We start from the raw sequence: 144,179 nt of genomic DNA, 5'->3' as shown, positions 1-144,179 counted from the left end.
AAACCAAAAGGCTGTGGAATTAATAAAAAATTATATTTGTTCTAACTTTGTTTTTTTAAATATATAATTTATGTAATTAAATAGTGCTGTTTTTGTGGCAACTTATACACATTTTGCTGTATTTTCACAAATGCAAGTAATAATAAATTTCTATTCATCTGAATATAATTAATGACCCAGCCTCGCCAGCCGTCTGCAGTAAGGAATTTCACAGATTCACTACCCTCAGAAGAAATTCTTCCTCATCTGTTTTAAATGTGAGACCCCTTACTGAGATCAAGGCCTCTGCTCCTAGCCGCTCTCACAAGGGGAAACAATCTTTCTGCATCTTCCCTGTCAAGTCCCTGAAGAATCTTGTTATGCTTCAATAAAGTTGCCTTGATTCTTCTATAGGGAGAAAGTGAGGTCTGCAGATGCTGGAGATCAGAGATGGAAATGTGTTGCTGGAAAAGCGCAGCAGGTCAGGCAGCATCTAGGGAACAGGAGAATCGACGTTTCGGGCATTAGTCCTGAAGAAGGGCTAATGCCCGAAACGTAGATTCTCCTGTTCCCTAGATGCTGCCTGACCTGCTGCGCTTTTCCAGCAACACATTTCCATCTCTTGATTCTTCTATATTCCAACAAGTGCAGGCCCAATCTATTCAATCAATCTTCATAAGACAGTCCCTCCATATTTGGTATTAGTTCAGAGAAGGTTCACTTGGGTAGCTGCGATGCCAGTATATCTTGCCTTATAAGGGACCCAAAATGGTTCACAGTATTCCAGCTTTGGTCTGACTAGTGCCTGTATAGTTTTAGTAAAATCTATGTTTATATTCCATTTCCTTTGAAATAAAAGCAACATTCCATTTGCCTTTCCTATTACCCACTGAACTTGTATACTAGCTTTTTGACACTGCAACACAATGATTCTCAAATCCTTCTGTTCCATAGCTTTCTGCAGTCTTTCTCCAGTTAAATAAAACAGAGCTCCTCTATTCTTCCTGCCATAATGCAAACCTCACATTTCCCCACATACACTCCATCTATCAAATCTTTTTTTGCCCACTTAACCTGTCTACGTCCTGCCACAGACTGTTGGTATCATACTCACTCACTACATGCCTTCCCACCTATTTTTGCATCATCTGCAAATTTTCTCCCTCAACAGGACCTACAAGTTCACAGTGTGAGGGGAGAAATACCAGAGACTGTCAGTTTCACCTCTGAGATCAAGGTTTACATCCCTGGATCATTCCAAGAAGGAGTAGGTCACCTTACATTCCCTCACCATTATATGGGTGGTGACAGAGTCCCTGTGGGCAACAAAAATGATTCATGACTCTCTACCCAGTAAGAAGCCAGACAAATAGACAGGTGGTGTTGCCAGGGAAGTGGGAATCCCAACAGAGTGGAGAGCTGTCAATTGAATGAACATGGCTCTGTGGCCCCACATATGTTAATGGGAAAACCATCAGATCCACAAAGCTTTTTTTTTCAGTTACATATAATAATCATGTTAATTATTTCATAGTGGTAATGAGCAACACACTGGCAGAAACCATAATGCCCTCATCTTGAGACAGTCCATCATTCCCAATGTCTTTAATCACCATGAGGAGCCAAGAAGGGGCTATATTTACATGTGCTGTATGGCTGATGATTTCTTTTACTGTCTGACCAGGTGAGAACAGCAGGCCTAGACTGAGTGTTATGGTCCTACCAGGAACATCAAGGAGGACACCATTGTCATTCTCAAGCAATGCCTCAGCTGACTGTGCTTGCTGGAGGGGTTCCCCAAGTTCATATTGGTCTGCTGTGTTTCTGATAATCTGCCATATGGAGGCTACCTCAGTAAGGGAGGAAGAGGTGGAGGAGCTTGAAGCAGTATAGCCAAGTGGGACTCCTCCTCTGTGGTCAGTCTGTCCATGAATACCTATTGTAGCTCCAGTTCATGATCTCTTCACCATTCCTCGTCTTCTCATCTATTCACAGTGGCCTGACAGAGCATTCTCTTGGTCAAATCTTTAAATGTAAACCATGAACAAAACGTTTTCCAAAAGAACTTTATGCAACAACATATTTAATTCTATGTAGAAGAATTAACCATTTACACTTACACAATCCCTTATACCTGTCTTGTGAATTGCTGTGTCCATTCAGGTGCTTCCATGTACCAAAGGCTGCAGCAGTAGTGGTGAAAGGTCTGCTGGCTCACTCTAAAGAGACTGAAGGTGACCTTGCAGAATGACCTCAACCTGCTCTGGATCTTGAGAGTTGGGCTTCAGACTGCACCATCTTAGGACAAGCAGCAGCAGCAGTCTGGGGTGACTGTCTGACAGGAAACAAGAAAAACACTGCATGGACACAGAGTGATACTGGTGGAACACAGATGCTGTCACCATGAGAGAGGACAGCAGATTTGTGATTCACATTGTCCCACTGCTCAAACAGAAAAAGATCATGTATTTATATAGCACCTTTCAAAATTTCAGAATGTCCCAAAGTATTTTACAACTCATTAAATAATTTGAAACAACCTGTAAGAAATATGGCAGTCAATTTTCATACAATGAATCCTCACCAATACCTATGTGATAGTGAGTAAATAACCTATTATGTGCTGTTGGGGTTACAGACATTGACCAGGTCTCGAGAATATTCTGCACCTCTTCAAAATAGTGCCATGTGATTTTATTTTTATATAATCGCATTTAAAACCAACCAAATGGAGGACCACATACAGAATGACATCATTATGTTAGAATGCAATGTTCAGGGGTTCAGGGTTCGGTGCGGGTTGGGAAATTGTACAAATATTATTGTTCTGCAGTCAGTGCCAGGGCAGGGCAAGTATGAAATCCTTGACAGCTGGAGTACAGTTTTATCACATCACCTCGGAAGGTGATGGCATAGTGATAAAGTCGCTGGACTCATACTCCAGAATCCGAGGTAGATGTTTTGGGGACAGAGGTATGAATCCCACCTTGGCAGTTGGTGAAATTGGAATTCAATAAAAAAGCTAGCCTAATGGTGATCATGAAACCACAGTTGATTGTTGTAAAAGAAAAACTCTTCTGATTCATTCATGCCTTTGAGGGAAGGAGATCTGGCATGCATATGACTGAAAACCCTTAACTGTCCTCTAGGCAATTAAGGATGGGGAATAAATGCTGACTGATGAGTAACACCCATATCCTGTAAATGAACAATTAAAAAAAAACTTCTGCACAAATGCAGGGGCATTCTGGCAACTGTAAAATAATGTATGTACTTTTCTTTTTTTATTCCTGTTTTTGTATCTAAGATTTGTGCCTAGGTACTTTTTACTTAAGATTGCACCTAAAAAGGGGACATTGTCAGACTTTTCACTATACTCCTGTACTTGAGTACACATGACAATAAAGGAAATTCTAATACTCGAATTTGAAACTCTGTGAAAATGGTTCCATGCATTGGGAACATACTCTATTTATGCATTCACACATGATGGTCTCAGGTTAACACTAATATCAAACTCATAAAATCCTGAAGTACCATACTTGAGTGTCACTCTGGGACTTGAACTCTTAATCTTCTAACATCACATGTGTACTACAATTGAGCTATAGCTGAGACTTGCACATTATTTTACACATTATTTCATGCTACTATAGTAGAGAGGGTGGTGTTGCCTTTGAATAGAGCGGTCAGATTTTCAAAGTCAAAACCATGGGAAATTGATGATTGATGCATTGATGGCAGGAGTCTGGGAGAGGGGCCACTGGAGGTCATGTGATGATATCCCCTGGAACAAGTCCAGCCAGAGTTGGTAACCCTATTCCAGAGTTCATTTAAAAACACCTCATCAGTAGTGGAGCCATTGGCACCAAATAAATAGTGTTAACTCTCTTGATTGATTTATTATTGTGAGATGCACCGAGATACAGTGAAAAGAGTTGTTTTGCCTGCTACATAGGCAGATGGTACAATATAAAGTACATTAGGTTAGCAGAACAGAGTGCATAAGGTGCAGAGAGAGATTAACATTGAGACGTCTGTTCAAAAGTCTGATAACAGCAGGGATGAAGCTGTTCTTGAATCTGTTAATACATGTATTCAAACTTTTATATCTTCTGCCCAATGGAAGAGAGTATAACCAGGGTGGGAGGGGTCTTTGATTGTTGGTTGCTTTTCTGATGCAGTGGCAAGTGTAGATAGAGTCAATGGATGGAAGGCTGGTTTGCATGATGAACTGGGCTGCGCTCATGACTCTCTGTAGTTTCTTGCAGTCTTGAATAGATCAAGGGGACTTTTGGGAAAAGAGAGACATGTTCACTGCAGGTAATGAAATGTTTTGAAATGGGTTTTTATAGGAAGAAGGATAAAATTTCTCACAGATTTTCTGCACGTCAGGCCCAGTTTATAGTTCACAAAAAGAGAGATGAAAACAGAGCTATTTGAAATATTTTTAGCTGATTGTCAGGATTTTAATGAAAATCCAAGAATGGCTTGGCAACATCATCTGTCACCCTACCTATGAACATTGGATTAACAAATAAGGTGAGCTGTTCTTACCCTTTTTGCACAGTTTATGTTATGACTAAGAATTGCAATGATTTGTTGACACAGCAGCTCACAATTTTGGGGAATGATATAGTTCTTTTTAAGAAGTCTAAGAACATATTTGATTTAGGAATAGTGAAGATTGGTGTCTTGGGCTAGGAATGCAGTCAATTACTTCTATTTACTGCAAAACCTCTCTTGAAGGAAGGGAACAGTTAAATGTACTCCCAAATACTACCACAATTAGACTGGATGTTCCTAATCATGTGTGTTTTATTTACAGGGCGACATATTAAAGTTGAATAAAACTTAATTAATTCTTACTTTCTTACTCAATAATTTAAGAAGTATTCTGTAATTCATTCGAAAGATTAAGTGAGCGTTGATGGGAAGGAAGTATTTTGCTTTGGGTGTAAGTACATATGTGGTCTTTGTGTTCGTGAAACATCAATCCAGTCTTAGGCAAAAGGTAGGCAGCAGAGACACATTAATCATCTGTAGTCACTTTCCTCTCCCCCACTCTGCTTAGATTAGATTACAGTGTGGAAACAGGCCCTTTGGCCCATCAAGTCCACACCGGCCCTCCGAAGAGCAACCCACCCAGTCCCTTGAACTGAGAGAATACGCTTCACCATGGTGCTTACAATTGACCCCTTTCTATTTCTCTCCTCCACTGATGACTTGCAGGCAGTGGAATGTCCCAATGGTGCCATCTACCCTACTTGCCAATTTCCTGGCAGCTGTGCAAAATCCTGGTGCTGTGTTGACCTATGCTTCTCTTTAGAGCAATTTCAACTGGATAGCAACAAGGAGATGAAGCCTTATTTGATATCGTTTACTCCAGTCCAGTGCCCAATAACAGCTGCAGCACTCTGCACTAAGAACGTGTTCTCTTTCTAAAAAACAACTAAGTTTCACAATGGCTAAGCTGACTGTCATAGTGCAGTGGAAAAGGCTTAGTTTGCTCTCTCATTATGAGGGACTACCTGGGACCCAAGTGTTGCATTGGGAAGGCAAAAGTCTGTGAGGTGAATTCCATGTATTAAAATCTGATGATCAGAAATAGAAATGGTTCTCCACCCTTATGAGCCACTTAACTCAATTTTAATCGCTGCTGAACAAAATGTATCCTTAAATTATTCCCTAAGGCTCCACATCACTATCTCATGTCAGATACCGGGCACTTTGAAGTTTAGTTTTTTAATCGTTGCATCTCTTGTTTGCACGCAGTTTCTTAATATTTTCGTTGGCGAATTCTCCTATTTGATTTTGGCTCCACGAATCTGGTGGAAGTTCCCAGAACCTAATTAGACAAAGCAGAAGGGGATGTTGGATCAGGTGATTGGGAATTTCTTTTAACTGCAGCGGGAAATTCCCAAGTCAGCAAACAGCCCTATAAAACGAGAGGACGAAGCACACTGCACTGCTGAGAGTTTTTTCGTGGTTAGTAGTGATAAACGGTGCACATCAGAGGCTTGAACTGAGAGAATGCTCTTCACCATGGCTGCTCGAACCTCACATCTGTATTTTGTACTGACTCTCAAATTCCTGCTCACAACGGGTAAGTTCTGGATTCGATTTCCCGATGTTTACTGCACGTTATTATGTTTTTAACAAGTCATTATTGTTAGCTCATTAGTAAAACAAAACATCTGTTTTGGCTTCCGTCTGCTTATGCGCAAAATTCATCTGTGAACTTCAAAAAGTGTACGGTTCAAATCTGTAAACGTTAAATGGTTGAAAACTTTAGATACATTTTGTAATTTTTGAAAGATTTGCATTTGCAAACTTCTCTAACGTTCGTTAAATTGTGAACTTTTAACTGGAACGTGTAAACTTCTGACAAAGTTGGAAGTTTTTGTTACAGGTGTACTTAAGTTTATAAACTATTTATTTTAAACTATTATAAACTAAATATGTATACCTTTCAAAATAAACGTTTGATAAATCTGGAAGGCTGTTTACATAAAGTTGAAAGACTACTTAAAAGTTTGTAATTTTTAAAAATTTTGTTAAACTTTTAAAAAGTAAATATGTATTTTTAATTTTTTTATATATAAAGAAGTTCCTAAATTCTTTGCCTCTCTTCAGTGTGTAGCTTCCAAATACAGCTGCAGCCGGAGTCCTTGCCATGGATCAGGGTAGGCCAGGAGCTGGTACTGAGGTGTGAAAGCAAGGAGTGTCCCTCACCCAGCTTCAGTTGGAGAACAGGAATCGACAAACCTCTCGGGGGTAAGGTGAACAGCCAAGGCTCGGTGTCTACCCTCACCTTCTCCCCGGTGACCCGTCAGAACGAGAACACGTTCATCTGCGTCGCAACCTGCGGCGATCAGAAGAAACAGAAGTTCCGGGAGGTGAACGTTTATTGTGAGTGTTTACCTTTGTCTTTTGCTTGTCTTGGCTTGGCTGTCGCTGATATTTGCTTAAAACACTTAAGCTTTCCCTAGTTTCAAAGCTCACGTGGTGCACTGGCAGTGCACCAGGAGGGTCTGGTTCCAAGTTTTACCTGCTCCAGAAATGTTTAATAACATCTCAGAACAGAATGATTGAAAGGAAAGCAGCTGTGCTCTGGGTGATTTTTTTACTTAAAAGTACGAATTTAAATTGTCTGCAGTTTCAGAATTGTTTTCTGGGTGTGTTGGTGACTGACAGACTGGGCTTTTGTAAGATTTGGGAGATATGGGTGGCCTGTCATCAGGGATGCTGGCAGACTGTGGGTTCTTTTAACTGAGAGTGACCTCAAACTTCTCCTTGTAACTGCAGCTTTCCCAGATGCACTGATCCTGGAGACGGTCGGGACATTGGAAGTGGGCAAGAAGAGCACTGTGACCTGCACCGTGCCTGATGTTTATCCACCAGGCAGAGTGGAGGTCAAGTTGCTGAAAGGAAAAACAGTCCTGGCTGAAAAGCAGCATTTTGAGGGAGATAGGATTACCCTCAGTAATGAACTGATCCCTACTCTGGATGATTCAGGTCAGGAGATCACCTGCCAGGCTCAGTTCTACATACAGAAGATCTCAAAATCTTTGGAGGGCAAGTTAACACTACAGGTCCTGTGTAAGTACCCAGACAGATAATTCACCATCACATTCAATAATGTGCCGATGGGTAACACATTGCTTCAAATAGGTTCAACCTGCTCTTACTGCATGAACTGAAATCTCTCTCTCCCCTCCACAGATGCTCCGAGGATGACAGAAATTTCTGTAACGCCATCTGCCACAGTGAGAGGGGGTCAGGATCTCCAGCTGACCTGTACTGCTCAGAGTAAGCCCACTGCCAGCTTTGTGTGGAGCAAACTGTCAGCCCAGGGCTGGTCACTCATTGCCCAGAATAAATCCACTCTGCAGCTGCCCAAAGCCCAGCTTACAGACTCCGGAATCTATCGCTGTGAAGCTAACAACAGGCTAGGGCAGGAGGCCAAACAAGTGCAGATTCACGTTCTCAGTAAGTGCAGCTTATTTCTCTTTGCAGTGCTCTGCACACCAATTCACTGATGTTGGCTACGTGCACTCTCTTGCTATTCACTAACTTCACTTGGCGTCTCTCTACACAGCTGCCCCCAGAGATATTCACCTCACGATCAGTCCCTCCGTTGTGAAGGAAGGACAGCGTGTCACTATTACTTGCACCAGCCACTCGAACCCCTCTGCTCAGATTGTACTGAGCAAGAAGACAGAAAGTGGACAGAGAAAGCTGCATGCAAAGAATGGAACATTTATAATTGATGCAGCTCAATCTAGCGATGAAGGGCAGTATGAATGTGAGGCCAGGAATGATCTGGGAATACTGATCCAGAACACAGAGCTCATCGTTCAAGGTTTGTCAAGAAATTGGTGAACATGTTACAAAATATCTGACTTTTTGGAAAGTTAACGATTTTCTCACAAATTTTATTAATGAGAATATAACATTATTCTTTACTCCACAGTTCTGACTGTTTGGGTTCATCCTTCCAATTTGGTCAATGAGGGTGAGAATGTCACCATTGGCTGCACTGTTCACAGCAATTTCTCTGCAAATTTCACCTGGAAAAAAATGGAGAACAACAGTGAAACCATTTTGCTTTCCACGAACAACTCCTTTTCCATCCTTCAAATAACTCAAAGTGATGCTGGACACTATATGGTTGAAGTAATCAATGAATTGGGGAATCAAACAGGAATTGTGAACATACATGTTAATGGCAAGTAAAACATATTTTCAATATATAATTGTGGGAGTGTGGTGTCTGGGTCTGCTGTATTACTGAAATATGTTTCTAAATATAGTCTCATATCTCTCCACAGAAACAAAGCTAAGTGCTCCCATTGATGAGAAACCAAGGGGAATTCTAGAAACGGCATATGTAGGCGCTTCACTTGGTTCTGCAGGATTATTACTTAGTATGACATATTATATCTATCGCAGAAGTAACTGCAAGGGATCGTACAAGATGGCAACACAGCAGGTCTAGTGAAGAAATAAAGGACTGGGTGAATTAATATTCCTATTGCACTGACTATTAAATCTTCTGGCTCTGCTGTGAGAAGCAGGTTGGTGGGCCGGAAGATGAATTTTTAATTATCCAGGAACTTGAACTAAGTGATTAGATTACTTACGGTGTGGAAACAGGCCCTTCGGCCCAACAAGTCCACACCGACCCACCGCAGTGCAACCCACCGATACATTTACAGGCAATTTAGCATTGCCAATTCACCTGACCTGCACATCTTTGGACCGTGGGAGGAAACCAGAGCACACCCACACAGACACAGTCAGTTGCCTGAGGCAGGAATTGAACCCAGGACTCTACCGCTGTGAGGCAGCAATGCTAACCACTGTGCCACCGGGCCATAATTACTTTTGTTCACTTCAAAAAGCTTTAACAGATAATTCAAATAATACAACTTCAGAACACAAAGTTAATTTTATCAGTTGCTAATCTTCATGTGACACTTGCAGAAATGTGAAAATAATTCATTTCCAAGATGATAAGATTTAATGACACTTTGGGTGATATGAAGTATAGATGGTCCCTGTCATATGAATGCAATTCAATCACATTACCAACAGCTGGCATCCAGAGAATGAAAGGCAAAGATGACTTGAACTTAAGACACTTTATTGTAAATATTTTTCAGATTTCTTTACCTAAGTAGTTGTGATATTTATTAATTGTAGTGTATATTATGTTGATCGTAAAGCTGTACAAACAATTCACTCTAAAATAGTCACTGGCAATAACAAATGACTGTGGTAACTACCTATAGACAGCAGATACACATTCAGACTCCTAACACTTGATAATCAAGTAGATATGGTTGCTGAATGCTGTTAGATTCAGTGTTCATTCCACTATCACAGTAGGCCTGGTACGTACAGGTGACAGTAATCCCCAGTTTATACTAAAATAACTGCAATAATAATTCAGGCAGCTACAGACTAATGCTGTAGACAAACTCTATTGAGAGGTTGGATTACTGCAGCACAACCTACCAACATACTGAGGGCCAATTCTACAAACAGATTCAGATGTACAGATCCAGGTCACTATCCGCTATGGCTGAATCCAGGCACCGACTGCTGTGTTGAGCTTGGGTAATATGCTGGTTTGTGACACTGTGTTGGGGTGGAATCAAACTCTAAAGCTGGGACTAGAAAGCATGACTTGTAGATGTCAAAATAAATTAAACTCAGTTTATCCTGCAGTCTGCTTTGGTTAATTCAAAGCTTTCTTTGAATTATCCAGGAACTTGAACTACTCAACTTAATAAAAACAGGAAGTACTTTCGTTCACTTCAAAGAACTTTAACAGGTAATTCAATAATACAACTTCAGAAAACAAAGTTAATTCATCACAGTTGCTAGCCTTCATATGACTCTTGCAGAAATGTGAACATAATTGGTTTGTAAAATGCTGGATAAGATTTTAGTGACACTTTGGGTGATATAAAAGTTTTTGTTGCATCTACTTCTGCACATCTGTGAAAGAATCACCAAATTGTCTTATTGTTTTATTGCTTCCAAAGATGATTCAATATCTAGAACTACCTAGTGTACAGCAATTTATACTGGTTGACAATTTGTGTTTTTAATAAAATGAAGTATTTTAAAAAAGAATTTTTTTTGCTGGTGATGTTTAGTGTGAATGCTGCTCATCTGGGAGTCAAATGTAAGCTCAACAATGTTACTTTTCTAATACTGAAGGAGCACGAGAAGAAATTGCTGCTGGAAAAAGGCATATTTGGGAGAATCTGCAATCCTTGCACTAATGGAAAAAAACACAAAAAGTAATTAGGGACTAAAAGGAAATAACTTAGAAGTGAGAAGGAGAGTCATAAAGGCGCACAGCAACAGAGAGAAAAGCACAAGGGATAAAGGAAGAATAACAGGGAGAAATACTTTTACTGACCTTCGGCAAAAGCATGATCTACTTTTGAAAGAATTAAATAAGTGACAAAAGCTTATGGAATATTAGAATTTACAGACAAATGAGATATGTATTACTTTGAACTCATTGCTCTCAGAAAGCAATTCGGTAGAGAAGGAGCAGCACAGATGCACTAACATGCTGCCTCTGAAAGGAAGCAGGAATTGAAAGAATTATAAGAATTCAACAGAAGGCACTTGAAATCATGAACAGTGAGACACAGTATACAGAAACTGGTAGTTTCCTGTGATTAAAGAATTTGGAAAAGGAACAAGTAAATTCCAGATTGTATGTCAGATTTAGGACAAAAAGTGTTGTTAAAACATTTAAACCGCGCTGTTGGAATCAGTGATTAAAGCAGAATTCACAGCAATAATTAAAATTGGGTTAGGCAGTTGGATAAAGAGAAAGGAAATAAATAGGTATGAAAACATAGCAAAAATTATTATTCATGAGGGAAGTAACTACCAATATAAAATGATTAGGATAAAATGGTCTGTGCTTTTGGTTCAGAGTAACCCTTTGCATTTGGAAATGGTTGGCTTGTTATATTGTACTCCTGGAACTACATTAATTTAGTCACAGGCAAGTCTATCATTTCAGCAATGAATGTGATTAGAGTGCCAGTCACAGTCACAGAGATGTACGGCATGAAAACAGACCCTTCAGTACAAACCGTCCATGCCGACCAGATATCCCAACCCAATCTAGTTCCACCTGCCAGCACCTGACCCATATCCCTCCAAACCCTTCCTATTCATAGACCCATCCAAATGCCTTTTAAATGTTGCAATTGTACCAACCTCCACCACTTCTTCTTGCAGCTCATTCCAAATACGTACCACCCTCTGTGTGAAAAAGTTGCCCCATAGGTCCTTAATGTGTGTGTGGAACAGACTCCAACTTTTAACAGCATCAAGCAAAACAAAAGGTTTTCCATATCTTGTCCAGCATTATTTTCTGACTAGAATGTCTTTCACTTGTATTGCATTCTAACATGCAAATAAGGCCAATGTTTCAGTTTCTGGTGCATAATGTGGGTCTAAAGGGGGTTACCACTTTAATCTCTGAAGAAGGGGAATTTTCTTACATCATGTTTCCGTTCATTACAATCAAGGAGGGGAAATATTTAACTGAAATTAAACTGGGGAATCACAAAGACCTGTCAGTCTTAAGGAAGCAAAAGCAAAAGCAAAAGCAGAACCAACAGTTGCTAGAAATGCATAGCAGATCAGTTAGTATTTATAAAAAAGACAACACAGCAATTTGAGAGTGAAACCTTCTGTAGAGGTTTGCAGAATCGATTTAATTATTAAGATACAAAGCCAGAAAGTTAAACGTGATGTGTCAGTATAAGGAGTAAGGCAGACACCAGGTACTAAAAGTCCTTGTTGGCTCCTTAGAACATACAGGCCTCACAGGCACAGACAGTGCCCACCTGTTAAAAAAAGAACATTTTACCTATAACACAATGAGTCACTTTCACAAAAAGTGCTGAAGTAGGAGACAGTCACAGAAAAATAAGGTGGCAAGTATCTACTCACACAAAGAGGAACAGTTTACGATAAAAATAAATACCTGAAGTGTTCCTAGGGAAAACTAGTTATTGGTAGCCTTTTGTCAAGAGAAAAACTAAGACAATGGGCAACTCACTAATTTCAAATTTGATATAGGGCAAGCGTCACTTAGTGAATCGTGCTTGAAAATATACCATCTGCAGTTGCAGTTACTGTACATCATCTCGGAGGTTTCCATTAAAACTATGTGACAAACAACTCTCCTACGTAAGTAGCTTTTGAATGTAGAAACCCTATACATAATTCACAGTCAAGATTTCTCATTCTGGAGTATGAATTTGTTTTGCCCTTAATCTTCTTTAAACAGAAAAACAAATTAAACCAGTAAAAGGCATCAAAGAACTTGTCCAAGAGAAATCAAAAATGGAACAATAGCCCAAAGAAACAGGTGATCATGGAACAATTGATCCAAGGACAAATGGTAGAAGACTTCATTGTGACACCCTCGAATCATGGCAGAACCCAAAAGAGTTCAGAATCCATTCAAATTAACTATGTTAGCATTGGAAATTTGTTCCATTCTGTCAGCAAGATGGAAATCTGCTACTGTACTGATTTGACAGAAATTCTTTCCACTCCTGTCAACACTGAAAATAGTTCAGACAGCAAGGATCAGCAATATTTGTGAGCACGCATTAACAAGCACATAGCCAAGAAACATTACAGCCCACTTGAGTCCCTTGATGCATCTGAACTGAAGCAACTCAGAGTGCAGGGCAACTTAGGAACAAATAGTTATGACAGATTTCAGTCTCATGTTAGATGGGAAGAAAAATTCAGAAAATGCAATTTTTTTATCTTCCCTGGAAGATAAGTACCAGTAACAGAGATCATATCAAGCAAAAACAAACTTCTTAAATAGCATCACTGAGGAAGTGAACTTAGTGTTTTGACTGAGGCCAAATGAAAGTATCCAAGCTAATCAACAAGTTAAAGAGTCAACATGCCAACACAAATGTTTCAGCAGATTGGGGATAAAAAAAAACTGCTGTCACACCTTGAAGATATGGTGAATACAAGCCCATGGAAGCTGCCACTCAGAGAGGATGACCAAGGCCAGAGATCCAGGCTAGGGGCAAAGATTCATAAAAGTCTACAGCACTCTAGGGTCAGTTAACTTAGTTGGCCAGAGAGCTGGCTTATGATGCAGAGTGATACCAATTGCATGGGTTAAATTCCAACTCTGGCTGAGGTTATCTGAGATTGAAAGACTCTCCTTCTCAACCTCTCCCCTCACCTGAGGTCTGGTGATCCTCAGGTTGAACAACTACCATTTGTCCCTCTAAATGAGAGAATAGTGCATGGTGACTGTGCCTCAAGCACAGGAAAAAAAGGTGCTTTGGCCCATTGGGTCTGTGCTGGTAATGAAAAAATTATTTCTGCAAAAAAAAATTGCCTATTTCAACAGAATACCTTTCCTTCATAAAGATAATGCATGAGATTAAAGGTATGTCAGACGTCAGAATGAAATAATTGCTTGTTTCAGCAAGAATTACTAACCACACATACATTCCCACACACCCTCTCACTATGTCTCTCTCTCTCTCACACACAGAGGCTCTCTAACACAGTCACACATGTACATTTTCATGCATGTACACACACAGACAGGCTCTCTCACATACCCACATGCTCCCACACTCTCAGTTACTCACACACACATACTGCATACAATTCTGGCTGCCTTATTATACTGGAAAGGGTGCTACCGAGACAGGAAGGTTTGAGTTATAAGGAGAGCTAGATAGGCTGCAACTTCATTTCCTGGAGCACTGGAGACTGAGGTTTGACCTAATAGACGTGTATAAAATCACAAAATGTGTGGATAAGGTGAATGCCCAAGGTCTTTTCCCCAGGGTAGGGGAGTCCAAAGCTGGAGGGTATAGGTTTAATGTGAGAAGGGAAAGATTTAAAAGGAACCTGAAGGGGTAACTTTTTCACAGAGGTTGATGCGGGTATGGAATGAACTGCCAGAGGAAGTAGTAGAGGTGAGAACAATTACAACATTTGAAAGATATTTGAACTGGTACGTGGATAGGAAAGGTTTAGAGGAATATGGCCCAAGCACAGGAAAATGGGACTAGTTCAGTTTAGGAAATCTTGTCAGCATGGGTGAGTTGAGCAGAAGGGTCTGTTTCCATGCTATATGACATTGTGACTCTATATAAATACTATGGTTACAATGGCAGGTCACAGACTAGGAAACCTGAAGTGACTTACTTCCTTCCTGACCGCCCAAACCCTGTCCACTATCTGCAAGGACATGTTTGTGTGATAGAATACTCTCTACTTGCCTGGATGTGCACAACTCCAACAACAATCCTGAAGCTCAATACCATCCAGGATAAAGCAGCCCACTTGATTGGCACTAGATCCACCTTACAACATTGATTTCTCTCACCACCACACTCAATAGCAGAAGTGTGTACTGTACACAAGATGCACCACAGGAGTTCACCAGGGCTCCTTATTCAGTGCCTTTCAAGCCAATACATTTGCATAAGTTGTAATACCCTTTGATCTTTTACTATAAATTCCGAGTCCGATGTACTCTTTCACTAGCTGCTTTAGGATGATGTAGGGGCTCCGAAAGCTTGTGGCTTCAAATAAATCTTTTGGACTATAACCCGCTGTCGTGTGATTTTTGACTTTTTCTAAATCCATTACTACCATCTAGAAGGACAGCATCAGCAGATACATGGGAATGTCACAACTTGCAAGTTGTCTTTCAAGCCATTCAACATCCGGTAAGAGGCCATAAGTTTTTGTTTTTTGGGACTACAAACTAAAATGGAAAATGAATTGCTACATAACTGAAATACTAGAGTCTTGCAACTTGTAATAATCAAGTACTGTGCAGTTTTTAGCTGTACAAAAGAATGTTGCTTTTTGAAGCACTGAGACTGAGTGGGAAACACCTGTCTCTTCCCTCCTACCTCCCAACCCCGTCTCCATGGGGCAGGGACAGAAAAACCAAAAAAGCTTAGAAAGAATTCTTGTAAGAGAAAACCTGGATCCACTGGATCAACAAAGTGAAAACTGATCATTGCTTTGCAGGCAACAGCATGTAATCAGCGCTAAAAAAAAACAAAAGGAACCATGTAAGGCAATTTGATCCACCCTTGAAATCTGCATCTTTGAGTTTTGGAATTTTGCTTTCATTTTCTATATTCTTTCTCAGCAATAATATACATCAAACTTTGTGTCTTATGTATATTTGGGGTTTCTAAAGGGGTAGAGATCAAGTCATTTGGTGGTAGATGAGAAATTTTTTCTCTGTATTTTTTAAAATTTAAGTGTGTTACAACAAAGAGAGTTGTTTTCTGTTAATGACAAAACCTAGTTGAACTACTTTTCTCCACAATAGCAGTCAGGCAATAGCAATCTTGGTGGTCTAACTGGGAGTTTATACATTTTTGGGACAGCTTGTGGAGCAGTAGCCTTCCAAAGCCATCAACATCCTGGTAAATCTCTTCAGAAACCTCTCTAGCTTAATAATTATTGGCACACTCTTCCGAACTAAGTCGTAACAATTCAGCCTTGGAGTAATATTGCCATTCCTTCAGTGTCACTAGGTCAGTATCCAGGAACTCCCTCCTGAACAGCATTATAGCTGCAGCTTCACCAAATTGACCACATCAGTTCTAGAAAGCAGCTCATCACCACTTTCTCAAAACATTGACTGATGGACAATAATGCTGACTCAGCCAATGATGTCCATATCCCATGAAAGAAAAAAAAGTATTCAATCCAGAGATCAACCAATCTTTCAAGTCCAAAGAGAATGAATTATTTGAGAACAGTGAAATGTCCAGTTCATCTGAATTCAGATTTGGGGTTCATGAGATGGTGGCAAACATAATTTTATACATAAATATATGATATTAATTATGGAAAAATACTGAGGACACCATTTTATATCATCTAAGTGAATAAAAGGATTAATACTGAGAGCTTTAAGCACCATCAATTCTGACATAATATGGACTTGATGGGGGAACAACTTAGAACCCGGAAGGATCAAGCATCCAGTTCCTCCTCGTTGTCTTTACAACAATGTTGCTAATATACAATAAATTACATCTTGCTCGAGATAAGAACTGCTTCTCACTGGACCAGCAAATTGATTACTTGTAGCAAATCAGATCATGAGAGTCCTACACTAATAGAGAGTGGTGATAATAAACCTGCTCCACGTGAATAATTCAACACACGAGATGGTGGTCAGTGGTGAGAATTACTTAAACAATACTCCACATTGAGAAATTACAACATTTTATAAAACTTCTAGCATCCATGTATTTGCAGCACAATCAATAATGCCTCAAGATTTACTGAGTCAAAAACTTTGGTCACGTCAATGAATGCAATGAACAGTTCCGACTGTTAGAGTCTGTCATACAGCATCGAAACAGAGCCTTCGGACCAACCAGTGCATACTGAACATAATTCCAACCTAAACCAGTTGTATTTGCCTAATCCTGGCACAAATTCATGTACTTATCCAAGTGTCTGTTAAATGTTGTATGTGTGACTGCAACCACCACTGCCTCAGGAAGTTCATTCCACACATGAACCACCCTCTGTGTAAAAAAAAATTACCCCTCATGTCTAAAATTTCTCTTCTCTCAGTTTAAAAATATGCCCCCAGTCTTTAAATTCCATCTTCCTATGGAAAAGACACCTATCATTAGCCCTATCTATATCCCTCATAATTTTATAAGCCTCTACATGGTCACCTCTCAATGTTTTACACTCCAGTGGAAAAAGTCTCAGCCTATCCAGCTTTTCTTTATAATTCAAACCTTTCAAACCTGTCTACATCCTGGTAAACCTCTTCAGAACCCTTCGAGGAGAAAGTGAGGTCTGCAGATGCTGGAGATCAAAGTTGAAACTTTATTGCTGGAACAGCACAGCAGGTCAGGCAGCATCCAGGGAACAGGAGATTCGACATTTCGGGCACAGGCCCTCCTGAAGAAGGGCCTGTGCCCGAAACGTCGAATCTCCTGTTCCCTGGATGCTGCCTGACCTGCTGTGCTGTTCCAGCAATAAAGTTTCAACTCTTCAGAACCCTCTCTAGCTTAACGATATAACAGGGCAACCAGTACTGGCCTCACCTATACAACCTTAACATGACTTCCCAACTCCTATGATCAAAGGAGTGAGCAATGAAGACTGAGGCAAAGTAATTCTTCACTATATCTGCCCATTCCCATAGTCATGGACAATATCTCCACTTTCAGTCTTTAATAGGCCAGTGTGGCTCCTGGCCAGCCATTTTCCCTTAACCAAACTAAGATTTCTTATTGATTTTGTGTAAACTTAAGAGTCAAACTTGATTGATGATGCCACCTTTCCAGCAAACTATCTAGACTGTGGTTATTTAATTTATCGTTCAAACACACATTCTAAAAGATCATCCCGGAAGTGCCTTAATAGGGAGATTCCGCCATTCCCCCTCACAATTGATGTTGGTTTAAATAGAGCAAGACAGCTGCAGCTGAAAAATTAAGTTGAAAAAAACATCTATTTTAGTATCCATTGAATAGTGCAGTATTAGAGTAGGGATACTAAGATCCATTCTTCTAAGTAATTGGTAAATATAACCGGGATGGAACCATTCGCCGCCGCCGAGGACGTACAGATACCTTATAATAATTTTCAAAGCTCTGTGAGAGTTTTATTTACATCAAGCACTGTGAAGGTTAGTAGGAGCTGAATATCCTCCAATGAGCACTGCAGTCGGTTTGATGCCAAGATAAGTTTAGTTAAATCTGTCTGATCCCACCATTGTCTCCTTTACTGCAAGTGACCAATCAGGTGGGATTCCTCCAGGAGGTCCTCATTTATCTTCTATACGTTCTGGGGCAACTCAGTCAACTCTTGTTCTTGGCATTTTTATTGGACTTGCCTGGCAATAAAGAACATGATACAGGATCCTCTGGATGGTATAAAGCCCCATTCTATGTTCTCATCCACAAAAAGCAGGCAATCAGGAGAATGTATGTAAGAATTTCCCCTGCTACAGACAGGGAACAACCCTGTTGACTTTGACAGCATAATCTTACTTCTTTCTTGCAGATAGTTATAATTACCATATTCTGAATTTAAGGCATTGTTCTTTTTTTTCTCAAATCCATAGGATTAATATGTTGGAGTCCTAATGAGAACAAAAGTCACCTTACCTTAATGATTTCACTTGGAATGTTATCAGGGCTCCAGGCTTTCCAGTGGTTTACCAATGACTCTAGCACAGGGTCCTGAGAGATAACCTGGATAGCATCAGCTGCCAATGTGGATTCATGGTTAAGTTCCTGTTGAAAGTGTTCTTTCCAGCATTTATTGATGGCATTATCATTCTTAAGAAAACCATCATCCTGTGAATAAAGGGGATTTTGTCCATCTACATTTGGTCTACAGATGGCCCAGGTGCCTCAAAAAAAAACTTTGAATATCAGATGATAAACATATTTTTAGATTTCTTGGGCTTTCTTTACACCACATCTTTAATTTTCTGGACTAATATTTGGTCATCATCCATGAGTTGATAAAATGCCGTCTTCTTGGCTTGCAGCTTTGGGTTACTCTGCCATGCAATAGAAGTTATTCATTTTTGTTTTGAGAGCTCATATAATTGAGGATCATTTTTGTCAAAGCAGTCCAGACAATGCTCAACCCCATGTTCTGGACATAAGAGTTTAGTCGTTTATTTGATCCAATTGTTCTCATATTTAGTTGGATGTGGAAAGTTTCTTTTCAGAGTGGTTGTGTGCAACACTAAGTTCTTAGTTCCTTGAAAACAATTTTCAGGATCATGGTCATCTATTTACCATTACAGTATATTATTTTGTAAACGTATGTCCTTAATTTGTCTTCTTATTGATAACGTAGAAGCAAACCTTTTAACAAGTTATGAAAATATTCTTATGATGTCTTGACATCGGAATGTCTATATTAAAATGTATGTCGTGCAGTAAGATTTCATTCAGATTGAATAGCAATATATCTCATTTTGTGGACACTGAAGAACACATGAGTCTTCACCAAGGAGTTATGGTGAAGTGAATACATACTGTATTTATCATGTGTTATTTGACTAATATTCCTTGCAAGATTTATTGGTTTACTGGTCCTTATCTTCTTGTATAGTACAATGGGACAGAACTTGGGAGGGAATTTAGGACCTGAGCTGAGGGGTTACGTAATGGGCAAAACAAGTTCATCCTTTTTGATTAATTATTATCTTCTCTCCTCATTTTCGTAATTAGTCATTCCTTTCTTCTTCCACAAGTGTTTCCACTCAAGCCAATTACATTATTCACAAATACTTTCAAAACACACTATACTCAATTATAAAATGTTTCCTTTTTAATTGCTATATCAAATATGAAAGCTTTGAAACCCGTTAAAAGACAATTGTTTAAAAATGAAAGCACTGTGGTTGAACTGAGCATATTCTGCCTGCTCGTAGGTTTTTTTTGTGAATGTTTGTGGTCATCTGTATAAGATCATCCAAAGCATAACAGCAAGAGACTTTTTGTCTGACTCAAGTTCCTGAAAACTTTCCCTATTCAACAAAAACAGAAACGAGACATTCTTTCAAAACAAGTGTGGTCTAGGAATCAGTGACAGGCAGGCTTGTCGCTAACTGCATCCAAAACAAACATCCTTGAATCCTTGCTGCATTACCAAAGCATAGAGACGTTGTGCTGAAAGGTGGCGGCTGTGGGGACAGTTCCATCTTGCATTAGCTTTTTAAGGTTTACTTAAAAGGTTAACTTTTTAAAGGTTACTTTTGTTCATGTAGTCAACATAACAAGTCTAAAAACTTACATACTTGACCCAAATTTAAATCAATTAAAATATTACACTCATTTGACAAAAAAATGCAAAGTTTGAGGGAGGACCCAATCTAGTTTGAACAAACACTGTGGCTCTGAGAAAAACTGCATAGTCTGATATTCAGTAAATTCAATGTTTCTCTGTGGCATTTTAACACAGACCCACATGTGATTTCAGGTTTGGCACTGAATGAATGGCAACAGACAGAATATAGGCCCACATGACTTAAACTCAACTTTAGATTTTAAGGGGAAAATTTAAAGATGACCTTTGTAGAACTGAGTAGTTCGGTACAAGCCAGTAATATTACAAAAGCCTCAGGAGACATACTTACTTAATGGCAACTTGCTTGATTTACTGGTATGATCAGTAGGGAGACTAAGAGGTTGCTCACCGTAATGTCGAGTTTCCTGCTCCTCGGATGCTGCCTGACCAACTGTGCTTTTCCAGCACCACCCTAATCTAGACTCTGGTTTCCAGCATCTGCAGTCCTTGTTTTTACCCACTCACACAGTCCACTGTGCTCAACACATGTTTAGATTAGATTAAATTCCCTACAGTGTGGAAACAGGCCCTTCGGCCCAAACCAGTCCACACCGACCCATTGCCCTCTGACTAATGCACCTAACACTATGGGCAATTTAACATGGCCAATTCACCTGACCTGCACATCTTTGGACTATGGGAGGAAACCGGAGCACCCAGAGGAAACCCACACAGACACGAGGAGAAAGTGCAAACTCCACACAGTCATCTGAGGCTGGAATCGAACCTGGGACCTTGGTGCTGTGAGGCAGCAGTGCTAACCACTGTGCCATCGTGCTGCCCCCATTATTTCTAGTCAAGTCTACTGCATCACATTGCTCTTCAGACACTCACCTCACAAGTCATGCATATTTTTCTTTTGATGTATAGTGGTGCACTTGCTTGCATTCCTATTATCAATTAGTATTATCAGTCATCCTGAGAGTTAGGTATTTTCCAATTCCTCATTATATAGTCGATACTGTGTCCTGAAACTTAAGGATGTTCAGGCATCTTTCCGGTGTCAGATGGAAATAGTGGAATAAACAATTTTGAAACAAATAAATAAAAGGAGACAATAGCTTGATAATAAAAATGGCTTGAGATAAGGAAAAATGAAAGGATACTGACACAGGGAAAAACACAGGGAAAAACCCAGGGAAAGCATGGTGTGTACTTTGGGAATTGACCAGTATATTACAATGGTCCTGAACCAGTAACACTGGTCGCTGGACAAGTAATACTGTGTTGGAGCCAGCAACACTGGTCAAGGTTCAACCCCAGAGCATCAATGTGGACTCCACCAGTTTCCTCATTTCCCCTTCCCCCACCTTACCTCAGTTCCAACCTTTCAGCTCAGCACTGTCCTCATGACCTGTCCTACCTGCCAATCTCCCTTCCCACCTATGACCCCCATCCCCACCTTCATTCACCGATTGTACTCTTTGCTACCTTCTCCCCAGCCCCTTCGCCCCCACTCCCCCAACCACCTCCCCCCCACCACCATCCCCCACCCCATTTAACTCTCCACCCTGGAGGCTCTCTGCCTCTATTCCTGATGAAGGGCTTTTGTCCGAAATGTCAATTTTCCTGCTCCTCGGATGCTGCCTGACCTGCTGTGCTTTTCCAGCCCCACTCTGATCTAAACTCTGGTTTCCAGCATCTGCAGTCCTCACTTTTGCCTACGCTGGTCAAGGTGCCTATCATGATAGAGTGTGCTGGAAATGTGCAATATGACACCAGTCTACATTCACCAAGTGTTACTATCATTGGTGCTAAAATGGGTGCTGACCAAATAGATTCCCCATGGTTTCCCTGGGTCAAATTAACTCAATATAAAAGTCTGTGTCGATGGAAATTTGTGTGCTGAGTGTCAATGGTAATATCTATTGCTGCACTCCATTAAGAATTCTAAACATATTATACTAAGAAGTACACAGACAATATATTTTAAAAATTCACAGTGGCACAGTGGTTAGCACTGCTGCCTCAGAGACCCGGGTTCAATTCCTGCCTCAGGTGACTGACTGTGTGGAGTTTGCACATTTTCCCTGTGTCTGCGTGGGTTTCCTCCGGGTGCTCCAGTTTCCTCCCACAGTCCAAAAATGTGCAGGTCAGCTGAATTGGCCATGCTAAATTGCCTGTAGTGTTAGGTGAAGGGGTAAATGTCGGGGAATGGGTCTGGGTGGGTTGCACTTCGGCGGGTCGGTGTGGACTTGTTGGGCCAAAGAGCCTGTTTCCACACTGTAAGTAATCTAATCTATGTTCTACTGACTTCCAAATAAACACAGCTTTGCTTCTTAGAATGTGCTCAACTCCATTATCCAAAATATAACCATAGACTGGATTTGTTCCTTGTGGATCCATTGTCAGTTGTCCCCTTGTAGTGAGGTGGCAGCTAAAGTAGACACAAATGGGGAGAAATGTGAGAGAAATAAATAGTGACTATGAACACAACAAAGTCAATTGTGGGATACTAAGAGCTGAAACATTGGGAAACATGTTGTAAAAAACTATCAAATCCGCATAAATGAATGCACAATTAAAACGCAGAACTGTTTGAAATAGAGTTTACCTTTAAGAGCACTCAGCTTAAACAGGAAAATGTGCAGGTTTGGTTTAAGGGCAACTACAGAGTCAGAAAGTTATAGAGATGTGTAATGCAGAAACAGACTCTTAGGTCCAACTCGTCCATGTGCATCAAATTTCTTACATTAATCTAGTCCCATTTGCCAATATTTGGCCCATATCTCTCTAAACCCTTCCTATCATATCCCCATCAAGATGCCTTTTCAATGTTGTAATTGTACGAGCTTCCACAACCTCCTTTAGCAGTCATTCCATACACACACCACCCTCTGCATGAAAACGTTGTCCCTTAGATATCTTTTAAATCTTTCCTCTCTCACCTTAAATCTATGTCCTGTAGTTTTGGACTCCCCTACTATGGGGAAAAGACCTTGATTCACCCTATCCATGCCCTTCACAATTTTATAAATCTCTATAAAGGTCACCCTGCAGTCTCCGATTCTTCAGGGAAAATAGTCCAGCCTATTCAGCCTCTCTATAGCTCAAACCCTCCAACCCTGGTAACATTCTTGTAAATCTTCTCTGATCCCTTTCAAGTTTTATAACATCTTTCCTATAGCAGGGAGACCAGAATTGAATGCAGTATTCCAAAAGTGACTTAACCAACATGCTATACAGCCACAACATGACACCCCAACTCCTATACTTAAAGCACTGATGAGTAAAGGCAAACATACCAAATGCCTTCTTCACTACCCTGTCTACCTGCGACTCCACTTTCAAGGAAGTATGAACCTGCACTCCAAGGTCTCTTTGTTCAGCAACTCTCCTCAAGACCTTACCATTAAGATATCTAAGTACTGCCCTGATTTGCCTTTCCAAAATGCAGCATTTATTTAAACTTCATCTGTCACTCCCTGGGCCATTCCTCCATCTGAGCTAGGTCCCACTGTACTCTGAAGTAATCTTCACTAACCACTACACCACCAATTTTGGTGACATCTGCAAACTTACTAACCTTACCTCCTACATTCACATTCAAATCATTTATATAAATGACAAAAATCAGCAGACCCAGCATTGATTCTTGCGGCACACTGCTGGTTAGAAGACTCCAGTCCGAAAGGCAATCCTCCAACATCACGATCCTGTCTCCTACCTTCAAGCCAATTTTGTATCCAAATTACTAGTTTTCCTTGCATTCCATGTGATCTAACTAGTCTACCATACAGAACCTTGTCAAATGCCTTACTGAAGACCATATAGACAATGTCCACTGCTCTGTCATCATCATCTTCTTCATCACTTCTTCAAAAAACTCAACCAAGTTAGTGAGACAATTTCCCACGCATAAAGCCATGTTGACTACCCTTAATCATTCTGTCCCTTTCCAAGTACATGTAAATCCTGACCTCAGAATCCCTTCTAACAACTTACCCACCACTGACATCAGGATCACTGGTGTGTAGCTCCCTGGCTTTTCCTTACCACCTCTCTTAAATAACATCAGCCAACCTCCAGGTTTTGGCACCTCACCCGTGGCTATTGATGATACAAACATCTAGCAAGATAGTTTTTGGTATAGTTCTGTATGTTTCTTTGTGAGTCCAGTCATCCGGAGGTCCTATCTTAAAATCTACCGAATTTGTGTTCAAAATCAACTATGGCAGCTTGAGAATTTAAATTTAGTCCAAAACAAAAGAACTTGTAATAGAGAGCTGGCACCAGTAAACAGTGTCAGATTTTTGTAAAAACCTAATTGCTTCAATGATTTCATTTAGAGCAGAAAGCATGTTGCTGTTATTCAGTCTAGCACATATATGCCCAAAGCAACTGACTCTTAAATTTCCCACGATCTGGCCACACAAGCCACTCAGTATATTAAACGATTACAGGAATAGAAATAAAACCAGATAGATGATTCATTTGAAACCTCAGCATAGAATTAGAACATGCTGACAGTCCAGATAACCCAGTTGTTCCTGGAAAGGTTCCCTTACTATCACCAGCTCAATGATGCTCAGATTGGACTCATCAAGAACCATTTGGTTTATTAAAACTTTGGTCTAAATATGAACAGGTGAAGCTTGACTAACTTTGACATTAAGACAGCATTCAACCAAGTTAAATACAAAAATAAAACTCGTAAAACAGTGAAAACTATTAGAGCAATCCCTTCACAAAGAAAAATAGTTGAGATTGTTGAAGGCTAATTACCTTCATTATGGAGTTGAACTCCTGGGTGAACCTCCTCAACTGCTAGGGGTTGGATAAAATGCCTACTACACACGCCAACTTTAAGATAGTTCCCACTGGGGATCAAAATTATACGAATTCTCATAATAGACTCATCATACCTTCTCCCATGACTATGGGATTATAGAAGGTGGACAGCAGTTATGACCCCAAAATACTTCAGTTACTTCAGAGATGATACTTCAGTTATTGGTGATCCTCTCAGCTCACACTGTTAAAGTTACACAAGGGGTATCCCATAAAGACCATGTCTGCAACCTTGCAGTGTTAAAATAAAACTAGGAACAGGCAATATCATCATTGCTTTAGATGCACAGATGGCACCTGAAATGTTTACACTTGTGACATTATCCTTCAAAACAGAGAACTAAATAATTTTTTTTTGAAAACACTGTGTTTACTCAGTTAATAACTCTTACACAGAGGTGAAAGTGAGGACCAGAACCACTCTAATCTTAACTTTTACACAGAACCTACCTTGCTGCTTGGCATTGTTTAGGTCAAACCATGGTACAAGAATTTCTGGTTTTATTTCTACATCATTGTTGAAAATGGTTGGTAATCTGCAAAATGAGTCATTTCTTGGAAATGACTATCTTTCGATTTCTTTTGGAAAGGTCTTCTTCAGTCATACTGTTGCCTGTTTGGAGTAGGTGCATATTCTGCCTCTACCACAAACGATGACTGACCCCCACACAGCAACAGTCAAGGTCTTGAGTTTGGTTTGAAGTTGAGGGCATTTTCTGTTTGGGGCTCAGTGATCTCCATTTGAGAAATCTCTCTCCACCCACCTTCCCCTCCTCCGCCTGCATCTCCACCATTTCCTATCCCTACCCCATTGTTCCCCCCTCCCTTCTCTTCTTCTCTGCCCCCTTCCCTGCAATGAACCTACTTGGCTTCTCTCTCTGTGGTGGTTGTAAAACTCAAGTCAGCAAGGTAGCAATTCTGTCTTCAAGTAGATGATAGACATTTAGCTGCAATCACATGACTTCTTGACCTTTAAAAAAGTTCAGATCTACAGTAAAACTAAAATCCACTGTTCCTTCATCTTAGAACTCAAATTCTCAAAAAATTGACAGTTTAATGCAGTGAAATGTGAAGTTATTCACTTTGGTCACAAGAATAGAAAAGCAGGGCATTTCCTTGACTGTCCAGAGCTATTACTCCCTTCATAAGTTCTAAGAGAACATGCTTCACAACAACAGTTCTAATATCCATTTCCTCTCCAAACAAGCCCTCTCTGAGCATTTCTTGGGTATTCCTACAACTGCAATTTTGCAGTGCTTAGTTTGAATATATCCAGTCTTCAATTGAAGCATTTAATTTTCTTTATATCGCTTTAGGTATAAGCCTTTCTCCTTTATTGTATGGCATTTTTCTGATTGTTCCCAAAAATTTATACCTTGTCCATCCCCAGATTTTCCATTCCTCTAAATTTTTTTGATTCCCTTATGACCCTTTCCCCACATGTCACTGTCTATGTGAGATATCATTGAGATCTGCCAAACTGCCACTTCACTTGAAGCTCTAGGTAAGCCTTAAGAGGTACCAGAAGACTATTTCGAAATTCTTCTGTAACTGTAATTGCCCTTGTGTTCTCAAAATTTTGTCTAACTTGAGTGATCAAAACCACTGATCCCAAAACATTTCTTTCTCTCTGGCAAATTCCATAAAAGTTGGATTGGATATATTTCTTGAGGTGCCAAAATTCAATTGATAAGCTTCAGGAAGCTCCTTACCCTTTTAACAGCTTCACAGTCCACAGCCTATTTTTCTAACAGACTAGTGGACATATTCATATAGCTGAACCTCTCATGACACTATGACGTGAATGTCCAAGCATCTATTCAACTTTAACTTCACAGCTATCTTTTAAACTTAAGTGAAATATCTTTTGATCGCACCTTGTGTTAATCTAGGCACTAAACACACATTTGTTTCTTTCTTTTCTCTAGTCATGTTTTCCGAGTCCTTTCTATCTTGAAGTTCAAATGCCAATACCTAATCTTCTTTTTCTCTTTCTCCTTTCTTTCCATTTCTCTTGGTTTATATTTCACTCTTTTAAATTTCTTTTTCTTCCAATTCAAGATTCTTTTCAGTTCCAACTGAATCTTATCTAAATCTAACAATGGTATCTCAATTTCAGGGTTCCCTCCTTTTAACTCTCAATGATGAACAATCACTTTATGTATATCATCTTTACAAGATCCTGCTTTTAGGGTCATAGAGATGAACAGCATTGAAACAGACCCTTTGGTACAACTCGTCTATGGCGACCAGATATCTTACATTAATCTAGTCCGAGTAGACAGCATTTGGTCCAAATACCTCTCAACTCTTCTTATTCATATACCCATCCAGATGCCATTTCAATGCTATAATTGTACCAAACTCCTCCACTTCCTCTGGCAGCTCATTTCATACACAGACCACTCTCTGGATGAAAACGTTGCCCCTTAGGTCTCTTTAAAGTCTTTCCCATCTCACCTTAAACCTATACTCTCTAGTTTTGGACTCCCCTGTTCGGGGAAAAGACCTTGATTATTCACCCTGTCCATGCCCTTCAAGATTTTACAGACTTCTATAAGGTCACTCAGTAGCATCTGACACTCCAGAGAAAATAGCCCCAATTTATTCTGCCTGTCCCTATAGCTCAAACCCTTCAACCCTGGCAACACTCAAATTCTTTATGAACCCTTTCAAGTCTCACAACACCTTTCGTATAGCAGTCAGACAAGAATTGAACGCAGTATTCCAAAAGTGACCTAAACAATATCCTGTACAGCCGTGGCATGACTTCCCAATTCCTACATCACAAAGTGTGGTGCAGGAAAAGCACAGCAGGTCAGGCAGCATCCAAGGAGCAGGAGAGTCAATGTTTTGGGCATAAGCCTTTCATCAGGAATGTGAGGGGAGGGTTGAGAGATAAGTAGGAGGGGGTTGTGAGGTTGAGGAGTAGGTAGCTTGGAAGATAGATGCAGGTGGGGGAAGTAATGGGGATAGATCAAAGCAGAGGTTGGAGTGGATAGGTGAGAAGGAAGCTGGACAGGTGGGACAGTTCAAGAGGGCAGTGCCGAGTTGGAGGGTTGTATCTGGAATGAGGTGCGGGGATGGGAGATGAGGATACTGATGCCATGTGGTTGGACGGTCCCAAGGCGGAAGATGGGGTCATTCTTCCTCCAGGTGTCAGGTGACTAGGATTTGGCAATGGAGGAGGCCCAGGACTTGCATGTTCTTGGCAGAGTGGTAAGGGGAGTTGAAGTGGTTGGCCACAGGATTGTGGGGTTGTTTGGTACGTGTGCCCCAGAGATGTTCTCTGATACTTTCTGCAAGTTGGCAGCCTGTCTCCCCAGTGTAGAGGGGACAACATCAAGAGCAATGGACACAGTAGATGAGGTGTTTGGCTGTGCAGGAAAATCTCTGCTGGATGTGGGAGGATCCTTTGGGGCCTTGGATGGAGGTGAGTGGGGAGGTGTGGGTGCAGGTTTTATACCTCTTGCAGTGGCAAGGAAAGGTGCTAGGAGTGGAGGGTGAGTTGGTTGAGATGTGGACCTAATGAGGGCATCGCGGAGGGAATAGTCTCTGTGGAATGCTGAGGTGGGGAGGGAAATATATCTCTGGTGGTGGGGTCTGACTGGAGGTGGCAGAAATTGCAGAGGATGACGCATTGTATCTGGAGATTGGTGAGGTGGAAGGTAAGAACCTGAGGGTTCTATCCTTGTTGCAGTTGAAGGGATGGGGTTCAAGGGTGGAGGTGCAGGAAGTGGAAGAGATGCGCCGAAGGACATTGTTGACCACATGGGAAGGGAATTTGGGTCCTTGAAGTAGGAGGCCATCTGGGATGTTCTGGAATGTTCTGGAATTGAATTGCTCTTCCTGGGAGCAGATACAGTGGAGGCAAAGGAATTGGAAGCAAGGGATAGCATTTTTACAGGAGTGGGGTGGGAGGAGGTGTAGTCCATGTAGCTGTAGGAGTTGATGGGTTTGAAGTAGATGTGCGTATTGAGTCAGTTGCTGGAAACAGTGACAGAGAGTTCCACAAAGAGGAGGGAGGTGTTTGAGATGGTCCAGATGAACTTGAGGTCAGGATGGAAGGTGTTCGTGAAGTTGATAAACTGTTCATTCTCCTTGTGGGAGCACGAGGTGGTGCCAATACAGTCATCAATGTAACGGAAAAAAAAGTGGGAATGATGCCAGTGTAACTACGGAAGATGGACTGCTCCACGTATCTGAAGAGGCAGGCATAGCTGCCCATGGCTACCCCTTTGGTCTGAAGGAAGTGGGAGGATTCAAAGTAGAAATTGTTGAGGATGTAAGAACCAGTTCAGCCGATTGAATGAGTATGTCAGTGAAAGGATACTGGTTGGCTCGATGGGAGAGGAAAAAACCGGAGGCTTGGAGGCCTTCGCCATGGCAGATGGACGTGTACAGGGACTGGATGTCCACGGTAAAGCTGAGGCATTGGGTGTCAGGGAAACGAAAGTCCTGGAGGTGGTGGATGGTGTGGGTGGTGTCTGGAATGTATGTTGGGAGTTTCTGGACAAAGGGGGACAGGACATTGCCAAGGTAGGAGGAGATAAGTTGAGGGGGGTGGAGCAGGCAGAGACGATGGGTCAACTAGGGCAGTCAGGTTTGTGAATTTTGGGTAAGAGATAGAACCGGGAGGTGCAGGGTTCAGGATGATGGGGTTAGAAGCTGTGGATGGGAGGTATCCTGAAGTGATGAGTTGTGGATGGTCTGGGAGGTGATGGTTTGCTGATGAGAGGTGAGGTCATGGTTAAGAGGGCAGTAGGAGATGATGTCTGTGAGTTGGCACGGGCTTCAGCAGTGTACAGGTCGGTGCAACAAACTACCATTGTGTACCCTGCACCACCCCCAGCCCCATCTGCTGGTTTGATGGGGAGTTTGGGGTTAGAGTGGAAGAAGTGGAAGGCAGCGCATTGCGAGGATAAGAGTTTGGAGTGGGTGAGAGGAGTGGACAGGTTGAGGCGGTCAATCTCTCGGTGGCAGTTGGAGATGAAGAGATCAAGGGTGGGTGACAGAGCAACATGGAGTTCCAAGTGGATGGGGTATGTTAGAGGCGAGAGAACAGGCCCTCTGAGGTTGGATGGGAGCCAGGGAGCCATGAATGAAAAAGCAACCACAGAGTTGGAGGCGGTGGAAGAAAAATTCGATGTCACATCATTTGGGGAATTCCTTGACCTGGGAGCGTAGTGGGATGAAGGTGAGCCCTTTACTGAGGACAGACCATTCATCTTCAGAGGGGCAGGTCTCGGAGGGGATGGTAAAAACTCAGCAGGGCTGGGAACTAGGACCTGGTGTACAGGTTGGAGTTAGAAGTAGGGATGGAGACTGTCTCTGGAGTGGTTATGGTCATGGTATCATGGGTGACATCACCAAAGGAAGTGAAACACACCGCAGTAATCAGGAGGGCGAAAGCGGTGCATTAAGTGGCATCTGTGGTGGCGGAAGTGGCGTTCCATTTGATGTTCACGATGTCTTCAGCAGCAGTGTTCCAGTGAGTGATGTCGGTGGGGGCAGAAATGGCTAAGGCGACAGCAACCATAGGGATGGAAGTGACGTGACGGGTAACCTTCATGGTGGTTTCAGCAGCAGTGATCCTCGTGGCGATTGCAGAAGCTGTATATTCAGCAGTGGCCGCAGTTTTGAGGCAGTGTTAGTGGAAATGACGCCATCATTTGGCACGATAGTTGTGGCTATAGGGGCAGTGTGGCTAATGGCATCTGAGCGGTTCTGGAGGTCTGGAGAAGCTTCTGGAATGATCGAGGAATGCCGGGTTTGGAGGTAAGTACATGAGAGTTTGCTGCACTTATATTCCTTGATGTTCGATAAGCTGGAAAATAAGTGTTTGTTGAGTGTGTGCATCCTTCTCAGGATGAACAACAACAGGGATCCTTTGCAGGTCTGGGAGAGCGTGGCCCTGAGCTGGGGCAGGGCTGACTGCAGGGAGAGCAGGTGGCAGCACATGGCTATGAGCATGGAGCAGAGGATCCAAATGGAGAACCATTTCTGGGTGCTTTGGATTTGCTGTAGGTAGAGGTTGTCTTGGTCAGGTCGAAATTGTAATGGTCTGAATGTAGTCTGGAGGCCATGTGGGATAAGTTGGTTGCGTGTGCAATTCCTATACTCACTGCACTGACCAATAAAGGCAAGCATACCAAACACTTTCTTCACTATCCTGTCTACCTGTGACTCCACTTTCAAGCAACTATGAACCTGCACTCCAAGGTTTCTTTGTTCAGCAACACTCCCCAGGACCTTCCCAATAAGTGTATAAGCGTTGCCCTTGATTTGCCCTATCAAAATGCAGCACTTCACATTTATCTAAATTAAACTCCATCTGCCATTCCTCAGCCCATTGACCAATCTGATCAAGATCCCATTATACTCTGAAGTAACTTTCTTCGCAGTCCACTACACCACCAATTTTGGTGTCATCTGCAAACTTACTAACCATACCTCCTATGTTCACATTCACATCATTGATATAAATGAAAGAAAGCAGTGAATCTAGCAGCGATCCTTGAAACACACCACTGGTCACAGGCCTCCAGTCTAAAAAGCAACCCTTCACTACCAACCTTTCTCTCCTACCTTTAATCAAATGTTCTGTTCAAATGTCAAGTTCTTCCTGTAATCCATGCGATCTAACCTTGTTAACCAGTCTACCATGCAGAACCTTGTTGAATGCCTTCTTAAGGTCCATATAGACAACGTCCACTACTCTGCCTTCATCAATCTGCATCCATGCTGGCCTGGCTAGTGATGCCCTCATCCATAAATGAATTTCTTAAAACTATAATGAGCTAAAACAGCATAGACTTGTGCTAGGTATGATTCCAACTGACGGACAGTTTTCCCTGATTCCTATTAATTTTAATTTAGCCAGAGCTACTCTACTTCACACTTGGTCAAATACTCCTTTGATTTCAAGGGTAGTCACTCTAGCTGTCCTCCCATCCTTCACTCTAAGGTCATTGCTGTCATCTACCCTAGCTGACAGCAACTAAACAACACTGTGGATACAAAAATGTAAACCACTGCTGATGTGTGGTTCATTTAGTCATTAAGGACCAACGAACATGATTTTACCAGATCCACCTATTTACAGTGATCAGTTGACTCAAAATTTATTTTGTAAAATAACAAGATTGCAACAGGTGCTCTCCTTACATTGCAACTGACTACAAGCACTTGGTTAACTACAAACTATTCCGAGATAATGAGAGCACATATTTAAATGCAAGTTATTTCATTGTTAGGGACCGAATTCCATTCTTATACCTATTTCCAATAAAAATGTAAATCAATGGTTCTTTTTGTAATTAAAATGTGGGATAGATCATGAGGAACTATGCTTAGTCTTTTGTCCCAGCCATGAACCTTCACCTTTCCTAGTTCTACTCTCTTTCCTCCCCCACAATCTGAGCTACCTTATTTTCTAAGACCCACCTCCTGCTCCCTGGACTGTATTATCATCAGACTGCTGACTACTGAACTTCCCTTCATGACTTGTGTTAGATGAAATGTTACTAGTTCTTTCATTTCAGAGCTTTTCCTCCTACAAATCTGCTGTTATTGCCTGCTCATCAAAAATGTCGCTCTTAACTCCCGGGAAAACTCAGCAGATCCAGCAGAGAAAGCAGGGCCATCTACCCCACCCACTCCGCCTCCGCCCCCCCCCCCCAGGGTGGGGGAGGAAGGGGCTGGTGGTGGAGTGGGGGGAAAGTGAGGCAGAGATTGGTGGGGGGGGGGGGGGGGAGAGAAGAAAGGGCTGGTGTTGGGGGGAGGTTAGGGTGGAAAAAGGAGGGGGCAAATATTAAAAAGAACTCGAATTAAAAAAAGAAACAGAATTCTACACCAGCCAAAATGACTCTTCAATCAGATTCATCACTTGTTCATTGCAAGACAGTAGCTTGGCGTGCAGACAGTAGCAAATATTGGCTTCAGACCTTTCACACTCCCACAAGGGCCTGGGTATTCCTACATACACAGTTAGTTTCAGTTCACGTAGAGGTCACTCTTCACTCCACCCAGCTTGGAAATTTTATACATTTCTGAGCATTTAATTCAAGCAAAGAACTATTCCAGGAAGTAAAACTATTCTCTTAAATGCAGCATCAAGATAAATTAGCTCCTGTTACCAGGAAATTTAGGTGCAACGATTTAACTTGTAAATCCACACACACATACGCTGGGACTAGAATGAGACAGAGGATTTTAATTAACTTGATAAATCATTCAAGTTTCATTTTTCATTTTTTCCTATTCAGGAAAGTAGTCAAGTTAAAGGAAAGTCAGTTAAACTACACGAACATGCTTAAATGCTGATGCAGCAGTTTCTTTGAAAATGCAATATGGCTCTACCAGCATTAACCTTGACATCTTATTTGGAAACAGAATGTCAGGGTGATCTCTTAACACACCATGCAAGACAAAGCAATGGCATTTAGTCAAGAATGGGAATAGGAATGTTGTGAATGTACAGGACATGGGTTTGGCCACTTTTGGAGTAATGCATGCCATTCTGGTCTCCCTCCAAGGATGCTGTGCAACTTGAAAGGGTTCAGAAAAGTTTCAAAACAATGTTGCTAAGATTGGAGGGTTTGAGCTTTTGGGAGAGGCTGAATCGACTGGGGCTATTTTCCCTGGAGTGGAGGCTGAGGGGTGACTTTATAGAGATTGATAAAATCATGAGGGTTGTGGATAGGGTAAATAGGCAAGGTCTTTTCCCTGGGGTGGGGGAGTGCAGAACTAGAGGGCATAGGTTTAGGATGAGAGTGGAAAGATATACAAGGGAACTAAGGGGCAACATTTTCATGCAGAGAGTGATGCATGTATGGAATGAGCTGCCGGAGGAAGTGGTGGAGGCTGGTACGACTACGTCATCATTTAAAAAGGCATATAGATGGATTTATGAATAGGAAGGCTTTAGAGGGATTTGGGCCAAATGCTGACAAATGGGACTAGATTTATATAGGACCTGGTTGGCATGGACGAGATAGGACGGCACGTAGGTAGCTGGGGAGTGGTAAGGCCAGGGGTAACAGATGCCTTGCTACATCTGAAATGTGTTGAAAACAAAATTATTTGTCTAAAACAGACCTTTCAGAATTTGAGTAATATAATATCTATTTGATTTACAACATATAAATATCTGATGAATTCTCGTTAACACTGACTCATTAAATGATTGTAAAATAATCTATCACAACAACACTTGTATCTGTTAATTGATCAGGCTAATGTAAAGTTTCAAAGCAATATGAAGAATAGCACGGTGTTGTTGTCAGAGATTTAAATGATAACTTCTCATGACTTAACTACTAAACATTTTCTTGATGTGTGCACTGGTATATTGGAATTAAGGCAAATGATTGTGTTGACCGAATTGCAGTTTTTTTTGATAACAGTTACAACCTCTGCTTTAATTTGTGTTGATGTATATTTGGGAACATTTTACTGTTTGGATTGATATACAATCTGTACAATCTCCGTATGAAGCAGCACCTCATCATTCTCTGAAAGTCATCAACCCAGTAGAGACCTTGAATATATCAGAAAACGTTCCTGCTCAAAACAACCAAATTACCCATCAACATGCAGCTTTCTAAATGTAGTAATAAATAATGTTGAAGGCATTAACAGTACACCTGTTACAACCCTGTCTCAGGGCATCTAGAGATGAATTGACAGCCCAAGATGGCATATTGTACAACTTCCTTAGGAACTGAGAGAAGCGCTACTGAGAATAACCTTTCTAACTATTATGAAATAAAACTCTATCATCTCTAAGCTTACACAGTATCTTAGCATCCACCAGACTCTGGTAATGAATTCCACAGATACATGCCCCTCAGAGAATTAATTCCTCCTCTTCTTTTGATTAAATCTGCTATCCCTTATCCTAAAACTATGACTTCTCATTCTAGATTGCCTCACAAGGAAACATCCTTTCTACATCTACTTTGTCAATCACCTTTGCATCTCATTTAGCTCAACTATATCTCCTCTCATTCCTCTAAACTCCAGAAAATATCGGTCTAAACTGCTCATGTTTTCTTCATAATTCCCTCATCGCTAGAGTCAATCTAGTGAACCTTTTAAGTAATATTTCAGCTATGGTCTCGCTAATGCCTTGTACAGTTGCAGCTATACTTCCCTACTTTTATACTCTATTCCTCCATCAATAAATGTCAAAATTCCATATTTCTAATCATTTCTCTACACAGGGCCATTCTAAACAGTAAAAATAGTGAAAGCTCACAAAGGTTTCACCAGCATTGTGTTTGTTGATAGAGCTTTGATGGCCATGCTATGTGCTCGCATGCTACAATGCCTCCTGGCTGCAAATGCCCCAACGCCCACATTATTGCATACAAGTACTTCACTTGCTACCTTCTGACCATGCATGCCATTGGTCCACTGGTGATTTATTGTCAAAAGCATGCCTGTTATACCCAGTTGAAATCCAGATAGAAGTGGCAGCTTGGCACTGAAAACTGAGCTGCACACATTAATCTTTTAGTGGGTTGCAACAGGCTTCTTGTGGCGTAGTGGTAGTAATCCTACTTTTGGGCCAGAGGCCTGGAGCCAAATTCTCAATGTGTAATAACATCTCTGAACAGATCGATCAGAATATAAATACCTTTAGTCTTTTCCAAAGCCAAGGAAGCTACAACCTGAAGAACTGATTCAATTTGAAAAGGTGATTACATGCTTACATGATAATGGTTCAAAAACAATTATTCTGGTAATTATGTCAAGTAATTAACATTGATATAAGTAAGAAAACTGAAGGCAATATGTAAAAGAATAGGAAAAAATTGTGAGGAAAGGTAGTAACAGCAAAGAATAAACAGCATATCTTTCACTATATGACTCCCCTTGTTCTTCCTGCACTGACCTTAAGTGGAACCTCAGTTGCTTCCAGCCATCAAATCAGCAAACTAGATTAGACATGACAAAATGCAGAACAAAGAAAGCTACAATGAGTTTCAGTATTTTGGTTACTAGTGACTCCACAAAATTCAGGAAGGAAATGGACCCTGAGAAAAGGAGGAAGGAGCAGACGATGCAGTAATTATGCAAACCTGTTGTGAAATTATTAAAAATGACAAATTATCATATGCTTTCCACTGACAAAAATAGCGCTCAAAAATTCCCAAAGAAATCAAATTTGAGGAAGAGTAAAGAGAAGCCTTTAAACTGCACGTGTGGAAAAGGTTCCAATACACTTCTTGCTTACATCAAGTATCAATTAGCAAATGGAACACAAGATCACTGAAAGAGGGGTCACAGTGCAGGACACCATTCAGCCCATTAAGTATGAACCAAAAGTCTTTCAGTAAGTCCTATTGCTCACTCTTTCCTTGCATCACTGCACAATTTTCTTAAACCTTCAAGGTGCTTATTCAGTTCCATATGAAAGCCCCAATTGCATCTGCTTGCAACATCCTCTTCGGAAATGTATGCCAGATCCTAAACAGTCACTGAGCAAGAATGTTCTCTTGTGTCACCTTTGGAGCATTTGCCAATCATCTTACATATCTGTCCTTTGGTTCTCAACCCCTCCAAAGAAGCTACTTCTTTCTATTCCATCTCCTTTATCAAGCCATCTCAAAATTCTAAGGAAAGCAACACAATTTTACTAACCCATCCTCATAACCACGTCCCTCATCCTGAAGCTATTCTCAAACTTTTCATGCACCTTCACTTAGGGAGTGTTGCTGAACAAAGAGACCTTGGAGTGCAAGGTCATAGCTCCTTGAAAGTGGAATCGCAGGTAAACAGAATAATGAAGGCGGCGTTTGGTATGCTTTCCTTTATTGGTCAGAGTATTGAATACAGGAGTTGGGAGGTCATGTTGTGGCTGTACAGGACATTGGTTAGGCCACTGTTGGAATACTGCATACAATTCTGATCTCTTTCCTATCAGAAAGATGTTGTGAAACTTGAAAGGTTTCAGAAAAGATAGACAAGGATGTTGCCAGGGTTGGAGGATTTGAGCTATATGGAGAGGCTGAATAGGCTAGGGCTGTTTTCCTTGGAGTGTTGGAGGCTGAGGGGTGACCTTATAGAGGTTTATAAAATCATGAGGGGCATGGATAGGATAAATATACAAAGTTTTTTCTCTGGGGTGGGGGGGGCGGTCCAGAACTAGAGGGGATAGGGTTAGGGTCAGAGGGGAAAGATATAAAAGAAACCTGAGGGGCAACTTTTTCACTCAGACTGGTACATATATGGAATGAGCTGCCAGAGGAAGTGGTGGAGGCTGGTACAATTGCAACATTTTAAAGGCATCTGGATGGGTACATGAATCAGAAGGGTTTGGAGGGATATGGGCTGGGTGCTGGCAAGTGGGACTAGATTGGGTTGGGATATCTGGTCAGCATGGACAGGTTGGACCGAAGGGTCTGTTTCCATGCGGTAAATCTCTATGACTATGTCCTTCCTGAGTGCACTCAAGTGGGTCTGTGTAAGGAACATGTAGTCAGAGGAATAAGAACTCTTGTTTGCAGCCATGAATGACTGTTTTAAACATTGAGCATCCTGTCATGGTAAATAACTTGGAGCATGAGAAAATTTTCATGCTCCATGTAGGAATAAGTAACATAAATTGAATGAGGCATGACCTTTGACTGAGTGAGACAGAAGAGCTGGGGTTAATAGGTGGACCTTGAAGGTCAGAAACTCTGAATTGAGATATGCACGAATTAATGTAAGTTAACAATGTTCAATGAGTTGAATGCATGCCCCAAAGATCAGTATTGGAGATAAGGACTTTGATTCATGGTCTACTGGGACGATTACTGGTGATAGACAGGTCTTTTCTATTAGGATGAGCTCCATTTACAGTATGTCAGGACTAGTCTCCCAACAAGTTGTACATCTAAGGCATTAGTTGGGCTTTAAACTAAAGCATTGAAGGATGGTGGGAGGAGGGAGGGGTAGTGGGCTTTAAATGGAGGAAAGATTTATTAATTAAAAACAAATATCAAGTTCTGTGTGGTGATTTGGTAAAAGCTATTAGTGTGCGACAGGAAGGGACAAATCTTGAATGGTACTATTAAAATAGTAGCTTTAAAGAGTTGATACCATCTTGTTTTCCACTCTGTTCTATAGCACCTCCATCTTGTTTTCCAAGGCTTGTTTTCCACTGTTCTATAGCACCTCCAACCTGGCATCTAGAAAAATATGAACATCCTCTCAAGCCTACTAGAAGCAAGAGTCCTTAAGTCTGTTCCATCATTGAATATGACCATGGTTGATCATTAACCTCAACTCCATATTTCGGCTTGATCCATATATCTTCAATTTCAAAAATCTATTATTCTCAGCTTTGAATATACTCATTAAGCAATCAGTCTTCTGGGGAGAGAATTCCATAGATACATAACCATCTGAATAAAAAAGTTTCCCTTCATCTTGGATCTAAATGACCACACTCTAATTTTAATATCATGTCTTCTGATTCTCAACCTCTAAGTAAGTTTCTCAGTGTCAACTCTGCAAAACATACTCAGAATCTAGTGTTTCAACTAAATAATCTCTCCAGCTAAATGAGACAGTCCAAGCCCATGTTACTCAATGATATCTTATAAGACAGCCCTCTAATCTGAGGGATCAATCTAAAATATCTTTCCTGCACTTCATGTAAGGTAATTATGTTCTTTCTTAAGTATCAAGACCAACATTGCACAGTATTCTAGGTGGGGTCTAATTAATTCCTGGCATTATTACACCAATAATTCCTTACTTGTATACTCAAACTTCCTTGCAATAAAGGCTAAAACATCCTTTGCTTCCTAATACCTTTCTGTACCTAGAATCATCTTCTTTGGTAAAGACAAATGCAAAGTGCTCATTTACATCTGCAGCCCTCTCATATAATCAACTATTTCAGAGTTGAGAGCTGAATATAGCTGAATATATACACAATTCAAATATGAAAGCATATCAAGATTCTGTATGTGATTTATGGAAAGAGCAAGTCTGATGGGACAAATTACTTGACTTTGGTCCTCACTAAGTTCCTTGCAAATTACAACCTTCAGAAAAACCACAGCTATTTTTGATTGGTAGTCATATTTTATGACTCATGTAATTTAATCCAAACAAAGCACAAATTTATAAGAAATTGAAACTAGTGCTAAATCAACATTAATTTCAATTACTGATTTTACCCCTACATATTGCCTTAAATTTTACTTCCCAGATTTATTAGATTAGATTACTTACAGTGTGGAAACAGGCCCTTCGGCCCAACAAGTCCACACCGCCCCGCCAAAGCGCAACCCACCCATACCCCTACATTTACCCCTTACCTAACACTACGGGCAATTTAGCATGGCCAATTCACCTGACCTGCACATCTTTGGACTGTGGGAGGAAACCGGAGCACCCGGAGGAAACCCACGCAGACACGGGGAGAACGTGCAAACTCCAGTCAGTCGCCTGAGGCGGGAATTGAACCCGGGTCTCTGGCGCTGCGAGGCAGCAGTGCTAACCACTGTGTCACCGTGCCGCCCACATGTTGACTTATTTCTTGTTCAAAAGCTTTTATGAAGTCAGCTCCAAACACTTTGTCAAGAATTTCCACATTAAAAAAAATGCAAAAATTATTCCCCTAAATTTACCCCCTGCAGTTACTAACTCACAAATTGAGTGCTAATAAAAATAGCATAAAACTCCACCAGAAATATCCACAATTTTCAAAGGGATGAAAAGGCTGGATCCGTAAATATTTTTCATGTTAAATTTAATCAACTACGAACCTTAAAAAAGGCACACAATTTGATTATATAATTCATGATTCCACACAGCCAACTTGACGAATCTCCAGAAGTTTATACTAAGATCCCAACAGATTATATCAAATCATTTTGAGTCTAGAAATAATGAGTACATAGTCTGTTCGAAGTTTGCATAACCCAGTGTCTCATTCTGCTCTCTACCAATTCAATCACATACAGAAACTGATAAAGTCACTTGAGGTTACTTGAGAACTGATAAAGTTACTCACCCTCCCCAATCTACTTCTTCCACCATCCTGTAGATCATCAGCTTATCTATCATAGATGTCAGTTTGAATTTGGGTCTGAACAGCTCATATGACACAAAGCATTTGATTAACAATCATCTAGGATATTTTCCACTGTAAGTTTTTTCACAGGTTGTTTTGCTTCAAGTTTTACTTTGCAATTTATTCCAAACCTCATGTGAATTAATCACAAATCACCAAAATAAACAAGCCAAAATTAAACAATTGTGCAGTATCTGGGCCACAATTTCATACCTGTTACTTACTTAACAGCCTTTGCCTAATCTCTATCTTCTGGTATGATCCTTCTTGACAAATGCAAGCAACAATTCAAAGCAAGAAGAATTTGCCCTAGCCAGCTGCATTCCCCCCCCACCCCATGTCTAATCCTCTTTTCTTTACTGAAGATGTGTCCATCATTGGTGAATCGATTAAAACTAGGATGCTCAAAGAGATCAGAATTAAAGGAAGATAGATATTTTAGCAGGATTGCAGATTACTGAGGTAGAAAGGAAAGACCATAAGGGATTTGGAAACAAGGAAGTGAATTTTAAATTCAATATGGTGTTGGATCAGGGACCAGTGAATGTGTGGATAATGGGTAAAAGGCACTTGGTACAAGTGGAGACACACAATGCAGAGTGTTGGATGATCTCAGGTCTACAGGGTAGGGCAGTGGAATATGTTAAAAAGCCAGGAGGGCATTTGAATAATCATTACTAAAAATAATGAAACATGAATGGCAGTTTCATTAGCAGACCAGGTGAGACAGGGCTATATTAGAGGTGGAAATGGGCAGTCTTAGTGAGGCTTGATTGGGAAGCCTGAGGCTTGTCTCAGATTCAAACGTGACACAATGCAAACAAGCTGGCCTAATCTCAGACAGTAGTTATGGAGAAAAATATTGGTCGCTGGGAACAAGTTTGAAGCAGGAACTAAAAACAATGGCTTCAGCCTTGCCAATGCTTGGAGGGAATTCCTGGTCGGCCAGTGTAAGATACCAGATAAGGGATTTGACAAATTAGCAACAGTGAAGACGGAATTCAGTGCTCTTTAATCATGAGGAAATAAAAGCAACACATCAATTTGAAGTCTTCATGCTATGATGTCAGAGAGACCTCTTGTGGCCAGTGCTTTAATACAGACATTGCACAAGTCTGGTATCAAAATAACAATAATTCTAATTTATTATGCACAGAACTCCCCTCTTTTCTGACCACTGTCCCTATTGCATACTTACTGAAAATAGTTCCACCACAACTCCTACTTGCAGTCAGGAATAGATGAAAATGGTTAGGAACATTAAGTTTATGACAAGAAGAATATTCAACAATTTTTCAATTTTTTTCCATTGTAATATCCAGATAACCAAGACTGAACTCATGATTTAACTTGACTTGATAGTAATGTTGTCCAAACTGCTATCAATAATTGCCTCAATATTCAAAACCAAATTAGATATGGGGTTGCCTCTTGCCCTGCCATCCACAGCAGTTGGGAATGCATTCCAACCAATACTAGCTGCCCCATAGCTATTTAATGTTTTATGATGCACTAACTAGCTAAGGGTGAGATTTCCATCTCCATCCTGGGAGGAAGCTCCAGTCCAGCCAGCCAGTGGTTGGTATCTTTGCAGCAGCACCAGGTTGAAAATGATGGCCACTGCTGGGACTACACTCAGTATCCCAGAGAAAGGAATTAACTGCAATAAGCCTGGACTTATCTTTGTTCTATGAGCAGGGTCTGGCTGCCAGAAATAATGGGAAAGGGAGAATGAATAGAAATTAATTTCAAACACAAATAACTTTTCTTCTTCTCCCAAGGTATAGAATGGACATATAGACAGAGAAGATTGTGTTTGTAGAGTTTGAGATATTTATTCACTAAAGGTATACACATCATAGCATCCTGAGACTGGACATGTACTTCAAATTAAAAGCAACACAGAATTAAAAATACACAAGACAGGAGTGAAAAAGCAGATTCCTAGAAACAGAATGATGCAGGCACAACCTTTTAGAGTGTTTAAATAGTGGGTAAGGGACATCAATTACTTATAAAAGGTGACAGACACCACAGTCCACAAATTGGCTACTCAGTCAATAGTGGCAGCAGCTGATCATGACATGACCACACTTCGTACAGGTAGAAACAGCAAAGATAAACAAACAAAACAAACAGTAAAAATATCAAAGCTTCTATAGAATTGTAGACTGTTACAGGCAAGAATACAGAAGATCTAACAACAGAAAATGGCAACACTCAATGGTATCTGCCTCAATGATGGCACCTGCTGTACAGGCAGAGGAAATGTATCACTGTTTCCACATGTTAGGTCAATCTCCTTATCCAAGATCCACTTACAAAAGTCTGTAATAACTTTGGATACCGTCCAGTATCTTCAGCTTTTTGTTTTGTGATTTGCATAGTTGGGAAATCCAAACTGAGAGATCATAATGTTAGAATACTTCAGAGGCATGCTGCCATAGATAGCAGCTAACTGATTTAAACACCAGGACCTTTGAAGCAAGTGTTCCGCCCGATGCCACATGCCATTGAAACCACTGTTGGAATCTTTTTCTAGATTCCTCATGTCCACCGGCTTCACAAACACTCCTGATGGCTTCCCGGTATGCTTTGCAACTATAAAATTCATTGCAATGTCATCACAATTCTGGGTCTTGTCGATTAAACTGTGGACAGCTGGGAGTTGAACTTTAAACTTGTCGAGGTAACTGGCATGGAAAAATGCAGCTCCAATTAACACCATGGAGTAATGGCCACCACTTCCACCCAGTGCATTCTGGAGTTCAAAGCTGCCATAGCTGTAAATTCCAGAGGAAGTTATGATGTGTTTCCGGGGGACAAACCCAACAATTTGATCTGGAAATTGCTGAAATACAAACACAGAGTAAAGAAAATCTTCCCAGTGACAGCTTTAAACTTATTCCTTAACAAATGAAGGCATGTTTTCCAATACAACAATCCTACTTAATATACCTTGATGAGACTTCTTCTCAACAATTATCTTACTAAACTTTATACCAATATACTGTAACTTTTGTCTACAGCATGTTCTGTTTACAGTAGGGATCAACTGTGTTATTCTTCTTTCCTTAAGCCCATAGAGACCTCATAACACATTCGTTACAGGCCTAATATACAGAGTGACAGCTTAGATTTGATTTCCTCCACAGTGTCTCCTCTTTCCTTTTCTGTGGATTTTTCCAGCCCTATAACCCTCAGATTACAGTGTTGGTCAAGTTCTGTTCTTTGCAGCATCACGGATTTTATTCCCTTTATCACTGACTCCCATGGTTTTCACTATCAAAATCCCAATTTGAATTCCTCTTCTCCTCAAAATCAACCTCTCATTTAAAGCTTTTGGTCACCATCTCCTAATGTGGCTCTGTTTTGTTTGATACTCCAGTGAAGTGCCTTAGGGTGTTTTACACTATAAAGAGAAGTGTTGTTGTAAATGTACCACAGAATATGACAGTGAACCATTAAGCCCAGGATGTTTCTCAGCACAATTGCCAATCTGTATAATAAACCTGAGTTCACCAGAGAAGGCTTGAAGAGAAAGAAATGAGAAACTTATGCTTCTTCTTGTTATTGTGCTAGCTGTACTTAAATATGCATTTATCTTAAATCTGACAAGATTGAGTTAAGGTGGAACGCATCCACAGTTAAGAAGCTAGCTAACAGCTTCGTGCTCATATTGGAGGGTAGGTGGTAAAAATAGAAATGCAACCATCAAATATGTTAATAGGATAGAAAGGAAAAGAGGTGTGGGGAGTGGGAGGGAATCTAAGCATGTCCTAACCACTAAACTAAAATATCTCAGTATAATTTCTAGTGGAATGGCTACATCTTCTAATGTTTACCTTCCAGTGTTATGATCACAGTGAAAATAGGGTCAAAAAGGGAGGCACTGGAAAAGTGCAGCAGGTCATGCAGCATCCAAGGAGCAGGAGAGTCTACGTTTTGGCCATAAGCTCTTCATCAGGAATGTAAGTCCTTCACAGTGAAAACAGACAATATTAAACTTTCATCAGTTGACTTTAACACTTGATATTTCCAAGGATTAAGAACAGTTTTGCAAAACAGACACTGCTGGCTAAAACTGTCTGCTGTGATCAGCTGATAAGGAGGCACTTCAGATGGAATATATAATACCAGCAGCCTTGAGATTACTAATTTAATCAAGCATTGAATCTCAGTAAGCTGCCTAGAAATTCACATCTATTGTTTTACTCACATTTGCAAGATATCCACACAATACTGAGATGAAAGGTTACATGGAGAGGGTTCAATTTGGAAAATGTCATAGAAATAGTCCAATAAAATATAACTAAAGTATGCTTTGGTCTTTTGCTTTGAGCAACAAAGGGAGAGAAAGCAACAAGGACTGAACATAGCAAGAATACAAAAAGGTCCTCTCGCCATGCCATAATCTCAATCTCAGCAATTTAGTGCGGTGGAAAGAAAACTTGAAAAAACTTCAGCTGATTAAAAAATCAAAGATATCTGCAAGCTTCACCACTCCTGAGCAAATCATGCAACAGCTATGCAGTTGGGACTCAGTTTTCATTTTTGCAACTCAGAACACAAACTATAAACTACCTTTGCTTTCCTGGCTGCACCAGATACTCTTCCCTCCCCACATTTTCTCCGTTCTGCTCCCCAGAGTGTTTCTATTTTGGGGATGGGACGGATAATAAAACTTCACTCAAGCAAACTGGCCACGCCTTTAGTTTTGGTCTGGTTCATTAAGTTCAATTGAAGTGAAGTAGCCTTATGCTAAGACAGAAACAATATAAAGATAATGGTTATGACTGACAAAGAAGCAGTTCAAAAAAAAAAGAGGGGAGCCATGAATTTCCTCCCTCTTCCCCTTTACCACCAACATCTCAACTGGCTGTAACAAGTTTAGGCGTTTGGTCCATTACTAACGCGTGATTAACAAAAGAACTGGAGTCATAGAGGTCTACAGCACAGAAAAAGTTCCTCTAATCAGCAATTTTTCCTTAGATACTGAAGCAGCCCAAGCCCAAATGTAGTAAGAGGGACAGTAACTTGGGCTGACAAGTGACATAGTGCCAATGAATGATCATCACCATAAAGAGAGAATCATTACCTCTGGACATTTAATGGCATTATTGGTGCTGGATGACAAACCAACACAGGGACCCTGAGGTCACTGGGTCAAAATACTTGAACCACATCCCTAATGGCAGTGTGGGTCTACTGAACAACCAATGGACTGCAGCAGTTCAAGGCAACATCTCACCACTCCCCTTCAAGGGCAACTAGGGACGGGCAATAAATGCTGACCCAGCCAGCAATGTGAATTAAATTTTTAATTAGAGAGAAATCAGCATTTTCCTACATATTGGATGTCCACAAACCTTGTAGTGAACAAAATAAAGATTTTCTGTTTGTAAGTGAATTACATTTCGGCATTCTGATAAAAGGACTCTTGGCAAAGAACACTGACATACCACTGGTTAGCGTTTAGAGAGTGAATTTGTTACGATTGTGGTTAATATGGGACCTATCCTAAACTTGCCTATGTTAGGGATAGATACTTATTGGGGAATGAACTGTCACAAATTAAATCAGCAGAATGTGGCAAGCACACCAGGAACTAAAGGAGTTCAGATGCTCTTGTGAAGGACAGTAAAACCCATAAAGTTTGAAGTATCTCCAGGAGAATCACTCAATTTAAACTGGGCTGAACTCAATCCAGAAGTGTCAGAAAGGGCCAAAACAGGTATAAAAGGAACTAAAGCAATAATCTTAAAAGCCAGACAAAGAGTGACAAAACAGGCCAAAACCAGAGATATGGTTAATATATATATTCAGGGCAGAATTACAAGAGGATTGGGTTCTCAAACAGGCAAAGAAGATTAAGGTGAAGACTGATTTAGTTACAGAGGTGCAAGGGAGTTTAGAAGAAGCTGAAATCCACCTGATGACAGTACTTTTTCAAGGAAAGTGGAATTAGTTAGGGGAAAACAAAGGGAAAAGGTTGGGGAAAACAAAGGGAAAGTGAAACAGACCTTACAGAAGACACTAGTGACAGAGATCACCAGGGGCATACCAATGAGTTAAACACAAAATTTACCTACTGGGATATTGAAGTAACAGAATCAAGCTTCAGATCTCAACTAGTCACATCAGTGATGCAAAGTTAAGTTAGAATAAGGTGAGCAATCCAACTCCAGATAGTCTACAGGAGACAAGCATCAGATTATCACAAGTCAAATTTATACAAGTGCCTTAATAGGACTGGGCAGTGCATGGTTAAATATTGGGAGGGTGGCACAGCCTAATATATGCGACTGTTGATACCAATACAGGTTTGAATTTAGGTTAGGACAGCAAGAAATGAATGTGGACCATGTGTGCTTTGTCCTAGTTTTTGTAGTGATCTTTCATAATTACCCTGAAATGGAGTACTCACTGTAAACAAAATTGAGAAAAACTGTTTGTTTCTTTCTGTGTGATGTGATCACCTTATCAATATTCAACTTTCATTATTTGTCTTTAACACCCAACACTTCCATGAAGTAAAAATGGTGTTAAAGAGAGGACATGAATTATTTTAAAAACAACAATTAATATTAACTAAGCCATGGCAACCAACATGGAGTATATAAAATAGTTGAGGAGAAAGTGAGGTCTGCAGATGCTGGAGATCAGAGATGGAAATGTGTTGCTGGAAAAGCGCAGCAGGTCAGGCAGCATCTAGGGAACAGGAGAATCGACGTTTCGGGCATTAGCCTTTGAATCAACATTTTAATCAAGAGGCACAAACTTGTATTTTTTTAAAACACTCTTGCATGATAATTTCACAGATTGGAGATGAAAGATAACCTGAGTGTTCATCTTGGAAAAGACAATGGAGATAGTCTGGGAATATACACATGAACCACATTTCAGTAGCTTCAAAAATAGAAATTGGTGGAAAAGCTCAGCAAGTCTGGTAGCATCAGTGCAGATAAATCAGAATTAAAGTTTTAGCTCCAGTGACCTTTGTTCAGAACTGAAAGGTGGTGCTTAGCTACCTTCTTGATTTGCTCCTGCCCATCTGGTGCAGGTATACCTCATGCTGTTAAGAATGGAGTTCCTGGACATATTGATCCAGTGATAGTGAAGAAATAATGATTCGGTTTAAAGTCAGAATGGAGTGTGGCTTAGGGAGGATCTTGCAGTGTTCCATTTACCTCATGACCTTTTGGAAGGAAAGGTGGATGGTGCAGCTTAAGATGGTTTGATTTGGCATAGGTCACCACTTTGAGGAATGATGAAACAACATAATCGGGATGGAGATCCTGGACCTCCAAAACTACACTTTGTGCTAGATATGGATTGAACTGGACTCTCAGTGAGATGATGGAAGAAGTTATTAACAGTGTTATCAAGTGACATTTGCTGAGTAACAACCTGCTCACTCTGGGCTCTGTTGGGGCTTTGGCAGGGTCACTCCACTCCTGACTTCATTATCGCCTTGGTTCAACATGAAGAGAAGAACTGAACTTCAGTGGTGTGGTGGTCTTTGACATCAAGGCAGACAAGCAGGAGGCTGGAAGAACACAGCAAGTCAGGCAGAATCAGAAGGTGGGAAGTCAACATTTTAGGTGTAACCCTTCTTCTGGGTTACACTGAGTTCTCCACCTCCTGATGCTTCCTGGCTTGCTGTGTATTTCCGGCCATCTGCTTGTCTACCTTGGATTCCAGCATCTGCAGGTTTTTTTGTCTTTGACAATAAGGCAGCATTTGACCAAGAATGGCATTAAGCAGCCCTAAAATATCTAGTTGCAGGCATCACGGGCACAAGGGAAGATGGTTGGGTCACTGGAGGTCAATCATATCAATCCAAGAACATCTCTGCAGGAGTCACTCAGGGTATAGTCTTTGCCCCAACTCTCTACAGCTGCTTCATTAATGACTTTCCTTCCATATGGTCAGAAGGGGAGATTTTTGCTGATGATTGCATAATGTTCAGCACCATTGTGAATCCTCAGATACTTTTGCAGTCTGTGGCCACACATTGGAAGATCTGGTCAGCCTTCAGGCTTGGGCTGAAAAGTGTTAAATCACATTCACCCAGTCAATCACCGTCTCCAACAGAAGAATCATCACTTGATGCTCAATGGCATTACCATTGCTGAAATCCAGAATGCACACATTCTTGGGTTTACCACTGACCAGAAACTAAATTAGACCAGATGTAAACACACTATGGTTACAACAGCAGGTCAAGGGCTAAAAATTCTGTGGCATTAACTTAACACTTGTTTCCTTAAAACTCTCCAACATCTGCAAGGCACAGATCAGGAGCATGTTGGAATTTCTCCAGCAATTTCTGTTTTTGTTTTTCTTTCTCTGATAAATACTGTTTGCTTTGGAGATGGTAACTACTTGCGTTTGAACAAAGCCAGGAAAGAACAGCAAATGTAACCAGTGACACTCCCACAACCAAGTGAAACTCTGGCATAAGAAACTAAGTGACTTGACCCTTACGTGGTTTCCACTGCTTCCACACCTAACAAACCTTGTCCGGCAAGCACCATCCACTGAAAACATACAGTGGTTTCATAAAATGTTCCTAGACATGACTATCAATCAAATATTACAGTAAAAAAGTAGTCAGTAGATTTTAGTTTCCTCAAGTTTGTATATGTTAGAATGGTTTGGAAGTGGTTGGTAAGGCCTCTTCTGGTGTACTATGCTACTAGTCCTGTTGTGGAAAGATATTATTAAGCTGGAGAGGGTTTAAAATAGATTTAAGAGGATACTGCCAGGAATTTAGGGGTTGAATTATAAGGAGATGCTAGATTGACTGGGACCTTTTTCACCGGAGAGTAAGAGGTTGAGGGGTGACCTTACGGAGATTTTTTAAATCATGAGGGGTATAGGTAAGGTGAATGAACACTGTCTTATCCCTAGGTTGGGTGACTTCAAGGCCACATGTTTAAAGGTAAGAGGAGAAAGATTTTAAAAAAGGACTGGAGATGCAACTTTTTTTTTTTACACAGAGCGCGGTTCATGTGTGGAATGAACTTTCAGGGGAAGTGGTGTATGAGAATACAGTTACAATATTTAAAATATATTTGGATAAGATCATGAATAGGAAAGATTTGGAGGCATATGGGCCAAGCGTAGGCAGGTGGGATTAATTTCATTTCGGATTGTGGTTGACATGGACTTGTTGGACCAAAAAGCCTGTATCCGTGCTGGATGACTCTATGGCTCTGGCTCAAAATACTCTCCACTTGCCTGGATGGTTGCAGTTCCACCAACGAAGAAACTTGCCACCATTCAGACAAAATTGGCCACTTTTAACATTAACTTCCTCCACCACTATATACAGTGGCAATACTGTGTACATCCACAAGGTTCACTGCTCTAACTCCCAAGACTCCTTCAACAATCCCTTCCAAACTTGTGACCTCCATCACCTTCAAATACATGGGAGGCAGGCACTTCAAAACACCATTATCCTCCAGTTTCCCAACAAGTCTCACACAACCTGACTTTTAAGTATATAAAACGTTCTTTATTGTTGCTGGATGAAAATCCTGGAACTCCCTTCCCAACAATACTGTGGGTGTCCCAGTGCCCCATGACTGCAGATATTCAAGATGACAGCTCAATATCACCTTATCCAGAACCATTAGGGATGGGCAATTAATGCTGCACAAGCTAGCAACACCCACGAACAAAAAGCATTCCTTCACTAAAAGAACACATGGGAACATTTTATGACAATCAATGATATTTCATGGCACCATTACTGAAACTGACTTCCAATTCCATCTTTATTAAAGAATTGACTTTAAATTAAACCAACTGTTGTAATGTGATTTGAACCTGTGCCCCCATGGTGGTTGTGTTGGCTTCTATATTGTTAGTCCAATGATACCTCCGTGACACCACTGTCTTGTTTCAAACAAGATTTCTTTTTACAACACTAAGTCAAGGTGAAAGGAGGTATAAAGAGCCATCTTCAATGTAAGCAAGCAAATATCCAGCTAAACAGAAACACGTAATCACAATGATACTTAAAAACAGGAAGGCTGTTCACGGACTTTACAAATAAATTTCCATTTACCCAGGGATTGTACAGGTAATTAACACGGGGCTTTTCAGAAGTACAGGAGTTGGGAGGTCATGTTGCGGCTGTACAGGACATTGATTAGGCCATTGTTGGAATATTGCGTGCAATTCTTGTCTCCTTCGTATCAGAAATATGCTGTGAAATTTGAAAGGGTTTGGAAAAGATTTACAAGGATATTGCCGGGGTTGGAGGATTTGAGCTACAGGGAGAGGCTGAACAGGCTGGGGCTGTTTTCCCTGGAGCGTTGGAGGTTGAGGGGTGACCTTATAGAGGTTTACAAAGTTATGAGGGGCATGGATAGGGTAAATAGACAAAGTCTTTTCCCTGGGGTTGAGGAGTCCAGAACTAGAGGGCATAGGTTGAGGGTGAAAGGGGAAAGAAATAAAAGAAACCTAAGGGGCAACGTTTTCACAAAGAGGATGGTACGTGTATGGAATGAGCTGCCAGAGGAAATGGGCGGCACGGTGACACAGTGGTTAGCACTGCTGCCTCACAGCGCCAGAGACCCGGGTTCAATTCCCGACTCAGGCGACTGACTGTGTGGAATTTGCACATTCTCCCCATGTCTGCGTGGGTTTCCTCCGGTTGCTCCAGTTTCCTCCCACAGTCACAAAGATGTGCGGGTCAGGTGAATTGGCCATGCTAAATTGCCCGTAGTGTTAGGTTAAAGGGGTAAATGCAGGGGTATGGGTGGGTTGCGCTTCGGCGGGTCGGTGTGGACTTGTTGGGCCGAAGGGCCTGTTTCCACACTGTAAGTAATCTAATCTAATCTAATCTAATCTAATCTAATCAAATGGTGGAAGCTGGTAAAATTGCAACATTTAAGAGGCATTTGGATGGGTACATGAATAGGAAGGGTTTGGAGGGATATGGGCCATGTGCTGGCAGATGGGACTAGATTGCGTTGGGATATCTGGTTGGCATAGACGGGATGGACCGAAGGATCTGCTTCCACACTGTACATCTCTATGCCACTAGTTACTTTATTCCTTTGTGCATCGTTTCATTGAAACAGAATGGCAAGTACCCAGTCAGAAAATATTTAGAAACATACCTGCCACACTGAGTAAGCAAAATCAAGGTCATAGGCGCTAATTAAAATATCGTCATCAAGCATCAAGACAGCTGGAAAAGAAAAGAGAAAATGCATTAAAATGTTCCATAAGTATACAAATAATCATACCATATACAGAAACTTTACACTAATATAGACATATTTCACAAAGATAAAATACTAGCATTCTCCTCTTGATTTCTCAGTTTAGACAACCATTTTCCTAACAAGCTTGTCTGTTAGGGTTAGCCTGATCTTCTCACTGTTATGTCACTCCTCCATTCTCCCAAGAAATCCACCTTCAACCTACTTATACTATCCTGTTAATGGCTTCCTATCACAACAGTTGAGTTTAATCATTTAAGAGATGGAGAGCAGTTGATTATTTTTCTCTCATAGGTTCATTAGTATATGGGCTTTTTCTTCCCATAAAATAGTGGATGCTAGGCCATACATTGATTATGCACTCAAGGCAGAGTTAGATAGATTATTGACATACAAGGGAGTTTTGGATCATGGGAGGAAAACAGGAAAGAGGAGTTGAGACTAGACCAGATTATCCAAGGTCTTACTGAAAGCACAGCAAATTTGAAGGCCAAATCACCAATTCTGGAGTGAATAGTTTCTGCTCTGCTCATTCTAGCCAGATTATTTCCAGCCACTTTTGCCATAACAAAGAATCTGCTAAAGTTAACTTTTGTTACTTCGAATGAAATTATTGGAAATGTAAAGTTGATGGCCTTGACTCATTTCAAACAGAAACTTCACAATATTCACCATAACTCAAATTTAGGTTTACTCACTGTAAACCAGATCACAATTTATGACTGGGCAACAAGATATCTTTAACAATAAAAGTAAAAGGAGTCCAAGCAAAATTTTATTGAAACATAAGTTACAGATTCACACAAATAATTTTAGCTCCCAATTATACTTGGAAAGGGAGAAAATAGGTTAAAAGCCAATTCAGTCAATTAAGACCAATGAAATTGTAACAATTCCAAGAAATCTTACCTTTGGTTTCCAATTCTGGAAATGGCTCTAGTCGGTTTCGCATTCTATTTACAGTCTGTTCCTTAAATAGAACAGGGATGGGATGTGGTCCCAATGAATCCCATAAATCTGTTGGTGCTTTTATTCCAACACTATTCCAAACAACAATGATCTTGTGTAAATTTGAAATGGCCTGATAATGATTGAGCAGTTTAAGAAGCAGGTCTGTTCTATTGTAAGACTGCATGATTATGGTGAAGGAATTCTGAATGTCGGTTCGCTGGTCATCTTGCTCCCTGCGGACAAGAACAGCTCCACTTTCCACAACTTTGGGTAATAATGTCGTCAGAACAGCTCCCACAATAAAGACAATTAGGATAGCCATCACTAAATATGAGGGAAGTATCCCACCACCAAATATTCGCCTTGTAAATCTGTGGACATCAAAGTTACTTTTAGTGTAATACTCAAAAAAAGACTCTTGTAAATTATGTGCAAGATCCCAACCCACCCATGTGTAGCATCCAAGATAAAATTCTTTTTTAACACCATGCTAAAATATAAACAGAAGAACATAACATATTTGACACACAAAAAACAGTTATGCACAATAAGCTTTTTTTTAAAAAAAGCATTTTAGCCCTTTCCAGCTTACTGTCACCAAAGATGAGATCTTGGGATTTGTGAAAACAGCAGTTCCTAAACTTTGATTGACAATGGGGTTGCAAATTCCCCTTCTCCAAGGTCACAATGTTAACTATGGAAAGGTGACTCCACAAGGCAGGACAGCCTGAACCCATAGGATCAATACTGCCAAACGCAAAGAGATGACAGCAAGGACAAAGCACCTTTTGATCTTATTAAGAACGTCTGGTGCTGAGCTGAGTAGACCAGGATGCCTATGCAGTAAAAACAATGACTGCAGATGCTGGAAACCAGATTCTGGATTAGTGGTGCTGGAAGAGCACAGCAGTTCAGGAAGCATCCCAGGAGCTTCGAAATCGACGTTTCGGGCAAAAGCCCTTCATCAGGATGCCTATGCACCAACTTAACGGCAACTGAAGCAGACAAGGTTGAGTGCAGTAGCTGAGTGCAGTAGTTAAGTGCAGGAGGAACCAGGGGGTCATGCAGCTCAGCACTGATGGTGAATGGCAGTGCCAGCAGCTTCTCAAGGGAGGGCAAGGAGGAGCAACAAACAATCACATCCCAAAAAAGACTAAAACATCAATGTGATTAAAAACTCATAATGGGGGCAAATATGAGAGTGTGTCTGGTTCAGCTTCAGTTGCCAGGGACAGAGATGGGGTCAATTGCAAGCAAGTTTGTAGTGGGAACTGAAGATAACAGCTTTGGTCCTTGTAATAAGTAATGAGAGGAAATTTTTGCACATTTAGTACAAGATGTCAGACAAGCAGTCTGACAATTGTAGAGTGATGAAGGGAAGCTAGGTGATGTCACTGTGTGCGTCTGTGGAAATTGACACTTCTCAGATGATGCAACATGTTGATAAGGAATAGAAGAGGGTCATGGCTAGATCCTTGGTGAAGTTGGGGGGAAGGAGGGGCAGGAATACACCAGAACGAACATGCAGGAGTAAAAGAAGATAATTTTCTGGTTCTAAACAGAATATACATGCATTTGGAGAGGTGAGGGCTGATTAGGGATCGCCAACATGGCTTGGTGAGTGGGAAATCATGTGTCTCAAACTTTATTGAATTTTTTTGAGGATGTGATCAAGAAAATAGATGAGGGCAAGGTGGTAGATGTCAACATGGACTTTAGTGAGGCCTTTGACAAGGTTTTGCATTGGTAGACTGATTGTAAAGTTAGATCACGATGGATTCAGGGAGAGCTTGGCTAATTAGATCCAAAATTGGCTTGATGCTAGGAAGAGGGTGGAGTGTTGTTTTATTGGATTGGAGGCCTATTCTGCAGGAATTGGTGCTGGGTCCACTGTTGTTTGTAAATGTAAATGATTTGGATGAGAAGACAAAAAAGCATGGTAAGTTTGTGTATGACACCAAAATTGGTAGCCATGACTTGGAGGTGCCAGTGTTGAACTGGAATGGACGAAGTTTTTTAAAAAATCACACAACACTGAACCTTGCTATCAGCTCGGCAGGAGTTGATAGCAATTCAATCAAGTTGAGAGACACGATTTCCCACTCACCAAACCATGTTGACGATCCCTTATAGCCCTTGCCTCTCCAAATGAACGGGTATCCTGTCCCTCAGAATCGCCTCTAGTAACTTATCAACCACTGAAGTCAGATTCACCAGTCTACAGTTCCTCAGCTTCTCCTTGCAGCCTTTTTGTAAAATAAGGGCACGATATTAGCCACTCTACAGTTTTCCAGTACCTCACCCGTAGTTGTAAGTGGAACAAATATCTCCGCTAGAGACCCTGTGATTTCTTCCCTATCTTCCCACAGCATCCTGCAATACACTTAGTCAGGTCTCAGAAATCTATGTACTTTTATGCTTTTTAAAATTTACAATACCTCTTCTTCTATAACGTGGACTGTTTCAAGATATCAATATTTATTTCCAAGCTCCCGAGCTTCCATGTCTTTCGCCATTGTAAAGACTGATGCGAAATATTCGTTTAGGATCACCCCCATCTCCTGTGGTTTCACACATGGTCAATCTCGCTGATCTTTAAGGGGCCCTATTCTCACCCTACTTCTCTTTTGCCCTTAGGCTAAGAATTCTGCAGACAGTAACTCAAATCATCTCTCCTGTAAACCAATGCCTGGATGGATGCTTTTCTAGATTTCAGACCATTCGACAAGATTCAAAATGAAGCATCCCACTTGACTGATACAAACACCTTCAATAGTTATTCTAATCATTATTGCTATTCCAGTCTTCTGCTTGTCCTCCACCTCCTGATGCTGCCTGGCTTATTGTGCTCTCCTGGCCCCCCCATATGTCAAATTTGGATTCCAGCATCTGCAGTTTTTTTTGTCTCTTGACCAATAGTGGCAGCAACATGTACCTGGGTGGCAGGGTGAAATGTGAGGAGGATGTTAGGAGATTACAGGGTGACCTGGACAGGTTAGGTGAGTGGTCAGATGCATGGCAGATGCAGTTTAATGTGGATAAATGTATGGTTATCCACTTTGGTGGCAAGAACAGGAAGGCAGATTACTACCTAAATGGAATCAATTTAGGTAAAGGGTCAGTACAAAGAGAGCTGGGTGTTCTTGTACACCAGTCAATGAAGGTAAGCATGCAGGTACAGCAGGTAGTGAAGAAGACTAATAGCATGTTGGCCTTCATAACAAGAGGGATTGGGTATAGAAGCAAAGAGGTTCTTCTGCAGCTGTACAGGGCCCTGGTGAGACCACACCTGGAGTACTGTGTGCAGTTCTGGTCTCCAAATTTGAGGAAAGACATTCTGGCTATTGAGGGAGTGCAGCGTAGGTTCACGAGGTCAATTCCTGGAATGGCGGGACTACCTTACACTGAAAGACTGGAGTGACTGGGCTTGTATACCCTTGAGTTTAGAAGACTGAGAGGGGATCTGATTGAGACAGATAAGATTATTAAAGGATTGGACACTCTGGAGGCAGGAAACATGTTTCCGCTGATGGGTGAGTCGTGAACCAGAGGACACAGCTTAAAAATACAGGGTAGACCATTTAGGACAGAGGTGAGGAGAAACTTCTTCACCCAGAGAGTGGTGGCTGTGTGGAATGCTCTGCCCCAGAGGGCAGTGGAGGCCCAGTCTCTGGATTCATTTAAGAAAGAGTTGGATAGAGCTCTCAAGGATAGTGGAATAAAGGGTTATGGAGATAAGGCAGGAACAGGATACTGATTAAGGATGATCAGCCATGATCATATTGTATGGTGGTGCAGGCTCGAAGGGCAGAATGGTCTACTCCTGCACCTATTGTCTATTGTCATAAACAAGTTACATGGCAGTAACTCATGGTTTCTTCAGTACCTTGCAAACCCACAAGCTCCACCTCCAAGGATGACAGGAACCAACAGAAGCACAGGAACATCACCACTTGCAAGTCTATTGCCACTTCTTTACTGTTGCTAGGTTAAAATCCCAGAACTTTGCCCTGATCAACAATGTGTGTGTCCTTATATAACAAAGACTGCAGCAGTTCACCACTATTTTTAGTCCAATTAGGAATAGGAAATAAATAATGAACAAGCCAGTGTCTCCCACATTCAACAAATTACAGTACAAAGAAAAACCACAGTCAAACCCAATCCTGTTATCACCCAACATCTACTTATCCCAGCAGGAGTCACTGTTTTGCCGACTTGAAATCACTGATTTTGCAGTTCGGATAGCTAAAACAATATAAACAGTAGCAACTCTTGCAGCTATCTAAAAATTATTGATTAACATTCATTCAGGGGCACCAAGTCAAATCAAAGCAGCAATAAATGCCGTTTGGAAACCGTGAGTTTGTTCTCACAATTGCTGAGTACATCAGGCAATGATTTACTTTTCACGCCGTCGGAGCTCTTATAACTGAACTTCTAAGGCTGACATTTGTTTCCAAAAAACGTTTTAAAGAAAGTACGGCTCCCTGCGTTTAGATGCAGGCACTCATTTGTAATACCAGAACCACCCAGTGTGCAAAAGTAGTAAAATTAAACTCGAGTTATATTAGTCAGAAGCAAAACACGACAGACAGCCTTTATTCACTGACTGTAATGCATTTCATGCGGCGAAATCCCTACAACACAGCAGAAGAGGGACCCATTCATTGACGAAGCTGTACCGCCATTAACTGCAAAGCCCGGGGGTAACTGTTCAAGGGGAGGCCTCAGGCCCGCGACCCTCAAACCCATTCCCTTGAATCTGACAACGACCTCATCATAATCAAACCGCAGCATTAAAGAGAAAGGAGGGATGTTATAACAGCTGAACAATCAACGTTCCTCCGCAGCCAACCATCACCCACCTCATACCCGACACCGACCCTAACTCCAAACTCACAGACAGAAGGGGAAGAGGCTGAACCCCTTCGTGTACCGCGCACGCGCGGAATGCACCCCCCACCCATACACCGTCCTACCTAAGCCGGCATTGCGCACGCGCAGCAACGCTCGTATTAGATTTCCCCGTTCACCTGGACCGGTATAGCACACACGCAGCAACCTCTGCACCTAATCCGGCACTGCGCTCCATTCAGACTTGGTCCGGCAATGCGCATGTGCAACACTCCTCTGCGCGCGCCCCCCCTTCACTTGCGCTAGCACTGCGCATGCTCAAATTCAAGAGCCCCTCAAATCCAAGACATGTTCTCTGGAGGGCTCTGTTAGAAGGCGTCCAGTCTCCTCGGTGTACAGGAGACAGTATTGGGAGTAACGGATACAATAAATGACATGTGTGGAAGCGCGGGTGAAGCTTTGATGGATGTGGAAGGCTCCTTTGGGGCCTTGGACGGAGGTGAGGGGGGAGGTGTGGGCACAGGTTTTGCAATTCCTCCGGTGACAGGGAAAGGTGCCGGGAAGGGAGGGTGGGTTGTTAGGGGGCGTGGACCTGACCAGGTAGTGACGGAGGGAACGGTCTTTACGGAAAGCGGATAGGGGTGGGGAGGGAAATATATCTCTGGTGGTGGGGTCTGTTTGTAGGTGGCGGAAATATCGGTGGATGATATGATGTATACAGAGATTGGTGGGATGGAAGGTGAGGACCAGGGGGTTCTGTCCTTGTTGCGGTTGGAGGGGTAGGGTTCGAGGGTGGAGAGGCCAGACATGGATGCGATGTGTTGGAGGGCATCTTCAATTATGTGGGAGGGGAAATAGTGGTCTTTAAAGAAGGAGGCTATTTGGTGTGTTCTGTGGTGGAACTGGTCCTCCTGGGAGCAGATATGGCAGAAGCGGAGGAATTGGGACTAAGGGATAGCATTTTTGCAGGTGGCAGGGTGGGAAGAGGTGTAATCCAGGTAATTGTGGGAATTGGTGGATTTGCAAAAAAATGTCTGTGTTGAGTTGGTCACCGTTGATGGAGATGGAGAGGTCCAGGAAGGGGAGAGAGTTATCAGAGATGGTCCAGGTGAATTTAAGGTTGGGATGGAATGTGTTGGTCAGATTTATGAACTGTTCAACATCCTTGTGGGGGCACGAGGTGGTCCTGATGCAGTCATCAATGTAGCGGAAGAAAAGGTGGGGAGTAGTGCCAGTGTAACTCCAAAGATAGACTGTTCTACATAGCCGACAAAGAGACAGGCATAGCTAGGGCCCATGCAGGTGTCCATGGCTACCCCTTTCATCTGGAGGAAGTGGGAAGATTCGAAGCAGAAATTGCTGAAGGTGAGGGCCAGTTCAGCCAAGCAAATAGGAGTGTCAGTGGATGGGTAACAGTGGGGATGTCAGGAGAGGAAGAAATGCAGGACTCAGAGGCCCTGGTCATGGCAGATGGAGGTGTAGAGGGACTGGATGTCCATTGTGAAGATAAGGAGGGGCCAGGGAAACGGAAGTCTTGGAGGAGATAGAGGGCATGGATGGTGTCCCAAACATATGTGGGGAGCTCCTGGACCAAGGGATAGGACAGTATCGAGGTAGGTGGAGATAAGTTTGGTGGGACAGGAGCAGGCTGGGACGGTGTGTCAGCCGGGGTAGTCAGGCTTGTAGATCTTGGGTAGGTGGTAGAATTGGGTGGTGCGGGGTTCCTGGACTATGAGGTTGGAAGCTGTGGATGGGAGATCTGCTGAGGTGATGAGGTTGTGTATGGTCTAGGAGATAATGGTTTGGTGATGGGGGCTGAAGTCATGGTCAAGGGGGCAGTAGGAGGAGGTGTCCTACCGCCTATCTCCTCCGACTGACCCCTTCCACATCCATCAAAATTTCACCTGCACTTCCACACATGTCAACTTATTTTATCCGTTGCTTCCAATGCGGTCTCCTCTACGTCAGGGAGATTGTATTGTGGTTCTGTTCGCCGAGCTGGGAATTTGTGTTGCAGACGTTTCGTCCCCTGTATAGATGACATCCTCGGTGCTTGGGAGCCTCCTGTGAAGCGCTTCTGTGATGTTTCCTCCGGCATTTATAGTGATTTGTATCTGCCACTTCCGGTTGTCAGTTCCGGCTGTCCGCCGCAGTGGCCGGTATTTTGGATGCAGGTCGATGTGCTTATCGATTGAATCTGTGGATGAAGGCATGGCATTCTCGTGCCTTTAAACTGCTCTCCGAAATCTCAAGATTTTCTAAGCAAAACAATCGCAGTTTCTACAATCTATCCATCTCACTCATTCCTAAACCATTATCTTGATTTTTTTTCTGCACTCTCCCTAGAATCTTCACATACTTCCTAAGATGAAATGCCCAGAATTAGACACATATTTCTTTGAGGTTGCACTAACATTTGTAAATGTTTATCATTACTTTTTTCTTGCACAATCATTCCTATTTATGAAGTTCAGGAAACTATAGCCGTTTAACCACATTCACAATTTGCCCTGCCATCGTCTCCAATTTGTGCATATTATTCCCCCTTGGCATGCCTCTCATGTCCTCCTTACCTCTCATGTTCTTTGTTTTATATTGTGTCTCTTCCTAATTCCTTACAAAATATACTACTCCACAACTCATTATATTAACCTTCATCTGTCACCTATTCCGTCAGCCCACCAAAGTCTTTTTGAAGTCTCTACTTAGTTTATAATACTTCCAATAGAATGTAAAACTATATGGTCACAATTTCACACTTATATAGTTTACAGACAGCAAATCTATTCGGAATGTATGGTGGACAGTAATAATATTATTTAAGTTAATATATTACATTTATTTGATAGTTGTTATTCCATCTATAATGAGGTAATGTGTCTGCTTTTAGATGGATGACCTTGGAGTGACTTGGTGTCTTTTTATTGGATATTTTAGAAAAAGCAGACAACTAAACTTAACTATAACAGGGTAAATGCTGGGAGAGTCCAGGACTCGAGGGCATAATCTCAGAATAAAGGGACTCCAATTTAAGTTTGAGTTGAAGAAGAATTTCTCTTGGAAGATTAAGAGTCTTTGGAACTCCTTGCCACAGTGTGTAAGGATAGAGTCCTTGTGTATATTTATGGCTGAGAAAGGTCGATTCTTCTTTATTAGGGGAAACAAGGGTTATGAATAAAGGAAAGAAAGTGAATGTGAGGAATGTCGAATCAGCTACAATCCTATCGAAGGGCAGAGCAGGCTCAAGAGGCCAAATGTTGCTACGTCTTTTGGTCTTATGGATCATACAAGTATTTAAGTATATTTCTCTTGTTTAATGGTTTGCCTTTTTGGTTTTCTGTACTGTAAATATCTGTTTTCTCAAGTAATACTAAAAACATCAATGCTCCTTATGAATAAACTCAGGAAGTTAGTAGACTAGTAATCTAGAGGCTTGGGGTAATAATCAAGACAGCACAAGTTATACTGGCAGGGAAATTTGCTAGAACTGCTTGGGAGGATTTAAACTAGTAAGGTGGGGGTGGGAAGGAGTGGGACCCAGGGAGATAGTGAGGAAAGAGATCGATTTGAGATGCGTACAGCTGAGAACAGAAGTGAGTCAAACAGTCAGGGCAGGCAGGGACAAGGTAGGACTAATAAATTAAACTGCATTTATTTCAATGCAAGGGGCCTAACAGGGAAGGCAGATGAACTCAGGGAATGGTTAGGAACATGAGACTGGGATATCATAGCAATTAGAAACATGGTTCAGGGATGGGCAGGACTGGCAGCTTAATGTTCCAGGATACAAATGCTACAGGAAGGATAGAAAGGGAGGCAAGAGAGGAGGGGGAGTGGCATTTTTGATAAGAGATAGCATTGCAGCTGTGCTGAGGGAAGATATTCCCGGAAATACATCCAGGGAAGTTATTTGGGTGGAACTGAGAAAAAAGAAAGGGGTGATCACTTTATTAGGATTGTATTATAGACCCTCCAATAGTCAGAGGGAAATTGAGAAACAAACTTGTAAGGAGATCTCAGCTATCTGTAAGAATAATAGGGTAGTTTTGGTAGGGGATTTTAACTTTCCAAACATTGACTGGGACTGTTTAGATGGAGAGGAATTTCTTAAGTGTGTATAAGACAATTTTCTGAATCAGTGTGTGGATGTACTTACTAGAGAAGGTGCAAACCTTGACCTACTCTTGGGAAATAAGGCAGGGCAGGTGACTGAGGTGTCAGTGGGGGAGCACTTTGGGGCCAGCGACCATAATTCTATTCATTTTAAAATAGTGATGGAAAAGGATAGACCAGATCTAAAAGTTGAAGTTCTAAATTGGAGAAAGGCCAATTTTTACAATATTAGGCAAGAACTTTCGAAAGCTGATTGGAGGCAGATGTTCGCAGGTAAAGGGATGGCTAGAAAATGGTAAGCCTTCAGAAATGAGAAAACAAGAATCCAGAGAAAGTATATTCCTGTCAGGGAGAAAGGGAAGGCTGGTAGGTATAGGGAATGCTGGATGACTAAAGAAATTGAGGGTTTGGTTAAGAAAAAGAAGGAAGCATATGTCAGGTATAGACAGGATAGATCGAGTGAATCCTTAGAAGAGTATAAACAAAGTAGGAATATACTTAAGAGGGAAATCAGGAGGGCAAAACGGGGACATGAGATAGCTCTGGCAAATAGAATTAAGGAGAATCCAAAGGGTGTTTAAAAATACATTAAGGACAAAAGGGTGACTAGGGAGAGAATAGGTCCCCTCAAAGATCAGCAAGGCGGCTTTTGTGTGGAGCCACAGAAAATGGGGGAGATACTGCATGAATATTTTGCATCAGTATTTACTGTGGAAAAGGATATGGAAGATATAGACTGTAGAGAAATAGATGGTGACATCTTGCAAAATTTCCATATTACAGAGGAGGAAGTGCTGGATGTCTTGAAACGATTAAAGGTGGATAAATCCCCAGGACCTGATCAGGTGTGCCGAGAACTCTGGGAAGCTGGAGAAGTGATTGCTGGGCCTCTTGCTGAGATATTTGTATCATCGATAGTCACAGGTGAGGTGCCGGAAGACTGGAGGTTAGCAAACGTGGTGCCACTGTTTAAGAAGGGCGGTAAAGACCGGTATAAACCGGTGAGCCTGACCTCGGTGGTGAGCAAGTTGTTTGATGGAATCCTGAGGGATAGGATGTACGTGTATTTGGAAAGGCAAGGACTGATTTGGGATAGTCAACATGGCTTTGTGCATGGGAAATCGTGTCTCACAAACTTGTTTGAGTTTTTGAAGAAGTAACAAAGAAGATTGATGAGGGCAGAGCAGTAGATGTGATCTATATGGACTTCAGTAAGGCGTTCGACAAGGTTCCACATGGGAGACTGATTAGCAAGGTTAGATCTCGTGGAATACAGATATACCTGGACCCAATATACCGGCCACTGCAGCGGACAGCTGGAACTGACAACCAGAAGCGGCAGATACAAATCATTATAAATGCCGGAGGAAACATCATAGAAGCGCTTCACAGGAGGCTCCCAAGCACTGAGGATGTCACCTAGACAGGGGACAAAACGTCTGCAATGCAAATTCCCAGCTCGGCGAACAGAACCACAACAAGGACTTATACACTTAATGGTAAGGTCCTAGGGAGTGTTGCTGAACAAAGAGACCCAGGTTCATAGCTTCTTCAAAGTGGAGTCACAGGTAGATAGGATAGTGAAGAAAGCGTTTGCTATGCTTTCATTTATTGGTGAGAGTATTGAGTACAGGGGTGGGAGGTCATGTTGCGGCTGTACAGGACATTGGTTAGGCCACTGTTGGAATATTGCATGCAATTCTGGTCTCCTTCCTATCGGAAAGATGTTGTGAAACTTGAAAGGGTTCAGAAAAGATGTACAAGGATGTTGCCAGGGTTTGAGGATCTGAGCTACAGGCTGGGGCTGTTTTCCATGGAGCATCAGAGGCTGAGGGGTGACTTCATAGAGGTTTACAAAATTATGAGGGGCATGGATAGGATAAATAGACAAAGTCTTTTCCCTGGGGTCGAGGAATCCAGAACTAGAGGGCATATGTTTAGGGTGAGAGGGGAAAGATATAGAAGAGACCTAAGGGGCAACTTTTTCACGCAGAGGGTGGTACGTGTATGGAATGAGCTGCCAGAAGATGTGGTGGAGGCTGTTACAATTGCAACATTTAAGAGGCATTTGGATGGGTATATGAATAGGAAGGGTTTGGAGGGATATGGGCCGGGTGCTAGCAGATGGGACTAAATTGGGTTGGGATATCTGGTCGGCATGGATGGGTTGGACCGAAGGGTCTGTTTCCATGCTGTACATCTCTATGACTCTAAGTTCAAATTCTGTTTTGGCAGTTTGTGAATTTGAATTCATTTAAAAAATTTTAGAATAAATTTGATATCAGTAAATGTGATAATGAAACCCTCAAACTGAAGTCAAACTTCAATTGATTCATGAACATTCACAAGTAACCAGATATCTTTACCTGGTCAGGCCTGAATGTCATTCCAGTCCCACACAATGGGGTTGCCTCTGAACTGCCTTCTGAAGTGAAAATGACGTCTGCAGATGCTGGAGATTTAATTTGAGAGTGTGGTGTTTGAAACGCACAGCAGGTCAGGCAGCATCTGAGGAGCAGGAGAATCGACGTTTTGGACAAAGGCCCTTCCATCAGGAAGTGACCTGACAAACCATACCAAAGGATGGAGGAACAAAATTAAGCCATTCAAACCATCAAATCTGTTTAGATATTCAATTAGATAAATGTTGCTCTGTGCGTAAGTCCCTCAATCCACTCTGGTTCTCAATTTTATCAAACATCTGTCAATTTCACTTTTTAATTTTTTTATTATCCGAGTCACAACAATTTGGGAGAGTACATTTAGATGTGAGAGGCAATTTTTTTTACAGACAGTGGTTCACATGTGGAATGAACTTTGAGAGGAAGTGCTAGATGAAGGTACAGTTAGAACATTTTAAAAGATATTAGGAAAAGTAAGAAATGTTTGGAGGGATTTGGGCCAAGTTTGGCAGGTGGGACTTGTTTAGTTTGGGATTATGGTCAGGATAGGCTGATTGGACCAAAGGGTTTGTTTCTGTGCTGTATGACTCTATGACTCTGTATCCATCAGTTGTTTTGTGACGATCTACTTACCTTTCATTATGGCAGACAAGCCACATTTTTACAGTGACTGTCCCTTGTTCTGAACTCAGTCATGTGTGAAAATTTGTTTAATTATCTTGTAAATACAATGGAAGACAATTAAACTGTATAATTTAACCCTTTTAGCATCATTATCATTCTGCTGAATGTGTACAACACACTTCTTCCCATAGTGTGACACCCAGAACCAAATGCAAAAACTGCTGCATAACTTTTGCTGCTTCTTTTTCAGTCGAGATTTTTAAAAATGTGTTAAGCTTTTAAACTATTTTTGTGCCTGGCCAGTAGTTTTTAATAATTTTTTTGAGAAGATTTGTAGCTCAGGTTGAGGTTCTGAATGTAGGTTTGCTCGCTGAGCTGGAAGGTTCAGTTCCAGATGTTTCGTCACCATACTAGGTAACATCTTCAGTGGGCCTTGGAGGGAAGCACTACTGATAATTCCTGCTTTCTATTTATTTATTTGGGTTTCTTTCAGTTGGTGATGTCATTTCCTGTTCTTTTTCTCAGGCTTTGGTAGATGGGGTCCAGATGTATTTGTTGATAAATTCTATCTTGCAAGTCCAAATTTCTGCTCCTCCACAGTTCCATTTAGATGCTACACTAATCCAATTTTTTTTGGTGACCTTACACTTCTCCCGAATGACAACTAAAGACGTTGCCATTTTCAGCAATGGCCACATCTCAAGATTGAATCAGATCAGAAAGCTAATAGTTTAACCATTTTAATTTACACCTTAAAATCTTGTTATCATTATATTAATTATAAAACAATGATCATTATAAATAATTGCAGCATATATATTGTAATTTTATCATGATGATGAGCACTTCCATTCATAACATTTTATTCATTTTGACAATTCTGCAGGAAAATCATTTTCTATTGCAGATGTAAGTCTGGCATATTCACCTTTCATAGTGCAAAATTGAAGTCTGAATACCGTCTTTCAGTATTTTAATATTCAAATATTGTGCACATAAAGCCATTCTAAAATAAATTGTTTTTAGTTTGATTGATCCACTATTGTACATTCCAAAATGGCAAAAAATGAATTTTAAAAAAATCAAAACTGCATCCTGCGGAAGCATGCCTGGTTGTAACCTTGTGCAATTATATTTCTCCAAAAATGTTAAATCCAACATTGTGAAAAGTGTAATTTCATCCCTATGATGGAGCTGATGGGATACAATGCGCGCCAGAAGTTTAAGTTATATCAAGGTCATGTCCCCACTACATTGCTACCCTACTGTAATTACATTCACAAGGTAGGGAATGAATGAAAACACAGCGGCGCTGGATGTTCTACGGCACAGCCGCTACTGTACGGCACTGCGCCTGCGCCCTGGTCACTGTACGGTACTGACCGGAAGTTGCGGCAAGCAGCGAGAGTCAGTGCAGTTGCCGTGGAGCGGCGGCTGTGACCGACCATGTTACCCCTCTCCATAAAGGACGATGAGTACAAGCCGCCTCGACTTAACCTGCTGCGCAAGGTCTCGGGCTGGTTCAGGTATGCGCCGAGGGGACAGTGGACACGATAAAAGTGATCGGCTCCACCGGCGGGCCGAGGTGCTCGCCTAGGGCCCGGGGAGCGGGTACTGGGGCAGGGCCGCGCCGCATGAGTCTCTTCCGCTGACACCCTTTCTGTTCCCTCCCTCCCTTCTCCTGCCAGGTCCATCCTGTCGGATTCCACGTCCCGGAACCTCTTCTTCTTTCTGATGCTCAATCTGTCCTTCGCTTTCGTCGAGCTGCTGTATGGGATCTGGAGCAACAGGTGAGGCGCCCGGGAGTTTGGGCCCGGCCCCGATGCATTGCCACGTCGCGCTTCCTAGGAGGAAGTGGGGGGAAACACCACTGAACGATGGCAGTTCCTCGCTGGTAGAAATGGAAGTATCACCTCCCCACACCATTCTGACCTGTGCCTGAGCCAATAATGTCAGAACATAGTATTTGACTTGGGCCTGGTATTTTGGTTTGTTTGTGAGGTCGTGGTCAGATGTGAAAGAAATAACTTTGATCTTTTCATGTTTTTGACGGATATTGCAGAGCCTATAACATTCACTGCTGGTGAAATGTACACAGTCATGGTAGCCTAACTGTCTGTACCAAAGTCCAATAAATTAAATGGTGGTTTTAATCTGTTTTGTTTGAGAGTCAATGAACCCAAGATGCCCCAAACAGCTTGGGTCAAATTAAATATTTTTGAAGGGTGCTCACTGTTGAGCTACAAGCAGGGTGGGCTGCCAAGTTGTTGCACACCAAAAATCCTACACAATAGGGAGACAATGATATTATTTGTGGTGTTGGTTTGGAGTATAAATGTTTGTCAGGACACCACTCAGAACATTTCGGCTCCTTTAAATGAGTGTTGAGGATAATTTATGTTTACCTTGGTTTAATAGCTGATCTGAAAGAATGAACCATTCCTTTTGTGTTCCACTTAGTGTCAGCCTCGCCATCTGATTAAGGTTCTGGAGTTGGGTTGAACCCAGTGTCTTAAGGAAAGAATGTTAACAGTTGACCCAAAGCTGCCAGATTATGCCCCCTTCCTTGTTTACTCAGCATATATGTTAATTTAGAAATAGGACATTGAGCTTAACTAGTTCAATCCATATTTAACAACCTGTTCTGATATTCATTAATCAGGTTAGTACAGTCTAATTCTCTGCCTCAACTATAAATGGGTTACATGTGTTCCACTACCCAAAAATTAATTTATTCTCACATCTGTGGATTTCTTTTGTCTAAGCTTGTAACTCTTTATTCCTAGCTCCTGGTAACTGTTTGTTCCTATTTACCACAAACAAAATTAAAATTGAATTAGAAAAGCAAAATGTTGTGAATACTAGCATGTTGGAATAATTATGAAAGTAGCTGGAAAGGTTCAGCAGATGTAGTATCTGAGGAGAAAGAGAAACAGTTAATGTTTCAGATTGATCTTTAGTCAGAACATTTGCTGTATTATTACAGTAATTCCTGGTTTGTTAACTAAAACCATAAGACATGGGTGCTGAAGTAGGCCATTTGGCCCATTGAGTCTGCTCTGGCATTCAGTAAGATCATGGCTAATCTGATGATCCACAATCCCATTAAAAGGTAAGACCTAAGATCAGGAGGAGACCATTCAGCCCATCAGGTATGGTCTGCTATTAGGTGAGATCATGATTGATCTAAAAACCTTTAACTTTCCTGCCTTCTCTGTGCATAACCCTTGACAATTTTAACAATTTGTGTATATTGTGTATCCTTCTTCAAAGAGATCATATGACTTGAAGCATTGACTCTTTCTCTCTCCACAGATGCTGTCTGACCTAAGTTTTTCCAGCAATTCTGATTTTCTCTGATTGCCAGCATCAGTTCTTTGTGCTTTTTTGTGTACTTGTTTCGAATATACTTAACAACCAGCCTCTCCAGCCCTCTGCATTAAATAATTCCACAGATTCGCTACCTTCAGAGAGAAGAAATTCCTCCTCATCTCCACCTGAAATGGGTGATCCCTTATTCTGAGATTACATCCTCCGATCCTAGACATTGCTACGAAGGGAAATGCCCTTTATGCATTTATTTTAAGTGCTCTAAGAATCTTGTATGTTTCAATAAAGTCACCTCTCATTCTTCTAAATGGGTACAGGCCAAACATTCTCCACCTGTCCTCCTAACATGGTCTCTCCATACCTGGGGTCAACCTAGTGAACCTGGTCTGGACGTCTCCAATGCCAGTCTCTCTTTCCTTGGATGAGGGGCCCAAAACCGTTTAGTGTTGTTTTGCAAGGTCTCTCTACTTTTATATTGTATTCATTTTGAAATAAAGGCCAACATTCCATTTAATGGCTCTATTACCTGCTGAACTTCTGTGCTAGCTTTTTGTGGTTCCTACCTGAAGACTCAAATCCTTCTGTTCTGTAGAGTTCTGCAGTCTTTTTTCATTTGAATAATGCTCAGCTACTCTTCCTCCTGCCAAAGTGCATAACCTCCTATTTATCTGCATTATATTTTCTCCACCAAGTTTTTGCCCACTCTCCTCAACTGTCCATATGCCTCTGTGGACTCTTTGTGCCATCCTCACCACTTCTCTTCCTATGTATGTTTGTGTCATCCACAAACCTGGCTCTAATAATTCACTTTCCTTCTCCAAACCATCAGTGTTTATTGTAAATAGTGTAGACCCAGCACTGATCCCTCTGGCACTCCACTAGTTGCATATTACCATCCAGAAAATGCTCCCTGCACCCCCATCCAAAATCTGTCTGCTGAGTTCTCCTATCCATGCTAATTTACTACCTCCAACACCTTAACTTATGGGCTCTTATCTCATTAAGTACTGTAATGTGTGTACCTTACCAAATGCCTTCTGAAAATATGTTACAGCCACTGCTTCCTGTTTATGTATCCTCCTTTTCACCTCAAAGAATTTAAATAAACTTATCAGGCATGATTTTCCATTTGTGAGGCCGTGCTGACTCTGCTTGATCATATTAGGTATTTCCAAATATTCTGTTGTTATCTCCTTTACAATAGTGTCATTTTTCCAGTGACAGATCTTAAGCTAACTGATTAATCAGCAGGTTTCTTTTGGCATTCATAATTCCCTGTACAGTTGGTATTCTACAGTGTGCTCTTATTAAGCCTAAATCCTATTTAGAGTATGGAGCCTGATATTGCTCAAGATACTTTATTAATATTCTTAAACTTTACTCTTTGTCATAGAGACATTGTGATAATTGTAGAAGATTTATTGTACGTTTAGCTGGAAAAGTAAGACCAACAAAGACAGCATCAGTGGCAAGTTCGTAGATTGTTTTTTGATACAAAGTTTTTAGAACAGCACATTTTGGACTTGACCAGCGGCAGCAACAGTTCTCCTTAGACCTGATGTTGTGCCATAAGGTAGGGTTAATTGATAATCTCCTCATGAAAGCACCCCTAGATAGCAATAGCCATTATTATTGAATTTGGTTTGAGGAAAAGACTATTTTTCTAAATTTAAATAAAGGGAATTTTAGGGGCATAAAAGCAATCCTGAAGAAGGGTCGCTGGACTCAAAATGTTAACTGCTTTGTCTCCATTGATGTTGCTAGATCTGCTGAATTTTTCTAGTAATTTGTTTTTTTGTGTTTTTGATAAAATCAGAGTTGGCTGAAGTGAATTGGTGAATCATGTTAGAATGGGTCAATAAAGATGCAGTGGCAGACATTTGAGGAGATATTCCAGACTACACAGAATAAATAAATCCCAGCAAGTAAGGGACAGAACAATGATCCGTGGTTAACTAAAAAAGTAAAACTTGAAGCTGAGGCATGTACTGTAATTGTGCAAGGACAGGTGGCAGGTCAGAAGATTGGACAGTATGTAAAAACTGCAAATTAATCATCAAAAGAATTGAGCTTAACATCAGTTTAAGAGAAACGAGAAATATGAAAACAGGTGATTTTTAATTTTTTTAAAAAAGTTAACAAAGTAACACTGGTCTCATCAGAAACTGTGTGGAGAACTGGTAATGGAAAATAAGAAGACATGGATGAATTGATCGGATATTTTGCATCAATCTTCACGATAGCTGATTCCAGAAACATCCCAGAAGGAGTGAAAAATCAGGGGTGGAGGAACTCAAGAAAATTACAAGCATCAGAGAAGTGGCACTTCTCTGGAACTGTAGGCTGATAAGTGACTAGATCATGATGGATTTCATTGCTGGATCTTAAAAGAAATTACTAGTGAATAGTTGATGCATTGGTTTTAATTTTAGTTTTCCAAACTTCCTAGATTTGAGGAATGTCCCATTAGATTGGGAGATAGCAAACTGTTATTCAAAGGAGGGGGGAAACATACAAACTGAACAAATATGAGCAATGTAGATTACTTGTGTCCTTGAGCCTGCTGTGTCATGAGCTAAGATCACAGCTGATCATTTGTTTGTGATTCGAATTTTTGCTTCCACCTACTTCTATAACACTTTTTTCTTAAAATTCAACAATCCTACCTCTACCGCTTTGAGACAGTGTTTCAAAAGTTTCACAACCCTCTAAGGTAAAACAAAAACAGAAAAGGTGATCTCTAATTTTAAAACAATGTTCCCTAATTCTTGTCAAGACCATTCAGGATCTTCTAAACTAAACCTATCCTCATAAGGCAACCCACTTGTTTAAAGTATAAATCGAGCAAACCTCCTCTCAATTAGATCCTTCCTTAAATAAGGAGATCAAATTTGTACACAGTATTCAAGATATCATCTCAACAATGCCCTGTGTATTGAAGCATGACATTCTTTACTTCTGTTCAGTTTCTCTTGTAATAAAGAAGAGTATCTCATTAGTCACCTTGATGTCCTGTACCTGCATGCTAACCTCTTGAGGCTCATGCTCTCAAACAGTTCAATTCCTCTACATCACAGATTTCCACAGTCATTTTTTTGTTGTTGAAATAGTACTCTACCTTGTTTTTCTTCCTGTTAAAGGCAATAATTCACCTTTACCCCCCCATTATTCCATATGCTAGAATTTGCACATTTTTGCAACTGTATCTATATCTCTCTGCAACTTCATTATCTATTTATGATACACTATCATACCTATCTTGGTGTTATTTGTGAATTTAACTGCCATGCTTTTGCTCCACTCATCTGAGTCATTGATGTGAATTGTAAAGAGTTGAGGCCTGAGTACAGTTCCTTATGGGACTCCACTTGTCAACTGCTGTGAGTCTAGAGCCATATCTATGGCAGAGCAATAAGGATGTCACATTTCCCTTCCTAAGGACATTACTGAACCAACTGTTTTTGACTATCAATGATAGTAGTCATGGTCACAATCACTGAGACTATCTTATATTCCAGATTTTATTCATTGGCTTTAAATCCTTCCAGTTGCATGTTGAAATGAAGCCTTGCCATGACATAAGAACAAAGTGCATCAAAATTCAGCAGGTCTGACAGAATTTGTGGAGAGCAAGAAAGAGTCCAGAACTGAAGAGGAGTCATAGACAATAGGTGCAGGCGTAGGCCATTCTGCCCTTTGAGTCAGCACCACCATTCATTATGATCATGGCTGATCATCCTCAATCAGTATCCTGTTCCAGCCTTATCCCCATAACCCTTGATTCCACTATCCTTAAGAACTCTATCCAACTCTTTCTTGAAAGTATCCAGACACTTGGCCTCCACAGCCTTCTGGGGCAGAGCATTCCACACATCCACCACTCTCTGGGTGAAAACGTTTCTCCTCGACTCTGTTCTAAGTGGCCTACCCCTTATTTTTAAACTGTGTCCTCTGGTTCGGGACTCACCCATCAGCGGAAACGTGCTTCCTGCCTCCAGAGTGTCCAATCCTTTAATAATCTTATATGGCTCAATCAGATCCCCTCTCAGCCTTCTAAACGCAAGGGTATACAAGCCCAGTCGCTCCAATCTTTCAACGTAAGATAGTCCCGCCATTCCGGGAATTGACCTCGTTGCACTCCCTCAATAGCCAGAATGTCTTTTCGTCAAATTTGGAGACCAAAACTGCAAACAATATTCCAGGTGCGGTCTCACCAGGGCCCTGTACAGCTGCAGAAGAACCTCTTTGCTTCTGTACTCAATTCCTCTTGTAATGAAGCCAGCATGCTATTCGCTTTCTTCACTGCCTGCTGTACCTGCATGCTTGCTTTCATTGACTGGTGTACAAGAACACCTAGATCTCGTTGTACTGCCCCTTTACCTAACTTGACTCCATTTCGGTAGTAGTTGAAAAGTGTGGCGCTGGAAAAGCGCAGCAGGCCAGGCAGCATCCAAGGAGCAGGAGAATCGATGTTTCGGGCATAAGCCCTTCTTCAGAAATGAGGCTGGTGTGCCAAGTGGGCTGAGATAAAAAGGGGGGGGGGGGGGTGCTAGGAATACGCCCCTCCCCCAAATTCCCCCCCACCTTTTATCTCAGCCCGCTTGGCACACCAGCCTCATTCCTGAAGAAGGGCTTATGCCCGAAACGTCGATTCTCCTGCTCCTCGGATGCTGCCTGGCCTGCTGCGCTTTTCCAGCACCACACTGTTCAACCCTGGTCTCCAGCACCTGCAGTCCTCACTTTCTCCATTTAAGTAGTAATTTGCCTTCCTGTTCTTGCCGCCAAAGTGGATAACCACACATTTATCCACATTAAACTACATCTGCCATGCATCTGTCCACTCACCTAGCCTGTCCATGTCACCCTGTAATCTCCTAATATCCTCCTCACATTTCACCCTGCCACCCAGCTTTGTATCATCAGCAAATTTGCTAATATTACTTTTAATACCATCATCTATATCATTAATGTATATTGTAAAAAGCTGCGGTGCCAGCACTGATCCCTGCGGTACCCCACTGGTCAGCGCCTGCCATTCCGAAAGGGAGCCGTTTATCACTACTCTTTGTTTTCTGGCAGCCAACCAATTTTGGATTTGAGATGCCGCCTCTATTTTTCTCTCTCAGGGCAGAGGTTTAAGTTGTGTCTTATTACTTCACAGTCCAGTGTGGGACGCTTATAAAACTGCTATATGTGTCATTGCGCTGCATTTCTTGCAGTAGCTCAAGTGGTTATGGGATAAGTGGACCTACCACCAAGTTGAGGGAGGATTTGGCTGCACGCAGCTCCTTCTCTGACAATTGTTTTTCCACCTTGCACTGACAGAATGCAGGAAACTATAGATTCTGCAGATTCACTACCCTCTGAGAGGAAAACTTCCAACCTCATCTTTGTCTTAAACAGGCGACTCCTCATCCTGAGGTTGTATTCTCTGGCCCTAGACTCTCAAGAAAGGAAATCAACCATGTTAGTTGCATGTAATAATCTTGTATGATAGAATAAGGTGTTGTCACCTTTTAAGAAAATTCTTGCATAGCCAGGATCAATCTAGTGAACCTTCTCTGGAATGCCTCCAAAGCCAGTATATCTATCTTAAGGAAACCAAAACTGGCAGAAGGCATGATTGTCAAATTTGTTGATGACACAAAGATACTTAGCCTTATGTCCTCTCATAACTTATTTGTCTATGAACAGATATAGATTGAGTACTCAAAAACCTGGCAAATGATTAAAATGGGGGAAGGTATAAAATTGACTTTTAGCAGGAAGAATAAAGAAGCACATTGAAGTCAGATGAGTTTGCAGAGCTCCTGAGATGTAAAGAATCTTGGTGGCCTAGTGCATGAATCACCATCTGCTAGTATACTGATGCAGCAAGTAATTAAGAGATCTATTCTTCTCCTCCTGTCAAAGGAATCAAATATAAAAGTGATGCGTCACTTACATAGGGTGCTGGTGAGACCACATCTGGAGTACTGTGCACTGAATTGGCCAGCTTACTTTAAGAAGGATGTAAATGCATTGGAAGCATTTCAGTGAAGGTTTTCCAGACCAGTGCTTGCGACAGGCAAGTTGTATTATGAGAAGTTGAACAGGCTAGGCTGCTGTGCACTGGAATTTAGAAGAAGAACAAGAGGCAATTTGATTGAAACTTTTATATTCAATACTTCTTGATAATTCCATGTTCTTATAAATCAATAATCATTGGTCTCTGTGGAATTGTGCCGGAAGTTTCTATGCTCCTCCACAGAACTGAACACATCATTAGCTTATGAAACACTTATTTTTGGAAAACTTTTAATTTAAAAGCTTCATTGTGGATGTCAAAAGTTTAGAATTTTTAGGTGTTACCCTTTATCTCTTTTCAGTTCTCCCTCTACCCCCACCCCAAGTCTGGAGAAATTCGATCCTCCCTGGGGTCGGATTTTGCAAGCACTGGGTGACGTCTACTAACTCGGGTGCAATCATTATTTTTGCACCAATCTTGACCTTCAAAACTTAATCCATTTTTAGCTGATTTAGCATACCTATTCACAAAGCTCTGTATTGTGATTGAGATTGTGCAGTTCAGTAGCCATTATACAGCAAATGTGTATCCTGGCTGTTGTGATTAATTTTTAAAAATTCATTTACAGGATAAGGGCATGGCTGGCTAGGCCAGCATTTATTGCCCATCTGTAATTGCCCAGAGGACACTAAGTGTCAGCCACATTTCTGTCGGTCAAGAGTCACATGTAGGCCAGACCAGGTAGGGATGGCAGTTTCCTTCTCTAAAGGACATCAGTAAACTAGATGGGTTTTTCCAGTTATCAACAATGAGACTCTTAATTCCAGAATTATTCTGGAATTCCAGATGCTTTTTCCAACTGAATTCAAATACTACCATGTGCCATAGTGGGATTGGAACCCTGGGCCCCAGGATATTTATTCGGGTCTTTGGATTAATAGTCTAGTGATAATACCAGTATATCATCACCTCCTGTCTAATTGACCTTGTATTCAGTCTGTTGAGGTATGTTGAGTTTTCATCAACCATTTGGCAGGAACAGCAGGAGAGTGCTTATACCTAAGGAGATCCTGGTGCCAAATCCAAATGGAATAGGAATTTTACTGATGTGTACATGCGATCTGGACCTCCGTGGCAAAACCAGCATTTATTACATCGATACCTTTTCAAAGAAAATCTTTCACTGAGGCACCTTCTTGAACAATCTTGAGTAACCATGAATACTAAATATTTTATTTTCAAAAGATTTTCTTGCAAATTTGTTTCTCATAAACTGCAAATCAATCTTCCTTATGTATGAAATCTATTATTCACATATTTTAAAGGCTCTTCAGTTCTTTTGTGAATTTTGCTGTTTGCGATTAAAGGGATTTCATTGCAGTGGTTCTATAACTGACTTCATAAATAAAAGATGAATTAGATAATTGCTACTTTAAAACAAAAAAAAAATTATTTCTGTAGCACCTTTGTGAAGACTTAGAGCATAGACAGATTACAGTTTGGTGTAACCAGGCAGGTAGTGAGTAGCCAGTGCAGAAGTCCCCAGAACTCCCACACACAAACTAGTTTTCTGTTCTGGTAAATGGCTTTTTGTGTGATTGACATGATAGAATGAATGAGGCTAGATGGAAAGAAAGAATTGGGAGGATCTGAGGGTATTGAGTTGTGATGGAGGTTGAAATCACTGAGGAGGTGGAGAACATGATTGAGGAAAGTGTTGGTACCTTTCATTCTTTCTGTTGAAAGATCAAGACATTAAATGTCAACTAATTATTTCACTCCACAGATGCTGCCTGACCTGTTGAGTATGTCCATCATTTTCAGCATCTGCATTAATTTGCTTTTATGTGAATGAAGATATCTCACTGATAAATTTGGCTTGCTGCTCAAGTGGGTGACAGGAAATTAAAATGAGGTGAGAGTGCAGAACAAGGTGAGATGTAAGAGAGTGAAGGTGAAAGGGACAAACCAAAGTCAAATTTAACGACGGCTTGAGGCCAGTAAATGGTTTAGGTCAGGAAAATGCTGGAAAATACAGCTATTCAAGAGAGCTTCGTAAATGAGGAAGTCATCATCATCATCATCACCATCATCTCAAAGTTTCTGTCAAGGCCCTGATGTTGGTACAGTTGTTCATAGGGAATTTGTAGATGCTAACTGCCTTGTTCACAAAATAGTCAATCAGGCAGACTCAGAGTGGTATGATGAAAGATAACTGTGGTGTGAATCAGTGTTGGCAAGCGTGTGCAGGGGTAGGAAGGATGTAAGTGTAATGGGTGGGGATGAAGAGAAGAATAGGCTGTTTAGTTGATGCTCATAGGAAGGCAGTAAGGGGAGCTTTCATGTATACTTCAGATGTTAGAAGCATGGAAGTTCGTTGTAGGCGTATTCAAGAAGGGCAACCAACTAGATGCAGCAACATGAGTTTACAAAATAGATTTGCATCTGTTGGGCCTTTCATGACATTCAATTAAATGGATAAATTGCAGAAGTTGGGCTGGTTGTCCTTCAAAAAGTGAAGGTGAGAATATGTTTAATATATTCAAAATCATGCAGAGTCCAGATGGAATAAGTAGGTGGAAACTGTTCCCATTGACAGAAGGGTTGAGAACAGGAAGATTCTGATTTTACATAATCTGATTGACGAATGAAATAACTTTTTCATGAGGGACAAACCTTTTTATGTGCCAAGTGATTTGAACCTGGAATGTTTTGCCTGAGGATATGGTGAAGGTTGTTTCAAACATGGATTTCAAAGGGGATTGCACAATCCTCTGAAAATAAATTTGGAAGTTATTTGGGCAAAGCTAAACTCGCAAAGAGCCAGTCCTTATGGTCTTCTTCTGTGCTATACTTCCAGAACATAGAAACAGGATTTTAAAAATTCTTGAGTCTTTTCTGACATTCAGTCAGAACCTGACTGATCTATATCACTTTCTTGACATGGGTGAGAAAAGGAGAATATATGAAAAAAGAACATGAGAATTGACCCTTGTTTGCTCTGCCATTCAATAAGATCATGACTGATCTGATTGTAAACTCAAATCCACGTTTCTGCCTACCCTGATAACCTTTCCCTCCATTGTTTAATAGGAATGTATCTTCCTCTATCATTTCTTTTTTAAAAAATCAAGGATTCTGCTTCCACCACCTTTACAAGGAGAGTTGCAAAAACTCTCAATCCTCACATTTTAAATGACTGACCTATGATTCTTAAACAGTGACCTGTAGTTCTTGATTCTCCAATAAGATGAAACATCCTCTCCACATCTAGCCTGTCAAGGCCCTCATGTTTCAGTCAAGTCGCCCTATACTCATAAACCCCAGTGCTTCCAAGCCTAATCTTTTGTCATAAGACCACACTTTTGTTTTCAGTATTAGTCTAACAAAACTTCTGTGAAGACTTCCAATGTATTTATATCTTCCCTTTAAACAAGATGACCAATAAATCTTTCCTGCATCTGGAATAGTACTCCAGTTATAGTGTATCAGGTATCCTCTTGACTATAGAACATAACCTTGCTCGTTTACATTCAAGTCTCTTCACAATGAATGGTAATATTAAATTAGCTTTCCTAATTACTTCCTGTATCTACATGCTTACCTTTTGTGATTCTTTCACTTGGACACCCAGCTCCCTCTATATCTTTGACTTCTGCAATCTTTTGCCATTGAGATAATATCCTTTTTTTTATGCTTGCTACCAAGATGGGCCGTTTCACATTTTCCTATATTTTACTCCATTTACCAGATGTTTGTCCATTCACTTAACCTATCCATACCATTTTGCAGCCTCCTTAAGTCGTCTTCACAAGTTACTTTCCTACTTATTCATGTGCTCTTCAGCAAATTTGACAATCATAGCTTCTGTCCCTTCATTTTAGTCATGTTAGAAATTGTAAGCAGTTAAGGTCTCATTACTGATCTCTGTGGCATACCACTTATACTCTGCTAAAAACTTGTAAAAAAAAAATTATGCCTACTCCTGCTTTCTGTTAGTCAGCCAATCCTCTATCTATGTTAATATACTCCACCATTTTCCATTTTTTTGAGACAAATGTCTTCAGGAAATCTAAGTACAGTAAATCAACTTTATTCACAGCACCTATTACTTCCTCAAATAACTCTAATAGATTCATTAAACATGATTTTCCTTTCACAGAACCAATGTCGATTATCTCATTATCTTGAACCTAAGTGCCTTGCTTCAACCTCTTTAGTAATAGTTTTTCACTTTTTTTTTCTTAAAACAGATGTTAAGCTGTTTCAAGTAAGTCTGTTGTTTCCACTTTGGATGATATTCAAAAGGGAAGAGAGACAATCTAATGAGGCCTACTCTGAATCTAGGAAAATTACATCACTTATCTCACTAGCCATTTCTTTTTTTTGAACACCCTAAGAATGCAGTTCATCAGAGCTCAGACACTGGTCAGCCCACAGCTCCAATAACTTACTTCGTATCACTTCTCTGGTGACTGATTTTCCTGAGTTTCTTTCTCCCTTCCATTTCCTGATTTATAGCTGCTTTAGAGATGTTCCTTGTATCATCTGTAGTAAAGACTGATAGAGGAAACTTTTTCATTTCACCTGTCATCTCCTTGTTTTCCATTATCAATTCTCCAGACTCTTTCTCTATAGGGAATACAATCACTTTATTCATTCTTTCCTGTTTTAAGATATTATAGAAATTCTTTTTTTATACATTTCTAGCTAACTTTCTTTTGTACTCTAATTTTGCAGTCATTTGCTTTTTTAAATATACTATGTCCAACCTTCAGACTTGCCACCTGTCTTTGCACAATTAAAAACCTTTTGTTTTTAAGTTTAATACTATCTTTAACCTTTCTAATTAATCACTATGGTGGGTCTATCAAATCATTTTAGCCAGTTTTGCTTTCATACTCCAATAATTGCATTTATTTCAATTTAGAAAAATTATCCTAGACTGTCTCTCCCTCGCGCCCCTCCTTCTTCCCCCCCCCCCCCCCCCACAACCCGAGGGTCATCTTTACTGTGACATTAATGCTATCTCATTGCACGGTTCCAGATCTAGCATAGATTTCGTCAGCTCTAGAGCATGCTATTCTCAGAAATTATCCTAAAATCATCCTGTGAACTCCTCATTTTGACTACCTTTGCCCATCTGAATTTACCAGTCTATATGTTGATTAATGCCTTGCCTTCCTAAATAGGCTGCCATTATTTCTTCCTTTACACTCCACCCCACCAACAATTGACTCTTGCTTTTGTTGTTTTTCCATCCACACCCGATCTGTTTCCATATCCTGGTTTCCTCAACTTAGATCACCCCACTATTGTGTTAATATCATAATTAACAAACACAGCCATCTCCACACTTGCCTTACTTTCTGGCCTTCTGAAATGTCTGGTACTGTTTAAGATTCAGGTCTCAGTCCATTTCATCTTGCAGCCATGTCTCTGTAATAACGACCTCATTGTATTAATTTGCATGTGGCTCAAGTAATGCAAAGGTTATGATCTTTAATGCTCTACTCATTTGGTGTTTCACTCGTCATACTGACAATGTAGAACCTTATTTTTTTCTTCTGCCTATGTTGGTGGTATCTACATATAGTCTGGTCCATTGCAGTCTGAAGAGTGACTTGAGATTCATCATAGGACTCAAATAGAATTGTATCATGTTATCTCTGGAGTTTTGTTGGAAATGTGTTCACTTTGATCTATTGTGTTTTAGTTTAGGTCTCATTTCAGACTCGTTCCACATGTTCTTCGACTGTACTGCCCTTCTGGCTGGACTAGCAGCATCTGTGATCTCCAGGTGGCGGTCAAATGATACCTTTTCCTATGGGTAAGAGCATGAGGGCTTATTGATGTTTAATTAGCTAGTGGTTTTTTTATGACAATCAAGTCCCCTCCTTTCTTTGCAAGTGTTGACATGGTTTTGGGATGACTACTGTCTTAGACTGAACCACAAACTATATTAATGTTTGCTTTAATTGTGAATAAATTTTCAGCTCTACTGTTATTTATCTGCAAAAGCCATGGATCTGTATGTTGTTTTATTTCTGTCTAAAGTAAAATTTATTCTTCCCTCCTCTTCACTGATCCCATCTTCAGAGATGTTGATGTTGCCTTTCCTCCTCAAAAATAATTTTTCATGTTTCTCTTTTTGCCAAAATGCTTTAATGATGCATTCCACTTGGTGAATGCATGTCTACAGTTGAAAGATTCCATTCTGACAATAGCTTCTCTGTGATTACTTTCAATGTTTCTTACTGAAAAACATTTGGGTTCTATGGATATCACAGATGAGAAAATTTGGAGTCTTTTTTTTTTAACAAAGCATAATTTTGCATGGAATTTTAACCTGATGCCACTATCAACAAAATGCATCCAAATTGGGGATGGAGAAATGACTACATTTTGTAGACAAACCAGAAACATGCCTACGAGAAATTAATATGCAGCTTGGAGTGTATGTAATGTTGCTATGATTGAGGTAAGTAATGTGTAGACAACACCGATGAATTACAAAATAGTGCAAGTCCCAATGTGCTATTAGAGGAAAGGTATCATCATTAACACTTTGGTTATGTTGAACAATTTGTTTATCAATTTTAAAGAAACCAGTTGTTCTTGATCGTGAGGTAACGATGTTACTACTATTCCTTCATATTGCATTTTGTTTCCTTTTGGCAGATATGTACGAGCAGAAGTTTTGGCTGGATTTGTAAATGGATTATTTCTGATCTTCACAGCCTTTTTCATTTTCTCAGAAGGAATAGAGGTTAGTTGGTGAAAGACATTATGACTATATGTCAGCTGTAGAATTTCATGTTAGAACATTCCCTTCGGTTCTTGAAAGAATGATATTTATAATCAAATCTTAATTTTAACGGAAGATCGGGCAAATGATAGATATGGCACTGGAAAAGCATTTTAGTGATCGTGTCCTTAAATCAATAAAATTTGAATTAATTATGGATAAGGAAATGAAGGTTCTGAATTGGGGTAAAACTGGTTTTGTTAAGACAGGATCTGGTAGAAATGGACTGAGAGCAGCTACTTGCAGGAAAATCCACATCAGAGCAGTAGGAGGCATTCAGAAGGGTAATGATGAGCGTGCAGGGCTAACATAGTCCCATAAAAGTCAAGGGTGGGATCAAGTCCACACTGTAGGGAATCTAATCTAAATCTAAAAACCCTGGATGTCAGGATGCACAAGATTAGATGGAAAAAATGAAGCTTATGAGAGGTACCAAAGGTTCAAAACAATAGAGTTGCACAGAAAGTTATGGGGTTGCTAAAAAAAAATAGCAAAGCCAAGAAAAAGTACTGATGGTTAACATTCATTATAAGCAAGGTATGATTATACAAGAGGGTGCAGAAGAGATTTATGAGGATGTTGTAATGAAGCTAGACTTAATAGGTTGGACCAAGCAAACAGGAATTGGAGAAACACAGCAGGTCTGACAGCATCTGTAGAGAGAATAGAGGTAACACTTCGAGTCCCGTGAACCTTTTTGGGGTTGTTTTCTTCAGTGCAGATAAAGCAGAAGCAGATTGAGGGATGCAAAGTTCTGAGGGTCATAGACAAGGTAAATGGGCAGAAACTTTTTTCATCTTGGTAGAAGGGTCAATAATCACTGGCAATTCTTTCATGGTAAGGAGGAGGAGTTTTTGAGGTGTTTTGAGGAAAATGTTTTTTGTTTGGAAGCCCAGAGGGTGGTGTGTATCCAGAACTCACTGCCTATTAGGGTGGTAGAGGCAAGATCCCACAAGAGCTACTTAGATGAAGAATTGAAATTCCATCACATACAAGGCTATGAGTCATGTGCTGGAAAATAGATTAAAAATTAGTATAGATGGGTGTCTGGTGATTGGCACAATGGACTGAGGGGCTGTAAAATTTCTGACTCTTCTGTATGTCAATTTGAATTGAGGGATTTACAGAAATTGCTTGGTGAAGTGATCTTTGGGCTTTTCTATGTTTTGAAAATATGATTCAACCCTGTCTTTGGAGTGGAATTTCAGTGATGCCTTAGGCCATCTTGTATCACACTGTACAGATCACTTTCCAATATTGTCACGTGATCTCCATTTTTCTTCTCACAGAGACAACAGACAGAATTAGGAGATAAATCAAAAGGATACTTTTAAACTAGACTGAAAGTTGGATAGAGGGATCCTAAGCAGTAGTGAGAATAGAAAGAGGTTGAGGATGGTTTGGAAGTTAAAGCAAGAAAGTTTTATTAAACAAGGCAGGCAAGAGCATATTAGAGAATGTGGTAACTCTGTAGAATTTAAGGTATTTTCAATACAAGAAGTCTGACAGGTAAAGTGGATGAACTCAGCACGTATGGGAACATTGGACTGGGATATCGTAGCTATAACAGAAATATAGCTGAGGGAGGACAGCACTGGCAGCTCAGTTCTGGTGTTTAGATGCTATAGAAAGGATATAAAGGGAGGTAAAAGAGGAGGGGGAATGGCATTTTTGATTAGGGAAAACATCATTGCTGTGCTTAAGGAGGATATTCCTAAAAGATTGTTAAGTGGAAGTATGTGGGTAGAGCTTAGAAATAAGAAGTGGGTTATTGCCTTCAGTGAAGGTCCTCCCCATAGTCAGCAGGAAACTGTACAGAGATCTTGCATATGCATAAGAATAAAAGGATTGAGGACTTTAACTTTCCAGACATAAACTGGGACTGCCATCATGTTGAGGGCTTGGAGGGGGAGGAATTTGTTAAGTGTGTTTTTTAAAAAAATATTCTTTATCAATATATAGGTATGCCTACCAGAGAAGGAGCAAAACTTGACTTTCTCTTGGGAAATAACTCTGGGCAAATGACTGAAGTGTTTAGAAGGGGAGTACTTTGGGACCAGTGATCATAACAACTTTAAAATTAATAGAATTATGGAAAAAGGGTATAAAAGCTAAAGATCTAAGTTGGAATAAGGGCAATTTTGATTGTATGAGACAGCAGCATTCAAAAGTTGATTAGGGTAGACTGATCACAAGTGAAGGGACAACTGGCAAGTGGGAGGCAGTATGTTCAGAGTCAGTATGTTCCTGTTAGAGTGAAGGGTCAGGCTGGTAGGAGTCAGCAATAATGGCTGACTGGAAATAGTGAGGCTCTGGTCACGAGTAAGAAGGAGGTATATGTCAAATATCAGCAACTGAAATCGGGATAATCTCTTGAAGAGTATAAGGGGAGTAGTGACAGTCAGTGGGTAAAATGGGGATGTGAGAGCAGGTAAGATTAAGCAGGATCCAAAGAGACTCTGCAAGGATGCTAAGAGCAACTAGGGAGAAAATAGGGCCCCTTCGAGATCAACAAGTCCATCTATGTATGGAAGCACAGGAGATGGGAGAGACACTAAATAAATATTTTGCTTCAGTATTTATTGTGGCAAAAGAATGGAAGCTAGGGAACTCGGGAAGGTAAATATTGATGTCTTGAAAACAGTCCATGTTACTGAAGAGGTGGTGTTGAAAGTCTTAGAAAGCATAAAAGTAGATAAATCTCTGGAATCTGATCAGGTGTTTCCCAGGACATTGTGGAAAGTTAGAGAAAAAAATTATGGGGTCCCAAGCAGAGATTTGTTTCATCCTCAACCACTGGTGATGTGCTGGAAGACTGGAGGGTGGCTAATGTGCCTTTATCTAAAAACGAGTGCAACAGGAAGCCAGGGAACTATAGACCAATGAGTCTGAGTTCACTGGTTAATAGGTTGTTGGAGGATATTCTGAGAGACTGGATTTGTAGAGATAAGGGCTAGTTAGAGATAGTCAACATGGCTTTGTGTGTGGGAAATCTCTCAAAATTGAGTTTTTTTTGAGGATGTGACCAAGAAATAGGTGAGGGCAGAGTGGTAGGCGTTGTCTATATGGACTTTAGTGAGGCCTTTGGCAAAATTCCCCGTAGTGTACTGGTCAGTAAAGTTAAATTACGTGGGTTTCATGGGGAGCTTGCCAAATGGATACAGAATTGCTACCTGACAAAGGAACAACACTTCAAAAGATTGTACTTCCAAATAAACCTGCAGTTGTGTGACTTCTAACTTTGTCCACCCCAGTCCAGCAGCAGCACCTCCACATCTTTACAGTAGGAGACACAGGATGGTGGTGGAGAGTAGTTTTTTGGACTGGAGGCCTGTGACCAGTGGTGTTCCATAAGGATTGGTGCTGGATCCATTGTTTGTCATTTACAGAAGTGATTTGGATGAGAATTGAGGAAGTATGTTTAGTAAGTTTGTGGATGACACTAACGTTGATTGTACAGTAGATAGTGAGGAAGGTTATCTAAGATTACAAAGGAATCTTGATCAATTGGGACAATGGACCAAGGAGTGGCAGAAGGAGTTTACTTTGGATAAACACGAGGTGTTGCATTTTGGTAAGACTAACAAGGGTAGAACTAATACAATTAATGGCAGGGCTCTGGGGATTGTTGTTAAACAAAGAAACCTAGAGGTTCAGTTACATAGTTCATGGAAAGTGGTAACAGAATGGTAAAGAAGGCGTTTGGCACACTTGTTTTTATTGCTCAGATCATTGAATTTAGGAGTTGGGATGTTGTGTTGTGGTTGTACAGGATATTGGTGAGGCCACTTTTGGAGTATTGTGTACAATTCTTGTCATCCTGTTATAAGAAGGATATTATTAAGTTGAAGAGGGTGCAGAAAACATTTACAAGGATATTACCAAGAATGGAGGGTTTGAGTTGTAAGGAGAGGCTGGATAAGTTGGGACTTTTTCACTGAAGCATAGGAGGTTGAGGGGTGACCCTTATAGAGGTTTATAAAATCATGAGGGGTATAGATGAGGTTAATAGTAAATATCTTCTCCCTAGGGTTGGAAATTTCAAAGCTAGAGGACATACATTTAAAGTGAAAGGAGAAAGATATAAAATGGACCTGAGCAGCAACTTCTTCACACTGAGGGTGGTTCGTATATGGAATAAAACTGCCAGAGGAAGTGGTAGATGCAGGCACAGTTACAGTATCCAAAAGACATTTTGGAAAGGAAAAGGAAAGGCTTAGCAGGATATGGGCCAAATGCAGGCAAATGGGAGTAATTTAGATTGGGGAAACTCAAGTCACCGTGGATGAGTTGGACTAAAGGGTCTGTATCCGAAGAGTCTGACTCTAAATGAGATGTAACTGGCCAGTTCACTTAAGCTGACTCCACAATGTGTAACATCACTGGCATGTAGGATTATATCTTGGTTTCTGACAATACTACTGCATAGTTTGGGTGAAGATTTGTAGCTCGGGTGCTCGTTGTTGTGGTTCTGTTCACCGAGCTGGAAATTTTTGTTGCAAATGTTTCATCCCCTGTCTAGGTGACATCCTCAGTGCTTGGGAGCCTCCTGTGAAGCGCTTCTGTGGTGTTTCCTCCGGCATTTATAGTGGCCTGTCCCTGCCGCTTCCGGTTGTCTACTACTGCATGTGTAGGCTCTGAGGAATATTCATTTAATTCTTCTAACAGATTCTGTTTTGAGTTTCAATAAGTTGGGAATGAGAGAATGACCAGGGAGCAATCAAATTTCTGTCCTGGAGTTTTCATTTGCGCAATCCTTGTGTCTTAAAACACAATTTGAAAACTAGTTCAAACTCTGGTTTCTCTTCATTTGACTGGCTGCCTCCCTGTGAGGTTGGATCTAATGTTCAATATCTGCCGTCTGTTTGAACAGAAAACCCCTCCACAATCAAAGCATTTAAAGCACACCTTTTAAACAAGAAAGAACCTGCAATTGACTTTCAGATCTGACATCATGAACAAAAACAGTTTGTTTTTTTTTTGTAAACAAGCTGCTACTTTCACTCCATCAGCACTCAGTTCAGTTCACCATTCCAAATCAAAAATGTGTTTTATAATGAAATATTGGTCCCTGGTCTTTGGTAACTTTTATTTTCTAACTCTGGGCAAAAAAAAATCTTTTTGGCATAACTCTGGGAAATGGAGTGTGCAGAAATGTGAACTTAGCCACTTTAGACTGAAGCATTTGCTAAATGGTGAGACGATGGGAACTGGAGAAGCAGGTGTCCAAGTCCATATATCATGAAAAATTTAATGGACAACTAAAAATGATTAAACTTGTTAAATTATTGTTGGACCCTATTTTGAATACTAGGTATCTGATGAAGGATATTGGCTAATGCAGTAGATAGATGCAACGTGCAGGCATTAGTTTTTTCTGTGCAGCAAGTTGATTTTTAAATTAGAACATCAATCCTGATACTTAACATCTATAATATGCATTTCAAAGAGTCATTATAAAATATAATTTAACTTCAAACCGCAAGTGAAGTTTTGAGCAGATGGTGTAGATATAGTCAACTCCTATTGAGACGAGCTGAACAAGAGAAGACTGGTTTGAAGAAATAAGAACAAGGTGCACCTTGCTCCACCTTGTAAAGAATAAAGAATGGTAGGGCTATCAGGAAAGAGATTTAGAAGGAACTGGACACTTCCTGAAAGTGCTAATAAATATCTGATTAACCTACACCTTCCTCTACAACAACATGGGAGACATGCAATACCACCAAAAGGATGGTCAAGGTGAAAGCTCTTTAAAGAAAGTTATGGAGGCAAAATAGTTTTGGGAGTGCACGTGGCTTGCAAGCAATTAGAGAACAAATGAAATGATAGTATTGCTTGACTAGAAGCCAGAGTAAGGCAGCAATCATGAGTGACAGGTGAACAGAGCTTGGTATGAGCCATGGCTAAGAGTAGCAGAGTTTTGGATGATAGAGGTCAGGAAGTTGTAATGGTGTAGGCAAACAATGAATGGCTTGGAACAGTTAAGTCTCGAGGCACAAAACATGGATGAGGCTCTGACAGTATTAAAATAGGTGGTCAGAAGGAAGGCAGGGAACTGAGGTTTGAAGCTCATCTTGCATTGGTTTGGTTTGGCCTTCAAACGTGACTGTGGAAAGGTACAGAGGGAATAGTTTATTGCAGGGACCAAAAATAATAACACTGTCCTGCCCAACTGTTGACTGGATGAGAGAAATTTCCTCTTTCTGAATGTGCAGCAAATATTGTGGCAATTTAAAAACAGTCAAGAGAAGTGGTAGTGGATATAGAGCTGAATGAGATCAGAGTACATATGAGTAACAAAACAGAACTTTTTCTGGAAAACACAACCACTTCTTTCGGTTGATCCATAAACCAAAAAAGACCCTTTTCAAAAAGTAATAAAAACGTATATTTCTGATGGGTTGAGAAGAATGAGAATTGTTAGACATCTGACTCACTTCAAGAATATGGGATGGAACATACCATTTCCCCACCCAAAAAAAAACGAGTCATTCTTCTGCCTCTGTATCCATCTTTAGTTCTCTTTCATCTCTAATTATTTTTCTTTCAGAGAGCTCTGGAACCTCCTGAAGTGCATCATGACCGGCTGTTGTCTATATCTGTGCTTGGATTTGTGGTGAATTTGGTTGGCATTTTTGTATTTAAACATGGTGGCCACGGACATTCCCATGATGGTGGTAAGCAACCAGTTCCGTTAACTTGTAGAAACTGTTCAAGTATTGTATTGTTAGCTTCTTTTAGCTGATAATTGAGACTCTATCATAGGATAGAATATTTTAAAAAGTTGAGGTTTGTTCTCAGGATGTTTCGTCACCATGCTAGCTAACATCATCAGTGAGGCTCTGGTGAAGCACTGATGTTCTGTCCTGCTGTCTTTTGTGTGTCTTGGTATGTTAAGTTGGGTGATATGATTTCCGGTTCTTCTTCTCAGAGGTTGGTAAATGGAGTCCAAATTGATTTGTTTATTGAGGTAGTTCTGGTTTGAATGTCGGACCTCTAGTTGTCTGTACCAACAGCCAACAAGATGAATGCCATTTACAAAATACCATGCAATAACTGCAACAAACACTGCATTGGACAGACAGGCAGGAAACTAGCCACCAGGATACACAAACACCAGCTAGCACTAGTATCCTTACACATAGACGAAGAAGGACACCACCTTTACTGGTACGGCACATCCATCCTAGGACAGGTGAAACCGAGACACGCAGGGGAATTCCCAGAGGCCTGGCATTCAAACCGGAACTCCATCAATTATCACATCGATTTGGATCCCATTTACCAACCTCTGAGAAAAAGAACCGGAAATCATATCACCCAACTTAACATTCCAAGGCACATAAAAGAAAGCAGGACAGAACATCAGCGCTTCACCAGAGCCTCACTGATGATGTTAGCTAGCATAGTGATGAAACATCCTGAGAACAAACGTACCAGCTCAGCGAGCAAACTTACAACATGTATCTCAAACTTAGCTACAAATCCTCTCAAAAAAAATTTAGAAAGTTATTAGCAATTGGTGTTACCTTCACTTTGAGGTGTTCGGTTACATTTAGTATTTTAGAGCCAAGAATGTGTCAGTCCTGACTGTTACGAGTTCCTGTTTTTCCTTATATTTTGCACCTCCATACCCCAGGCTCCCTCTCCTCCCACCCAAACCAAATAGAATGGGGGTGACGATAAACGTGCTGAGTCTTTTCTGGGTTGTGCTTGCATTGAGATCCACCTTCCTTGCGTGAGTTATTTGTGAACAAGCCAGGTCAGAAAGTGTTTTTGACAGTCAGAGTATGCAACTAAGCTACTTTGTGTCTTAGTTGACATTTTATACATGCTCTTGGCTTGTGTTTTGCATTTACTAATTGTGCCAGTAGGAGGCGTTCCAGATTTCATCCTCCATAATTAGCTTATGCTTGATTCCTTGTTTCTTCTCTCATACCAATGGTCATATTCTGTTTCCTATCTCTTCTCTGACCGATATTCTCTTTCCATTTTTATTTTTTGTTTATTATCCATACCTAAAATGAGTAATGCTGATTTATATTTGCAGTTACATGTTGTCTGCATTTCCCCATGTATGAAAGCATCTCCAGTATCAAGCCTCTCAATATCAATTAGTTTACCTTGCATTTTTTAAACTCCCATATGCTTCGGGCCATCCTGTCCAACCTCCCTCACTAGACAACCTTCTCTTCCCAAGCATCAATCTCTAAACTGCTTCTATTCAAAGTACATCCCTCAAGAAAGGGCACTAAAACTGCATTGTTCTTTAGACATGTCCTTACCAATGCCCAATAAAATTGTTGCAAAACTTCCCTATTTTCAGTCTCCATTCACCCTTCAATTCAGGCCAACATCCCTTATTACTTGCAGTACCTGCATTCTGACGTTTTTTGATTCATAGACAGGAACATCCAGATCCTTCTGCACTGTAGCATTCTGCCGTTGTTCTCTATTTAAAATATATCATTTTCTATTCTTCTTGCGCAGTGAAACGACCTCACGTCATACTGTGCCAAGTTGTGGCCAATGCACAATCTATTGCAGACACTTTTGTGTCTTGTTTTCACAGCTTGTTTTCCTACCTCTATTCCAACAAACCTGACTACAAAGCTGTTTGTCTCTTCGTCCAAGGGATTGTAATAGCAGTTGTACGTTCCTTTATGAGGAAAGAATAGAATTAGGGGATCAGTTTAAAAATGTGGTCTCCTATTTAAAAGTGAGAAATTTTTCTTCTCTGGCAATTCCTTCCCCAGAGAGCGATGGAGGCATTGTGACCTCGCCCCCAATTCATGATAAAGGGCTGAAACGCTGACTCTCCTTCCTTGGATGCTGCCAGACCTGCTGTGATTTTCCAGTGCAATACTTTTTTTTTGACTGAGCTCTTACCATGTACAGTAACCTTTTAAATCCAAATACATTACATCTCATGGCAACCTTTTAGCCACTCTACGTGCTTAGTGTTCTAAATGAAAATAAATCTAGGAACTCAAACGGACATTCTTGAGATGCTATGAACCATTAATAGCAGCAGAATTATATTCAGCCACAATCTATAATCTCATGGCCAGGCATATGCTTCATCCTACTATTATCATCAAGGCAGGGAATCAAGCTCCGCCTAGGAGTGTGCACAGGACTGTGTGCTAGCATCAACACCATGTGATGCTACCTCAGTGGGATATTTGGGTGCTGAAGAGTGGAAGCTGTATCCAATTGACCAGGCTAATCAAATGGATCGCTCCAGCATGTTGTGTGGCACTGCCACTGTGCTAAATGAGACAAAGTCAGAAGTCACATGACTTCAACAGGTTTATTTGAAATCATAAACTTTCAGAACATTGCTTCTTTATCAGCTGATGAAGGAGGAATGCTCTGAAAGCTTATGATAGCAAATAAACCCGTTGAACTATAACCTGGAGTCGTGTGACTTCTGACTTTGTCTGTTCCAGTGCAACACTGGCATCTCCACATTATAGCTAAATGGGACAGACTTTGAACAGATCTAGCAACTCTAGACCGGCCATCCATTAGGTACTATGGGTCATCAACAGCAGCAGAATTGTACTCTAGCATTATCTGCAACTTCATGGGCTAGTATATCCCTCACTCAACCATCACCATCAATCCAGAGCTTCCACCCTGGCTAAATGGAGCATCTCTAGGGATACCTTTAAAATAAGGTGTCAACTTGATGCAGCTGTGGAGCATGCCAAACATCACAAGCAGCAATTGAAAGATAGATCTGAGCAATCCCACAACCAAAGGATTGTATCCAAGCTCTGCAATCCTGCCATATGCAGTCATGATTGGGGGTGGACAATTAAACAACTCACTGGAGGAGGAGGATCCACAAATATTTCATCCTCGATAACTGAAGAGCCCCATCACATTAGTGTAGAAGATGAGGCTGAAGCATTTGCAGAAATCTTCATCTCAGCCTCTTCCAGTGATTGCTGGAAAAGCGCAGCAGGTCAGGCAGCATCCAAGGAGCAGGAGAATCGACGTTTCGGGCATGAGCCCTTCTTCAGGAATGAGGAAAGTGTGTCCAGCAGGCTAAGATATAAGGTACGGAGGAGGGACTTGGGGGAGGGGCGTTGGAAATGCGATAGGTGGAAGGAGGTCAAGGTGAGGGTGATAGGCCGGAGTGGGGGTGGGGGCGGAGAGGTCAGGAAGAAGATTGCAGGTTAGGAAGGCGGTGCTGAGATCGAGGGATTTGACTGAGACAAGGTGGGGGGAGGGGAAATGAGGAAACTGGAAAAATCGGAGTTCATCCCTTGTGGTTGGAGGGTTCCTAGGCGGAAAATGAGGCGTTCTTCCTCCAACCATCGTTTGCTATGGTCTGGCGATGGAGGAGTCCAATGTCCTTGGTGGAGTGGGAGGGGGAGTTGAAGTGTTGAGCCACGGGGTGGTTGGGTTGGTTGGTCCGGGTGTCCCAGAGATGTTCTCTGAAACGTTCCGCAAGTAGGCGGCCTGTCTCCCCAAAGAGAGGAGGCCACATCAGGTGCAGCGGATGCAATAAATGATGTGTGTAGAGGTGCAGGTGAATTTGTGCTGGATATGGAAGGATCCCTTGGGGCCTTGGAGGGAAGTAAGGGGGGAGAAGTGGGCGCAAGTTTTGCATTTCTTGCAGTTCCAGGGGAAGGTGCCGGGAGTGGAGGTTGGGTTGTTTTGGGGGCTTGGACCTGACGAGGGAGTCACGGAGGGAGTGGTCTTTTCGGAACGCTGATAGGGGAGAGGTGGGGAGGGGAGGGAAATATATCCCTGGTGGGATATATTTCCTCTGAAGAGGCAGGCATAGCTGGGGCCCATGCGGGTGCCCATGGCTACTCCTTTGGTTTAGAGGAAGTGGGAGGATTGGCAAGAGAAGTTGTTCAGGGTGAGGACCAGTTCAGTCAGTCGAAGGAGGGTGTCAGTGGAAGGGTACTGGTTGGTACGGCGGGGAAGGAAGAAGCGGAGGGCTTTGAGCCCTTCGTGATGGGGGATGGAGGTGTACAGAGACTGGATGTCCATGCTGAAGATAAGGCGTTGGGGACCGGGGAAGCGAAAATCATGGAGGAGGTGGAGGGCGTGGGGGGTGTCCCGAATGTAGGTGGGAAGTTCTTGGACTAAGGGGGACAGGACCGTGTCGAGATATGCAGAGATGAGTTCGGTGGGACAGGACCGTGTCCAGGACCCCAGCTATGCCTGCCTCTTCGTAGGATATGTGGAACAGTCCATCTTCTGCCGCTACACTGACACCACCCCCCACCTTTTCCTCCGCTACATCGATGACTGTATTGGCGCTGCCTCGTGCTCCCACGAGGAGGTCGAACAGTTCATCCACTTTACCAACACCTTCCACCCCGACCTCAAATTCACTTCGACCGTCTCAGACTCCTCCTTCCCCTTCCTGGACCTTTCCATTTCTATCTCGGGCGATCGAATCAACACTGACATTTACTATAAACCGACCGACTCCCACAGCTACCTAGACTACACCTCCTCCCACCCTGCCCCCTGTAAAAACGCCATCCCATATTCCCAATTCCTTTGTCTCCGCCGCATCTGCTCCCAGGAGGACCAGTTCCAATAGCGTACAACCCAGACGGCCTCCTTCTTCAAAGACCGCAATTTCCCCCCAGACGAGATCGACGATGCCCTCCAACTCATCTCCTCCACTTCCCGCTCCTCCGCCCTTGAGCCCCGCCCCTCCAACCGCCACCAGGACAGAACCCCACTGGTCCTCACCTACCATCCCACCAACCTCCATATACAGCGTATCATCCGCCGTCATTTCCGCCACCTCCAAACGGACCCACCACCAGGGATATATTTCCCTCCCCTATCAGCGTTCCGAAAAGACCACTCCCTCCGTGACTCCCTCGTCAGGTCCACACCCCCCACCAACCCAACCTCCGCTCCCGACACCTTCCCCTGCAACCGCAAGAAATGCAAAACTTGCGCCCACACCTCCCCCCTTGCTTCCCTCCAAGGCCCCAAGGGATCCTTCCATATCTGCCACAAATTCACCTGCACCTCTACACACATCATTTATTGCATCCGCTGCACCCGATGTGGCCTCCTCTATATTGGGGAGACAGGCCGCCTACTTGAAGAACGTTTCAGAGAACACCTCTGGGACACCCGGACCAACCAACCCAACCACCCCGTGGCTCAACACTTCAACTCCCCCTCCCACTCCACCAAGGACATGCAGGTCCTTGGACTCCTCCATCACCAGACCACAGCAACACGATGGTTGGAGGAAGAACGCCTCATCTTCCGCCTAGGAACCCTCCAACCACAAGGGATGAACTCCGATTTTTCCAGTTTCTTCATTTCCCCTCCCCCCCCACCTTGTCTCAGTCAAATCCCTCGAACTCAGCACCGCCTTCCTAACCTGCAATCTTCTTCCTGACCTCTCCGCCCCCACCCCCACTCCCACTCCGTCCTATCACCCTCACCTTGACCTCCTTCCACCTTTTGCATTTCCAACGCTCCTCCCCCAAGTCCCTCCTCCCTACCTTTTATCTTAGCCTGCTGGACACACTTTCTTCATTCCTGAAGAAGGGCTCATGCCCGAAACATCGATTCTCCTGCTGCTTGGATGCTGCCTGATCTGCGCTTTTCCAGCAACACATTTTCAGCTCTGATCTCCAGCATCTGCAGTCCTCACTTTCTCCTCCTCCAGTGATTCCCAATATTACAGATACCAGTCTTCAACCAATTCTATTTACTGCACATATATTAAGAAATGGTTGGAGGAATTGGATACTGCAAAGGCAATGGGCCCTGACAACATTCTGGCAATAGTACTGAAAACTTGTACTCTAGAACTTGCCACTCCCTAGCCAAGCTGTTCCAGTAGTTACAATACTGGCATTTACTCAACAATGTGTCAAATTGCCAAGGTGTGCCCTATACACACAAAGCAGGACAAATCCAATCTGGCCAATTACTGCTCCGTCAGTCTCCCCTCAATTATCAGTAAAGTGATGGAAGGTTCCATCAATGATGCTATTAAGCAGCACCTGCTCAGCAACAACCTGTTCAGTGACGCTCGGTTTTGGTTCCGCAAAGGCCACTTAGCTACTGACATCATTATAGCCTTGGTTCAAACGTGGACAAAAGAGCTGAATTCTAGAGGTGAGAATGTCAGCCCTTGACATCAAGACCACATTCTACTGAGCTAAACTGAAATCAGTAGGAATCGGGGAGCAAATACTCTGCTCTGCTGGTCAGGGTTATACCTGGCACACAAGAAGATGGTTGTTGTTGAAGGTCAATGTTCTCAGCTCCAGAACATCTCTCTAGGAGTTCCTCAGGGTAGTGTCCTAAGCCGAATCATCTTCAGCTGCTGAATCAATAATCTTCCCTCTATCATAAGGTCAAACTTGGGGGTGCTCGCCAATGATTGCGCAACGTTCAATATCATTCACAAATCCTCAGATTCTGAAGCAACCCTTGATCAAATGCAGCAAGATCTGGACAATATCCAGGTTTGGGTTGATGAGTAGCAAGTAACATTCCACACAAACCATCTCCAATAAGAGACAACCTAACCACACCCTCTTGACATAGATTACTGAATCTCCCACGATCAATATTCTTGGAGTTATCAATGAGCAGAAACTTGATTGGACTCAGCACACAAACACAGTTACAAGAGCTGGTGAGTGGCTATGGATGCAGTGGCAAATGACTCAGTGTGTCCATGATCTACAAGGCACAAGCCAAGCATGTTATGGAATGCTCCCCACTTGCCTAGATGAGTGCAGCTCCAATTACATGCAAAAAGGTTAATACCATCCAAGACAATGCTGCCTGAGTGGTTGGCATACACAAGCAATCCATTCCTTCCTCCATGAATGCTCAGTAGCAGCAATAAAAGCTATATATAAGATGCACTGCAGAAGTTCAAAGATCCAGACCCACAATCGTTTCCATGGACTTCAGTAAGGGGGTCGACAAGGTTCCCAATGGGAGACTGGCAAGGTTAGATCTCATGGAATACAAGGAGAACTAGCCATTTGGATACAGAACTGGCTCAAAGGTAGAAGATAGAGGTTGGTGGTGGAGGGTTGTTTTTCAGACTGGAGGCCTGTGACCAGTGGAGTGCCACAAGGATCGGTGCTGGGTCCTCTACTTTTTGTCATTTACATAAATGATTTGGATGCGAGCATAAGGGGTACAGTTAGTAAGTTTGCAGATGACACCAAAATTGGAGGTGTAGTGGACAGTGAAAAGGGTTTCCTCAGATTACAACAGGTTCTTGACCAGATGGGTCAATGGGCTGAGAAGTGGCAGATGGAGTTTAATTCAGATAAATGCGAGGTGCTGCATTTTTGGAAAGTAAATCTTGGCAGGACTTATACACTTAATGGTAATGTCCTAGGGAGTGTTGCTGAACAAAGAGACCTTGGAGTGCAGGTTCATAGCTCCTTGAAAGTGGACTCGCAGGTAGATAGGATAGTGAAGGAAGCGTTTGGTATGCTTTCCTTTATTGGTCAGAGTATTGAGTACAGGAGTTGGGAAGTCATGTTGTGGCTGTACAGGACGTTGGTTAGGCCACTGTTGGAATATTGCATGCAATTCCTGTCTCCTTCCTATCGGAAAGACGTTGTGAAACTTGAAAGGGTTCAGAAAAGATTTACAAGGATGTTGCCAGGGTTGGAGGATCTGAGCTGTAGGGAGAGACTGAACAGACTGGGGCTGTTTTCCCTGGATCGTCGGAGGCTGAGGGGTGACTTTATATGGTTTACAAAATTATGAGGGGCATGGATAGGGTAAATAGGCCAAGTCTTTTCCCTGGGGTCAGGGAGTCCAGAACTAGAGGGCATAGGTTTAGGGTGAGAGGGGAAAGATTTAAGAGATCTAAGAGGCAACATTTTCACAGAGGGTGGTGCGTGTATGGACTGAGCTGCTAGAGGAAGTGGTGGAGGCTGGTACAATTGCAACATTTAAGAAGCATTTGGATGGGTATATGAATAGGAAGGGTTTGGAGGGATATGGGCCGGTTGCTGGCAGGTGGGACTAGATTCAGTTGGGATATCTGGTTGGTATAGACGGGTTGGATAGAAGGGTCTGTTTCCATGCAGTACATCTCTATGACAAGGGCAGCAGATGAGTGGGAACAGCGCCACCAGCAAATTTCCCTTCAAGCCACTTGCCATCCTGACTTGGAACATATCTCCATGTATTCATTGTGACTGGGTCAAAATCCTGGAATTCCCTCCCAAAAGGCACTGAGAGTCAACATACAAGCCTGTGGACTGCAGTCATTCAAGAAAGCAGCTCACCATCACCTTCTCAAGAGCAACAAGGGGTGGGCAATAAATGCTGGCAAGCCAGCCATGTCCATATTTCACGAGTGAATTGGAGTAGGGTCCACAAATATCCCCACCCAGCACATCCATACAAAACCTGAGGCTGTAGTATTTGAAATAGTTCTTCAGCCAGAAGTACCTAATACATGTTCCATCTCTACCTGCTCCTCCTCAGGTCATTAGCTCTGTAAATGCCAGCCCTCAACCACTTCAAGTCACTCCATGTGACCCATAAAAAGCTGAAGGCCTCTGGATACAGCAGAAGCTATGGGCTCTGACAATAGTCCTGCCATAGTACTGAAGATCTGTGTTCCAGAATTAACTGCACTACTGATCACTACAGCACTGGCATCCACATGAAGATGTGAAAAAATGGCCAGTTATGTGCTGTCCACAGAAAGCAGGACAAATCCAACCTTGCCCATTATTCTCATCCCTCTTGATTTCTAGCAAAGTGACTGATGGAAGGACTCATCAACTGTGATGTCAGGTAGCACTTGTTGAGCACTAACCTGCTCACTTACATCAGTTTGGGTTCTGTTATGGTTAACACATTTGACCTCATTACATTTTAGGATTAAAATCCTAAAACACCGACCCTAACAGCCTAACCCCCTCCCAATGTTCTTCATTCCCTCCAACTACTACAATTAGAGGTAGGCAATAAACAATGGCTTAGCCAGTGACACCCATTACAAAAAAAAGATCAAAACCAAATCCAATCTTGTTCAGACCTAATATCCACATGTGTTCCAACAGAAGTCACTATACTGCCACTTGTGTTCACTGACTCACCATAGCTTAATGTAGTGAGGGTTTTACCACTACATAGATGGCCAAAACAATGTAAACAGTATCTACACATGTAACTAGTCAGAAAATCTAATTGCACAGTGTTTGTCAAGGGGATTAAAACCAAGAACAGTTTACAGTGCACTGAACAACTTTGGAAGGTGGAGCATTTGTTTTCATAGTGGCTGAGTACATCGGGCAATGATTTACTTATCAAATCATTCGAACTGTTATATCTAAACTTTGTAAGTAACTTTTTAAAGAAACCTGACTTATTGCTAGATCTAGATGAAAGCATTCATTTGCAATGCCAGAGCTACCAGTGTGTAACAGCAAACATTCCTCTGTAAAGCTCATCCTATTGCAGTCAGACTGGGGGTGGTGGTGTAGTGGTAATGTCAGTGGGCTAATTATCCAGGGAGTTGAGGTCAGTGTTTTGGGGCATGGGTTCCAGTCCCACCATAGCCGCTGGTAAAGTGAGATTCTGATCGTAAATCTGGAATTGAAAGTTAATCTCAATATACCATGAAAATCTCATTGATCATTGTAAATTCATCATTTAGTTCACTTATGCTGTTTAGGGAATAACATCTGTCAGCTTTATTTGGTCTGGCTTACATGTGACTCCAAACTTTCAGCAATATGGTTAGCTTTTAATTATCCTCTGAAAAACTTAGCAATTCACTCAGTTCAGGAGCAATTGGGCTTGGTTCACCATTTTTAGCTGGCCTTACTAGTTGCACCCATATTCCATTGAGAGAATAAAAGAAATGCACTTACCACCTTATAGCATGGAAATGGGCCATTCAACTTATCGGCTCTGCACCGATTCTCTGAAGAGCATCCCACCCTATCCCCGTAACCCTACATTTACCATGGCTAACCCAGCTAGCCTGCACAATTATTTAGCATTGCCTATCCACTAATTTGCAAATCTTTGGACTGTGAGGGAGAAACCGGACCATCTCAAGGAAACATATGCAGACAGTGGGAGAATGAGCACATTTATCACAAATTGTCACCCGAAGCTGGAATTGAACTCTAGTCCCTAGCGCTGAGGCAGCAGGGCTAGCCACTGAGCCTTAGCATTCTTAGTCTGTTTTGTTTTTGCATTAGGTCATGGCCATAGTCACTCGCTGTTTAACGGAGGAATTCCTGGACTGAATCATGGACACAGTCATGGAGAGCACGGGCACAGTCATGGGCACAAATCTTTACATAGTCATGATCATAGCCATGGACATGGGCATTCCCATTCTCAGGAGCACTATTACGGTGAGTTATACAGTGCAAGTTCTACATGTATGCTTTATTGCCAATGAAAGTGTTTGATTTCTGTCCTTGGTTTATCTTCAGTTATGATCCAATGATCTCATCTCCATTAATGTTTTCAACGACATGTAATGTCTTCAAATGCTTTTACTTTGTGTGTCAAGTGTCATGTGATTGATGCTTATGAAACACACTTGAGGTAACAAATGGTTTCATATTTACTGTTGTGCACTGTGGCTGATTTCTGAAATGTTGACTAGGGATCTTCTACGTGAGCAAGTAGTTCTAATTATGTTTACCTGGCTTACTCCCATGCTTCTGAAACTCCTTTTCATTTGAATTCTTGCTTAAACCCTTCCAATAATTTGAAGCCCAATATTGCAGATTGTAATTCTGATTTTATATGGGCTCACCATTGTACCTTGGCTATGGTGTTCCGATCCAGAGAGAACCTAGGATAAACCTTTTTTTTTAAACAGTCTTATCAAACTAAAATGCTTATCTAAATGTTCTGTGAAGCATGTGCATCCAATTTTCTGTGCTGGAGGTACACAAAGTTGGTATCTAAATCAATATGTGATCTTGGTTTGGAACCATATGCAATATGAAGACTTGGTATATTTGTCTCTGAACTTGAAGGCAATTTAAAATTGCCTTCAATGGCCCAGTAGATAAATACATGATGGGATGCTGAGTCACACAGACTTGGGTTACTCACAGGTGTTTGAACTGATTTTGTTCAGCACCATTACTTCCAGTTTGTTGTGCATCTATCTACAGCATGGGAGTGGACAAATTGGTTCAGATTTTTGTTCTTGGTATTTGTCTTGTGAATATACTCACATGTAAATGTTTAGGAAGAATTTGTTTTGAATGGTCTTCCGATGTTAACTGTCTAACTATACATACCAAATGGCTTTATAAATAAGGTTTTTGGAAAATTGGTGATCCACACACAATCATGTATCAGGACAAACCAATGTCTTAAGAACCAGAAGGGACAAAATTATATTGAAGTTATTATCATAGAATAGCTGCAAAACAAAAAGAGGCCACTAAATTATCATGTCTCTGGTGGATCTCCTGAAGGTGCAATTTACCTTATGCCAATTCCATGCTTTTTCCCCTATAGCCTTTGCAATATTTTCCTTTGAGATTGCAATCCAATTCCCTTTTAGAAAGTTGTGATTGACCTGGCCTCTGCCACATTCACAGACACTGCATTCCAGATCTTACCTACTGTTTGGTAAAGTCTTCTTTTGAGACAGCCAAGTTTGTAGTTTACAGCTGATGATTTCAAGCATATTTCCAACTATTTTGTGATTTTTACCCATGTTTATTTTGGGTCTGTCAATGGAAAAACATCCAGTTCTTGTATGTTTTTGCCCCAGAAAATTATGATGTAAATGCATCTTTCCATTTATGTGCATTTTTTAACCATTTGCATAAAATTATCCACTTCATAATCTTCCTGTTGCTGGGACATTTCGGAAGTCAAATAGTACTAGCGGCGTACTTTAAGTTAACAGCTAAGAGAAATTTATCTCCATTTCCTCTCATTTTACAAATTTAACTGAAAATATTCTTTCACTTTTTTTCTATTCTAAGTATGGTTTACTTAATCCAGCTGTGTGATCCGTAATGTGCACTTGCTGATAGAGGCATCGTTGCACAGGGAGAGGCCAGTTGACTCTTCGATTCTATTTATTGATTTTAAGTTGTCTGAATGGTTTTTTTCATGAAGCAATATCTGAAATATTATTGCTATAGTCTAAGAAAATAGACATCAAGATTTATATGCCACAAAATCTGCTCTTTGGCATCTCCTGAAACTTAGTTATAGAATTACTTTGTAACTCGCTATCTTCTATCAATGCATGTGTTGCACTTTAATAATTATAGATAACTATATTTTTCTGTGCAGAAAATTACCAGTGTGATACACTAGAAGCAAAAGGATCCAATAAACAGATTTTAGAAGGTTTGTGAATTGATTGATTATTTTGTCATAAAATTGTCACTAACTCAAGCTGACTTTATTATTCTTTATTACAAAAGCTGATGAGCAGGCAAAGACCATTTCTTCTCTATGGATGTAGGGTTGCTCACTGAGCTGGAAGGTTTGTTTTCGGCATTTCATCACCATACTAGGTAACATCTTCAGTGAGCCTCCTGAAAACCCAAAGAAACTCAAACATATAAATAGAAAGCAGGCTACACCACCAGTGCTTCATTCAGAAGCTCCTTGAACATGTTACCTAGTATGGTGACGAAACGTCTGAGAATGAACCTTCCAGCTCTGTGAGCAAACCTACATCCAGAATCTCAACCTGAGCTACAAATCTTCTCAAAACTTTATTTTCTATCTCAAAATTTAGGAGGCCTTGATAATATTTTTAAATCAAAGATGGTATTGCACTGGAGTATGCATAATTTCAACTCATTTTTCTCATTTGTAGGAGTTTTTCTGCATATTGTTGCAGACACACTTGGCAGTATAGGTGTAATAATATCTGCCCTTCTGATGCAGAACTATGGCCTTATGATAGCAGATCCTATCTGCTCTATGTTGATTTCCTCCCTTATAGGAGTAAGGTGAGTAACTTCAGGTTTCTATTCTTCTCGATTGACGTATATTTTTGAGAGTTGTTGCAAGATGGTGTGGAATCAAATTGTGACTCATGTAGTTAAATAGGACAAAAGCCTTAAGACAAGCTGACTAAATATGGTTGAAGTATATGGGGACAGGGACATGGAGTACTCTCTTGACAATTCAGTTAAAATCTCTGTCATTCCTTTTATTATCATTATAATAAGACATTCATGCACTCAGCTCTTCTTTCCTGCCACCTGACATTGGATAAAAGATGTTGGACTCCATTGCCCTACAGCTTTGTTCTTCAAAAATGCTGAAATCTTCCTACATAAATCCCATTAGTTAGATTGCTTCCCTTAACTTTTTCCTGACCTCTACATCAATCCATATTCCCATTTACCTGTTTGATCTTTAACCTTCAACTTTCATTACGTTTTTTAAACTTGTAAATAAGGTTGCATTAAAACTTCGAAAAGTAAATTTGTTGGTGGAAGTCCAAGTCAGTAAACAGTTGTAAGGGCAGAGACAGGAGTAGGAAGGAATATTGATTTGCTTGTTCCAGCTGTTTAATTAAGTCATTGATTTTTCTGTATTAGTTGCTTCATTTTTTATATATCCATTTGTTGAATGGTGTTTACTTTTGTCAATATCTGAAATTTCTATGTTAAATAAGATATTAAACATAATGTATTTCACAATGAATTTAAACTTGTATGTGCTTTCCTTGATTTCTTGGAATGTTTAATTACCATTTTCTCTACATCCCATCCTCCCAAATTTCTTGGTCCCCTATTGGTTTGTGTTCCTTGCTTGTTTTGTTGTAAAACCTTGAGCATTCCTCACAGCCGCCCAACCTGCTAGTTTCTTAACAAATTTCTTGCCATCAGTTTTCTCTCCCTAAAACAAGGAAATAGATTTCCTACTGATGTGCCAGCCACTAACAGTCCTATGTTAACGCAATTTGGAGCTTTTATTTCATTTGTCAACTTGCTGCAGACACAAAAGCATTTTAAAGGTGCTTGTCTGTTCATGGGTCTCAATGTTACCCTTCCCATAGTGAAGATTCTGAAGGATGCTGAATGAAGCTGAGGTCAAATTCTGTGTCTCTAACCCTGTTCTATAAATTCATCTGTTTCTCGATCCTGCAGCTTCTGTTACCTATACCCACTGAGGCAAACCATTTCCACAGTACTTTGGTATTGTGATTCCTGCTTCAATATTTCCAGGTCTAGAGGTTTCCCCATACCTGAGCTAAGTACATACAACTTCCCTTTGCAGAACTACTTGCAAACTGCCTGCTGTTACTCTCAGGCCTCAAACTTCCCAGTATTCCCAAATGTTAGCAACCTTTTTACTCCTATAGTTCTTTATATTCCACCCATATTTAAACACTGTTCCCAATGCCTGAATCTACTTTTCATTTACCTTGAGATAGTGAGAGCTCCCTTCCTCATTGATCCAGGATTTAGAGTTCTCATTTACATAACTCTTCCAGTTTGTGGCATGCTCCTTATTTCTGGTCACTGTTCCCTGAAAATGTTATGTATTGTATCCAGTCTTACTTTCGTGATTCATTTTTGTCATAGCCTCAAAGTGTAAATGCATTCAAGTTTTATAATTTACCACAAACTTCAGTTCTCTGTTCCTGTATTGAAGTTGTGTGGAAAGAACGGCAGAAAAGCAATGTTGCAAACAACAAAAATGGCTATTACCACTAGGAGGGGCTCAAGTTAAGGCTTGCGTCAAAATTAAAAGCAAAGCATTTAAAGCTCGCAGCAGGTCTTCCAACTGTATAGACAAGGGAGGATAATATTTTGATTTTAGAACTCTGGAGACATCTTAATGTTTAGACTGAAATGTTTAGATTTGAGGTCTACTCTAAAGTATTGAGGCAGTCAATCTTTTGCTGGTCTATTGCTAACACTTGTTCTGCTCTGGGAATAGCCTAACTTGTACTGTTTTGAGTTCTTTGGCTCAGGCTGTTCCTACGTTTCATCCATATAGATTCTACTTCATAGCCTTCTGAGATCAGATCCTTTCTCTCCGACCTTGTTATGCCATTCTTTTACTATTAAACTATCTCTCTTCCTTTTCATTCTGCCTAATGTTTCTGAAATATTGTGTACCTTGGAATATTTATTTCTCAACCTCGATCATGGAGAGGAGAAAGATATAAAAGGGACCTAAGGGGCAACTTTTTCTCACAAAGGGTGGTGTGGATATGAAATGACCTGCCAGAGGAAGTGGTGGAGGCTGGTACAATTGCAACATTTGAAAGGCAGCTGGAAGGGTTTAGAGGGATATGGGCCAGGTGCAGGCAAATGAAATTAAATTAGGTTGAGATATCCAGTCGGCATTGATGAGTTGGACTGAAGGGTTTGTTTCCATGCTGTACATCTCTGACCTTGCAGACATGTCTATGTAATGGTGATTAAATTTAAAACCATTTAAATTTCAACTTTTTTGTGTTTCTTCAGCTCGGCTCAAACTTTTTAAGAAAGTACAATAAAATTAGACCAATTTGGTACGAAAGGGAAATCTGCTTCACAAATTTTAGTTTTCTTTTGAGCACGTATCAAGAAGTGTCGATAAAGAAGAACCAGTGTAAATAGTATACCTGGTAAGATGCCACAGAGATTAATGGGCAAGATAAGACAACATAGAGTTAGTGTAATACATTAGCATGGCTAGAGCAGTGATTAACAGACAGAAGTCTAAATGTGGCACCTGCAAGTCGTCAGGTTGTGACCAGTGGGCTAGCTATTCTAGTCAGGAACGGTAAAACATCGGTGCACAATTGGAAGATAGGGGCTGACCATTTCTGACAGAGATGAGAAGTGACTTGAAGGAGCTGTGAACCTTCAGACTTCACTACCTCAGAGGGTTGTGGATGTTCTGTTAAATACTTTTAACCTTGATACAGACCTCTGTCTCAGGAAGTTAAGCAATATGGTTAGGGGCAGGAACATGGAGTTAAAACCCATAATCGTATTGAATGGTGGACCAGACTTACCAGGCTATATTACTAACTCTTGCCTTCTAAAGTAGGTTGAACCTGTATTGTAATTTCATGGATGTTCATGTTCCTTTACTTGAATTAAGCATGTATCTAGGTTGATACTGCACCATTTCATTACTGAATTGCAGTATTTTCACATTGTTTTGAGGAGATGTTAAACTGAAATCTGAACTCTTTATGAAAATAGCCACATAAAATCTGAATAATCTGAAGAGCGTGTAGCCCTTGGTGTCCTGGCCAACATTCATCCTTTGACCAAGAGTACCTAAAATAGATCGAAAGTTAACTTAGTTTTTGTGGCATCTTACAGTACAGAAATCGGTTGCTGTATTATTATAAATCTTAACTTCCCAAGTAATTAATTGGTGTGAAACCTTTGCAACTTCTTGAGAAATTGAGAGTGGTAATTTTAAATGCAAACTTTCCAGAAATAATTCAGTTAAATTTCATCTAGCTTTTTGGCCATTTATTTTCCAATAAAAATGAGGCTGTGTTTTAAATTTAACTTGTTGCCTTCATTGTACTTGGTATCTCCATCACGTGACTTGAATTTAGTAATTTCACCAGGCATTCTCACATTGTCATTGAGAGAATTTTAAGCAAGTCAACTTCATTTAATGTGCAGTGCTGAAGTCATTGATGACCAGGTCATCATACTACTGTTGTATAACTCACCAACATATTTGGAATATTTTAATTGTGCTGCTAGATGATTTTCAGTACAAGCAAATGTCAAAAATCCTCAATATTCAGACGATTTGCTGAAACCCTGTAGACAACACTGGTACCCCTGTTGAAAATTTAAAATAAAAACTAGATCACTTAATCATAAGAAATTAATTTGACTGCATGACTCCTACTGCTACTGTTTCTTGGCAGAAACCGTATTCTCCCTTGTTTTGAGCGCATCTGATTTGTTTTCTATCTTGCGTACAGGTGTCTTGTTTTCTTCTTTTTCTTGCACGTGCAACTCTCACACTTGTTAGGCTTGCCTTTATCTTGATTTTTTGAATTGTTTAAAATCAGGATAAAATTTAAAGTAATTGAATTTGTAAAACATGTGACCTTTTGGAACCAATTAAGCAATCTGTCTGCATTTTTTTCTTCCTCGCACTCTCCCAGACACACTCATGCAGACAGGCAGGCATGCACTCACTCTCAAATAAGTAACTCAATCTGATTAATTTTTCAGAGTAGATTCTGAAGCAGGAGTAACATATTTGGGGAGAGCTAATTTCCATACATTTCTACCCTTTTTCTCAGCAGGCATAACCCCAGGTAATTGTGTCCCAAAAAGAAATAATTTTTTAAAATTTGAAGTAAAAACCATTTTGGGAAATGGCATTTAGCTTATAATGTCTGCTTCCTTATTAATTAATACATTAATGAGAGACTTAACCAAATATTCCTCCCACCTTCTTCTCACCCCTCCTCTCAACATTCCAACTGTAATTTTTCTCATGTCTGCAGCCAAGCTAGAATCATTACGCTAAGTAAGGCCACGTTCAAAAAGTAAATGACTTTCAGCTGTTGCACAGTACAGCAGCTGTGTCCTTCTAGTATTTTCCCACATAGGGGCTGGCAGTTCCCTGTCTTGGCTAATCAGGATATGATGTGATGGTGTAAAGAACTTTCTTGTAAAATTGTGCATGTTTGTGTGAGTGGGGCAGCAATTATTGCACAAAGGAGCAGAGTGCTGCAATGTGAATCTCCTTTGACTATGCACACCTTGCGAGTGCTCTTTCTCGTGTTATGAAATGTTGGCTCTTTTTTTGGAGTAACTAATGTGGGAGTAAATCACCTTTTAGGACAGTTGGGTGAAGAGTGAGAAGCAAGGAACCGAGAAACAGTAATAGTCCAGGTTAACTTTTATGAACAAATCAAACTCTGTTCATTTGTTATCTAAGCCCCTATCTGAGGTTTATAACTACCTGTTCCATTAAGTATTTGCGTTTCTTTGTAGCATCCAATTTTCCTTGTTTCTTTGCAACATTTTAATATCTTGAAGGGGCTGTATAAAGCTCAGCAACTGGAATAGTCAAAGGAAGTTAACCTTATTCTGAGAAATAATCAATTCAACCAATTTAACTGCTCATTAGAATTGTTAATCCTCCTATGAAATTTAATGACAATAATCAGCTGAGGCAAATGAGCTTTAAACCCCAACCTCCTGCGTTTTCATGAAAATTTGGCAGTTGAATTTTTTTTCATTCCTTACATCACTTTTTTAAATAATGAATTCAGAACCTTTATGCTGGTTCACATGCAGAACTCACTGCTGTAATTAAGGTGGTTGCTATCGTTTAAGTGGAAGGTGGACACGTATAACAGCAGATGAGGGAGAAGGAATAGAATGATAAATTTACTACTTAATACAACATCTCTGAAACAAGTGGGACTTGTACCCAGACCGTAAGGCCCAGAGTTGGAAAGTTACCACTGTATCACAAGAGCCCTTCATGCATTACTTTTAGATATTTTCTAATCAACCTGTTCAGAGATGTTACAGACCTCAGGAACAGGTAAGGCTTGAACCCAGGCCTCCTGGCTCAGAGGTAGGGGCCCTACATGTTTAATTTTGTAACTAATTGTTCCAATTAGTTAATGGCTTGAATGTACGGAGATCTATAATATGAAGAAAGAATGACATGGTGTGAGGCATTAGCCAGAATAATGATTCACACCTCTGAAATTTCTTTTTTTTTTGTCATTTTGTTTTCTGTTATCATTGTGGTGAGGAAAGTCTCTGTGCAAAAAACAAAGGTTATTCTATGTTGGTCCTAAGAAAACTTCAAAGTTAGCACGTTTTCTTTTTTAAATCCATTTTCTGGGTCATAATTGACCAACCTTTGGTATTACTTTGAACATAAATGTAAGATATGAATATCTATTTTATTCCTACAGTTAATACAGATACAAATTGAATCACATCAATATAATTAGGACTTTGGTCCATATGTATTTTAGCTATAGTTTAAAAAGATCCTGCCCCTGAAGTCTGGGTCAGACAGCATTGCATGTGCAAAGTGTCACACATCAATAGGCTAGATTCGTGGACAGTTCAAGTAACCATTTATCTGTAATCTTTACACATCAAAAACTATTATGTTTGCACTACACTGTGACAGCAGCCATGTTTCCATTGACTTGGTTTGATTCCTGGTGCTCTTGCCTTAAGGTTAAAATTCTTGTCTGGCCAACATTTAACCTTCAGCCAGTAATATGGAAAACTGACTGACTGGTCATATCTATTTTGGATCCTCGCCATGCTTATGCTCACAGCTATATACCTGTGTTATAATGGGCTACACTTCAAAAGTACTTAATTGGCTGTAATGTATGTTGATTGTGAAGTGGCATGGAGTGCTGTGCAGTGCAGTTTAAACTCTATTGTGTCCTCATTTCTTTCAATTTCTGTAGTATATCAGACTGTGCACCCCAGAATTTATTACAAACATGTTTGTGTCCAACTTTCTTTCACTCCACAAATGGTGGCCATCCTTTCAGTCTCCTGGGTTGTGTGCTATAAATTTCTCTCCTTCTATATCTGGCTCCATCTCCTTTTAAGATTCTCATTTTCAAAGCTCCAACTTAACCAAACAGTTGTTCATGTGTCCTAATATCTGATGCATAGAGGTGTGCAGCATGGAAACCAACCCTTCAGTCTAACTCGTCCATGCTGACCAGGTACCCTATATTAATCCAGTCACATTTGCCAGCACTTGGCCTATATCTCCCTAAACCCTTCCTATTCATGAACCCATTCGGATCTTTTAACTCTGTTCATTATTTGAATTGTGTATCTCTGAACATTTTGCATCTTTCTAAACAAAACCAAGTTGAAAATGTGTCCTGCCTCATTGTGACACATGATCAACTTTGATAATGGTGCTCCCAGCACAGCACCTTTTTAATATGTTTGATTTTTGTCAGTTTTTTTAGCCATTTGATAGCTAGTGAATTGCCCATTTCTTTTTGTTCTTAGTTTTGCAAAATTTCAAATAGCTTTCAAGTTTAAAGTTCTTTTAAATGTAATTTAAATGTGATAAGAAAATGTAATTCCAGGTTAGAATTGAGTATTTGAAGACTGGAAAAAGTGGAACATAAAGTGCTATTTCTACCAGTGCTATAAATCTGCATTGTTCTAAATGTTATGCAGTTTCACATCATACTGTGGTCTTGATTTGGAATGAAACTTGTAGTTCCTCTGTTAAAGTTGATTGCACATGTATCTGGGGAAGTCAAACCAGTATAAACAATGTCAGCGAAATTCCTGGGCACCTGGTGCTTGAATGGTAAAAAGCATTGCTTGTGTTTGACTGATGACTTGAAGTTGTCTGTCATGTGAAGTGGATTAGGACAATGTTTTGGGAAATATACTAATTGTTCTCAAATTGAATCAAATGATCTTGTCAGAGGTAGAGACCTGAATGGTGTAAGGATTAGATACTAGTACTCCCTTCACAGTGTTGGCTTTATTCGCAGAGTTAAAGCATGAATCTTCTATGACCTATCCTTTGGAAGTGCTGGTACAAAATGCAGTGCAAAATGCATTTTGATTTAAAGCAATATGATAAGTAAGCTGTGAGGAGGTCACAAGGAGTCTGTAAAGTATTTAAACAAGTTAAGTTAATGGGTAAGACTTGGCAAGTGGAATATTGCTTATACTATGTTAAATCATTCACTTTGGTAGGATAAATAAAAATGCAGAATACTTTTGAAATGGTCAGACCCAGACTTTGTTGATATCCTGGTCCATGAATCTCAAAGTTAACATGCCAGTATAGCAAGCAATTAGGCAGGCAATTGATGATTTTGTTTCTACAATGATTACAGTATCAGTGAAGATGTTTTACCACGATTAAATAGGGCCTAATAAGACTTCACCTGGAACACTGTGTGAAGGTTCAGCTCCTGTAATTAAGTGTTTGTGTTTGCCTTTTGAAAGAGGGTACACTGAAAGTCAATAGACTGGCTCAGAGGTGAGCGATTAATAGTATGAGGGATGTAGCATTGACAAAGCCTACTTCCTTGAAATTTGAAGAATGCAAAGTGACCTAATTGATATGCAAAATTTGTAAAAGGTTTGGCACAATAGGTGCTAGTTGTATGTTTATCTTGGTTAGGGAATCTGGAATTTGGGTCAGTGTGTGATGGGCTCAGTTATTGCCTATTTAAGACAGATGAACAGGTTTTTGGGTATAAAGAAGAAATAATATGAATTATGTGGAGGTGAAGGAGAGTAGCCTTGATCTTCCTGAAGAGCAGAGCATGCTAGAAGGGTTTAATATCTTTGATGTCAATTATGCATGGAATCCATTCAGAGTCATATAATATTAATCAGGTCTTCCTGTGCTTTTCTAGATTGCCTTCTCTAAAAGTTCTGTAGCTGAAGCAAGTTTAAATTAGCTCATTAAAATTTGGTATTTGAACAAACTACTCTTTATTTTTGTTATTAGAATCCCCATTTTAATTCTGACCTGTCTTGCATGAAATCTGCAATTCTTGCTTCCTGTGTATCACCCATGTGACTCTGGGGTGGGCTAAACATGGTTCATATCAGCACCGATGATAGAAGCTGAAAGAGGAATGAGATTCTGCAGGCAGAGTTTAAAGTGCAGTTGAGAAGCAGGAGCTAGTAGATGATAATCTCTGTGATTTTACAGAAATGGATAAGAGTTTGTGACAAGAAAGAAGGATTCTGGCATTGGAGCTGTTTCTGGGGAAGGTGGGACTTATAAACTGGACAGATTCCACTTCTGTAGGGCTTGAGAGAGTGGAGTGGAGGATTGCTGTTTTTGGGCAGTGTGAAAATGGTCAGGCAGAGGATGAAAATTTGAGTTAATTCAGAATGAATAAAAGTTGGAAATGGAATGCAGAAATTTATTAAGTGTTCAGAATGCAAGGGATATGTATGCTAAAAATAACAACAAGGTATCAAATCTTGGATAGGGCAGATGAGCTAGGTGTGCAGATTGGTACATGGAATATGCTACAGCTTTTATTGAGTCTTGGCGTGAAAATAGGGCAGGAAATGGCATTTCAGTATTCCGAGTTACAATGTTATCATGTCAGGTTGAAGGGCAAAAAGAAGGGATGTGTAATTTTTTAAAGCCACCTTCATAACTGAAGAGGAATTATATGATAGAAGGATCATCAAATGAGGCCTTTTAAGTTGATTTGAACAAAACAAGAAAAAAAAAGCGCAATCACTTTGCTGGAATTTTTTCTAACTTGTTCATGGTATGTGTACATTGCTGGTTGGGCCAACATGTGTTGCATATGCTTAGCTCCCCATGAACAGAGTGGTTGCTAGGCCATTTCAGAAAACACAGAAGAGTCAGCTACATTGCTGTTTGTCTCGGATCACACGTAGGCAAGACCAGGTAGTTTCCTTCCCTATTGGGCATGCGTGAATCAGCTGGTTTTTGAACAATCAGCATTGTCATCATTAAATCTTTTAATTCCAAATTAATTTTATTAAATAATTCAGTCTTCAAATTCTTAGTCCAGTAACAAATACGACTGTGCCATCACCTCCCTAAATCTGTTCTAGGCCAATGAGAAGGGTGTCAAAGAGCATAGCAAAGGCTGAGAAATACAAAAACGAGGGGGCAGGGGAATTTCAATTACCCTAGTATTGTTTGGAATAGAATTAGTATGAAAGGTGGGCTTTTTTAACCAGAATGTAGATGATACAACTTGTGAATGGCTGGACATGATGAACCTAATGAATCTTTTTCTGTAAATTATCATTTCATAGTCCTAAGTGTTGTATAAATGCAAAGTATTTTAATATCAGAGTGGCTGCAGTTTTGTAAATCCATTTCTAACTGTAGGCAAGGTTGATTGTGCAGTTCACACTGCTTGTGATGTTACTTATATATTTTGATAAATGTCTTAAGTTAGAGCTAAATTATGCCTGCATTGCAGGAGTTTGATCAATGGAGAAGGCAAGAGAAATTACATTTCAAAATGGCTTCAATGTATAATGGTACCAAATTTCAGACATTGCATTTGCACTGTTGTGAAGAACTTCATTTGTTTTACAGAATTATAAGTTTCATGACTACAAGCTTACTTGTGACTTCCCGAGCCTTTAATTATATGATACTGAATTTAAAAACACTTCCTTTTGTGGTTTAGTGGTTGGGCAACACCCAGTTTCTCAGATTTGTAAGTTTGTCTGAAGCCCTGTGTTATATGGCAATAAGTTTTTTCAATGCTAGAAAAATATTGGTGTACTTGCAGTTTGGAATAAATGGCCATGATGTTTATCTTTAACGGTTGACTAAAGATTAATGTTTCACATTGTTAAAAGTACACAGTTTACAGCAGTTATGCCTTTTAGTAACATTAGCTGCTGCTGTTTTTAAATTGCTGTCTCATTTACATTCCTTTTTTTAAAAAAAAAAGTATTGATATACATTATTATTAACAGCCATCTGCTGTCAACAGATCTTTACATTCACAGAAAGGGTAAAGTGAAACCATTTTACATTTAGATTATTTTCCCAAAGTATGTCCAAGTGCTTCATTAAATCACCTGATATTTACGTGAGAGGTTTGGTAATTAGTGATATTGGAATTTTTACAATCCTAAGCCTTTAATGTTGAAATTTCTTTGAATTTCACATGCAATATATTGAAGCACTGTTGACCAAAATAATTTATTTGCTGATGCCATTCTGTGATTTACATTTAAATCTTGATAGAGGAGACTGCAATTTGTTGATCAAAGTTTTGGGTGTTTTGACACTATTGTGGCTAGAATTGATTTGATCAGATTGTTCTGATATTAGTGTAGACCAGAGGTGTGTGAAAGAGAGAGAGTAATGTAAAATGTGGAAATAATAGCCAAGTTTGATGGTTTAAAGATCTATAGAAACTTGCCAGAAATAAATGTTGTTAAAAGAATGTATTATAAATGTATGCCTGAAGAGTAATACAAAACTGCTTGATATCAAATCAGTGAAATGCTAAAGCAAGCAAATATGGAATATAGTGTTAGAATCAGAGATTATCTTAACATTTAATGTGTTTGTTAATGGAAAAGGAAATAACGAATATGTATAGGATTGACTTGTGGCAGACACTAATACAGACTAAAACCAAATGACCTCTTGCTATATTGCAATTTTTGTGTAATTGTATATGGTGATTTTCTACACCTAGACCTATTTTTTTTAAAATACATTCACAAATCATTAAGCATTGGAAAACACAAAAACCTATTCTTGGAAAAAGGAAGACAAGCTTGCTTGCAGCTTGAACTTTTGAAAACTTTTGCTGCAGAGGCGGCACTGACTGCATTTCAAGAGTGCATCATGTGTGGCCAATTCACAGAAAATAACTGGTAATCATTGTCTTACCAGGTTTCTCGTGTTTACTGGCCCAAGAATGTTTTAAATGAGTGGTTTTGGCCAGTTTTGTTGGTAAACTTGGTAGTGCAGAACTTGAGTGTTACTGAAAAAAGACAGATTTTGTCAAGACCTTCATATTGCACTCATCAGGATATTAACAAGAATTCCAAAGTAAAGGGGAGTAACGTTCTTATAGGTGTGTTTGTGAGTGGTGAAGAGGATATAAAGAAGCATCTAGGTGATTTAGAGGGATTTTAAGGGAAGATGATTGCCTAGTAGCATTATCATTGAACTATTAATTTAGAAACTCAGCTAATGTTCTGACCTGGGTTCAAATCCTGCCACAGCACATTTTTAAAAAAGCTGGAATTACAATTTATGGGTGACCATGAAACCATTGTCGATTGTCAGAAGAACCCAACTGGTTCACTAATGTCCTTCATGGAAGGATGTTTGTCATCCTTGGTCAGGCCGACATGTAACTCAGCAGTGTGGCTGACTCTCAGCTACCCACTGAAATGGCCCGTGAAGCCATTTGGTTCTCTTATAACTCTGAAGTCTCAACAAAGAAATGAAACAGCAAAAATGACCCTATAAGGGATGATTCTGAGACGATAACTATGTCCAAGGCACAGTGGAAGGGAGTTATCCTGGGAGTCCTCAATATTGACCCCCAAGACAATGAAGTCTCATGGCATCAAGTCAACATTGGCAAGAAGACCACCTGCTGATAATCGGGTACTGTACTTCCCTGGCTGATGAATTGGTACTCCTTGATGTTGAAGAACACTTGAAGGAAGCACTCAGGGTGGCAAGGGTGCAAACTGTACTTTGAGTGGATGCTTTCAATGTCCAACCAAGAGTAGCTCGGTAGCAACACTACTGATCGAGCTGGTCGGGTCCTAAACAATGCAGCTACTCAACTGGTTGTGGGCTGGTGGAGAAGGAACCAACAAGAGCAAAACATACTTGACCTCATTCTTATCAATCTGTTGGCCTCAAATGTGTCTGTCTATGACCATATTAGGAAGAGTGACAACCATGTGTTGCTTGTAGAAACAAAGTCCAGACATATTGAGAATAATGTCTGTTGTCCTGTGTGGTACTACGACCATGCTAAATGAGGCAGACTTCAAACAGATCGAGCAACTCAAGACTGGGCATATGTGAGGTGCTGTAATCAACACAATCTGCACATCATTGCCCTGCATTACTCCCACTTAATCATTACCATCAAACTTATATCTGATCAGATCTAAGCTCTGCAGTTCTGATTGGACTGTAACGAGCTGGGCTTTGCATACATGACATACTTGGACAATTTTCTACGTTGTATGGTAGATACCAATGTTGTAACTAGGAAAGCAGCAAATTTTGGAGCACAGATCTTCTATGATATTACCAGAATGCTGTCAAGGTCCATAGTTAGCACTGTGAAGGACAGTTGTAGTTGTCTTGGAGCTGAGATTACTGACCAACATCTCTGCAGGAATTCCGTGGGATAGTGTCCTCGGCCCAGCTATCCTGACCAGCTTCATAGATTACCTTTCCTCCATCATGAGGTCAGACTTGTGGGTGTCTGCCGACCATTACACTATGTTCACCATTCACAACTGTTCAGATGCTGAAACTGTGTAAGTTCAACCGCAACTAGATCTAGACAAAAAAGTCAGGCTTGGGCTGACAAGTGGAAGTTAACATTCACATCATATAAGTGCCAGGCAATGACCACCTCTGATGAGAGAAAATCTGACCACACCCTCTTGACATTGTGTTGTTGCCATCACTGAATCCCCCATTATCAACATCCTGGTAGTTGCCCTTGACCCAAAATCCAAATAGGCTTGCCGTATAAATGTGCACAAGAGAAGGTCAGAGGCTAGGAATGCTGCAGCAAGTAACTCATCACCTGACTCCACAAAATCTGTCCACTATCTACAAGGTACAAGGCGCAAGTCAAGAGTCTGATAGAATATTCTCCCATGACTAGATGAGTGCAGTTGCAACAACACGCTAGAAGCTTGACACCATCCAGGGTGCCATCAAGCCGGCTGCTTTTCCCTATCTACAAATATCCACTTCTACCACCGATGTTAGGTTGCAGTAGTGGATACTATCTACAAGATGCAGTGCAGAAATTCACCACCAAATATCCATAGACTGTACCTTCCAAACTCACAACCACATCCATCTAGAAGGACAGGGGCAGTAGACACATGTGAATACTACCACCTGCAACTTCCCCTACAACTACTTGCCATCCTGACTTGAAACCATATTGCTGTTCCTTCACTGTCGCTGCATGCAACTGTTGGAATTTCCTCTCTAAGGGCATTGCAGGTCAACCTTGAGCACATGGATTACAGCAATTCAAGAAGGCAGTTCACCATCTTAAGTACAACTAGGAGTGGACACTAAATGCTGGCGATGCACACAAACCATGAGTGAATTTTTAAAAACAAAGTTAGGATTGCAAGTGTATGGCAGATTAGAAAAATGTGAAGTTGTTTACTTCAGTTGAAGAAATAAAATGCCCATGTTATTTAAATGGTAATAAATTAGAAGACGCTGATATACAAGGGCAGCCAAGTTCTTTTGTACACTGTTCACTTAAAGCAATCATGCAAGTGCAATAAGCAGTTAGGAAGGTTTATCATCGCAAGAAGGTCTGAGGACAAGAGCAAGGAATTTGAAGTACAGTTATACGGGGCCTTGAGACTAAAGCTGGACTATTATGTGCAATTTTGGTCTCTTTACCCAAGAAAAGATGTACTTACCAGAAAGCAGATGGTGTGATGGTTCACCACACTAATTATTCGCATGCAGGTTTGTTGTATGACTCTGGGTACAGGGTAAGACATTTTGGACAGGAATGAGAAAGTTCTTCAATCAAAAGGTGGTGAAGCTGTGGAACTCGCTACCAAGCAAAGCTGTTGAGGCCATTTTAGTGAGAGTGGTTTAGGAAAGAAAGAATTCTTTAGGATAAAGATCCCAACTGGTGTGGAAATATGGTATTGAGATAAAGGAGCAGCAATGATTTACGTTGAATGGCAGAGTGGGCTTGATGTGCAAAGTGACTTGCTCCTCCGTTTTAGAACATAGAACATAGAAGAATACAGCGCAGTACAGGCCCTTCGGCCCTCGATGTTGCGCCGATCCAAGCCCACCTAACCTACACTAGCCCACTATCCTCCATATGCCTATCCAATGCCCGCTTAAATGCCCATAATGAGGGAGAGTCCACCACTGCTACTGGCAGGGCATTCCATGAACTCACGACTCGCTGAGTAAAGAACCTACCTCTAACATCTGTCCTATACCTACCCCCCCTTAATTTAAAGCTATGCCCCCTTGTAATAGCTGACTCCATACGTGGAAAAAGATTCTCACTGTCGACCCTATCGAAACCCCTAATCATCTTGTACACCTCTATCAAGTCACCCCTAAACCTTCTTTTCTCCAATGAAAACAACCCCAAGTGCCTCAGCCTTTCCTCATACGATCTTCCTACCATACCAGGCAACATCCTGGTAAACCTCCTCTGCACCCGTTCCAGTGCCTCCACATCCTTCCTATAGTATGGCGACCAAAACTGCACACAATACTCCAGATGCGGCTGCACCAGAGTCTTATACAACTGCAACATGACCTCAGTACTCCGGAACTCAATTCCTCTACCAATAAAAGCCAGTACGCCATATGCCTTCTTCACCGCACTATTTACCTGGGTGGCAACTTTCAAACATCTGTGTACATGGACACCAAGATCCCATTGCTCATCCACACTACCAAGTATCCGACCATTAGCCCAGTACCCCATCTTTTTATTACTCTTACCAAAGTGAATCACCTCACACTTAGCTACATTGAACTCCATTTGCCACTTTTCTGCCCAGTTCTGCAGCTTATCTATATCCTGCTGTAACCTGCCACATCCTTCCTCACTGTCTACAACTCCTCCGACTTTCGTATCATCCGCAAACTTGCTCACCCAACCATCTAACCCCTCCTCCAGGTCATTTATAAAAATGACAAACAGCAATGTCCCAAAACAGATCCTTGCGGAACACCGCTAGTGACGGCACTCCAAGATGAACCTTTGCCATCAACTACTACCCTCTGTCTTCTTCCAGCCAGCCAACTCCTAATCCAAACCTCCAACTCACCCTCAATGCCATACCTCCGTATTTTTTGCAGTAGTCTACCATGGGGAACCTTATCAAACGCCTTACTAAAATCCATATACACCACATCTACCACTTTACCCTCATCCACCTCCTTAGTCACCTTCTCAAAGAATTCAATAAGGTTTGTGAGGCACGACCTGCCCTTCACAAAACTATGCTGACTATCCTTGATCACATTATTCCTATCCAGATGTTCATAAATCCTATCCCTTACAATTCTCTCTAAGATTTTGCCCACAACAGAAGTGAGACTCACCGGCCTATAGTTACTAGGGTTATCCCTACTCCCCTTCTTGAACAAGGGAACCACATTTGCTAGCCTCCAATCTTCTGGCACTACTCCTGTAGACAACGAGGACATAAAAATCAAGGCCAATGGCTCTGCAATCTCCTCCCTTGCTTCCCAGAGAATCCTAGGATAAATGCCTTCAGGCCCAGGGGACTTATCTATTTTCACCCTTTCCAGAATTTCCAACACCTCTTCTCTACATACCTCAAAGCCATCCATTCTACTTAATTGTGACTCAGTACTCACATTGACAACAATGTCCTGTTCCTGATTGAATACTGACGAAAAGTATTCATTCAGTGTCTCCCCAATCTCTTCAGCCTCCACACGCAACTTCCCACTACTATCCTTGACTGGACCTATTCCTACCCTAGTCATTCTTTTATTCCTGACATACCTATAGAAAGCCTTGGGGTTTTCCCTAATCCTACCAACTAAGGACCTTTCATGTCCCCTCCTTGCTGCTCTTAGCTCTCTCTTCAGGTCCTTCCTGGCTACCTTATAACTCTCAATCGCCCCAATTGAACCTTCCGCCTCATCTTTACTTAGGCCGCCCTCTTCCATTTAACAAGTGATTCCAATTCCTTATTAAACCACGGCTCCCTCACACGACCCTTTCCTCCCTGCCTGACGGGTACATGCTTATCAAGGACACTCAATAGTTGCTCCTTGAACAAGCTCCACATATCAATTACACCCTTGCCTTGAAGCTTACTTTTCCAAGCCACACATCCTAAGTCATGCCTCACCGCATCATAATTTCCCTGCCCCCAGCTATAACTCTTGCCCTGTAGTGCACACTTATCCCTCTCCATCACTAGAGTAAAAGTCACCGAATTGTGGTCACTGTCCCCAAAGTGCTTACCTACCTCTAATTCTAACACCTGGCCTGGTTCATTATTTTGTTTAGATTTGCTGGACTTTGTGTAGTTTTAAAGCAGGCAGGTTGTCTCAGGTTCAGTGAATATTCTGAGGAATAAACCAGTGAAAGTCAATTGCCTGCTTGAAAGCTCAGTTTGTGTATGTGTTCTTGTGTATAATGAAAGCTAATAAATTAGTACACAGTTTTGTTTTGTCCAATAGATACACCATGAGCAGTAAGTATGTTTTAAAGTGTGTCATTGACATGGTGAGGTCTGAGCCTACCTCCTCTCCTCTCTCAATACTTTGCTATTATGTTTGCTGGAGTAGACTTCTCATAGTCATCCTTTCTGTCTTCCTCTTATCTATTCTGTATGAAGCTTCTGCTTATCAATGAAATAACCTGAGATGAGCAAAGGAACCACTGCATGATCTACAGAATGCACATTGTTTGAATTTGGTGTTACCATGTAACTATACCATTGGGAACACTTGCTTGATAGTTGGTTTCTCCCCAACTTACAGTTGATCTTTATATGAAACTCCTGATTTATATCCTTTGCGGTGTAATATAAATCAGGACCCACTAGCCAAATGTGCCCCACTGTGCAACATACAACAGTCAAAAGAACTCCATTGCAGGTTCTAGAATTGCAGGCTTGATAAATATTTCCTGTTTCCCCACTAGAGCTATTTTTAGCTCCACATAGTTCGCAGAGGAAAGGATGGGCCAACATAAAGTTACATTTTTAAAGAAAAATCCAAAAATGCTTCAGAGTATTGAGTACAGGAGTTGGGAGGTCATGTTGCGGCTGTACCGGACATTGGTTAGGCCACTGTTGGAATATTGCGTGCAATTCTGGTCTCCTTCCTATCAGAAAGATGTTGTGAAACTTGAAAGGGTTCAGAAAAGATTTACAAGGATGTTGCCAGGGTTGGAGGATCTGAGCTACAGGGAGAGGCTGAACAGGCTGGGGCTGTTTTCCCTGGAGCATCGGAGGCTGAGGGGTGACCTTCTAGAGGTTTTACAAAATTGAGGGGCATGGATAGGATAAATAGGCAAAGTCTTTTCCCTGGGGTCGGGGAGTCCAGAACTAGAGGGCATAGGTTTAGGGTGAGAGGGGAAAGATATAAAAGAGACCTAAGGGGCAACCTTTTCATGCAGAGGGTGGTACGTGTATGGAATGAGCTGCCAGAGGATGTGATGGAGGCTGGTACAATTGTAACATTTAAGAGGCATTTGGATGGGTATATAAATACGATGGGTTTGGAGGGATATGGGCCGGGTGCTGGCAGGTGGGACTAGATTGTGTTGGGATATCTAGTCGGCATGGACGGGTTGGACCAAAGGGTCTGTTTGCATGCTGTACATCTCTATGGCTCTATGATCAAAATGTACTTGACCCTAGTAACTGTTCCAAAGGTGAGATGGTGAACTTCTTTGCATCTGTGGTGATTTTATTGTTCACTTTATTCTCGAATCTCTTAAGTTGACTCATTTGAATTTTGCTACTGTTTGCCAATGAAATCAAACTTGGGCAAATGCTCCTCACTGATCTGGGAGCAGTTTGGGAGTACTTCTGGAAGCATCTGGGAGCAATTCTGCCTCTTAAAATTTCTGCTTTAAGAGATGGTGACAATCAATGATGTCATTAGACTCATATGGTCTAACCTCACACCTGTTGACATTCTTCTAGAAAAGTTAGTTTGCTGCAGTTCCCTGGAGTGTTTCAAACACAATTAAGAGAGCTAAAACTCAATGTTCTGAATTCTTATGACAATGTCTTGTGGTTTGCGAATTAAATGCCAGTTTAACACTAACTTACCACACTTGGCCACATATCATGTACAAACCTCATGTGACAATGACTCAGATTGGTTAGAGAAAATTGTAAATTCTGTATTTCTGTTGCTATAACCTGTACTTCAAAGTGATCAAACATCTAATGGTGTGTCAAAGCTTTCTTCTTATGAACTTTTTTTGAAAAATCAGTCATTTGAAATGCTGGGTTGTTTCTTATTACCATATATCATGAAGCTAATGATATACAATAACCATAAATACAAATTAATGGGAGTTGGCCCTTGTGCCTACACTGTCATTTAATAAGATCATAGCTGATCTGATTTCTTTTTATTCACTCATAGAACATAGAACATTACAGCGCAGTACAGGCCCTTCGGCCCTCGATGTTTCGCCGCCCTGTCATATTAATCTGAAGCCCATCCCACCTACACTATTCCATGTACGTCCATATGCCTGTCCAATGACGACTTAAATGCACTTAAACTTGGCGAATCTACTACCGTTGCAGGCAAAGCATTCGATACCCTTACTACTCTGTGTTCATGGATTGTGGGCTTTGGCTGGACCAGCATATATTGCCTGTACCTAGTTGCCCTTGAGGGTTGTGGTGAGCTGCACCAGTCTGTTTGCTATAGATAGACCCACAATGCTACTAGAGAGGGAATTCCAGAATTTTGACCCAACAACATTGAAGGAATGGCAGTGTATTTCCAAGTCAGGATAGAGGGTGGTTTGGAGGTTAATTACAGGTGACGGTGTTCTTAGATGCCTATTTCTCTTGTCCTTCAAGAAAGAAGTGTTGGTTTGGAAGCTTTAGTCGAAAGAGACTTACTGAATTTCTGCAGCTCATCTGATAGCTCATACTGTTGCTACTCAGCCTCAGTGTTTGAGAGAATGAACATTTGGATGGGGTGCTAATCCAGTGGCTGCTTTGTCCAAATGTCAAGCTTCTTGAGTGTTCAAACTGCATTCATCCAGGGGTGGTATTTCATTATACTCTTGACTTGTGACATGTAGATGATGAACAGGCTTTGGGTAGTTGAGGTGAGTCTTCTGACTTGTACTTGGGGGCTTAGTGTTCATGTGCTGAGTCCAGTTGAGTGACCTTATGCCAGAGGGAAGGGGTCATTGATGAAATTACTTAAGACAGTTGGGCCCAAGACACAACCCTGAGGAACTCCTGCAGAGTTCCCAAGATAGTAATTTTGCTAAAGTTCATTGGAGCCACACTCAGTCAGATGCTGGCTTGATGCAAAGGACAGTCACTTTCATCTGACCTGTGGGAGTTAACTCTCTTGTCTCTGTTCAGACCAAGGTTGTCATGTGTTTCAGTTTATGTAGCCCTAGCCAAATTCAAATTAAACATCATTGGATATGTTATTGCTAAGTAAGTGCTATTTGGTTGTACTGTTAATGACTCCTTTACTGATTTATTAAGGCCTCAATTCCATTTTCCTGTCTACTTTTTATGTTTCAACCTCCTGTTAGTCAAGAATCCATTTAGTTTGGCCTTAAAAAATATTCAATGACCCAGCTTCCACTGCTTTGAGGAAGATAATTTTACAGGTCTGTGACTCTGAAACACATTCTCCTCATCTCTATCGTAAATGGCTGAATCCTTATTTTTTTAAATTGTGACCCCCCCTGCTCAGTTTTAGTATCTTACATTGTCTCAAGTGTCAAGTCTACTCCAATTTTTATGTTTTGATAAGGCCACCTTTTATTTGTTTAAACTCCAGTACATTTGGGCCCAACTTTTTTGTCAGCATCTTGTACAGAACTTCCATGTTTTATATTCCATTCTCCTTGATGTGAACATCATTCCATTTGCCCTACTAATCACTTGCTGCAGTTGCATACTAACTTTTTGTGATTCATATACCAGATGCCCCAGGTCCTCTGCATTAGAGTTTTGCTATCTATCGCAAATAATATATTGCTGTTTGATTCTGCCAAAATGGCCAAGTTCTCATTAATCCTGTGCTTTATGGTGCAAACTTTTCATCTAGTTATATAACGGACCTAAATCCATCTGTATAACTTTGTCTTCATCATTGACCTTCCTCTGAGGAAGTTGCAATCATAGCAACCATATATTCCAGTCTTTGCCAAGTAATTTGTGTGATTGTCACTTATTATTGCAAAATCTAAATGCTGAAAAAGAGCACATTTTGTTGAAGATTTTTGTGTCTCACTTGTTAATTGACAAGAATATCAAATCAAGGAGAAATCCAATATTTGTGCTGCATGGGAGGAGAGTATGAATTAGCTGGCAAATGGACTCTGGCAGACATGTTGCTATGGAGAATGCATCAATTAATGATAAATGCCAGTCTTTAAATTTTGACCCAGAGAATTTGACTCTAGACCAGGCATTGCCCTGAGAAATGAACTAGTGAATAACCAACATTCATTTTATTCAATTGAAACAGATGCAGTGTGTATACATGCACTTTGTCTGCAATGAACGAGGCCCTGTACGTTAAATGTATGTAGCTTCCAGTGCACAAGTGAACAATACTTAGTCGAACTAACAATCTTAAATTTGTTACCAACATAATTCTTTGTAAATTTGTGATTACTTACAATTACAGAATCAGATCTAATATTGGACATTGTTGCGAATGCCCAATTTGTTGAGATTACTCTGGAAAGATAGGTCCCTCAAAAGTTTGAGCAGCAGGCGAAGCTAGCTGCTTTATACTGCTACAATGCAGTAATAAATGAGTGGTGTTTGCTATTAACTGGATGCTGCCATCAAGCCAAAAACATGTTCTGCCCATCACACAAACCAACAATGTGATGTATCAGTTTCAATGCCAGGTATGTATATACATCCTGAAGCTTAACTAGGATCTAGGACATATCCCTTCAGTTGCTTTCAGAAACGATGTGCTGATCGGAGTACATCTGGGAAAATTAACAAACAGTGAAATTCACAACTAATCTTGGAGGAACTGTTGGGTGAAGTTCACAGCACAGAATCAGATAAGTTAATTGTTGTTTTAAGTCTTTCCAAGAGAATGGCTGCAGTAGTGAGTATAGTGGATTGTTTCTTTATTATATGTTTTTGGAGATAAGTCTCTTGATTAAATTTAAAATATAAGCCATAGCTATTAATTTAACCTGGGGCAGTGTTTGTAGAGGAATAAGACGGTGTTATTTTCTGGGTCTGTAGATTGTGAAGGAGCAAAAATGGCCTTTGCAGTAATATGTACTACTTGTCAGATGTGGAAGTTTAATGAGAGTTTAAGGGTTACTGCGGATTATATCTGCCATAAATGCTGTTGGATGCAAATCTTATCAGATCAAGTGGATCGGTTGAATAGACAGATAGAAGCGATGAGGAATTTGCAACAGCAACAGTATGTGATGGATGGTAGTTATAGGAAGGTGGGGAAAGTCTCAGATACAGTCACATAGATGGGTTAACTCCAGGAAGGGTGAGAAAGGTCGGCACCTAGGGCAGGAGTCTTTTATGGATATACCCATTTCAAACAAGTGTGCTGTTTTGGAAAATGTAGGGGGTGATGGGTTCTCAGGGGAATGTGGCCCGAACAGCCAAGTTTCTGGTATTGAGACCAGCTCTAATGCAACATCGGCTTCCAAGAGATGAATTGTGTTAGGGTATTCTGTAGTCAGAGGTACAGACAGACTTTTCTGTGGCCAGCAGAGAAAAAGCAGAATGGGTGTTGTTTCCCTGGTGCCAGGATCAAGGATGTCTCAGAGAGGGTGCAGAATGTCCTCACGGGAGAGAGGGGCCAGCAAGAGGTCATTGTCCACATTGGAACCAACGACATTGGAAGGGAAAAGGTTGAGATTCTGAAGGGAGATTACAGAGAGTTAGGCAGAAATTTAAAAAGGAGGTCCTCAAGGATAGTAATATCTGGATTACTCCCAGTGCTACGAGCTAGTGAGGGCAGGAATAGGAGGATAGAGCAGATGAATGCATGGCTGAGGAGCTGGTGTATGGGAGAAGGATTCACATTTTTGGATCATTGGAATCTCTTTTGGGGTAGAAGTGAACTGTACAAGAAGGATGCATTGCACCTAAATTGGAAGGGGACTAATATACTGGCAAGGAAATTTGCTAGATCTGCTTGGGAGGAATTAAACTAGTAAGGTGGGGGTTGGGACCCAGGGAAATAGTGAGGAAAGAGATCGATCTGAGATGGGTACAGCTGAGAACAGAAATGAGTCAAATAGTCAGGCAGGCAGTGACAAGGTAGGACTAATAAATTAAACTGCATTTATTTCAATGCAAGGAGCCTAACAGGGAAGGCAGATGAACTCAGGGCATGGTTAGGAACATGGGACTGGGAAATCATAGTAATTACAGAAACATGGCTCAGGGATGGGCAGGACTGGCAATTAATGTTCCAGGATACAAATGCTACAGGAAGGATAGAAAGGGAGGCAAGAGAGGAGGGGGAGTGGCATTTTTGATAAGGGATAGCATTGCAGCTGTGCTGAGGGAAGATATTCCCGGAAATACATCCAGGGAAGTTATTTGGATGGAACTGAGAAATAAGAAAGGGATGATTACCTTATTGGGATTGTATTATAGACCCCCCAATAGTCAGAGGGAAATTGAGAAACAAACTTGTAAAGCGATCCCAGCTATCTGTAAGAATATTAGGGTAGTTATGGTAGGGGATTTTAACTGTCCAAGCATCGACTGGGACTGCCATAATATTAAAGGTTTAGATGGAGAGGAATTTCTTAAGTGTGTACAAGACAATTTTCTGATTCAGTGTGGATGTACCTTCTAGAGAAGGTGCAAAACTTGACCTACTCTTGGGAAATAAGGCAGGGCAGGTGACTGAGGTGTCAGTGAGGGAGCACTTTGGGGCCAGTGGCCATAATTCTATTCGTTTTAAAATAGTGGTGGAAAAGGATAGACAAGATCTAAAAGTTGAAGTTCTAAATTGGAGAAAGGCCAATTTTGATGGTATTAGGCAAGAACTTTCGAAAGCTGATTGGAGGCAGATGTTTGCAGGTAAAGGGACGGCTGGAAAATGGGAAGCCTTCAGAAATGAGAAAACGAGAATGCAGAGAAAGTATATTCCTGTCAGGGAGAAAGGGAAGGCTAGTAGGTATAGGGAATGCTGGATGACTAAAGAAATTGAGGGTTTGGTTAAGAAAAAGAAGGAAGCATATGTCAGGTTTGGACAGGGTAGATCGAGTGAATCCTTAGAAGAATATAAAGGAAGGAGGAGTATACTTAAGAGGGAAATCAGGAGGGCAAAACGGGGACATGAGATAGCTTTGGCAAATAGAATTAAGGAGAATCCAAAGGGGTTTTACAACTATATTAAGGACAAAAGGGTGACTAGGGAGAGAATATGTCCCCTCAAAGATCAGCAAAGTGGCCTTTGTGTGGAGCCACAGAAAGTGGGGAGATACTAAATGAATATTTTGCATCAGTATTTACTGTGGAAAAGGATATGGAAGATATAGACTGCAGGGAAATAGATGGTGACATCTTGCAAAATGTCCAGATTACAGAGGAGGAAGTGCTGGATGTCTTGAAACGGTTAAAAGTGGATAAATCCCCAGGACCTGATCAGGTGTACTTGAGAACTCTGTGGGAAGCTTGAGATATTTGTGTCATCGATAGTCACAAGTGAGCTGGTGGAAGACTGGAGGTTGGCAAACGTTTAAGAAGGTGCCACTGTTTAAGAAGGGCGGTAAAGACAAGCCTCGGAACTATAGACCGGTGAGCCCGACCTCAGTGGTTGGCAAGTTGTTGGAGGGAATCCTGAGGGACAGGATGTACATATATTTGGAAAGGCACGGACTGATTCAGGATAGTCACCATGGCTTTGTGCGTGGGAGATCATGTCTCACAAACTTGATTGAGTTTTTTGAAGAAGTAACAAAGAGGATTGAGGGCAGAGCAGTAGATGTGATCTATATGGACTTCAATAAGGTGTTCGACAAGGTTCCCCATGGGAGACTGGTTAGCAAGGTTAGATCTCATGGAATACAGGGAGAACTAGCCATTTGGATACATAACTGGCTCAAAGGTAGAAGACAGAGGTGGTGGTGGAGGGTTGTTTTTCAGACTGGAGGCCTGTGACCAGTGGAGTGCCACAAGGATCCGTGCTGGGTGCTCTACTTTTTGTCATTTACATAAATGATTTGGATGCCAGCAAAAGAGGTACAGTTAGTAAGTTTGCAGATGACACCAAAGTTGGAGGTGTAGTGGACAGCGAAGAGGATTACCTCCGATTACAACAGGATCTGGACCAGATGGGCCAATGGGCTGAGAAGTGGCAGATGGAGTTTAATTCAGATAAATGCGAGATGCTGCATTTTGGGAAAGCAAATCTTAGCAGGACTTATACACTAATGGTAAGGTCCTAGGGAGTGTTGCTGAACAAAGAGACCCTGGAGTGCAGGTTCATAACTCCTTGAAAGTAGAGTTGCAGGTAGATAGATAGTGAAGAAGGCGTTTGGTATGCTTTCCTTTATTGGTCAGAGTATTGAGTACAGGAGTTGGGAGTTAATGTTGCAGCTGTACAGGACATTGGTTAGGCCACTGTTGGAATATCACGGTCTTCTTCCTACCGGAAAGATGTTGTGAAACTTGAAAGGGTTCAGAAAAGATGTACAAGGATGTTGCCAGGGTTGGAGGATCTGAGCTACAGGAAGAGGCTGAACAGGCTGGGGCTGTTTTCCCTGGACCGTCGGAGGCTGAGGGGTGACTTTTATAGAGGTTTACAAAATTATGAGGGGCATGGGCGGGATTAATAGACAAAGTCTTTTCCCTGGGGTCGGGGAGTCCAGAACTCGAGGGCATAGGTTTAGGGTGAGAGGGGAAAGATATAAAAGAGACCTAAGGGGCAACTTTTTCACACAGAGTGTGGTGCGAGTATGCAATGAGCTGCCTTGGAAGTGGTAGAGGCTGGTACAATTGCAACATTTAAGAGGCATTTGGATGGATATATGAATAGGAAGGGTTTGGAGGGATATGGGCCGGGTGCTGGCAGGTGGGACTAGATTGTGTTGGGATATCTGATCGGCATGGACGGGTTGGACCGAAGGATCTATTTCCATGCTGTACATCTCTATGACTCCATGACTGTAGCCAATCAGCTAACATTTACAAAACCTGCAACACAATGTCCAACATTAAATATAATTCTGTCTTGGGATATTCCTGAGTGTGGGAAGGTATATTTTCACAACCAATTGAGGATTGTCTGTTGGCTCAGTGACATACTCTTGCTTGGATGTACTGAGACTTAAGGCAGGTTAGAAATGTCCATCAGCCATAATCCAGTTCTACGAGAAAGAAAGTGTTATGTCCATCATTCAATATGGAGCATAAGCCAAGTATAGTTAAGATTTACATGGAAATGCAATCCTTATCGCTGTATTTCACATTTGTTTCATCTATATAGCTTAGCCTTTTCACAGTCAGATAAAATTTTAACAGAATTAACAAATTATAGACAAATTGTAGTCTCAGGTCTAAACTAAAATCAAGTCAGTCGATTCAGTCATGATTTAAGGCCAGATAGCTGTCTTTCCACTAATGTACTCATCATTAACATGTAATGCAAGTCTACCTTAAGATCCAACCCACCTTTGCATCAATCTTAAATGCAATAGGGCCCTGGCTATTAGTTGCCCAATCAAATAGCATTGAACATTTACCCTTAAATATTTTAAAAAATATGATTGGAACAAGTGTTGATTCATTTATCACATTGTGAGATATGTTTGTTTTTGTAAATTAAGCATTTGTTTTAATTCACTCATAAAGAATTCAAAGTTTGTGAGAAGATTTGTAGCTCGGTGCTCGTTGCTGTGGTTCTGTTCACCGAGCTGGGAATTTGTGTTGCAGACGTTTCGTCCCTTGTCTGGGTGACATCCTCTGTGCTTGGGAGCCTCCTGTGAAGCGCTTCTGTGATGTTTCCTCCAGCACTTATAGTGATTTGTATCTGTCGCTTCTGGTTATCAGTTCCAGCTGTCTGTTGCAGTGGCCGGTATATTGGGTCCAGGTCGATGCACTTATTGATTGAATCTGTGGCTGAATGCCATGCCTCTAGGAATTCCCTGGCTGTTCTTTGTTTGGCTTGTCTTATAATAGTAGTGTTGTCCCAGTCAAATTCAAGTTGCTTGTCATCTGAGTGTGTGTCTACTAAGGATAGCTGGTCGTGTCGTTTCGTGGCTAGTTGGTGTTCATGGATGCGGATCGTTAGCTGTCTTCCTGTTGTCCTAGTAGTGTTTTGTGCAGTCCTTGCATGGGATTTTGTACACTACATTGGTTTTGCTCATGCTGGGTATCGGGTCCTTCGTCCTGGTGAGTTGTTGTCTGAGAGTGGCTGTTGGTTTGTGTGCTGTTATGAGTCCTTATGGTCGCAGTAGTCCGGCTGTCAGTTCGGAAATGCTCCTGATGTATGGTAACGTGGCTAGTCCTTTGGGTTGCGGCATGTCCTTGTTCCGTTGTCTTTCTCTTAGGCATCTGTTGATGAAATTGCGTGGGTATCCGTTTTTGGCGAATACATTGTGTAGGTGTTCTTCTTCCTCTTTTTGCAGTTTGGTGTACTGCAGTGTGTTGTGGCCCTTTTGAATAGTGTTTTGATGCAACTTCTTTTGGGTGTGTTGGGGTGGTTGCTTTGGTAGTTCAGGACTTGGTCTGTGTGTGTGGCTTTCCTGTATACCTTTGTGGTGAATTCTCCGTTAGGTGTTCTCTGTACCATCACGTCCAGGAATGGGAGTTGGTTGTCCTTTGCTTCCTCTCTAGTGAATTGGATTCCTGTGAGTGTGGCGTTGATGATCCAGTGTGTGTTCTCTATTTCTGTGTTTTTAATGATTACAAAGGTGTCATCCACATATCTGACCCAGAGTTTGGGTTGAATTTGCAGTAAGACTTTGTTCTAATCTTTGCATTATCGCTTCTGCTATGAGTCCAGAGAAGGGTGAGCCCATGGGTGTGCCTTTGATTTGTTCATGAAGAATATAGGAGAATGAAATATGTAAGAATGGAATGTTTTTACTCTAATGTGTTTAGATAATTGGAAGTGGCATATAAGACTGTATCCTTGTTTCATCGATTTGTAGTAAGCACTGAAAAAATTCATTTTAATTCCACTTAGGTAGTTACAAATATGTCGATGATACTCACTCATGCAATAGGGTTATATTCTTTATATTTTTCACTTATATGTAAGTTTTGGCTCAAATCCAGCAAATAACTTTATAGATATTTTCTGCTGACTGGCTGTATAAAGTTCCTGTTTTACCAGATGAGACTATTGCAAAATGGAAGTAATTGAGCAATAATTATATAAATTATGAATAAAGATATGCTTTTAAACATTTAGCATATACTCCTATAAAGTGCATATTTGAACTAAGATTAAATTTCAATTTGTTTTCATGGAATCTGAAGCATTTGAGCTTCTGACCTGCATGGTTCATGGCTGACTAGTGTTTTTTATTAAATCTATAGATGAGAGGATTGGATAAATGATGTCTGCTTGTTGATTCTTGGAGTCCAGAACTCGAGGGCTGAGGTTTAGGGTGAGAGGGGAAAGATAGAAAAGGGACCTGAGGGGCAACTTTTTCACAGAGTGGTGCATGTATGGAATAGGCTGGCAGAAGTGGTGGAGGCTGGTACAATTATAGCATTTAAAAGGCATCTGGATGTGTATACGAATAGGAAGGGGTTTAGAGGGATGTTGGCCAAATGCAGGCAAATGGGACTAGATTAGTTTAGGATATCTGGTCGGCATGGACGACTTAGATTAAAGGGTCTGTTTCCATGCTGTGCATCTCTGTGACTCTGTAATTGTAAAGAGATCTGAAAATCACAGATTACTGTTGAATAGGCGATTTGGTCTTTGAATTTGAGATAAAGCTTTACAATTAATTTTCATTCTAATCTAAAAGTATCTTTTATGAATTTCAATTCTGTCCTTCCACACTCCTTTTATTCTGCGATTTTATAAAAAATGGAGTAAAAGGGGTGAAACTTTTTTGCTTCAACCTGATCAGACCTTAAAGGTCTCCTGGGAATCTTTGGTGGATATGTTGGCCTTACACTCCCTATAAGGTAAATTTAACAGAATAATCACTGGTTCTTATTGGTTGAGAGATTGGTTGAACCAGACTGTGTCACCTGGACCTGATTTGAAATGTTCATAATATTAAGGAGTATCGGTTGGGTGGATTGGAACAACCTGTTTCTCCTTGTTAGTGTGTCTATGACTAGAGACCATAGTTTAAATAATACAGCCAGCCTTTCAACTGAAATTAGGAAATATTCTACGCAAAACGAGTGATCGAAGTTTAGAAACTTTTTCCATAAATGGTTATTGATGCTAGATCAGTTGATAATTTTAAAGCCAAAATCAATAGCCAGAAATGAAAAGTTCTAACCCAACTGATACTCCTTAATATCCTGAACATAGTTATAACGTAGAAAGTGCTTCAGCCAACTTGCATGTATCTAGGTCCCACAAACAGCAAATTGTGTTCTGTTTTTGTGATATTGTTATGGCAAAAATATTGGTTGACACCAAGGAACAAATCTCTGCTGTTCAATATGGAAATTCATAAAGCCCAAGGAAAATTTTGAGACCCTTCTACCTTCCTCTTTAATAATATTTCCAATTCCCCAAGTTGAACATGTACTGGAATTTTTCATAGGCTCACCATTTGATGCTACTGCAGAGAAAAGTATTTAATATACTATTACATTATAAATGGATGTGAATACAGGAACATTGTATAGTTAATAAGTTTGCAGATGATACCAGAATTGGTGGTGTAGTGCACAGTGAAAAGGTTATTGGAGTACAATGGGATCTTGATCAGATGTGCCAATGGGCAGATAGAGTTTAATTTAGATAAATGTGAGATGTTGTCTTTTGGTATGGCAAACAGGACAGGCCTTGTACTGATAATGGTGGGACCCTGTGGAGTTTTGCTGAACGAAGAGACCTAGGTTCATATTTCCTTGAACATGGCATCATAGGTAGACAGGGCAGTGAAGAAGGCACTTGGCTTGCTTGCCTTCATTGGTGAGAACATTGAATGTGGAAGTTGAGATGTCATGTTGTGGCTGTGCAGGACATTGGTGAGATTATTTTAGCATACTGCATACAATTCTGGTCACCCTTCTATAGGAAGGATATTGTGAAACTTGAGAGGGTGCAGAAATGATTTACAAGGGTGTTGCTGTGTCTGAGTTTGAGTGAAAGGGAGAGGCTGAATAGGCTGGGACCTTTTACCCTGGAGCATTGGAGGTTATGGGGTGACCTTATAGAGGTTTATAAAATCATGATTGACATGGTCGTTATCCTAGGGTGGGTTTAAGATTAGAGGGGAAAGATTTAAAAGGGACCTGAGGAGTAACATTTTTATGCAGAGAGTGGTGCGTGTATGGAACTAGCTGCCAGAGGATGTGGTGGAGGCAGGTACAATTACAACATTGAAAGGCATCTGGCTAGGTATATGAATAGGAAGGGTTTAGAGGATATGGGTCAAATACTGGCAAATAGGACTAGATCAGATTGGGATGTCTGGTTGGCACGGACAAATTGGACCAAAGGGTCTGGTTCTGTGCTGTGTAACTCTGACAGTATAATTTTTGTGGACAAGTAGAATTAAATATATGGTATTCTTCAAGGGCTTTTCGCACTTTCAAACCTGGGAACTACTTTATTATGACTTTGATTGCTAGAATCCCTGAACTTGTTAAAAAATCCTTCTGGTATGACATTCTCGCATTTAAAGTGAGCACCTTAATGCTTTAAATTTTGGCATTCTCCTTACAGATAGTTTAAATCAATATATTCAAATGTTATCACACCTCTAGAGCAGCTGGAACCTAAACCAGGGCCTCCTAGCTCAGAAGTAGGGTCACTACCACTGCATCACACCAATCCTGTCATTCTACTCAAATGTTTTTACACTATTTTCTTTTGATCTTTCACATTTTACCTAATTTTGTAGCTCAATGCAATCTACAAAATGGACAACATTTCTCTGTCCAAATTCTGGTTATTTATTTGTGTATTTTACATCTAGCGTGTTTGAATTTGACATTTCTGAAAGTGGGCTCCCAGCACCAGTAAGCAGTGACATCATTCTCCCTACCTGTCAATTGAACAAAGTCTGAAACCTAAAATCTCTACAGTCTTCCTCCCTACTAGTTTCTTAACTGCCCCACAGGTTACCTCGATGCCTATGCATTTCAATTTTATGGGCAACAATTTGTTGTCAAAAAATCTATTAATCTTAATTTTTAAAAAAATTTATTGTCATGTGTACCTAAGTACAGTGAAAAGCTTTGTTTGCGAGCAGTACCGGCAGATCGTAGTAAGCAAGGACATAGAGATAATCGGGTGAAGAAATGAGTAGACAGAAGCAGACAAGTTACATCGCACAGGACATGTGCTAGACAAGATCAGCATTATTTGAAAAATAGAAAGACCTTTCATCAGGCTAATAACAGCAGGGATGAAGTTGTTCTTGAACCTGCTGGGGTTCAAACTTCTGCCTGACAGAAGAGGTTACAGCAGAGCATTGCTTGGGTGCAATGGGACTTCGCTGTTGGCAGCTTTTTGGCCACAACAGGCCACATAAATAGAGTCCATGGATGAAAGGTAGGCCTTTGTAATGTTCTGGGCAGTGTGCACAACCTTCTGTCGTTTCTTACGTCCTGGGCAGAGCATAACCAGGCCATTACGCACCCAGACAGTATGCTTTCAATGGTACGTCTGTAAAAGTTGGTGAGGGACGCTATGGACATGCCAAATTTCCTGAGCTGCCTGATGAAGAGGCTTTGTGCTGCCTTGACTGTTGCATCTACATGGGAAGTCCATATCTTCTATGTGCCATCACAGTGATTGGCATGTTAAGTTCAAAATGCATAATCATTCTACACCACCTAAATCATGTCTTCCTGCTAGCTGCTTTGAAGCTCCAAAGGGACTGCCTGAAAAGGGAAACAAAGACTAAGAAAACCACAGCACACCAAGTTGAGAGCTGGTGCATTTGTATTCTTCCAGTTTATAGTGCCTGAAACTTCAACCAATTTCAGTCAGGTGATATTACAAACCGGCAGGAATAAAGACCTCCAAATGAATCCTTGCAATCAGGCCAGATTAATGAGGTATTTCTGAGGGCATTAATTGAGCATCAGTTAATCCTTGAAAGAAGGAAGTCATGTCCTATAATAATTTCATGATCTTATATTGATAACAGTGGCATTGCACAAATCTATAATTTACACAAATCTGTAATTTTAACAAAGTCTATGCATGTTGTGGCCAGAAGAGTTGAGCATTGCTCTAAGTGAGTGGACATCAATGAAACCACTAAGGGAATGAAACAGTGAAAATGAATCCAAGCTTAGATCAGGTTATTTGAGTGTTAAAGTTCACTAAATACATGTTTAGTCTGCGATTTTCCCTTGTCATTAATTTTCTTTACTGCCAAATTTCAGGATAGAGGGAGTGCCGGAACTACACTAATAAAAACAAATTGTTGCGTAATGATGCATTTTAAAGCAGTGATATACCAAGCAAAGTTTAATGCTGTAGTACAAGACCATTCTTCTGACAATATTTCTTTTTCTGATAGTGTTATTCCACTCTTAAAGCAATCCATTGGGATTTTAATGCAACGTACTCCTCCAGCTTTGGATCATGTGCTGCCCCAGTGCTATCAGCGGGTAGGTAGAAGAACTTCTATATGCAGTATTACAAGAGGAAAGAAAGTGCAGTTAAACTGGAACTCGTCATTCTCATTTATTCTTCCAGGTTCAACACTTGCAAGGAGTTTATAGTATAATTGATCCTCACTTTTGGACGTTGTGTAGTGAAGTCTACATTGGTACAGTAAAGCTTTTGGTTGCTCCTGATGCAGATGCACGATGGATTTTGAGTCAAACACACAACATTTTCACACAGGTATATAAAGAGGTTATTTCCACTGTTCTATCATGAGTGTTTCTCTTTACCAATCTACAAGGTTCAGAAATTGTTGATGACTATTTAAGAATTATTTTTATGATGCAAAGTTTAAGGTTCTCATAAAAATTAAACTATTTGTTTGCAAAATGCTTCTTACTGACAGTGTGCACAATATTCTGCCATTTGTATGACTAAGGAAATGTATACTAAACTTAGTTTTGCTTAGTCTCTGGTAATGTAGACAAGCCTAAATTTATGATTGAATGGTCATTTGAAATTCCTAGGAAGCAGCCATTCTGTAGCACAGTAGTGGACTGGTTGGGCCGAAGGACCTGTTTCCACACGTAGGGAATCTAATCCAAAAAAAAAGTTAAGAGGTTAATTAGGAGAATGGTTTTACTGGTTGGAATTGACACTGATTTAATGAGTCAGTTATACCAAGTAGTAACAATAGTGGCACTTCAAACCTACTATTATGGAGTATTTATTTGAAACAGATTAGTTTATGGTTTGCTACAGAAGAATGGTTAAAATGTACTAGTCGATCATAGACATAGGACATAGAACATTCATCTTTGATACTCATTGATTTTGCAGGGTCTTTGTGTCGAGGGTGGCTATTCAACACCTGACATATTTAAGGGTTGTCTAATGGGCAAAGTGCACAACAAAGGGCAAGAAAATATTGCCAATTTGTCATGTTTTGGAGGTTTGGGCTGTTTAGTTCCTGAGGTCAAGTAGGAAATGACTGAATGCAGGTTTTGATAGTGTCTGTATCTGTAACACTGGTGGCTCTTCATTATGTAGATGCAAAAAGATAAAAGCCCAATTCTTTCCACCACAACATAACTCAGCCTCACACACCATGGGTTCACACTTCTGGCTATGGAAAGTTTCTGATATTTTCATTATTTTAAAGACCCACGAGTATGACCACAGAGTCTACTGTTATCCCCAAGCTTGCCCCGATAATGACCTGCTTTTAAATGGAATTAATTGATTGACCCTCCTCCTAACGTCTTTACAGCACTTTGAGATCTGAAAACTGGCCACTAATTCCTTTAGATGCAGTATCATTTTTCAGCATTCTGTATGGTATTTTCTGGCATGCTAAACTTTCATCATTCACAGACTTTGGATTTTTCTTCAAGGGGATTACAACGTTGCTCATGAGTTAGGGTATACTTTCTAGAAATTATGCTCTTATTGCTTAATAACTTCTGCTCTTTATAAGTTATCACAAGTGTTTCCAACAGTTCCCTCAGCACCTTGTTATAATTAACTTTAAACTAATGAATCCATTCTTTCCAAGTTTTGGCTTTGTCAAATTAAGCACCACACAGGCCTCTTTCCAGTCTCTGCAAACAACTATAATTGCCATGAGCTCAGCTATTTAAGCTAGTGGCTTTTAGCACAGTCTCCATTTCTTTTCAGAATCTAGGGTGAAGACCACATGGCACAGGAACATGTTTGCTTTAAGAACCCTAATTCTGGCTGGACCATTCTGCATACATGTCTACATACTCAGTCATAATCTTTCTTCTGTCTAACATGTCTTATGACTAAGTAGTAAAGATCAATGTGATGTACCATGTAAAATTTTGATCACATCTTAAGCTTCCATTACAGGCCCTATACGGTCCTTGATGGCTCTTTTAATTGCAAGCTAACCATTAAAGGTCTTACCATCACTGGCAGCTTACTCTATCATCTTTTCAATTATTCCTTAATCAATTTTATAAACTGTTTTATTATCTCCAGAGTATCTTACCATATATAACTCCTTTTAGGTGCACAAATGGTTTTGGAAATATTGTTTAAATGGTACTGTATTTGTCCTTGTCTAATAGGTTTCCCAAGTATCTTGACTTAAGTCCATTGTTTTTTGTCAGTGGAGGCCCCTTCACAAACTGGCACTCACATTGAGATTTAAAACATTGCTATTGATAATTTAATAGGCTGATGTGATTTTTGTTCTTTGCACTTGAACTGATTGACTTGGTAGGCCATTTCAGAGGGCAGTTAAGAGGCAATCATATTGCTGTGGATCTGGAGTCCAGATATCTCTCCGAAGGATAGCAGATTTCTCTCTCTGAAAAAAAAACACCAGTGACCAAAATTAGCTTTTACAACAATTGATGATTGATCACCATTAATGAGACCAGCTTTATAGTCCACTAGTTAACATCATGCAATCAGTGGCATTCATAAAGGAAAGAACATCTTGACTATATAGATTTTAACATGATAAAATGATTTGGCTGGGGTATTTAACCTTCTTTCTTTTGTGAATCCTGTACTTTGTTTTCTAATGGAGTAGGTGTTTTTGTTGGCTGAAAGTGGTAGGTAGTGCATAAGATGACCTCTTCCACTCCTCGTCTCCCCCCCAATGCACAATGTTGACTGCATGTTTACTGAGTAAAACATTTCCAAGACAACTACACAGGAGCATGCTGCTGCAAAATGTTGCATACAATACCAGTTGTGTACTAGAACATGATGTGGTGTAAAATTTAGCATAAAAATTCACAACACTTTGGTTGCTGAACATTTTATGAATTTGTATGTTTGCTTAAATGGAAAGGGGGAAGCATTGCGTTATTTACTGATATTGAGAAATTTTGATAGTGAGGATGTAACACATTTCGACTTCATTTTACTGAGTAAGTAAACAAAACTTTTTATTCCTTTTTATTCACAGGCAGGAGTAAGACAGCTTTATGTCCAGATTGACTTTGCAGCACTGTAAGATTGTCTTAAAACACTTGGGTCCAAACCCTTGTTGCTGGGATCAATAAATAGATTTAACTGCTGTTGGGTTGCTGGATTGAAACATCACCATACAGTGCGCTTGATATCAACTGAGAACTATTTATTTGCAATCGTGGAAGGCTCTTCTCAAAAGAGATGAGAAACAGTGAAGTAATCTGCATAATCACCACCCACTAGATCTGGAGCCACCTTTATGTCTAGACCTGAAGTGTCTTATTTCATCTTGATTTTTATCAAGGAATTATAGCCCAGTCAGCGTTCTAGTATATGATGAGCCAAGCATCGTGTTGGTATAATCCTGCATCCTAGCAGATATGTTCCCACATTTCCTCCTATTCCTGTTCTTGTAAATATTGTTGTCCTGACTATCATTCCACTCCATAATGATTATTTTCTAATTAGTTGTACACTATACATGTTGAATGAAATGAACCATATTCAGTTTCTGAAGTGCCTTTTTCCAGTGGACATGAATTAATATTGGAAGCATAGAGAGTGGATACTGGACCCATTGGGACACATTTTATAATCATTGACCAGTAGTGAGCATCATGGTGATCAGCATGATTTTCATGAATTTTAAGTTTTCATTTTGAAATGAGGGGGTGTTGGGATGTGAGCAAACTTATCCTTTTTTTTGTAGTGGTGGGATATGTATAATATTTTCAACACCATTAATACTCGTGCTGTTCATTATATGCTGACTGATATAATGGAATTCCACTTGCATCATGGCAATTTTGCACATGGATGACTGTTTATCCTGGATTGGGCTGGGGTTGAAAATGGACAGTGTGGCAGAAGACACATGCACAGTGGATCTGATTAGAAAACAAATATTCTTAACATAAAATGTGAACAGTTTTTTTTAAAAAAAGTGTCCTCATTCCTACTTGGACTCTGCTTGTTTGCAGGTGATCTGCTCTTAGGTAAAGTTCAGTAAAACTACGGTTTTAAACACTGAAAATGAGCTTTCTTAATTGGTTCTACAAGTCAAAATACTGCAGATGCTGGAAATCTGAAATATAAACAGAAACAAAATACTGGAAATACTCAACAGACCACACAGCTTCTGTGCATCAAGGAACCATGAATGTTTTAAGCTGGTGTCCTTTCAGAAACTGAGAAAGATGCTGCTTGGCCTACTCAGAATTTCCAGCCTTACCTGTACACATTTATGAACTGCTTAGCTAACTTTAGATTCAAAGAGGGATTTTTTAATAATGCCAGAGACTTGCCAGAAGGAATGGTTATATTGTGAGTTGATATGTTTAGTGAATGGTTTCTCATTAATGTTTGTGTTGGTCTAGTTTAAACCGGTATTGTGGACCAAGCAAGTGCAAAACTTTGCCGTCAGCAAGAGGTTTGATAACCTGATTTCTCTTTCAGTAGATTGTTACTATACTGAGGCTCTGGGAGCACTGGTTCTAATGGAACTTAACAGAGTTTAAGTTGCAAAGTAATGATGAGAAGACTAACGAATAATCAGTGCCCAGAGTCGTGTTGCCTGTGTATCATTGACTTGAGTATGTCAGAATTCCACAAGTGGGAGTGATTGCATGAGGTGCAAAGCAAAGGACTGCAGCCTGCTTGCAATCTAGAAACCAGACAAAGTTTTGTTTTGTTTTAGCTGTTTTGACAATGAGTGGAATCAACTCTGTAAATTATTGAAGTTCATCTGGCAATTAAATGGTTTGGTGAAGTCAGCTGCTTAGGGAAAATAATTGGAATATGAAGCAGTATCTTACAATGATTGCCAAACTGCATTGTTCAAGGCAAATGTTTACAGCTTAAAAACCTTGGTATGATTTTAAATGTTTACACGCAAGCTGTAATCACTTCCTGTGTGTCTGTGCAGGATAGATTAATAGTACTGCACAGATATTCCCTTCTCCCTCCCGTGCCCAGACTCTATCTGTAAAACAATTTTGATTTGCTTAAGTTCACATCATTGCAGGTCTCTATCTCTCAATTTACATGCTTTCAGTGCTCACTTCCCACAATGTGAGTAACTCTTTATACATGGCAGGTTTATCTGATAAACTTCAATAAATAAATACTTCTGCATCAAAGCAAAAATATTTATATTGTTTTGAGAAGGAATGGTTGCTATTCACTTTAAACAAAATAGTCACTCTGTTGGGTGTAGAATGCATTGTTGCTGCTTCTGGGAACGTTTTCAACATTAAATCAAAGAGGGTCTTTGTTCTGTATCAAGCCTTTGCCTCTACCCATAAATTTAACTGGGCATTTGAGGAGAAGAGAGTTGTATTATTTTGTTTTTTAAAAAAAGGTTGTCAGACTGTAGAAGTTTTCTTTCAGTTTTGCAGCTTTGAACAGGATTTTCTGAAATCACACCTGAAGGTCTTGAGCTATTCAGTTGTTTTTCAAGTTGATTTTAAAAACATTATAGATAAATCTCTTGAAGATCTGAAAAGAGATTCAGTACAGTATTTTAGTAATTTGAAACAGACTTGTAAATGTCACCAAAGCAATTTGAAGTACGCACAACTATGAAGTAAAGTCTCTACAGTAAATTGTCTTTTCAAACAACTTGTCTGACTTATGGAAATATGAATAATAAATATTTTGACAACATTGTTTTGTGTAAGTTTTCAAAATTTTTATTTTATTTTCCATTGCGGGAATGATCACCATTAACAAGCTTCAGATTTAATGCTAAGTTACAGAACAATATTTACTATTAATGCATCTCACACTTGTATGAAATTCCAGGATCACTGATTTTAACATTAGGACAATAACTTGTAACCAACTGGTAGCTCAGGAACTGTAACATAATGTAGTTAAGCTCCATAAGTCTATTAATTATCATGCAAATGTGAGAGTATATATTTGTTTTTCATGATCAGGTAAACAAATTGTCTCATCTCTGCTTTAAAAATAATTCTTTTTTAAAAAAAATAAACAAACATCTTAACACTAACTATTGTGCCTGCACTGAGACAACCGCGCTCTCTCTGAAAGGTTGATCAAGGAAAAATAAATTGAAGATACAATTTGTAGATCAATTAGTCCATAGTTCTCTAAATTATTTTCATCTTGTAATTATTGGGACACTGGGAAGGGGAGGATTTTGGTGTGCTCAAATGAATTTGTGATATTGATGCTCTAAGAAGGAAGGAAGCGTGACTTGATTTGGGGTAATAATATGGAGTAAGTGAGTTCAAAGTAGGAATCTTAATGACTGCAGCACTGTGGAGTTCAATTTTAAATTAGAAATGGAGAAGGCAAGGTTGAAAACATTGGAGTGGGAAGAAAATAAACAAATCACCTTATAACTGGAACCGGAGACTCTACGTGGAGTTTTGAACAAATGTTTTCCAACACCTCAATTCAATGTTACAATTGAATGGGATTGCACGGAGTTACGTTCCATGAAAACACAGTTGTCATGTGAGACCTCTTCTAGATTGCAAGATTGAGTTGACGAAGTGCTCTCACCATTGGGTATAGTGTAAACTTTGGAAATCAACATTTGACCCAGGTATACAGGGGGCTGAAAGATCAGTAGAATCCAGAACAATCTTTAGTGCGAAGGTGTGAAATTGAGAGAGGCCTATGAGGCCATGGTGATAAAAATTGCACATCATGAGGACATTTGTTTCTGAGAGGTAGCGCTGCTGGAGCATCATGCTCCCACATTACTATGATAATCCTAACCATTCAGTTGTCCCCATTTCCAGTCAGTGCTATCCCTATGGAGAAGTTGATCATATCCAGACAGTGTGTAGGAAGAGAGGAAGCCATAATCCTCAAAGCTCTAGGTTGCAGCCATGCACCTCAGAATAAATGTAAATGTGATTCAGCATCCTGAAAAATCATCTAACGCACCTCTGTAGAATCAGACGTTGATGTTAATGAGCAGCATGTTAAAGTTGTGCTCAGACAGCAAGACACGTTTTGTGTGTATTTGTGTTTTCTTGTGTAGTTTGTGTGCTGTCGTGTGTGGTCATGTCTGTCACTTGGTAGTGTGGTCCTGTGTGCATGTCGTGTGGTTGCATATGCATGATCATGTGGGTGTCATTTGAGGTTATGGTCATGTGTGCGCATGTTTATGCTGTTGTGTCTGAGACAGAACTTACTCCTCTGATCTCAGAGCCTCGCTTGTATGTTGTAGAACATTTGCTTGAAAGAGGAAGTCTGCCGGGTTACTTGGCATGCATCTCTACCATCTAAATTCCTCCTGCAATTTGGTCTAAAATTCACAAAACATCAATAAGTTAACTGAATCAACTGGTAGAGCAGACTAATTCAGAGCTTTGACTAATATAAATCCATCAATGTCACAGTGCCCAGTCATTCCAAGGAGTTAGTTCGGGATTTGCACAGTTAAAAATGTTGAGAGCGCAAACTCCAGTTCCTGGAAATGGATGGAACTACCCAGATGAGGAAGAAGTATGTTACAAAAAATTAAATTTAATTTTTAAATATGTTTATAGTTAAATTATACTTTTCTTTAACACATGCTGGTGTTAATGAGGAACATAGTTTTAACATGTGAATCACTCTGGAAGGTTTGATCATATGTTTTTGTGATCACACTTAACATATTTGCAACTGTACATATGAGTACCATTTTAAATTCTAAGTTTAATTTTTTTGTAGGTGGGGCAGATGTCGGTATGTCACACAAACTGAGCATTTTAAGTTGTTCTGTAAATAGAGTATAACAATTGCCTGCAGTTGAACATCTTTAGTTTTACTCTGTGCAATACATGTTGTTCTTTATTTGAAACAAACCCAAATGGAATGGCTTGAAGTTCAGAGTTCCAGAGATGGGGAAACAAAGCTTTTGCTAGACCCACCAAGTTATGGATGTGCACTACATTCACCTGTGCTGCTGTACCTTCAGTGGAAGTGCAAAAATGACTCCTGGTGGAGCTTTGAGGTTCAAGCCTTGTGAAAAACAGATTAGAAATGAACATTGCCACTAACATCTTTAGTAAAGTCCAAGTAAACAAAGTCTACTGCTTTGCCCTCATCAATCATTTTGGCAACTTGCTCAAAAAACTCAAATCAAGTTTGAGACACACTATTTAACTCTTGCAAAACCATGCTAATTATCCCTAATCAATTTTTGCCTTTCAATGTCCATAAATATTTTTTAAAATCACCTCCAACAAAGTCAGGCTTTCATGTCTACAGTTCCTCATTACAACCTTTCCCACCCTCCACTAATGCGGCACCTCACCCATACTTATAGATGATGCAAATATTTCTGCAAAAGGTCTTGTAATTTCCCCCCTTCCTATAACATTGTGATACATTAAATCAAGTCCTGGAGATTTATCCACTTTTACATTGTCTAAGAATGCCTGAACTTCCTCTTCTATATTGAGAACTGTTTTTAAAACATCAAAATTTGTTTGTGTTCTCTAGACTTTTCTCCACAGTAAAAACTGACACGAGATATTCATTTAGTATCTTGCCCAAGTCCTGGGGTTTAACACAAAGATGACTTCCTTGATATTTAAGGGGCCCTACCCTCTCTCTGGTTACCCGCTTGCTCCTAATGTATTTGTCGAATCTCTTTGGATTATCCTTAACCTTATGTGTCAATGCTATTTAATATCCCTCTTTGCCTCCCTAATTTCTTTCTTATATTAATTAAGAGATTCAATTGAACCAAGTTATCTACATCTAAAATAAGATTTTTTTTTTATCCTTGACTAGAACCTCAATATCTTTATTCATCCACTGTTCCTTAATCTTACCAGCCTTACCCTTCACTCTAACAGGAACATAATGCCTCTGAACTCCCTCGAAATCCTCATGCTTGCCAAATATCCTTTTACCTGCAAATAGTCTACTCCAATCAGCTTTTGAAAGTTGTTGTCTCATACCATTAAAATTTGCCTTACTCCAATTAATAATTAATTATAAATCCATTTTTTTTCAATCCAGTAACAACTGCAGAGAAAGGAATCCTCCATTATGGATATTATAGACACTATAATGTACTTTGATAAAGGTTGTCTACCTTCTGCCCTGGCTCTGATCCCTGCAAAATCAACTTATTTCCAATTATTTGTGGGTGGGAGCTTGACAGTGTAGGTCCCTGATTATGTTTCTATTGATGGAGTTGCTCCCAGAAAGAAGATGTATTATTCCCCTTTGACAATCTATCACGATTGCCTTGCAGTAAACTCAATACAAGATCTTGGAAAATTTGCCATGTTTTAATGTTAGAAAATTTGCAAAGGCAGCTGTCAGCTCAGCACATTCCACTCCAAATGACTTGAACCATCTAGATCTGACTTCTCCTCATCAATATATAGATATCATACACATATATAAAAATATACTCATTCCCTCTGTATTCAGTGGAAGAATTCTGTAGCCTCATGGAAGATGACTTTGACAAAGATCTATTATTTGATATAATATAAATCCTGTTTGTGTGGAGATTGCTTTGAAATTAAATCTCAAATTGCATCTACTTAATTACTGGATTGAACCAAAACATTTCCAACAGCTATGATATTTCACTTTGGGATTTAATTGTACATCAGCTTAAAAATGAGGATTTCCTTTATGATGCCCAAACAATTTTTGTGTTGGATAAAGTCCTGCACAATAGAGCACCATTCAACCTAAAATAACAATGTAATATCAACATATGAAGTAGGCCACTCAATAAGATCATAGCTGATCTGTTTCTATTTCATATTCCCATTATTTGTGATAACTTTTGAAACTTAGATTTTTCCTTTATTTACCTTGTCAAGTCTATTCTGGGTCTTGTATAATTCCATCAAATCACATTCAATCTAACCTGCTGTTGAAATGAGCCCAGTCGATCCAATTTTTCTTGAGACAACCTACTTATTCCTACTTATCAGTATAATAAAATCTATGGACTGTCTTCAATGCATTTCTTTATTTCCATAAATAAGGAGATTAAAACTGGCCACAGTATTTGAGATGTGGTCTCATCAATGCCCTTCATAACTGAAGCCTAACAGACCATGCCTTTATAACAAAAAAAAACAGCGGAAGCTGGAAATCAGCATCTGCTCAGTTTTTCCAGCAACTTATGTTTTTTGACGCTTGCTTTTATGTTCAGCTCCACGTCATAAAGGAGAACATCCCATTCGCCGCCTTAATTATGTACTATACCTGAACATTGTTTTTGTGATTCATGTATTGAAATACTTAAGACCCTCTGCATCTCCGAGTTCTCCAGGTATATAATACTCTACCTTTCTTCACTTGGCCTGCCAAGGTGAATATTATAGTCCCAATTTCTTTTCCAGTCAACCTATCTGACTGCATCCCCTTATGACCTCTTCACATGACAACATACTTTCCCACCCAGTTTTGTCATCTGCAAACTCAGTTACCACACCTTTGCCCTTCATCCAAGACATTGAAATAAATGGTGAAAAATTGAGGCCCCAGAACAGACAACTGCAGCATTTACCTGTCACATCTTACCAATCAGAAAAAGACCAATTATACAGTCTGTGTTTTCCACTTACAAGACACCCACACACTCCCTTTATCCACATTTTACTCAATGAAACAATTCCAATAACATAAACATGATTTCCCTCTCACTAAACCATGCTGACTCTTGCTGATTAGCTCGAGCTTTTCTAAGCACCCAGTTATAACAGTCTTCTTGATACATGAACACCAACTAGCCACAAAAAGACATGACCCTCTCTCACTAGTATCCTCACATACAGGTGAGGAAGGACACCACTTCGACTGGGACAGTACATCCATCCTAGGACAAGCCAAACAAAGACGTGCACGAGAATTCCTAGAAGTATGACATTCCAACTGGAACTCTATCAACAAACCCATCGAGTTAGACCCCATCTACCATCCCCTGAGAAAAGGAACAGGAAGTGACTTCACCACAGGAAATGACATCACCAACCCAAAGAAACCCAAACATATAAATAGAAAGCAGGAATTTTCAACATTGCTTCGCATGAGGTCCATTGAAGATGTTACCTAGTAAGGTAACGAAATGTCTGGAAATGAACCTTTCAGCTCAGCGAGCAAACCTACATCCAAAAGTCTTCTTGATCAATTCTACCATCTTCCCAGGATAAATGTCAAGCTGACAAAAATCAACTATGAGCTAGTCCACACACTGTGTTGAGTGCTGGTTTAGATAAACTTGCTGGAAATCTTCCATGCTCATTAATTAACTCTCAAAAGAATGAATCAGGATCTATAATATAACAGACTGAATGGACTTCCAGTCATGTACTCTGCTGACGGCCACATCAACTCAACCTCCTCTACACAAACAACAAAATCATTTGTAAAGATTTACAATTGACATTCCACTGCTACTCTCAGGTTATTTTTTAGCAGGAAAAAC

General features: G+C 40.6%; 3 protein-coding genes across 10 annotated transcripts; 2 read left to right on the top strand and 1 right to left on the bottom strand.

Moving 5' to 3' along the window:
- The first annotated feature begins 5,481 nt into the window (after window positions 1–5,481).
- LOC122554522 (vascular cell adhesion protein 1-like) lies at window positions 5,482–10,626 on the top strand. The gene is made up of 7 exons (XM_043699671.2): window positions 5,482–6,085; window positions 6,616–6,891; window positions 7,288–7,581; window positions 7,705–7,971; window positions 8,081–8,344; window positions 8,456–8,710; window positions 8,814–10,626. Exons 1-7 carry the CDS (start codon window positions 6,013–6,015, stop codon window positions 8,978–8,980), a joined length of 1,596 nt encoding a protein of 531 aa, XP_043555606.2. The 5' UTR covers window positions 5,482–6,012; the 3' UTR covers window positions 8,981–10,626.
- A 31,454-nt stretch (window positions 10,627–42,080) lies between these two features.
- On the bottom strand, window positions 42,081–57,568 carry extl2 (exostosin-like glycosyltransferase 2). 7 transcript variants are annotated; one of them, XM_043699677.2, is made up of 5 exons: window positions 57,450–57,564; window positions 54,575–54,713; window positions 52,426–52,838; window positions 51,412–51,482; window positions 42,081–43,121 (listed from the first exon to the last, which is right to left on the bottom strand). In XM_043699677.2, exons 3-5 carry the CDS (start codon window positions 52,787–52,789, stop codon window positions 42,630–42,632), a joined length of 927 nt encoding a protein of 308 aa, XP_043555612.1. In that variant the 5' UTR covers window positions 52,790–52,838; window positions 54,575–54,713; window positions 57,450–57,564; the 3' UTR covers window positions 42,081–42,629. The 7 variants fall into 7 exon arrangements, with proteins under 7 accessions (XP_043555612.1, XP_043555613.1, XP_043555611.1 ...); XM_043699678.2 differs by having other exon boundaries at window positions 57,504–57,524; XM_043699676.2 differs by lacking the exon at window positions 57,450–57,564 and adding an exon at window positions 57,336–57,406.
- Window positions 57,569–65,835: 8,267 nt separating this feature from the next.
- Window positions 65,836–138,412, top strand: slc30a7 (solute carrier family 30 member 7). 2 transcript variants are annotated; one of them, XM_043699661.2, is made up of 11 exons: window positions 65,836–65,989; window positions 66,152–66,253; window positions 79,517–79,630; window positions 80,482–80,569; window positions 87,162–87,288; window positions 97,828–97,986; window positions 99,908–99,964; window positions 100,443–100,578; window positions 132,711–132,801; window positions 132,890–133,039; window positions 135,744–138,412. In XM_043699661.2, the coding sequence occupies exons 1-11, from the start codon at window positions 65,910–65,912 to the stop codon at window positions 135,789–135,791; spliced, it is 1,152 nt and encodes a 383-aa protein (XP_043555596.1). In that variant the 5' UTR covers window positions 65,836–65,909; the 3' UTR covers window positions 135,792–138,412. The 2 variants fall into 2 exon arrangements, with proteins under 2 accessions (XP_043555596.1, XP_043555597.1); XM_043699662.2 differs by having other exon boundaries at window positions 65,837–65,989; window positions 79,522–79,630.
- Window positions 138,413–144,179: the final 5,767 nt, after the last annotated feature.

This window comes from Chiloscyllium plagiosum, unplaced genomic scaffold, assembly GCF_037043375.1.
Source record: "Chiloscyllium plagiosum isolate Xiang-an unplaced genomic scaffold, Cpla_swu_hap1 HiC_scaffold_9, whole genome shotgun sequence".
NCBI classification, from domain to species: domain Eukaryota; kingdom Metazoa; phylum Chordata; class Chondrichthyes; order Orectolobiformes; family Hemiscylliidae; genus Chiloscyllium; species Chiloscyllium plagiosum.
Note: the sequence above shows the minus strand (reverse complement) of the source record. Positions and strands in the feature narration are given on the sequence as shown.

What these genes read in the sequence shown, in the direction of transcription:
- LOC122554522 (XM_043699671.2), top strand. Translation starts at nt 6,013, where the DNA reads ATGCTCTTCACCATGGCTGCTCGAACCTCACATCTGTATTTTGTACTG. An exon ending in CAAATTCCTGCTCACAACGG is followed by an intron (nt 6,086 to 6,615) that starts GTAAGTTCTGGA and finishes GCCTCTCTTCAG; the next exon opens with TGTGTAGCTTCCAAATACAG. An exon ending in CCGGGAGGTGAACGTTTATT is followed by an intron (nt 6,892 to 7,287) that starts GTGAGTGTTTAC and finishes TTGTAACTGCAG; the next exon opens with CTTTCCCAGATGCACTGATC.
- extl2 (XM_043699674.2), bottom strand. Translation starts at nt 57,562, where the DNA reads ATGGAGCGCAGTGCCGGATTAGGTGCAGAGGTTGCTGCGTGTGTGCTA. An exon ending in TGTGTGCTATACCGGTCCAG is followed by an intron (nt 52,839 to 57,503) that starts GTGAACGGGGAA and finishes TGATGTCCACAG; the next exon opens with ATTTACAAGGCGAATATTTG. An exon ending in TTGCTTACTCAGTGTGGCAG is followed by an intron (nt 43,122 to 51,411) that starts GTATGTTTCTAA and finishes TTTGTATTTCAG; the next exon opens with CAATTTCCAGATCAAATTGT.
- slc30a7 (XM_043699661.2), top strand. Translation starts at nt 65,910, where the DNA reads ATGTTACCCCTCTCCATAAAGGACGATGAGTACAAGCCGCCTCGACTT. An exon ending in TTTTCTCAGAAGGAATAGAG is followed by an intron (nt 80,570 to 87,161) that starts GTTAGTTGGTGA and finishes TTTTTCTTTCAG; the next exon opens with AGAGCTCTGGAACCTCCTGA. An exon ending in CAATAAACAGATTTTAGAAG is followed by an intron (nt 99,965 to 100,442) that starts GTTTGTGAATTG and finishes TCTCATTTGTAG; the next exon opens with GAGTTTTTCTGCATATTGTT.